The sequence below is a fragment of the Durio zibethinus genome, chromosome 17 (assembly GCF_047325235.1).
Source record: "Durio zibethinus cultivar Kanyao isolate XHJ-2024 chromosome 17, ASM4732523v1, whole genome shotgun sequence".
NCBI classification, from domain to species: Eukaryota; Viridiplantae; Streptophyta; class Magnoliopsida; order Malvales; family Malvaceae; genus Durio; species Durio zibethinus.
In genome coordinates, this window is record NC_143178.1 from 20,692,404 (window position 1) to 20,836,582 (window position 144,179).

A 144,179-nucleotide genomic window follows, 5' to 3' on the forward strand; every position below is an offset into this window, starting at 1 on the left:
CTAAGAAATTAAAAAAATTTCATACGAAAAAGGGCACAATTTACAGTTTTTGCAAAGTTGGTGACTTGAATACAACCTTGAGATTGATAAATCTAGTCCCAAGTTCACGCATTAGGCTTTAATGCAGAAATGTTGTTCCAAAATTGACAACAATTATTCAGATAAAGGAGACTCATTAGTTCAATTACTTCCACCAGTAAACAGGTTCAAGTAGTGAAGTGAGGCCCCATTTAATCACTCTTTTTCACAGTTGGTAAAACTACTTAGATGTAAAAGCAAACAACAGCATTTTTCAACAATTGGCCTTCCATGAAAAAAAAAATTCCCAATTTTACTTTTATGTGCAACCATTATGATTGAATCCGAATTACTGTTAAATTGTTTCATCATTCTAATCTAGTATAATTTTACTTATTGCTATTGGTTTTGATTCTATAGCAAAATTCCAAAAACAAAAAAAAAAAAACCAAAACAAAAATTTTCTATACAGTAAAAACATACTAGTAGAGTCTAAAAAAGGGTTGAATTAGCAATTTTTTATGTCAAGAAATTCGCGCGCACACCATAGCTAGATAACAATTAATAAAGGTAAATTTTTGAGAAAGCAAAAGCAAATAGTAATAACTAAGAAATAAAAAGGAAGACTGAAATTGTAATTACCTTAGCAGCAATGGCACGCAAATACTTAGCACGGACAGCACCCGAAGCTAAGGCCCAATCTTTACCTTTATTCCGAGCAAGTGCTCTCCGAGCAGCCTCCACCGCAACCTCCACATCTTCAGCAGTCGCCGCAGGAATATCACCTGAAAAGAAGAAGAAAGAAAAAAAAAGTATTATGAACAAAACCACATTTTTCTAAAGCTTAAAAGGAAAAATAAAGGAAAGTAACAGAGATAGTGAAGAAAAAAAAAAGAAACCGATGATTTCTTCGGTAGTAGGGTTGACGATAGGGATGCGTTTCTTAAGTATAGGCTCTTTCCAGTTGCCGTCGATGAAAAGTTGTCGACTTGGAATCGGAATCGCCATTTTTTTGCTGATCTTGTTCGTTCCGCAGAGCGGACTTAGATAATTTGATAGCTAAATGTTTGCCATAAATAATCATTGATCATTTGATTATGAATTTGAAAATGACTTTTATTATATGGATTTTTTCCCTTTTTTTTTTTTTTTTGTCCTTTTCTATCAAATTTTGATAATGTAAGGATGATATTAGCTGGCAAAGAACGTAAGGATGATATTAGCCGGTAAAAATACAACAGAAAATCTCTTTTTTTTTCAAAAAAATGAAAAAAATTTTAAAAAAATTTTTTTTTTTTTTGAAAGCTGATTTCAAACAAAACGATACTAAATTAATCCGATCATGTATATTCTTACAACACAAAATGATAAAATTTGTATTTTTCAGCCAAATTTCTAAGAGTGTAAAAAGATACCTGTAAGTGTTTGTATGAGTAAAATCGCAATATATCGATTTTATTTTAAAATTATGAGATATCAAAATATTTAATAATATATCATGATAAATTATAAGAATAATATAATTTTAAAAAAAAGTTAGTAGGAAATATTAAAAAATATATACATAATTTTATTTAATTTATTAATCTAATAAATAAAAAATAATATATTTTTTAATTTTATAGTATTAATTTATTTTATGAAATCAATTTAATTAATTATCTTTAATAATATATTTTTATTTTTTTATAATTATATTTAGAATTATTAAAAAAAATTTTAAAGGTAAAACATTTCAAACTCATTTTACATCTAATGATATGAATTTTATAATTATTTTCATCCTTTTACATTAATAATTTTTTTATTTAGAATCTTTTAATTTTAAAAATATCAATTCTTTTATATTGTTAAGTTAATTATTTACTTTAATTTTTTGTTACGTTTGTTTTACTTTTCATTTCATTTAAAATTATTATAACTCTTTTTTAAATTATTATGACATCAAATTATATCAATTTTATAATTATTTTCAATTTTTTTACTTTTTTACGTTAACACTTATATTTTTGTTTGAAATTACTTTTTATTTATAATAAATTTTTACGTTACCAATTTAATTATTTACATTATAATAATTTATTTTTACACTTGTTCTTATCTTTTATTACATTTATAATTATAACAACTTTTTTCTTAAGATATTACAATACTTCTAATACACTTTTATGTCAAATGATACAAATTTTACAATTATTCTCACATTTTTACGTAAACACTTATTTTTTATTTGAATTATTTTTTTATTTACAATAATAATTTTTTTTATGTTATCAACTTAACTATTTACGTTAAAATAATATTTGTTACACTTATTCTTATATTTCATTATATTTAGAATTATCACAACTCTTCTTTTATTCATAGTTTTAACCTATTTTACATAAATGATATTAATTTTAAGATTATTCTCATCTTTTAATATTACGATACTTTTAACATATTGTATATTAAATTATATTAATTTTACAATTATTTTCATATTTTTACATTAACACTTATTTTTAGGTTTAGAATTATTTTTTATTTATAATAATAATTTTTTACATTATCAATTTAATTATTTACATTACAATAAAATCTGTTATACTTATTTTTATATTTTATTATATTTAGAATTATCACAATATTTTTTTAAGTATTACGACATTTCAAACATATTTTATGTCAAATTATACTAATTTTACTATTATATTCATTTTTTTACTTTAACGCTTATTTTTTTATTTAGAATTATTTTTATTTATGATACTAATTTTTTTACGTTACAAATTTATTACGTTTCAATAACATCATTTACATTTATTATTACTTTTCATTCCGTTTAAAATTATTACAATTTTTTTGTTAAGGTGAAATGATACTTTGAATCATCTTATGTAAAATAATATCAATTTTACAATTATTCTCACTATTTTATGTTAACTCCTATTTTTTGTTTAAAATTATTTTTTATTTGTAATAATAATTTTTTTATATTACCAACTTAATTATTTATGTTATAATGATATTTTCTTACACTTGTTATTGCTTTTTATTCTATTTAAGATTATCATAATTATTTCTTAAAAGTGTTATAATACTTCTAACTATTTTACGCCTAATGATATCAATTATATAATAACTCTCATCTTTAAATTTATTTTTTGGTTTAGAGTTATTATTTATTTATAATAATAATTCTTTTATGTTGCAAAAAATATCATTTATGTTATAATAATATTTTTTATACTTGTTTCTATTTTTTATTACATTTAGAATTATTATAACTTTTTTTAAGCTGTTACGACACTTCTAATTTAATTTACATCAACTGACACCAATTTTACAATTGTTTTTATCCTTTTATATTACGATATTATAACATATTTTACACTAAATGATTCTAATTTTTTAATTATTCTCACATTTTTTTGTTTAGAATTATTTTTTATTTATAATAATAATTTTTATATTGTCAACTTATATTCATGTTACAATAAAATTTTTTACGCTTATTCATACCTTCTATTTTATTTAGAATTATCATAAAATTTTCTTAAGATATTATGATATTTTTAATATATTTTACATAAAATGATATCAATTTTATAATTATTCTCACATTTTTATGTTAACACTTATTTTTTGATTGAATTAATTTTTTATTTATAATACTAATTTTTTTACGTTACTAATTTATTATGTTTCATTAATATCTTTTTACGTGTATATTATTTTTCATTATGTTTATAATTGTTATAATTTTTTTCCTTAAGGTGTAATAAACTATTTTACATTAAATAATATTAATTTTACGATTATTCTTACAATTTTATATTAACTCTTAATTTTTTATTTAAAATTATTTTTTATTTGTAATAATAGTTCTTTTATATTACCAACTTAATTATTTATATTCTAATAATATATATATATATATTTATGTTTGTTGTTATCTTTCAGTATTACAACTTTTTTCTTAAAAATGTTATAACACATTTAACTATTTTACGTCAAATAATATCAAGTTTACGACTACTTTCACCTTTTTTTAGACTAACACTTATTTTTGAGTTTAAAATTATTAATTATTTGTAATAATAATTCTTTTATGTTACCAAAAATATTATTGTAAAATATTATTTATGTTACAATAATATTTTTGTTACACTGATTCTTACTTTTTATTATATTTAAATTTATAACAATTCTTTATTAGGGTGTTACGATAATTTTAATCCACTTTATGTCAAGTGATACCAATTTTATAATTATTCTTACCTTTTTACATTACAACACTTCTTACACACATTATACCAAATGATTTCAATTTTACAGTTACTCTCACGTTTTTATGTTAACATTTTTTTTTGTTTATAATTATTTTTTATTTATAATAATAATTTTTTTATGTTGTCAACTTAATTATTTATGTTATAATAATATCTTTTTACGTTTGTTGTTACTTTTATTACGTTTAGAATTATCATAACTTTTTTCTTAAAGATGTTACGATACTTCTAATCATTTTACGTCAAAAAATACAAATTTTACGATTATTTTTATTTTTTTACATTAACATTTTTTTTTAAGTGTAAGAATTTTTTTTATTTATATAATACTAATTTTTTTACATTATCAATTTAATTATTTATATTTTAATAATTTTTTTTACACTTATTGTTACTTTTCATTATATTTAGAATTATCACAATGTTTTATTAAGGTATAATGATATTTATAATCATTTTACATCAAATAATATTATTTTTACGATTATTCTCATTTATTTACATTAACTTTTTTTTGTTTAAATTTTTTTATTTGTAATAATATTTCTTTTACATTACCAATTTAATTATTTTTGTTACAATAATATCTTTTTATACCTATTTTACTTTTTATTAAGTTTATAATCATCAAAACTCTTTATTAAGGTGTTATAATACTTCTAACTCATTTTATATTAAACAATATTAATTTTACGATTATTCTCATGTTTTTACATTAACATTTATTTATTGGTTTAAAATTATTGTTTGAGTTTAATGTAATAATTTTTTTATGTTATCAACTTAATTAATTAAGTTACAATAATATCTCTTTATACTTATTCTTACTTTTATTATGTTTAGAATTATCACAACTTTCTCTTAAGATGTTATGACACTTTTAATACATCTTATGTTAAATGATACCAATTTTACGATAATTCTAATATTTTTATGTTAACTTATTTTCAATTAAATTTTTTTAAATGTTATATTATCTTGTTCTTTTTTTTAGAAAATTTAAATAGATTGTATTTACTTGTTAAAAGTTTCTTTTATTTTATTTAATAAATAATATTTAATGTTAATTAATTAAATTTTGATTAACAGGTTAACAAATAATTAATTATTTTTACAATTAAAAAAATTAATGATTTATATTAATTCTTTATGTCTAATGGTTATTATTCAATGACTTTATAATAAGGTCAAAAAAGTTAAATTTATTGCAAAAGTTCCCGTACGACTGAAGGAATTTAAGACAGGAGAAATTGTTTCAATAAAATTGAAATCAGTTGGAAAGGTTAAATTAATAATTGTATCAGTAAAATTATATATTATAAAATTAAAAAGTAGTAGAGTAACAATGAAGGGAAATTAGATATTATAAAATTAAAAATAATGATAGAAGTAAAATTAATGATAGTAATAATTAAATTAAATTTTGTAACAATAAAATTAAATGTAGTGGAGATGAGTTGATTAATTTTTTAATCAGTTTGATACATTATTAGATTAGAAGCTTAAAATTTACAAATTTAAAAAAATTGTTGCTAATAATATTCTTTTTAATTAAGTAATAAGGTAAAAAGATTTAAGAATAAATTAAAATAAAAAAAAAAGTGATAAAGATATGTGTTTTAAGGTGAAAGGATAAGAATAATAATGAGATTAGACATAACAATCAAAAGCAATCTGACTGTTACAATTGAAAAAATTTTCTTTTCAATTTTCCACTTAAACAATGATAGTGAATTACTCGATTCTTCCCTCTCCAATTGTAATGAATCTGATAGTTGCGGAAAATAAAAAGGCAGAATGGAAAGGTGAAATGTCAAGTAAGACAGAGAAAGGTGACTAGTATGCAAAGGAATTGAGATATGCATTTTTAATGTCAAGTAGGAAAAGAAATGGAGAACAACATGAGGATGAGCTGGGAGAGGTAGCTTCTGAAAGGATGAATATGAATAGCACGGGTGGCAATACTGTTATGAGTAAACAACTGGAAGAATCTAATTAGTTAGTAACTTTCAGTGGGCCACTTACTTTCGGGAGAGCCTTGTCATAAGCAGATAAATGCAAAATGATGTAACGAGAGCCAACAAAAGGCCAATCATGTAACGAATGATGATATGAATGAAAATATCAAAGCTTTTTGCTTTTTTGCTACTTTCTTTTCTGGTCTTGTTCCACCTTCTTTCACTTTCTGGTCTCTTTCTTAATTCTCTTTTATCAAGTTCATCTAGTCACAATTATTCCGTGACACCAATCTCTCAAATAAAAGTGTTCATGGATTAAGTCACATCAAACTCATATTTAATATCAATAATTTATATATTTATTTAGACTCAATTTAACTGAAATTTTAAATTTTAAAAATTTTTTTAATTTGATCTAAATTAAAAAAAAAAAAACCAAGTTCACCTATAAAATTTAATTTATATAATAAAAAATTTAAAACATATGATTAAATTAAATTTAATAAAATTATACTTAATTTATATATACATTAAAAATTAAAATTATATATATTAAAAATAAAAATTAAATTTAATAAAAAATATATAATTTTTTTATACACATAAATTATTTTTTATATAACACATATATAAACAACAATAATTATATATATATATAAATTCTAATAGAATCGAATAAATTCAAATTTTAAATTTTTTATTCAAAATCCGATTTAATTCAAACGAATTTAAAAATTATATTCAAATTTATTAAATATACTTTAATTTTTTGTCCCCTACCTCTCAAAACTTGAACGGATAGTCCGATTCTTAAACATTTCTACTCCCAAATTGAAAATCACAATGCAAATTGAAAGCACTCGACTAAACCATTACGCAATTGGTGGAAAAAGACTTGGATCGTACAGTGAGAGCAATGAAATCAAAATACAACCTTAGTAACATTTTTTGAAGAAAAGCAGTAACCTATTACTGTTTAATATCTTTTTCTAAGATGAAATCACCACATAAATAGTAATAAGAAAATCTTGACAATGAGCAGTCCATGGAGTGTAAGCGGCAAAGATTTGGGATCAGACCACGATCCCACCTTATCCTAGTTAGGTGAGTGCGGTCAAAATTTCATTATTTCAATACTTCACTCTTGTTTTATTTCTTCTTTTTCCGCTCTTTCGGTACATCTGCAATGGTTTATTTTATTTCTCTGTATCAAGGAGAATTCTCACAGCTTTGACGGAGTGCAATACCATCCCCATGGTTCATTGGAGACATACTGTGTGACCTGCTTCACGCTCAGGTAATTGTCGAGACCCCTGTGGAGGAAAGCCAGCAAAAACCGACCAGCAGTTAGAATAGGTTCCAGCAATTGTCCATAACCACATTTCTTTAGAAGAGGAAGAAGAAAAAACGGCATTTTCTTGATGCAAGAAACAATAAGACGCTGTTATACTGTAATTTGGATAATCAGGGTAATACCATTCCCCTAGTTCACGCCCAAAACCACTGCGTTTGTTGCCTCCCCATGGAGCTTGACAGAAGCATGGCTGTGAACAATTGATCCACACAATGCCCGCTTGAAGAGCCTGCAAAACAGGTGAAAAGATATAACTAATTCACTAACTATTTACGACAGCTGAAAGCTTCAACCACAAACTAGAAGCAACTCTCACCTTGCTTACTCGATCACATCTTTCCAGGTCATTTGATATCACAGCACCACCCAACCCATATCTGGAAATTAGAAAAAAAAATCATTCTCTATACAAAACAATAAAGAGAAGGGAAAGAAATCATGAAGCAACCAAAACAAATTAGAGATATTTCATTGTATCATATCCTGACAAACTATCAAGTTACTGGACTTCAACAACAAGAAAATTGGGGGACATACTGGGTGTCATTTGCCAATTCAAGGGCTTCCTCTTCCGTACTAAATATTTTAACACAAAGAACGGGTCCAAAAACTTCTTCTCTCCAGATTTGCATGGAAGTTGTCACATCAGTTATTATAGTTGGTTCAACAAAAAAACCCTTCTTTAAATGCTGCCAAAAATTCGTCAATTATATAAGAGAAGGTGACAGGTTTAGAAAGAGAAACATGGCAAATAATGAGAGGCAGTGGATACCTTAGGACGAACTCCACCACACAAAATAGTAGCACCCTCATTCTCAGCAGTTGAGATGAATTTCAATACTTTCTCATACTGCAGCCAATGGAATTAAATTTTAGTAAGTACAAGATCTTGAAATCTTGAATATCTAGGTACTAGCATGTCTAACAATCCACTCTTAAGTAACATTCGCTGCCAAATCAACCTAGTTTACAAATTCAATAGCTATACCTCTCACCCCCAACTGCTAGGAAGAGAACTGTAGAGACAATGGAAATATAACCTACTATGGTGGATTTAACAAAAAGCATTAATGGGAGAAAGAACAAGTATGGAGAACCAGGCTATTGCTGCAGAGTTTAGAATTTTTTACTGGCCCTGCTCCCCCATTCCAATAGAAAGAAAAAGAAAGGAGAGAAAATGATTCATAGTACTCAAACAGCAATCTTACCTGCCCTCCGCTAACAACGGGGCCAAGCCTGCAACCTTCTTCCAAGGGATCTGAAATCTTAATGGTTTTAGTCCATTTTACAAGCCTGTGCAGAAATTCTTTTGCAATGCTTTCCTGAGACATTTAAATGAAAATTTTCATAATCAGAAGAAATATGCAAACAAGAAGAATAGGAAAAAGGGACAAGGATAGATTTCAGCTGACCGCATTATAAATAAGCCCACGTTATCTAGTGTAAAATACAAGTGATATTTACAGCTCTTGTTCACTATATCAGGAACAAGAAATTCTATCTTCCAAAAAGAAATACTGTGAGACAGGAAAAAATTGCAGCATCCTATTGCCATTGAATATGATGTTTAAGTCCATAGACCAAAATTTAAAGCAGAATAGGTGGGCTCTAACAAGGTATGTTCACATCGAACACTGTTTGCTTTGGCAAATAAACAGTGAATCATGTAGGGATGAAAGGTGCATAAAGTTGTGATTACTGCTCTTATTAATCTTTCTGATTTAATAGCTAATTAATTGAACAGCAGAATTATGATAGTTCTGGACCATTGACATTTGCTTTCTATTTGTCAATTGTGTTCCTCAAATAGTCTGTTCAGTCCAATGGCTGACATCAGCTCATATTAAGTTCTTTGACCTTTTAGATTTGGGTCTGTGGGAGGTTAATTGACTGAGTTATCTTATTTCCACAACACCATGCCCTAAGGAACCCTTCTAGGTTGTGTGCTTACTCTAGGAAGTGGTTAGTTACACAAATTTGTATGTGAACTGGGTTTGTTCATATCATGCAAGAAGCTGAACCAAATTGCATGGCTGCATGGTGTACCATAACCTTATTCCAGGTTACTACAAATATCCCCCTCTATACTTTGAACCAAAAAAAGATATGGAATGATGAACGATCAAAAACTGTATATAAAAAAAAAAAGCAAACAATGAGGTCAAGCAACTTACATGTACAATAAGACGGGATGTTGCACTGCAGATCTGTCCGTTTGTCCAGAAGCAACCAAATGCAGTCCATTCGGCAGCTATTAAAATCACCGAGAATTTCAATAAACAACTTTAAAAGACACAGAGTCAGTTAAAAAGAAAAGAAAAAAAAACTTGACCACCATGGGGCATTCTTTTTCTAACATGATAGGTTTCAGAAACCTGTTATTTATGAACAATTTGTTTCTGAAAAAGAGTCCAATAATACAAGGAACATGGGAAAGACAACAATTAAATTGTAATTCAGATGGCACTAACCCTTGTCAAGGTCAACATCCTCAAACACAATGATTGGGCTTTTCCCTCCAAGCTCTAAAGAAACAGGCTGCCAGAGAAAGCGCATAAAAGATTTTATGCACAGATCAAAAGTGACTAACAACAAAATGACAGAAAAAGAAAAAAACATTTTAGCTTTGTTTCTATAACTGTAATATACCTTGACAATTTGAGCTGCTGCTGACATTATCCTGCTCCCTGTTGCAGTGCTTCCGGTAAAGGCAATCTGTTTAAAACTAACTATTAGAACTTATTCCATTGTTGGTATTTATCTTATAATGGTCAATGACCAAAATCAGCAACCATTCCTAATTCAAGTTCAAAGAAAAGCTTCAATGAAATAAAGACAATCAGAACCTTGTCAACATTCGGATGAGATGCCAAAGGAGCACCAGCTTCAGGGCCAAGTCCAGTCAGAATGTTCAGGACACCAGGAGGAAGACTGACCTCCCTACACACTTCAGCCAGCTCCAAACAGGTGCTGGGAAAAAAAATAGACGAATACATCATGAGCTGCATTGTTGGTCCCAAATACAAAATATAAACCAAGGTTCTCAAAATTTCATACAAAGTGACAAATTAACAAACTACTGCAACTAAGTTGACAACATACATAGATGCTAACTCGGAAGGCTTCAGTATTGCAGCACAACCTGCAGCCAAGGCAGGAGCAACTTTCCATGCAGCCATCAATAGCGGGTAATTCCTTCAAAACAGAAGAAAAACAACAATCCAGAGAAGTCATTGTCAAGAGTCTGCAAGTCATCCACAAATGTGTAAGTCCAATTAATTGATATGAAGCACATAACAGAATATCAAATGGGACAATCAAGCCTGCAAATGTAACTAATATCAATTTGCAACTATGACAACTATTTTGCAATTACCACAACAGGAAAAATAATACACAGACCTAGTTTCATGTAACCAAGCTACCATTATATACAATGCACCCAAAACAAAAAACTCACACAATGTGCACAATTAGCTTTGATAAATTGTACAAGAAAACCTAAGAATAGGACAAGGAGAAGGAGATCTTTACTCATAATTGTAGAACTAAGCGCATAGAAGTGCCAGTGAATGATGATATTTAGAAATAGTTACACTCCATTTACACAAAAACTACAAAATAAGAAGCAAATAATACCACGGTGTAATCAATCCAACAACCCCAATTGGTTCCTTAAGCACAAAACTCCTAAATGTCTCCATTGGAAGCGAGACAGGAGCCTTTTGCTTTGCATCTAAACCTTCAGCAAGGTCTGCATAGTACTCAAAACATCCAGCAACATCATCCTGAATAAAATGAATAAACAGGTAAGAAAATATTCGAAATACTGAGTCATGGAACCTTCATCGGTGTTATAAGCATACAATGTCCCAAGCTGCTTCATCAAGTGGTTTCCCACAATCAATTGCTTCAAGCTTTGCTAATTCAGATTTTTTCTCCGTTATCTGGACATTCAAACAAACTCAACACATCAGAATTGAGCCAATACAGCCAATTCAAAGCTGAGAACAATAAAAAAAAAAAAAAAATCAGAAACTGTAAGAAATGCTAGGATACTCTGTTACAAGCAATATCTGTAATAGGACTGTGATAAAGAAAATAATTTTACATCCTCATCCACAAAAGTCATCATCATCACTTCAGTTCAAATTTAAATGAATCATTTAGTTATCACCAATGTTATTTCTATCTGACTTACTCCCCACTACTTAGCTAACAAGTCCAGTGACAGAAAAGAAAAACTTGACTGCATTTGCGTATTGGGTGATTCTAAATAAACCCCCAATTTTCTCTCTATACCCACTTCTTTTTTTCAAAATTTCTCTAGGTGAAATTACTTATTTATCCTTCTCATCTTAATTTTAAAGCTTCCGGATATGCATTTTACTTATAAACTTACTGAAAATGCATATGCCTTATATAACTTACCGGATTTTCATATCTGGTAAATTAAAAAAAAAGTTACATTTAGGTTTGAGAAAAAAATAGTTGAGAGAAAAAATCTTTTGGAATTTTTAAATTCCAGTTATGTAAATCCGAAAACTTTTAAAAGCTTCCGGATATGCAATTCCAAAGGCTTTTAAGAGCTTTCGAATAAAAATAGAAGAGTGTTAAGAGAAAAGAGAATAGATAATTAAGTAATTTCATTTAAAATGATTTTGAAAAAAAAAAAAGGTGTAGAAAGAAAAAATGGGAGTGTATTTAGAATTTCCCTTTTGTATTTCATTGCAATGACATTGCTAACCCAATAATATTAACATACCACAAAATTTCTCTAGAGCATCTATTTTATACAAGCACATTGGTCCCCAAGTTAGCATTTATACAAAATAGGTATAAATCTGCAGTGAAAATTCAAAGAAGAAATACCAAAATTACTGCTACTGCCTGGACCATTTGATCCAACCAAAACTAATAGAATCTTAAGGACATGCACGCAGAAGTCATAATTTTCAGCATAGCAATTCGGGAACAGCACACAGTAAATCACCTATGTGCTTGTGCTGAGTGATCTACTACGACAACAATAACAAGTTTACTACAACCAAAGCCTTTTCTCTCTACAACGGGTCGCGGTATGGATAAAATTGTGATCCTGCGCCCTACTCAAGGACCATATCCTCAGTAACTCCAAATCTCATTAACATGATTACGACTTTCAAAATGAAGTAAATTATTCAAAATTATCTTTATAACTAGATAAGTGTACCGTATTTATACCTTAGCAGCGATGGCACGTAAATACTTAGCACGAACAGCGCCAGAAGCTGAAGCCCAGTCCTTCCCTTTGTTTCTAGATAGAGCTCTCCGAGCAGCAGCCACCGCAAGCTCCACATCTTCAGCCGTAGCTGCTGGAATATCACCTGAAAAGAAACACATGAAACCTCAAAATTTTCAACATTTCAAAGCCTTATCCGATAAACACCAAGTAATATTCCCTGATTAAACCACTAATCAACAAAACTAAAAGCTCGATCCACAATGCAAGAAAGAAAAAAAAATAACCGATGATCTGTTCAGTGGCAGGGTTGATAATTGGGATTCGCTTCTTGAGAACGGGCTCTCTCCACTCCCCGTCGATGAGTAACTGCCGACTCGGAATTTGGACCGCCATATTAACTCAATTTTTTTTTTTTCTTGGTTTCACTCTCAAACTCGAAGAAGTGTTAAAGTTGATTACCGGCTGGGTAAGATGGTGGGGGCCGGTTATTTTATAGAGATGGTTGACCCCTTTAAATGGGGCCATGCCGCTACTGGTCTAGGCACCGAAGTAGGTGGTTATTGTCTTTTTATTATTATTATTTTTAAGTCCTCGATCTACCGTCTGTCTATGTTTATTATAATGATCAAAATTATTATAGCATTATTAGACATTTAATTTTATTTAAAATATTTTATTTTTTTAATATTAAATTTATTTATATAATTAGATTTTGATCATTAATTTTTTTGAATCCATTAACATATCATTTTTAAATACTTAAAAATGGGACTCAATATAAATCTTATAGTGAAAACCTAGAGCATAGACCCAAAGGAGGGTCCAAGATGACCTATTATTGGTCATTAAATCGAAAAAAATAATAATAAGAATAAAAAATATATAAATATATAATATATAAAATAATAAAAAATAAAAAATATATATATAAAAAAAAGTTTGGCCAAAATATTTATATATACAAAATATATAAAAAAATTAAAAAAAAAGTGCTTAAAAAGCCCAAACAAAACACTAGTTTCTTGTTGAAGGCCTATTTGATGGCCCATAAAAGAGGCCCATTTAGCCTGAAAATTTGGCATGAAATTAAGTTTAGTGGCAGGGAAATAAGGCAAACAAAAAAACTGCTCGGAAGGAAAAAAGAAGAGAAAGCTGGCATGCTGGGACGTGGGATGCATGAGGAACAGTTGCATGAACGTGGAGGGGACGCAGTGAAAAGCAGCAGCCAAAAAGGGATGAAAAACCAACAAAAAAAAAAAAAACAAGGAAAAAAGGGGCGGCAGTTTAAAAAAGAGGGAGAGGAAAACTAACTAGAGAGGCAGAACTGCCAAGTAGAAAAAAGGGATGAAGCGGCAGCAAAACGAGGAAGGCAGAAAAGGAACCACAAAAAAAAAGAAGAGAGACCAAAAAAGGGTGGCAGTAAGCAGAAAAATAGGCAGCAAGAAAACAAGCAGGAACAGCCAGAAGAAAAGGAGGAGAAAAGCTGGGCATGGGGTGGTTTTTGTTTAACAGTGAAGAAGAAAAAAAAAAGGAGGAAGGTGACGTGCTGAAGGAAACTGGGTAATGCGGCTTGTAAGGGAAAAAGAGAAGCAAACCAGCAGCAAATAAAAAAGGATGGTGTGAAGAAAAGCTAAAGCTGGAAAAAGCAAAAAGGAGGAAGGGAGCATGGAAGCGGGGAAAGGAAAAAAGGGCAGAAAAAATATAAAGAGAAGAATACCAAAAAAAAACTGAAAACAGAAAAATGAAGGAGGTGGCTGACTAAAGAAGAAGACGAACGGAGAGGAGAAAAGGAAAATGCATGGCAGTGGTAGCAACGAAAACAACCTGGAGAATTAGCGGACAAAAAAAAAACGTGAACAAGAACTGAAGCAGTAAAAACAAACAAAAAAAGGCAGAAGAGAAGAACAAGAAAAACATAGCAGAACGGGTCGCAAGTAGAGCAGAAAATAGCCCAAAAAAAAAATTGGAAACGAGAAGAGAAAGGCAAAAACAATATAAAAGAAAATAATAAAAGGAAGAACGAACGTAGGTAAGCTCTCCCTCTTTCCTTTCCTTTTAAATATATGTAATATATATGTTTATTAGTTGTATGCAGCAGGTTCATTTTGGGGGTTTTATTTATTTATTTGTTTTTTAAACTAAAATTCTTATGTAAAAAGGTCCATACGTTTCCTTGCTGCATGACAGGCTTAAAGCATGTTTTTTTTTTTTTTCTTCTTTGTTTCCTGTTCACTGTCCTTGCATATTGGTTCTTGTAGGAGTCTAAATTGTGCATGTTGTTCTTTTTCCTGTCCCGCGTGTCGATTGTTGGTGGGAACTTACTGCATCCTTGGCTCATATATGTTGATCTTTGTTGCATGAGTTGAAAGTTCTTTTCTTAACTTAATGAATTAAAGGTTGGGATTAAGACAAAGTCAGTATGATTGCAGGAAAGTTGGTGGGGATGAGTTTTAGCTTTCTACCTATTGCCCATATTGTTTTTTATTTTTTTTATCCATGAAACTAGTAAGCTAAGCTAATGGATTTGATTTTTCTTACCAAGCCTATGCATATTTCTCTTGGAATTAAGTTTAGCTCAAATTTTTTACATTATATTTTCTTTGGTGCTCATTTTAATTTCATTTTTTTATGCTTTAATTTTCAAGGTGATTTATTCCTCATGCATTTAAAAAAAATTTTTTTTTAAATAATAACAAACTAATAGTAATAAATTAAAAATATAAATTATAATAAATATAAAAAAATAATTTTTAAAATTTCTGTCTAAATGTTGGAGGGAATTAAAAAATTATTTTAAAAATATTTTTGCCTAGATGTAGGGTAATTATTAATTATTAAATAATAAAATAACAAAAGATTAATAAATTATAATGATAGTAAAATTTTTAATGAAAAGAAATATATAAGGGTATAAAAATTCATTTTTAAAAAAATTATAAAAAGTAAGTTTGTTCCAAAACTCTATTTAGATGTTAAAAATTTTTAGAAAGACTCTGTAAATTTCTAAACCAAAACCCTAAATTAAAACCTTAAATTGAAACCCTAAACCTTAAATGAAATCATAAGATTAAAATCTTAGGTAAAAATCGAAAATCTTAGGTAAAACCCTAAACCATAAAACCCAGAACTCTAGGGAAAATCCTAAACACCAGGTGAAACCCTAAGTCTACCTAAAACTTAAAAACCATCCTAAATTTTTAAGTATTTATATGATAGCTTTTTATGAAATAATATGTTCTTGAATATCGCCTAAATGATGGAATATTTAGAAAATTTTATTTCATTAAGAAATTTTATATAATTTTATATTTTAAAATAATAAAATTAAATAGAGAATAAAAATAAAAAATAAAATTTTTTTAAAATATAAAAAATCACACCCAAACTCTGTCTAAAAATTATAAAAATTCACGTTATCTTTTTATATTTAAAAATCTAATTTTAAATTTAAATCATCTCGTTATTTAAGATACATCTACATATTGCAAACACCTTAATTAGTCAGTTTAAGTCTATTAGATCTGATCCAACAAAGTTCGAGCCTAATCCAAACTAATTGCGCCTCGCTCAATAGGGCCCAGGATATTAGGCCAATTAGCCTTTTTTTTTTTCTTTCTTTACTTTCATTTTCATTTTCATTTTCATTCATTTTATTATTTTCTGGTTTCTTATTTATCTCAATTTTTTTTTTGTTGATTTACCTGCTTATTTATTGAATTTATCAGTAATTTTTTTAGGAGATAATAAATTTGACTGTGGTTGGAGTGGCAGAATGGTGGAAGGGCTCGATCTCTACAAGATAAAGGTTGAAGGGGAAGTCATGGATAAGTGAAAATTCTTCTGGATTTTCATTATAAATATGGGATCACAACCCCACAGACGGAGAGGGCAAGTGATCAAAGAAAAAACACAAAAAGGAAAACAGAAACACACAAAAATTCAAGCTGAAAAATACAAAAATCACCGACCCACTATTTTTCTACCATCACAAACCCATATACAGACACCATCAACAACTACAGTCACACAATAAACACAGAGGCAGAATCTAGAGACAAAATACTAACATCCAACTAAGTAGCAAAAATCACAATTCAACATCAATACAGAGGACCAACACAGAATCAAAAAGATCAAAAAGAAGGTTCGACGTAGGGCTTTGGAATTTTCGGAGGTTCCAAATTTTAGGATTTTCGAGCTTAGCTTTGGAAGGAGATCGAAGAAGCTAACGGCTGGAACATCAACGGAGTATTGCAATGGCCGATGGTGGTGGCACCAAAGGTGACTTACAGTAGCTGTGACCGCTGTTGGTTGGGGGGCTTTCGGGGCTCTTTGAGTTGCGAAAAGAAATGAGGCCAACAAAGGAGTGAAAACTGTTGATGGAAATTTTGCAAACCCTGAGGCGACAATCTCTGACCGCTGGTGGGCTTTGCTTTATACCCGCTAGCTTCCTGAGATGGGATTGAACCATCTAACACTCCAACCAGCCATGATCTTTTTGATTGACGTCTATCGAGCCTTACATACGAGATTTTTCAATCCAATTCCTGAAGCCAAAAAAAAAAAAAGCCACCGGCATAAACCAGAGCAGCAGGTGGGTTGGATCGAACGTTTTTTTTTCTCTTATAAATGAATCGTCCCAGTAAAGCAGACCTCAAAAAAGATCAACAACAGTACAGATGACATGACATTATTTATAAGATTTATTGACGAGATCCCACCTACAGAAAAAAGTGAATCGAATGCCTTATGTTATGAGCCGTTCACTTCTAACATTAAATAGAATCGACGAATATATGCGTAGTAGAGTTGATGCGAAAGTGGCTTGAAGGTTTACCTCATAGGATTCCAACATAAATCACAAAACAAGGGCTCTCTTCCCCAAAAAAAGAAAGGCGCTATTAACAGGTGGCGGTGAACGGCGGCAGCACTGATTGAAACCAGTGAGAAGTCAAAAATCTTAGTCCAGAAAGGATTCTGGAAAAGAGAAAGAAGGCTTGGCAGAGAAAGCAAATAAAGGAAAAAAATAAGGAAGGGTCAACTCGTTCTAAGACTGGACCCGTTTGACTGACCCCGCTCATTAAGTTTTGACCCGTTTCAGCCAACCCGATTTACAAGTTGCTCCAGACTTGGCCTAGATACCGAAGAGCCCAATTCTTTGATTGGAACCATGCCATCAAGCCGCACTTTCGAGCCGCTTTTATTTATGAAGCCAAGCCATTTTGCAACTCTGCAATCGAGCTGTCTCAATTTTTCTTTGGTATTTTTTTTAGATTTTTTTATTTTTTCATTATTTATGTGTTTTTTTTGTATTTTTTTGCTTTTTTTTTTAGATTATTTTGCATGAATAAATTTAAAAAAGGAATAAAAATATATAAAATAAAAATTTCCAAAAAAAAAAAAATTTAAGAAAAAGTGAAAGTATTAATTTTTTTTAAAAATAAAATTTTCAAAAAAATATTTTTTAAGAAAAAGTTGAAAGTATCAATTTTCCTTAAAATAAAATTATCAAAAAAAATATTTTTAAGGAAAAATTGAAAGTATCAATTTTTCTTAAAAATAAAATTTCTAAAATAAAAATTTTTAAAAACGTTTTGAAGAAAAGTTAAAAGTATCAATTTTCTTTGAAATTAAAATATTTCTTTAAAAAAATATTTTTGAGGAAAAGTTGAAAGTATCAATTTTTCTTAAAAATAAAAATTATCAAGAAAAACATTTTAAAGAAAAAGTTGAAAGTATCAATTTTTCTTATATAAAAACATGAATTTTTTTTTTAAAAAATCTATATTAATCATTATGCTTTACTTTTTTTTTTTTGAAATCTGGTTAAATAATTCGACGATGAAGTCTTTGCAAATGAAATAAGAGTTTTCTTGTATACTCTTGAGGTGATGAGATTTTTTTTTTTTTTTGCTAAAAATATTGGAGTCAATTAAGAATAATTTTTAATAATTAATTACTTGATAAAATTTTTAAGGCTTATCGAATAACATGAAATTAACTTAGTACCATCTTTCGAAGGGTGTTGTGAGAGTGCTATAATCTTTTTCGCTCATAATCGAACTTTTGAACTCTGTTTTGGTTAATAGACTTAAACCTATTCTTTTAGGGACTCTTAGTCAAGTTTAGGTATTCCTTGAAATGATAGATTTTTTAAGTGGCTAATCGCACCTAAATAAAAAAAAGATTGGTGCTGATTTCTCAAGTTAATATCAAGCAATAGATCCCCATATCTAGACGTTATGACAGTTTGACGACTCCGTCAGGAACAGTCGAGAGTCAGGCCAGCAAATAAATTTATGTTTTCCAAAAGCCTAATAAAATTGAACTTTTTGTATAGATTTTTTTTATTCATTCATTCTATTTATTTACTTCGTTAACTTTATCATTCATATACATGTGCATAACATAAGCTCTATATCCGAACTCCGTCTCTCTAAGAGGAAGTAAAGTACATATGATTTCATAAGGTTTTAATGCCTCCGTAATTGCTAGCGAAATACTCTCACTCAAATTGAATCTTTTTACTTGTAGCCTGTAATAGGTGAAGATTGAGGTGTCTTACTAGTCTGTGACGGACAATGATGTAAGAAACAATTTAAGAACCTTTAGTGGTCAAAATCGTCTAACCCTGCATATAGTTCACCTCTAAGAGGCCAACGTTAGGATAAAGCCCTTTCTATCCATCAATAGATATAACTCGAAGTTAGGACACAAGAAGAAATAATTTGTGACTTACTAACCATTTTGATTGTCTGATTTTATGCATCATTTTTATATGTAACATTGTGCATCTGCATCACTTTCATGTTATCCATGAAGTGAACTATTTTGTTTGTTCAACTCTATGTATTTGCATTGTCATATCATGCAACATCGTGCATATGCATCATTTTCATATTAGATTTCATCCATGAAAATTCGCATTCCATTCATGCATAAATATACTAAACATAAAGCATAGCATTTCATCTCTGATCATAATTGTGGTACTAAAAGTTTAAGGATAGCTCTATCAAGCAACCTCATTCATCATTACAACACAAAAGCTCAAGCTAGACAAATGGAATAAAAAAATTTTAATCATCTCGAGAAAGCTCAAGAAAAGCTAGAATGAAAGTTGAATAAGATTTTGAAGGCTTTGAACAAGTTGAACAGGGGAAAGGGTATAAAAAAAGTACTAACCAATAAGATCATCCATCGCAAGAGGTGGATAACTCACTGTACCCTTCTGGTTTTGGGCCATATAAAGCCTAACCCACACAAGGTCCATCACCACAGCAATTCACCTATCCTGTAGATACAGATACCCCAAAATACCATTAGCTTCAAATTCAAGATAGTACCAAAGTTATGTAAATTCTGCCTTTACTAAAAAAGTAATAGAACCAATACCAATCCCTAATTTGGATGATTAAGAGGAAAAAAAAAGTTGAGGCCCAAGGAGAAGAAAACTTTAGAAACCTTGAAAGCTGAACAGAAGATAAACTTATTAGAGGAAAAGCTACAAGCAGTGAAAGGAGTTAGTTTTTATAGCTCAGTTGATGCTGCTGGGCTCTATTTGGTCCCAAATATGGTTATTCTTCCAAAATTCAAGGTGTCAAAGTTTGAGAAGTATGATGATACAAAATGTTTAAAGACTCATATTACCATGTATTATCAAAAAATGGTTGCCCATGCTAATAATGAGAAGCTATTAATGCATGTGTTCTAAGACAACCTCACGGGTTCTGCTGCTAGGTGGTATGTCTAGTTGGACAGGACTCACATTCATTCTTGGAACGATATAGCTCATGCCTTCATTAGTTAATACCAACATATTATAAACTTGGCTCCTAATCGTCTTTCTTTACAGAATATGAAAAAAAAGGTAACTGAATCATTCAATAAATATATCCAGTGATAGAGGGATATTACTTCTCAAGTGCAATCTTATCTTACTGAAAAAGAAAGCATGGTATTGTTTGTCAACACTTTAAAATCTCCCTATTATGAAAATATGATAAAAAATACAACAAAAAATTTTGTTGACATAGTGATCTCGGGGGAAATCATTGAGAATGTCATAAAAAATGATAAGTTAAAAGGAAGAAAAACTAAAAAACTACCAAAGAAGAAAGAGACTGAAGCTCAAGCTACGACCTTAATAGACAGTTCAGGGGATATCAACCTTATCTATCATAAGATTACTATTCGTACTATCTTACTGTGAATAATATCTCACATTACCCTTACTAACCACATTCGTAACCAGTTTATCCACAGTCAGCCTTTCAAATACCTGCATATGATTCTAGTCTTATAACTGTATCAATTTCAAAGCCTAACAACCAAGCAAGTAATTTAAGAAAATCTTAGGATAACCAAGAAAGAGCACAAATTGACCTTATCCCTATGACCTATACTGAGTTATTCCCAAAACTCATCAAGAACAACTTGGTTTCTCCAGTTATTCTAGAACCATTAAAGTCACCTTATCCAAAGTGGTATGATGCTAGTGCAACGTGCGATTATCACAATGAGAATGTAGGTCATTCTATTGAAACATGCCCTACTTTCAAACACAAAGTGTAAAATTTGATCCAAAAAGGCTTAGTAAGCTTCGACAAATCAGGGGGCAAGATGTCAGTAAGAATTTTTTATCTGATTACACAGAGGCATGATTTTAAAAAAAGATGTTAAGGCTAGTTGAATGCTACTTGTCATTCTAGGATTTCTTTTAAAGTAATATTAGGATTTTTTTTTTGCAATATGATTTTACTTATTATCATTTCAATAAAAGGCAAGTTAATGCATTTCATTATATTTTCTCTTTCATTTAATCATTGTTCCATGCTATATTACCTTTCATAACTTTTCATTTCGGATAATGAATATTTAGACAATGATAATAATAATTCTGTAATTTAATTTTGAGAACTCATTCGCATTAATTTAAAGAGATTATTTGAGCAAAAGAAGCCAGCTACTAACAGATGTGGAATGGATAAATCTTAAAAATAAACAAAAATTCACAAGCTTATTTTTGTTCAATAAATGATGTTCAAGGAAAGCATTTACATTTGAGATAAAAAAATGGTCATATTTTTTTTACCATTCAAAAAATCATTCATTGCTATCCCTTTGAGCCTATTATGATTCTTGTTAGAGAACCCCAACCAAAGATCACCCTTCACACTGAACGATTTTTAAAAAAAAAAAAAGAAAAAAAAGTAAAAGATTGTAAAAGATCTCAAAGATAGAAAAAAAAATAAAGAAAGAAGTAAAATAAAGAAAAAAAAAGAGAAAAAAAAATGAATGCTACACTTAATTTGGGGCAAAGTAAGAAAAATCCTTTTAGGAGGAATGAGATCAATGAAAAAGAAAAAAGTAGTGAAATAATGTGGAATAGGGCAAAATGCCAAGTTGCATCAAATAATAAATGATCATTTGGTTCTGAACCTTTTAAACACATGTTTTGAGCTTATTTTATCCATTTTTTTCATAACCTTTCATCATGGCCTACATTACAACCTTAAAAAGTTTATTTGGATCAAGTGTGAATACTCAAATTGAATGATCATGTGTTGGGCAAAGGTATACTCATTATGGAATAATGGAATCAGACTATATTGCTCTAGAGTTTAATATGTGAGAGATATTAATAATGGGTCAAAGATAAAAAAAAATGAAAAAATGAAAAAGGAAAAGAAAAAAAGAGAAAAAATGGATGGAAAAAAAAGTAAAAAATAAAAAAAATGAAAAAAGATGAAAGAAAAAAGAAGACTCAAATTGGAAACCCGAAAGGACGATTTGGGTAGATAAATCTTTGAGTTGAAAGTTGGATGAACAGTTCAAATATATAGAAGATCAAGGCACCTAAAGATCTTTCAAAGCTGGAGCATAGTTTGATGAGCTCAAAATGATTTTGACAGTCAATGAAATGAGTTTTAAAAAAAATAATAATCTTGAATTAATGTTTAAAATTGTCTAAATATTCATTTGTCCTAATGACATACATCCAACTTGTTTCTTTTCCCCATTTTGATTTTGTACCAAAACTCACCCTTTATTGATTACTTTTCTCTCAATGCATCTTATGCTTTTTTATTCTCACATCCCTAGAATGAATTGGAGAAATGTATGATTGCGTTGTATTTGTCAAAAATTAAAATGATAATGAATGAATGAATATGTGCTTAAAAGATTCTTGCATTCCTTTGAAAAGAAATCCAGAATGATCGGAGGTAAAAATGATGAAAAGATGGCAGAAACTTGAAAAATGACACATGGGATAGCCAAATGTTGAACATGGTGATGGATTGCTCAATAAGATCTAAAAAGATGATGTGATCAAGAGATGAATATGGTAATAGATTGGTCGACATAACCTGTGTATTAATGATGAGAATCAATGGATAAAATTCATTCTAAAATTGTTAGTGCTGAGAAACCTGTGAATGGTGATCAAGCGATGAAAATAGTATGGGTTAATAGACAAAATTTATTTTGAAATAGTTATTATTGAGAAGCCTATGAATGGTGGTTAAGTGATGAAAATAATAGAGATCAGTTGATGAAACTCATGAAATGTGAGATAGTGGGGTTTTGAGAACCATATTACCATAATATCATGACATTTATCTGCATTACATGCATTATGTTTACTTCGTCATTTGAACAGTATATGTACATGATTCGATGAATATTTAAAGTTTTGTTTAGACACGCATCAGCCAGCAAACATTGAAATTATGATTTGAGATATCGCATCTACATTATTGTGTGAATCCAGATAGTTGCACTTACATCTTTAATCATGATATATAAAATTTTGAGTCACCTGAAAAAGAAAATTATGAATCTTTTGATAAGAATCCCGATTTCTTAAATGAAAATCTTTAAGAAATCTCCAAATGAAAATCTTTGAGTGTTGAGTGTGAATCTTCGAACTCAAATGAGAATCTTTAAATTCTCAAACGAGAGAATCTTTGACTATTAAATGAGAATCTTTGAAGTGTGAAACCCAAAATTTATCGAATGTGAATTTTCGAATTCAAATGAGAATCTTTGAATTCAAATGAAAATCTTTGAATTTCAAATGAGAATCTTTAAAGTATGAAACTCAAAATTTATCGAATGTGAATCTTTGAATTCAAATGAGAATCTTTGATTTTCAAATGAAAATCTTTGATATGTGAAACCCTAAAGTTTGTTAGGTGTAAATCTTTGAACTAATGAAAAGTTTTAAACTTTTGGATGTGAATCTCCAAAATTCAAATGGAAAGCTTTGAACTCAACTTTTGGATGTGAATCTCTAAATTTTTGAGTGAGAACCTTTGAACTTAGATGTGAAACTCTAAGATTTCTTAGATATGAATCTTTAAAATTCAAACGAAAAGCTTTGAACTCAACTTATGGATGAGAATCTCTAAATTTTTTAGTGAGAACCTTTGAACATAGATGTAAAACTCCAAGATTTCTTAGATGTGAATCTCTAAAATTCAAACAAAAAGCTTTGAACTCAATTTTTGGATGCAAATCTCTAAATTTTTGAGTGAGAATCTTTGAACTTAGATGTGAAACTCTAAGATTTTTTTAATGTAAACCTTTGAACTCGAACAAGAAGCTTTAAACTTCTAGATGAGAATCTCCAAGATTTGAATGGGAACCTTTAAATATCGGATGCGAATCTTGCAATTTGTAAATACAAATCTTGAGATCTGGCAAAACTGAAATTTGGATAATCAAATTTCAGTGAATTCTGACGAAGTTGAAAGGTTTTTACAAATCTGAACCTTTGAATTTTAAACTCAAATTGTGAATCTTTGAGTTTTCATTAGACATAATCTATGACTCCTCTGGACATGATTGTCAAGGAACAATTTACTTTCCCAAAGTCGTTGAGCCTCTAATTAGAGGAATTTTGTTTATTTTTTCAAAGTTATTGACCCTCTGATTAGAGGAGCTTTGTTTATTTTTCAAAAAGTCATTAAACCTCTGATTATAGGAGCTGTGTTTATTTTTTAAAAAGTCATTGAACCTCTATTTAGAAGAATTTTGTTTATTTTTTGAAAGTTGTGAACCTTTGCTTAGGGGTGTTTCAAGTGTCCTTTTTATAAATATATATAAACGTGTTGAGATGATTATATATGGGATGTCTATATCTTTACATAATTTTTGTTGCACAGAAAATACACAAATAAGAACAGTTGTAGACACCTTAATTAGTTCGAGCTTAAACCCATTGGATCTGATCCAACAAGATCTGAGCCTAAGTCTAAACTAATTAGGCCTAGCTCAATAAGGCCCAGGGTATTAGGCCCAATTAACCATTTTTTTTCTTTCTTTTGTTTCATTTTCATTTTTATTATATTTTATTATTTTATGGTTTCTTATTTATCTCTATTTTTTTGTTGTTTTATCTACTTATTTATTGAATTTATCAGTAGTTTTTTTTAAGAGATAATAAATTTGACTATGGTTGGAGTGGCAGAAAGGTGGAAGGACTCGATCTCTACAAGATAAAGACTGAAGGGGAAGTCACGCATAAGTGAAAATTCTTTTGGATTTTCATTATAAATATGAGATCACAATAACACAGACCGAGGGGGGCAAGTGATCAAAGAAGAATCACAGAAAGGTAAACAAAAACACAAAAGAATTCAAGTTAAAAAATACAAAAACCACTGACCTATTGTTCTTCTACCATCACAAACCCATACACAGACACCATCAATAACTACAGTCACACAATAAACACAGATGCAGAATCTGGAGACAAAATACCAACATCCAACTAAGTAGCAAAAATCACAATTCAGCATCAATACAGAGGACTAACACAAATCAAAAAGATCAAAAAGAAGGTTCAACAGTAAGGCTTTGAGATTTTCAGAGGTTTCAAATTTCAAGGTTTTCGAGCTTAGCTTTGGAAGAAGATCGAAAAAGGCTAACGGTTGAAACATCATCGGAGTATTACGATGATCGATGGTGGTGGCACCAAAGGTGACATATGGTAGCTGTGACCCATGTTGGTTGGGGGGCTTTCAGAGTTCTTTGAGTCACGAGAAAGAAGGAGGGCAACAAAGGAGTGAAGATAACTGATGGAAATTTTACAAACCTTGGGGCAACAATCTCTAACCACTAGTGGGCTTTGCTTTATACCCGCTAGCTTCTTGAGATGGGATTGAACCATCTAACAAGCCAACCAGCCAGGATTTTTTTATTGATGTCTATCGAGCCTTACAAACGAGATTTCTCAATCCAATTCCTGAAGCCAAAAAAAAAAAAGAAGCCACTGGCACAAACCAGAACAGCAGGTGGACAAGATTGAACGTTTTTTTTTCTCTTTTAAATGAATCGTCCCATCAAAGCAGACCTTGAAAGAGATCGACAACAGTACAAATGACATGACATTATTTACAAGATTTATTGAAGAGATCCCACCTACAGAAAGAAGTGAACCAAATGCCTTATGTTATGAGTCACTCACTTCTAATATTGAATAGAATCGATGAATATATGCGTAGTAGAGTTGATGCAAAGGTGGCCTGAAGGTTTTCCTCATAGGATTCCAACATAAATCACAAAACAAAGGCTCTCTTCCCCAGGAAAAGGGAGGCGCTATTAATAGGTGGCGGTGGACGGCAGCAGCATTGATTGAAACCAGTGAGAGGTCGAAAATCTTAGTCCAAAAAAGATTTTGGAAGAGACAAAGAAGGCTTGGCAGAGAAAGCAAATAAAGGAAAAGAATAAGGAAGGGTTAACTTGTTCTAAGACTGGACCCGTTTGATTGACCTGGCTCACTAAGTTTTGACCCGTTTCACCAACCCGATTTACAAGTTGCTCCAAACTTGGCCCAAAAACTGAAGAGCCTAATTTTTTGATTGGAACCAAGCCGTCAAGCCGCACTTCCAAGCTACCTTTATTTCTGAAACCAAGTCATTCTGCAACTTTCCAATCGAGCCATTTTGACTTTTTTTGGGTATTTTTTTTTATTTTTTTTGTTTTTTATTATTTATGTGTTTGTTTTTTTTTGTTTTTTTTTTAGAGTTTTTTTTTTTTTTTTTAAAATAAATTTAAAAAATAAATTAAAAAATATAAAAAAAATTTCAAAAAAAAATATTTTTAAAGAAAAGTTGAAAGTATCAATTTTTCTTGAAAATAAAATTCTCAAAAAGAATATTTTTAAGGAAAAGTTAAAAATATCAAATTTTCTTAAAATAAAATTTCTAAAATAAAAAATTTTCAAAAGTATTTTAAGGAAAAGTTGAAAGTATCAATTTTCTTTGAAATTAAAATTTCAGAAAAAAATATTTTTAAAGAAAAATTGAAAGTATCAATTTTTCTTAAAAATAAAAATTATCAAGAAAAACATTTTTAAGGAAATGTTGAAGGTATCAATTTTCTTTAAAACAAAAAAACCTACAAATGCTTTAAGAAAAAATTGAAAGTATAAATTTTTCTTGTATAAAAGCATAAATTTTTTTAAAATATATATATTAATCATTATGCTTTACTTTTTTTTTTTGAAATCTGGTTAAATAATCTAACGATTGAGTCTTTACAAGTGAAACAGTAATTTTTTTGTATACTCTTGAGGTGAGGGGATTTTTCTTAATTTTCTGCCAAAAATATTATAGTCAATTAAGAATAATTTTCAATAATTAATTACTTTGTAAAATTTTTAAGACTTATCGGATAACATGAAATTAAGTTGGTACCATCTTTCGATAGGCATTGTGAGGGTGCTATAACCTTCCTCACTCGTAACCGAACTCTCAAACCTTATTCTAGTTAATAACTTGAACCTATTCTTTTAGGAATCCTTAGTTAAGTTTAGGTGTTCTTTGAAATGATAGATTCTTTAGGTAGTCAATCGCACCTAAATAAAAAAAAGATTTGTGATGACTTCTCAAGTCAATATCAAGCGATAAATCTTCAGATCTAGACGTTATAACACATATATTTGTTTTCTCACACTCATTATGCATATACATTTGTTTCATTTATTGTTTTTTATGGTTTACTATAGTCTTTTCTATTTTTATTACATAAAAAGCTTCCTTCAAAAAAATTTATTTCAAAAAATAATAATAAATAAAATGAATTTGAAATAATATTCTAGAATATATAATTTTCGTTACTCTACTTAGATGTTGGAGAGTCACTAATGACTATTATTTTTAAAAAATATTATTTTTACATTGTTTAAGTAAATGTTTTGATAAATTTTAAATTGAAAAAATAATTTTCAATTATGCTTTTATGTCGAAAAATTTTTAAGGTATTTCTTTAATTTATAGATTTTCACAGCGTTTCTAAATCAAAATTTTTAATTGATTTTATTTCTTAGAAATGAAGGAAATTATAATTAAATTTCATATAAAAATCATTTTTGTCCAAAATTATAAATAACTTATAATTAATTGATACCAATTCTATGGGCGATGTAAAAGTGCTAATCCTTCTCCATTTGTAACTGACTCCCGAACCCAATTCTGTTTTTTTAAACTAAAATTTTTTTTTAATAAATTTATTATTTTATTAACAAGATAAATATTTTTGTGGCTAATCACGCCTTAAAAAAGATTAGTAATGACTCTTTGTATTTTCACAATTTTTAGATTTTACATCCAGTGATCTAGTTTTCATATTAGTACATTATGACATCTATAATTACAAAAATGCCTTTGTGATTTCTTCATAAAAGGTTAATATGTAACATTTTTTTTTAATTACCATAATACCTCAATTAAGTTATTATATTTTAGCATAATATAAAATTAACTAAATATTAAATTACTAAAATAGCATTACCATTACTTTATAAAAATTTGACATGTTATTGTTTTCTACAAAAAAGAGTTAAATATAAAAATAGCCCCTATACTATATATTTTCTATTAGTTTGGTACTTAAAAAAATAAAATTATCAATTTAATACTCTAACTTTTATTTCATCATCTACTTTGGTACTTTAGACTAATACATTTAGTCTACTTGTTGATGCTTTATAAACATCTTATAAGATGTTAAAATGTGTCAAAAATCCAATCAATGACACAACATCAATTGCCACATTTGCTTTAAAAGAAAATTTTTAAAAAATTTTAAAATATTAAAAAATTGTAAAAATTTTTAAATAAAATCTAAAATATTTTTAAAAATTAAAAAAAGTTAAAGCAATATGAAATATGTTTAAAAATTTTAAAAATTCAAAAAAATGAAAATCTATTAAAATTAAAAAAATTCACGAAAACTTAAAAAATTGAAAATAAAAAATCTAAAAATTTTTTGTAAAATTTTAATAGTTATAATAAATCTGAAATTTTTTAAAAGTATGAAAATTAAAAAAAATTAAAAATTTTAAAAATTTTGAAAAAATAACAAACTTAAATTTTAATAAAAAAACAAAAAAATCTTAAGAAATTCATAAAATATATTAAAACATAAAATTTTAAATTCAAAAAAATGAAAAATTTTTAAATTTTTTTTTTAATTTTCTGCATTTTTAAAAAAAATGTTATATTTTTTAAAAATATTTTATTTTTTAATTTTTTTAATTTTTTAATTTTAAGAAAATTTTATTTTATTAAAATTTTAGATTTTTTAATTTTTTAAGTTTTCATAATTTTTATTTTTCAAAAATATTTCAGTTTTTTATAATTGTTAAATTATTTCATATTTTTAAAAATTTTAAATAAATTTTTTGAATTTTTTTAAATTTTTTTAAAAAATTTTCTTTTAATGGTAATTGATTTTATGGCATTGATTGGCTTTTTGACACATATCAATATTTTATTGTACCACGTCATTAAGTTAATTAACGGAGTTAATCTGAAGTACCAAAGTATATAACGGAATAAAAACTAGAATATCAAACTAAAAATTGTATTTTTTACATACCAAACTGAGAGAAAATATATAGTACATGAGTCATTTTTATATTTAGTCTTATTTAAAAATTACTATAATACTATTATTAAATTACAAATTAAATGTTAATATAATATAAAATTAATTACATATTAAACTATTAAAATACTCTTGTCATTGCTTCATAAAAATTTAACATGTGGCATTTTGTTTAAAATTTATTATAATACCCCTATTAAATTACATATTAAATGTTAATATAATGTAAAATTAACTAAATATTAAATTATTAAAATATTCTTTGCATTGTTTCGTAGAAATTTGACATGTGTTATTTTATTTCAAATTTACTATAATACCTATTAAATTATATATTAAATTAACTACATAAAACTTAACTATATATTAAATTATTACAATAAAACAAAAATTAAAAATATATTGTGATAAATATAAATGTAAAAAGACATTACAAAACAATTAAATTATTTTTAATTTTGTTTTAAACATTTTTACAAAAAAAGTTTATAAACTAAAATAAATTAAAAACCATACATTTGATCAAATGATTAGTAAAAACACGACGATCAAAATATAGTATAAAAAATTAACAAAAATCTATAATCATAATATATGAAATAATATATATTAATTTTAATACTTTTATTTATTTTATTATTTATTATTTTTATATTAAAATAATTATAAATATATTCAAATCAATAAAAATTTGTTAAATAATAATAATAATAATAACAATTTTTTTACAGAAATATAATTCACCCTAGCCTCAAGGAGTAATTATTTTTAGTTTTTAAAATAAGATACTTTTAAACTTATTTTAGAATAAAGTATTTTAGGTCCGGATGTCATGTCATTTTTTTTTAAAAAAGAAAATAATTCCATCAGATTTTTTTAAGCCAACTCAATCAAAATTTTAAAAATATAAAAATTCTTAATTTTTTTGTTTTTGAAACAAAATTTTGATACTAAACCACCTTGACCCTTTTTCAACCCTAAATCTAAACGAAAACCCAAGTAAGAAATGCAAGAAACTTGGTAAAATTCGTCCAGCAACAAGTTGCGGAACAAATTTGAATAACACTTTTTTTTCTTTGCCTTGATAACTTCGCATGTAGTCACTCGTATATGGTCAAAATTTCTTATCAGTTCTTTCACTTGCAGCAGTGTGATGAACAGACAAAAATTATTACATGACAAAATAATAATAATTTTTAAGTTTATAATATAATAATAAATTTTATTTATTTAATAATTTATTATATAATAATATTTATTATATTAAGTTTTAAAAAATATTTCATAATTTTTTAAATAAAAAGAAACAACGAGAGATAATTGTGTTGACTGCCCTAGGGATAAAATTGAAAATAGCACTCCAATGACCAATTTAGAGCATAGATCGTTAGATGCTTTCACTGCGCCACATCGAAGGGACTCAAACGAGTAGCCGACGCGATTGAAACCAGCAAGTAATCCAATCGTGCCGCACCATCAGATTCCAAATGGAGCAATTACTTGATTTGGATTCAAACGTACACCCTAAGGTAATGGTAATAATGATTTCAATTGGGTTTAATTTTTTTGAATAATGTATAATATCATTAATATTTAAAATTTAATCAAAATTTAAATTGATTTTTTTTTAAATCGATTTAATTTGACCTAAATTTTATTAATTTGTTTTGTTTATTGGTTTTTTTCAATTTAATTTAATTTTTTATATATTAATTTTTTATATAATTTTTAATATGATTTAAATAGATTTGGTTATAAAATAATTATTTTATTTTATAAAAATTTAAAATATATGTGAAAGCTAATAAAAATATATAATTGGTTCGGTTTTTTATTTTCTCTCCAAAATCTAATTTAAATCTAAAATATACATTTAATATTTGAATTTAATCTAATCAAAAAAGAAAAAAGTTGATCCGAACAAAACATTACAATTTGGGAAAATTATTTACACCTATAATATTTCTCTTTATACTCCATTATTAAATACACTCCATTTTCAAAATAAAAATCTCTATTTCTTCTAAATACACCCCATCTAACAAAAATTATATTTCTTTTCATACCTTTTAACTTTATTATTCATTCTAAATCTTAAAATCTTAAACCTTAAATTAACCCTAAAATCATCAAACTAATCCCTAAATCACAAAGTTTTTGAATATTCCACTCATTACAGGTAAGATTTTGATATTTTTATTCATTAATTTAATTAAAATCATGTGAAAGTTAGGGTTTTTATGAAAGTTTTTTCATCAATATTGTACTTTTTAAAAATGGATTTTTCAAGGGCTTTTAAAAGGTTCTTTGAAATCCATTTTCAAGAGCTTTAAAGGCTTTTCAAGAATGGATTTCCAAAAGCTTGAAATCCATTTTCGAGAACCTTAAACATTGAAAGGGCATTTGTTTGAAGGAATTTGAGATTTTTCCCGAAATCTTGCTTATAGAAATGTAATTCCTATGTTTAATTCACGAGTATCTAATTCCTATGGGTAATCTGAGATTTAGAAATGTAGTCTTTAAAACAAAATTGACATTTTTTTTTATATCAAAAAGTAGTTTTTAAAGAAAACAATCACCATGTTTTAAAATAAGAAAAGTAGTCTTTGTTAAAAAACAAAGTATTTTTTAAAATAATAAAGACCACGTTTCTTATTTCATAAACATAATCTTTAAGAATACCAAGACCACGTTTAATAAGAAATGTAATCTTTGATAAATAACAAAAAACATTTTTTTAGGGTTTTAGGATTTAAAGTTTATCATTTACTTCATTTAAAATCAATTTTAGGTTTTTGAATGGTTTTGTAAAATTTATAAACAAAGAACAAAGACTGCATTTCTAAGATTATAAACGTAGTCTTTGAAAAAAAAAATTTCCATTTCAAAGACAATGTTGTTCAAGGAAAAAAATATCATTTTTATATCAAAGATTACGGTTGTATATTTCTAAACATAGTCTTTGATTAAACATTACGTTTGTGTATTTTCAAAGACCATATTTCCAGGACTATAAATGTAGTCTTAGTGAAAATTTTTTTTATTTCAAAGACAACGTTTTTCAAAAGAAAAATATCATTTTTATAATTAAAGATTACGTTTGTAAATTTATAAACGTCATTTTTTATTAAACATTGCATTTGTATATTTTCAAGTCAAAAACTACATTTCCAAGATTATAAATGTAGTCTTTGTGAATTTTTTTTTCAATTCAAAGATGATGTTTTGTAAGGAGAAAACATTGTCTTTATATTAAAGATTAGGTTTGTAAATTTATAAATGTAATATTTGATTAAACATTACGTTTATATATTTTCAAGTTAAAGATTACATTTCTCACATACCAAATGTGGTTTAGTTAAATGAAATTATTTCATTCACATGTATCAAATATTACATTTAAAGTCATATAAATATTATGTTTTAATATAAACACTACCTTTAATATATTTTGTCGAAATTATGTTTCTTAAGAATGGATTTTTGAGAGTTTCAAAAGGTTTTAAGAAATTTGTTTCTGAGAGCTTTAAAGGTTTCTCAAAAATGAATTTTCAAAAGTCTAAAACTTGAGGTACAAAAAAGGTAAAATTGTAATTTATTAAAGGATAAATTTTGTATTTTATATATAATTTTTTTTTAAAATGTTGAGGTGTAAAGAGAAGAATTAACGGTGTATTTAGAACTCATCTTACAATTTTAAATCAATTTTTTCTCACCCTTGGGGTTCCATGAAAAGTTGTGCAAAACACATTGAAAATCGTTTGGATGTTTAATATGAAGTGCAAAAATCAACTCTTTTTCACCAGATGTTATTGGATCAAGCGATCCAATGCCCATTTGATTTTTTCCTTTTTACTTTTTCGCAATTTCATTTATATTGAAGGAGTAAAAATGTGCAAAAATCAACTTTTTTTCACTTGATGTTTTGGATCAAGTGATCCAATGCCCAGTTGATTTTTTTTTTTTTTACTTTTTTACAATTTTAATTATATTGAAAGGGCTAAAATATCTTTATAATTTAATTTAATTTTTTCATTTTAATTTTTTATTTAAAAATTATAAAATAATTTTGTTAATTTAATATAGCAAAATATTAGTTGATATATTATTATTTTTCTTATTTTTTAATTATTTTATTAACAAAATTATTATTTGTCAAAAAATAATTTAATAATTTTTAATAATTTATTAATTTTATAAATGTTAAATAATTTAAATTTGATTAAATGTTCAAAAATACCCTTTAATTTTAATTGAATATCATATAAGACCTTAACGTTTAATTACAATTAATTAAGCCCTTAATCTTCTATTTCATCTCAATTAAATCCTTAAATGGATGAAATTTAGTCACGTAAGAAAATTTAATTAACCAATCATCAAACTATAGTCAATTGAATCTTTAAATGGATCTTAGAGAAGAAAAAAAGTTTATTGTATTTAATTTATATATATTAATTACATTACATGATAAACTTTTATTTATTTTATTGATGTCACATTAAATTTTGTCTTAATTAGTAAAAAATTAATAATGTTAAATTTTTTCATTCAAATAAGAATTTAATTAAATGTAAATAAATATTAGAAGAATTAATTAATTGCAATAAAAAAATAAAGACTTTGATTTTTTTATTATAGTTCAAAATTTTTTATTTTCTTTATTTTTAAAATTTTTATTACATATACATGTTAATTTAATATTTTTAATAATTTTTTTCGTTTCACTATAAGTTACCTCACCATCACCCATGTATTTATATTCAAACATATTTCCCATTAATATTAATCTTATTATTATAATAAATAATTTTATTTATGTTATTGATTATAATCTTATAGATCAAATCTCCCAACGTTCATGGAGACACTATGTCAACGGAGAAGAAGCTATTTAAAGTAGAATTATGAGGTGTGCATTTTTCCTTCAAACAACTCTTCCTTGTACTGTTTCTTTCTCGGTTTTATATTATAATATAATAATAAAAGAAAAAGAAGCCTTTTTTGGACTTTATCATTGGGCCATTTCCAAGCCCAACTGGTCGGGGATCGACCAATCAAATCAAATCTGTAGCCCGCCATTTGACATAAAGCTACGGATTTTGTTTCTTTTTTTTTTTTTTTTTTTTTTGAGTGAGGGATGTTCAAAGACCGGCAACAGCTTCATTATTGTTAGCACTTCAAATCTTCAATTCAATCCCTAAAACTAATTTCAAAAATGAGTTCCAAAGAACGTTGCAGAAACGAGCTCCGCACTGCCATTCACCAACTCAGCGATCGTTGCCTTTACTCTGCTTCCAAATGGTAACCCCTCATAAACCCTAAACCTTATTCTCTCTTTGATATTTCCAATTTCCTCAATAGAAAGATCGAATTTTGACTCTCTCATCAAAAACCCATTTCTCTGAATGCCTTTTTAACTCTTTCCTTGGTGTTATCAGATCTCCAAAACATGTCAAGTTGGTGTTTTACTAGGCTTCTTGAAGTAGAAATTGAACTTTTTTTTAGTAATGCAAATATGCTATGCCTTAATTTGGGCTGCAAAGTTTGTCTTTGCTTTGCTTTCAATATGCCTTTTTGATGATGAAGTTATGTTCTTTATGCTCCATTTTCTCATTGAGATGCAATCCGTCATTGGAATTTTCATGAAGTTTCATTACTTATATACAGGATCTCTACTTGCTGTCTTTAAGCGATGAATCTTTGGTTTGTTTTAATTTACAGGGCAGCAGAACTGCCTGTCGGAATCGAGCAAGACCCAGCGAAGTTCATACCTTCAAACACAAGATTCCAGCGTGGAAGCTCAAATATTCACAGAAGGTACCGGACCAATGAGATCACTTCGACACCTCCCGATGGTATGGCCTATGTGTCCACTCCAGTTATGGAGGAAGATGAAACGATACATGGTGACTTCTACCTTCTGGCAAAGTCATATTTTGATTGCCATTATAGGAGAGCTGCTCACGTGCTTCGGGATCAAACTGGGAAGAAATCTGTGTTCTTGCGATACTCTTTATCTGGTTTGCTCATTTCTCTTTTCATTATCTTGTAGTAATTTAATTCTCTTGCTGTTTTCATGTTCCCTGGTTATGGTTGTGTGAAATTGAGTGATTATGTGACAGCTATTTCATGTGTGACTTTTTTATGTTTCATAAGCTTTAGTTAACCATCTGTCTCTTCAATGAACATTTGAAAAACATGGTATTTAATGAAAGAGGGCTTCATTTGTACCTCTAGCATGTATTATAACAGCATCTTACTTTATATGGAGGCTTATGGAGGAGAATATTCTGAGTTGGTTAATTATTCATCATCAATGAGATTGACCTTGCTTCAAAGTACAAAAATTGAGGTGATGCAAGTAGTTGATTTGGACATTTATGTTACTTTTTTTCCCTCTTTTCTTGGGCTTAATGGAGAAATTTTGTGACTTGGTTGAGGGAGGAGGGAAAGAGCATTGATGTTGCATAAGTAAATGTTCTCCTGCCCAAGTAGATTAAACTTAAACAATAATACCCTTTCCTAAATTTTTTTTTATGTTTGTTTACAACTTCTATCCTTATTTTCTTTATGATTTGTTTCCATTGCTTGATTAAAACTTTAAAATACATGCATGGATGAGCACCTTAGGTGTTTCCTATCTTATTTGATTAGCATATAAAAAATACAGTTTTGATCCATCACAAGCAGTCTATATGAAAATATTGCTCAAAGAACTTTCAAGAATACAAAGCAACTATGTGCTGTAGTTTTGGAATGATTGTTAGAATCCATATCAAACTTAGTAAATCCTAATCCTGGAATCCATCAAACTTCAAACTTCAAATATCAATGTACTAGTCATATTGTATATTACATTTTTGAAGTTGATCTAAGTTGGCCTAGAGTTTATTGTTGCAAGGAGGAGGAAACTTGAAAGGGACCATAAGAAAGATTTTGGAAGACAGTATTTAGGTTTGTTATTTTAATCCATGAAGGAAACTTCATCAAGGAAAAAAAAAAAAAGAAAAAGTGCAAAGCCAGTATGGAATGCAAAGTCTAAGACTGTGTGTGCCTTTGTACTTGAGGTGATACTAAATGGAATGGGGATTTTATTTATCTCCTTGATTTCCCTATTTTTATCTTTTATTTTGGTGTTTAAGTTTGTCAGCCATATTTCCTCTAGTTCACCTGGCATTCAAAATTAGTCCACAGGGAGGGAGCTCTTATCATTGATGCATGATGTAACTAACTGAAAAACTTATGTCATTTATATTAGCATTGAATATGGTATACCTTGTTTATAGGTCATTTATTCTGATTCCAATGGTTCTCCAAGCAATCTTATGTTTCTTTACTTTCCTCTATGTATCATGAAGGCTGGAGAAAAGCGGAAAGAAGAAGAAATGATAGAACTGTAAGGGTCCTTAGGTAAGAGCAATGCTGCAAACCGTGAATTGGTTTCTTTAGAGAGGGAACTATCAACTCTTTGCAAAAATAGCATGATAGCTCCTTTTGGATTGTACTTATATGGTCTTGTACTTAAAGAGAAAGGCAATGAAAATCATGCCCGCAAATTTCTTGTGGAGTCTGTGGATAGTTACCCTTGGAATTGGAGTGCCTGGACAGAGTTGCAATCCTTATGCACTACAGTTGACATCTTGAGCAGCCTCAATCTCAGTAATCACTGGATGAAGGAGTTCTTTCTTGCCAGTGCTTACCAAGAGCTCAGGATGCATAATGAATCATTATCAAAATATGAAAATCTACAGGGTACTTTTACATTTAGTAATTACATACAGGCTCAAATTGCAAAAGCCCGGTATAGTCTGAGGGAATTTGAACAAGTTGAAGTGATATTTGAAGATCTTTTAAGGAATGACCCATATCGAGTAGAGGACAATGTGCTCTACATGAAGGAATGTTTCTCTGCCTTGAGTTTCCTTGTTCACAGGGTAATAATGACTGATAAATACAGGCCTGAATCTTGCTGCATTATTGGAAATTATTACAGTTTAAAAGGGCAGCATGAAAAGTCAGTCATGTATTTTAGGAGGGCACTCAAATTGAACAAAAATTATTTGTCTGCCTGGACTCTAATGGGCCATGAATATGTCGAGATGAAAAACACTCCAGCTGCAGTTGATGCCTATAGACGGGCTGTAGACATAAATCCTCGGGATTATCGTGCCTGGTATGGGTTGGGACAAGCCTATGAGATGATGGGCACGCCCCACTATGCTTTTCATTATTTTCAGAAATCTGTTTTCTTTCAGCCAATTGATTCTCGGTTATCGATCGCTATGGCTCAATGCTATGAATCTGAACAGGTGCACATGCTTGAGGAGGCCATCAAATGTTACAAAAGGGCTGCAAATTGTAATGACACAGAAGCAATTGCCATGCATCGTCTGGCAAAGTTACATAGAGAACTGGGTCACCCTGAGGAGGCAGCATTCTACTATAAGAAGGATTTAGAAAGAATGGAAGCTGAAGAGAGAGAAGGACCAAATATAGTTGAAGCTCTGATGTTCCTTGCTACACACTACAAAGCAAAGAAGAGATTTGAAAAAGCAGAAGTGTATTGTACTCGTCTTCTGGATTATACTGGTCCAGTGAGTTTCATTGTTATTCTGTCTGCATATTATTCAAAATTTTACCCATTTTATGCAAAATTTTTAAACATCTAGATGTTTCAAATGAGTTTAACTTATTTTATTCTTCTCTATTGTTGATTACAGGAGAGAGAAACTGCAAAGAGTTTACTTCGAGGAATGAGAATAGCAAAATCCTGTTTCCTTCCATGGATGTTGAGCATTTTCATCCCTGATTTTCTCATTCATACATGGTTGAAAATATTTTGAAACAGGTATACCTTTCCCTTTGGATTTGGGAAACCAAAGACCAATAAAACCTTTAGGATATGCCAATTCTAATTGGCTAATTCTTGGTCAGTAGTGCCACAGATGGTATGTTCGCATGTTTGTAATTTTGAAAAAAAAATCCTCTTAATTCTTTTTATTGTTGTGTTGTAACATAACAACTTGAAATATGCAGTTAGAAGCCCGCATAAACCTTCGAAAGCTCAAGTAGATGGTTTTTTACAAATGTATTGAGGCCTGATAGATCTGATCTCATTACGAACTAGTGAAGTCAGTTTCATAGAAAGGCAACGAGGGACCATGATGCTTCTAATTTGCATTCGGTTTGATCTTGGCTTTACCTGTCATTTTGAGAACAGGATGGTTAGGTTTTTCCAGGAAAGCATTTGTTGCCAAAGATGTGTTACATTTGTTTGGCAAGTGGTCATCCTGCACTCAATTATTGTTAGTCTGCATCTGTTTGTTGGAGAGGAATGTTAGATTATTAGTTTTCTTTCCTTTTTTTTTTTTTTTCATTTTTTAGCCCATTTTCCCACTTTTTTCAAACTCTCGGACCGTGGCAAGGAATGCTTTAATGGAAATAGATGAAGTGGCTTAAAACTTTTATGTGATGTAGGAAAGTCTAGAAGCAAGGTCAATTTTTAAAGAGCTCATCTGTAGCAAATGAGGCAACTCCCTTATATCTAAACTTGATAGTTTAGAACAAATTCGATATGAAAATAATATAAAAAAATACAAACAAAAATAATAAAAAATTAACCTGGATTAGAATGTAAATAAAATCCTATTAGTTTAATAAAAACTAAAAAAAAAAAATTATATCCATACAATTTTCATGAAAAACATAATATAAATACAAATCAACACACGACATCAATACTCAAATTACCACATCATCACAAATATTAAATCAAGTTCTTAGAACAAGAAATCGAAGCCTAAAAGCAGAATAGTTCCAATCCAAAAATCATATTGCAAATAAATAGTCAATTCATATTAGCTGAAACTCTCTTACAAATTTGAGAGAGTATTCCCTTCAAAAGCACATCAACTAAGCAAAATCAACACAAACTTGCATTATAATCAGCAGATGAAAGGACATCAGATGGTATTGAACCAAGACGTAGGTTTTTTTTTTTTTTTTTCTCCTTTTGTCAGCATAAAGCAAAGTGAAGCCTCATTTTGAGTCAGTGAAGAAGCTGTTGATACTGGGCATGATTTCAGGTGCCCTGTTGCGGGCATATTTTCTTAGAAAATGTTCAGCATATTTTTCTCCCTCAGCAAAGTTCTCCAAAACCCCAGCAGCCCTGTTCTCCTTGCTTATCCTGATTCAACTCAAAACATTTCCCAAAAATCAATCTTCCAATTAATTTTGTAAATAAAAGTACAGTGAATGTAGCCGTTAATTATATAAAACAAAATTAGGATGAAATTGAACTAAAGATTAATTGTAGCAGATTGAAACTAAAAGTCGCTTAAGCATTCTATGCAATCCTTTGGAATTCCTAAAAACAAAAAATTCCCCTGCAATATGATGTCAACAACTTCAACTTGCATCAAAATTTCACATAGCTTGTCATAAATAAATATATTAAAAAATCATTTTTTTTAAACAATCACAAATAAATATATTAAATATGCAAAAAAAAAAGAGTTACAAGCTTGAGAGAGAGAGAGAGAGAGAGAGACCTGACTTCAGGGTTGATGCAGATATTGCGCACCAACTGGAAACCACAGATCCCCACAGCAACACCAACAGCCGCGAACAGCGGATACACCTATACAGTTCACCCCCTTTGTATTTAGTATTTTTTTTCTTTTTTATATCTGAAGTATTTCTTGTTATGAATTATCAGATCTACCATTTTACTATGATCTAAAGAGAAAAGGAAAAAAAAAGTGAAAGAATTCGAAGCCGTGGATATGAGCTTTTACCTCAAGTCTCAACCATCGGTTTGCCATTGAGCGTACTGCAAGCACACAATCAAAGTGATGGACAAGTCAAAGAGAAAAGAAAGAGCGCTTTGAAATGAAAGAGAAAGCGAAAGGAATATGACAAGAAGAAAACGAAGACTGCTTGGGGCATTTCTATTTTTACTTATACATGGTTGAACCTGACTGGTTAGCAGAGAGGGAACATGTGGGACTTGCCCAATATCTTGATTCCACGTGGACACTTCGTCCTTCTTGAGATTCCCTGACGATTGAATTATTGCTTGTTAACTTATTTGCTCGCAAAAGAAAAAAAAATTGCATCCAATAATTTTAAGACTGATACGAAGAGATGACATAAAAATAATAAATATATATAAGTGATTTGGCTTAAAATTGATAAAAATATAGGCCTGAATATGAGATTTAATGATTTCGGATTTTTTTATAATTTGATTTAATATAAAATTAAACATTTTAAAATACTTCAAACAAAAATTTTATAACGAAATTGTAAATCACACGCCGTTAATTCTAACACCTACTAAAAAACGGTTAAAACTGGTGAAAAAACAAAAAAAAAAATTTTTTTTCTCTCGTTTTCTTGTCTTATCTTTCTTTAGCTGTTCTCTCGTTTACACCACTATGCGCATTCCTTTCCCTTCAAGTGTGACCTCTTGCTGCTTTCACTTCCATTTTACTACCAAAATCACTTCCAGGAAACTTCAAAGCCTTTACTCTATTTCGGCTTCCACTTTTCAATCTCTTTTCTTTTTCTTTAAAGCTCCCAAGCCCATCGCATCCCTTTTTGAGGTGATGTGGATGTAATCAAAGAAAATAAAAAAGTTACAGTCCTCATTTCAGTGAGAAACCCAGAACAAAAATCTGAACATGAACAATAGAAAAAAAAAGGGTATGTTTCGGTTAGGTTTTAGGGATTCTAGGTATGTGCTCATTTCACTGAAGGAAATAAGGGGACAGAAGAGGGAGATCGGGAAGCTGACGACTGATAACGATGGGAAGAAGTAGTGCCGACAACTGGCGGCTGAGCGAAGGGCCCCCAATTTGGCTAAGAAGAAGGAGAAGAAAGAGAAGAGAAAAGATGAGAGAAGAAAGAAGTAGTAGAAAAAAAAACAAGTAGGAAATTCCCTATATTTTGTGATAAAAAATATAGTTTTATCCTTATTTTTCTGTAACATAACTTTATTTTAACGCGTGTACACCACACTTCAGAGTTTTGTTTTGAATTAATTTGAAAATATTTAATTTTACATTAAATTAAATTAAAAATGATATTTTTAATTAAAAAATTTAAATATTACATTTTAAATTGAATGTTTAGTGAAAAATATATATAAATTTGATAAAAATTAAAAATAAATTTTATATTTAATATATCAGTATAAATTATATTATGATAATTTTTTTATTTTATAAGTATTTAATATGAAATAAATATAATTCAAATATATAAAATTTTAACTTTTATTTTTAAGTTTTTAAAATTAAATTTAAAATCTAAATGGTAATTAGTAGATTAGCTATCTTTCTTTTTAATTTTTTTATTATTTTTAAATAAATTCAATTTTGACCATTATTTTGACAAAATCATAACATTATAAAAATTTTAAAACAAAATTTACAAATTGTAAATTTCAAAATTTTCTTTTATCCTTTTGAAAAGGCACAATTAAAAATGAGTTGATTTCACTCTTGTTTTACTAAGTGCAATCCAGAAACATATGTAGCCGAGAAAAAAACAGCTTCATTAATATTAGATCGATTTATATATTTGCTTTATATAAGAATAATCAATGACAAAATAGCAGGTTTCATGTAATTTAATAAAATATTTCTAACAAGTTATTTGATATTATTTATTATTTAATAAATATATTATTTGATATATAAATATTTTTAATAATTTATTATTTTTATAAATATTAAATAAATTATTTTTATGTTAAATAAATAAATATTTAAATGTAATTGTATATCTAACATCAATTATTAATATAATTAAATGTAATAAAATAAATTATTAAATTTTTTTTTAAACAAATACTGTTAAAATATATTAAAATATATTATTAGATACCTTATACTTTCATAATCAAATACAGATGAAACCAACATACGAATGTATTTAACTTTATTAAATAATATAATTTATGGGAGAATCACTTTGATGATAGATTTTGCAGACGGAACGTCTCTGAAAGTATTTTTTAAACACACAACTGGTTCATAATGGGAATTGAAAAATTAAAAATTAGCCGAGAATCAATAGACGAATCAAACTAGTACTTCTCAAATCACAAAAGGTAAGATATGTATGGCATAAGCATAGGAAGGAGCTGTCAATTCAAGATTCAATCCCAGACATGAAAGGACAAAGCGAATCCCCATCTCTTCCCTTGGATTCTCAAATCCACACTGCAATCTCAAATAAAAAAGAAAGAGATCGATAAAGCGTAAACTACGAAGCAAATGCAAATCAAAGAGATCGTACCTGATAGCTTTTAATTATTATTACAGCATTAGTTAAATTATTATATTATTATTATTTGTAGGATTCAAAAAGGACGAGAGTTAAAGATCTGACCGTTCATGAAAACGGAGGCAAAAAGAAAGATTGTGAAAAGATCTTTTTTTCTTTTTGCTTCGAGAAATGGAGCCACGCCATCCGTTAGTCACCGCATCAGGTAATAATTTTTTTAAAATATCATGTTGTCCCTACAAAACGGTGCGTATTAATCCGCCCGTACGTCGCTCACCGTATCTTGCAAGTAGGTGAACGGCGGAGCCAGGTCCAGGCGGCTTTCTCTCTTTCTTTCTTTCTTTCTCTTTTTGACGCCGCCGTTTTCGATTTCAGGTCTTCAAACTTCAAAAGGACTAATAGTTGTATTTTTCTTTAAATAGATAAATAAATAAATAAATTTAGTGAGATTGGCTGAGAGTCACGATCTTGACCGTTGATCTTTCTTTTCTTTTTTTTGAAGTCAAAGAAAAAATATGATCCAGTGCATCGTTAGGAGAAAAAAATCTTAAAAATGAAAATTACAAAATCGCTTTTAATCAATTTCATGAAAAATTGATTAAAGTATTGCTTGAATTTTTAACCAGTAACCCTGGTCTCTCCATTCATGGACTTTGAATAATTTTACAATAAATCGTCAAGTTATTATTAAGGTTTTGTCTCATTAAAACTTTTATTATTTGGTTTTTAATATATAAATTAAATAACATATAAATGATTAATGTCATGATTTATGAAAGATTATTAAATTATAATAAAATATTTAATATGATATTTAAATTTTAAAAATATTTAATATGATATGTAAAATATTATTTATTTATAATATATTTTCATTTAAAAATAATTACGTTGAGTATCATTTTAATTAATAAATTTATAATTAACATATTATATTAAAAAATTTTAAATTTTAAGTACTATGTTAAATATTTTATTGTAATTTATAAAATTATTCATAACATTAATCCAAAAATAAATTATGAAATATAAACTAACAAAATTTAAATATATAATAATGTAAATGATTTTGTTTTTACAATTGATAATATAATGTGTTTCTAAACTAGAATCTGATATGCTTAAGAGAAACAATAAATGAAAATAGAGATGAATTTTAGTCGAGTAAAGTTTCAAGGATATGTACAAGTAAATATGTACTTGACAATTTTTATATACAAGTAAATATAAATGTTGAGATGCTTAAAGAGAAAAAAAAAAAATTAAGGTTTCATTTGATTTGAGAAAATATTTTTTATTTTTATTTTATTTTTTAAAAAATGTATTTGATAAAAAAATAAAAATTATTTTTTAAAATACAAAAATAAGGAAATAAATAAAATACTTAATAATATTACTATTAATGTCGTTTAATTATAAATATAATATATATTTATTAATTAATGACATTAAAAAATGTTTAAATATGGTAACTTATAAAACGTATAGAAAAAAGTATTATACATATCTTATTTTCACAATTGAAAACATCTTATTTTTGTTTTCATATTTTAACCTATTTTTATATTTTATTTTTTAAAAATTTATTTACATTTTCAATTACTAAACATATTTTCACTTATACTTTTTATTTTCTTGAAAAATGAAAACAAAAAATGAATATGTTTTTTTGAAACTAAACACTACCTAAAATTCTTGACAATTTTTGTTTGATTAAATTGTTGGCTATATTTATATAATGATGTGATGAGTGAATGACTAAATTTAAAGAGAAATAAAGAAAATATAAGGGTAGTTTATATTTGTTTTGGTTTTCTATTTTTTATTTTTGTTTTTAGTTTTTTAAATTAAAAATATATATATTTGGTAGGTTATTTTTATTTTCTATTTTTTAAAACTGAAAACAAAATTTTTAAAAGTTTTAAAAATTATTAAAAACAGAAAAATGGTATTTTCAATTTTTTGGAAACAATTTGGTACTGTTATCACATGAGTAGTATTCACATAAATTACAATTAAACAGCTACAGTGGCATTAATCATTATATTAAAAAATAATATTTGTATTATATTAATAAATATAATTATATTTATTACATAAAATAATATCAATAAATAATATAATATATTAATAATATATTATATTATTTATTATTATAATATTATTTATTTATTAATATATTATTTTTAATATATTAATTATATTAATACTATTATATTATTAATAACAAATGAAGTCTAAAAACTTTAATCACTTTCTTTTACATTTTTTTTCACATTTTTAAAACAAAACCATTTTATCCAAACACGTTTTCAAATTTAATAAATTGAAAATAAAATAAAATAAAATAATATAATATTTTCAAAAACATAAAATATAAAATATACAACAATACCAAACGACCGTTAAATATGTGAAATTAAAAAAAAAAGGTGTTTGAATAGGTTATTTTAGAAATTTAGTTTGTAAAATTAGCATTATTTGTTTGAGGTATGGTTGTTAATTTTGAACATGATCTGATATTAGAAAAGACAAAATGTATCTAATGGGTTACATATTTTCTTTTGGAATATTTATTTTAGAAACTTTTAAGATGATAAAAATTTCTAAATTATACTGAAAGTATTAAAAAAGATTTGAAAATATTTTATATATAAATAACCAAATAATAATGAATAAAGAATAATAGACCATTCAATTAAGGTAATGAAAGATAACATAATTATATTACTTGGTATGATCCTTTTGATGAATTGCGAAATACTAATATCTTTTTTTTTATGTAATTGTACTTTTAAATTTAATTTTTTAATATAAATTAAAATATATTTTTAAAAAAGTTTTTTTTTACATAAAAAATTATAATCTGAAAATTAAAAAAAATCTATAAATATTAAAATTTAAATTTTAAACATATTAGATGTCACTTATATAAATCTATTGAGCTAAACTACTAGTTCATATCTTTTTAAGGAGTTTGGGTCAAATTTTCAAATTTCTTTATATTTGATAATTTTAATTAGATAACAAATTGTACTTAAAAAAATTTATGATAATTCTTTTTATATTGAGCGATCTAAGTTTGCGCGTCATGACAATGAGATAAGGTTCAAGTTGAGAAAAAGTCACTTTCCCTCGACCCATAACCTTCTATGTGCTCGTTTGGATTTTATCGAATTCCTAGTGGGGTTGCTGTTGTTATGGAAAATAGTGCTAAACGCATTGAAGAAATCCAAATGGAGCAGCATGATATTACAGTTGGCCACAGCCAGTCACCGGCCAAATTTACTCCGGTTGCTTCAACACAGTAGGATTTTTTAACTTTCATTTTTTTCCCTTTTTTATTTTTAAAGTTTAGTTATAAAGAGAAAAATATCTTTACAAGTTTTCTTTTTTCATTTTTTCTTATTTATTTTTTACTTAATAATTATAAAATAAATAAATAAATAAAATTTATTAGTATATAATAAATAAATAAATTTTAATTACTTATTATCAAAACTATTATTTGATCATTTTAAAATTATTTATTAATTTTATAAAATTTAAATAATTTAAAATATTTTATTATATATATTTTTATTTAATGTTCTTAATAGCTAGTTCTCTTACTACAATTCATTTCACTATCACCATTATATTTGCATCTAAATACATATTTTTATAATTAATTTTAATCTTACAATTATAATAATTAATCTTATATATATCGTTATTTTTAATATCATCAGAATTAACGTCACTATTTATTCAAATAAACCATATATTTGATACATAGTTAAGCCCGTTTGAATTTAATGTAACTATATTCATGTCAATTTATTTATGATAAAATAAATTGATATGTCTAATATGTCAACACGTATAATACAAATATAACTTGCATAACTCATTTAAATAATTATCTTAATCATATTAATAGTAAAAAATGGCTTAAATATAAAAAGATTTTTAAATTAAAATGAATTAATTATTAATATTACAATTAATAAAAAATTTAAAATATAAACAATTATTTAATTAAACACTTAAATATTTGTTTGCCTAATTAAAACCTCAAACATAAATGTAAAATATCATATCCATTTTCATTAAAATTTAAAAGTTGGATTCCAAATGATTATAGAGAAAAATTAATAAATAGCATATATGATATTTTAATTTTAAATTAAATTTTATTTTAGTTTTTGAACAACAAAAAATTTTAATCAAGTATTTAATTGTCCAAATATGAATCAATGTAATATTTTTGGTAGTGAAACTAGGGATAGTAGCTAACTCATCTTTAACAGATTTTGATCCAATCTGATCTCTTAAAATCAATTTTTTTTTAAATCAAATTTCAAATTGGATAATAGTAAAAAAAAATCGATATTAGATTGAAATCAAGTATTAGATTGAAATCAAGTTTTAGGTAAACTCACCCTACTCCGACATGATATATATATAAATTTATTTTTATTATTTATTTAATTATATATATTTATTTTTATATTTATATTAAAAATTAATATTTTATTAATTTCGAATCAAATCGAATTGTTACGATTTTATATAATATTTGATTGAATCAAATTCAAATATAAAAAATTAAAAAAATTAAATCAAATCGAATTCAAATATTATAAATATAAAATTAAATCGAGTTTGAAGTGATCAAAAATCAACCCTTATTCGGCCCGTTGTCATGCCTAAGTGAAACCGACTAATTTAACAAAAAATGTTAGGTGGCATAATACGTGTTAAAAAAAATTAAAAAAAAAAAAGAAAACAACAACTATTACCACTACCACAAGAACTCGAACCATGCCATACTCAGCATCTCCATCATCTCAACTTAGCCAACCACCAAACCAAACATATTGAAAACACATACACAACAAGAAAGAAACTAATGAAACCATCAATAGACCCAGAGCTGTATTAGCCCTAACAAAACTAACACACCAACAACCTTACCTTTACTTTCACGACTATCCATCACGGTAGCCTTCACCTCTCTAAGTCACCTCTTATCATCACCACTTGTTACTTCCACTACATCTCACTTGAAATATAAATACCACTAAAACCCCCACCAAACAAGCTCTTCACCTACAAGGTTGATACTTACCCTACTTAAGGAAAAAAAAAAAAAACACAATTGGCAACATTAGAAAATTTTAGCTATAATTTTCTAAGTAACAACACAATCACTAAAAGCACAAAAAACCATAACAAAAATAGTTTCAGGAGATTTTGGGTTTTCATAGTTCGAAAGATTTTTAACTTGAAAGTTAAAATAAAGAAAGAGCAAAAAGAGAGGAATAATATACTAAAATTTCTGGCCATATAAAGCAGTGGAAAGTTGTATCTTTTGGGATAAACCTGTTGTTTTTGCTTGTAAATCTACCATTTGGATAAATAGAAAGAGGAGGAAAAAATGAATCTTTGGGTGAATTTTGAAAGTAAATCGATGTTGAAAGATGCAATCGATGACGGAGAATAGTAGCCAATTATCAATTTTTGGAGTTTTGAGTGGCTGTCAGCATTTGTTTCAGAGAATAAAAGATTTTGCTCTTTAGTGGGAGAGAACAAGAAAAAGTTAAATAAAAATACGTTTATATTAAAGAAAAAAATGATTAAATACAACAATCATCTCTATATTATATAGTATTTATTAGTTTGGTATTTAAAAAAATAAAAATTTCACTTTAATACCAAAATTTTCATTCCGTCGAAATAGTTTTGTACTCTAATTTAATATTATTAATTAATTTATTTATGTGATATTAATATTCAATAAAATCATAATACATGACATAAACGTCAAATTATCATTTCATCGTCCATTTTTCACGTCAACATTTTAAAACAAAAATTAAAATAATTTTTTAATTCAAAATTAAAAAAATGAAAGAAAAAGAAAAATGAAAAGTATAAAAAAAAATTATTTTACTGACGTGTCAATGACTAAAAATTTATAATAAATATCATAATTTTATTGAATATTTATATTATATCAATCATTTAATTAACAGTAATAATATAAAATATTAAAATATTTGATAAAATAAAAATTAAAATATCAAAATAAAAATTTTATTTTTTAAAATATCAAATTGATAAAAAATATATAATATAAAAATATTTTATGTAATAACCCAAAAAAAATGAGATTTTTTAATTTCACATATTTATTATTCAACATATGTCATATGAAATTTTTTGTCAAATTAAACAATTTCGTTCACAGAGGAAATTATTAATTCACATGGGCAATTAAAAACGCAGATTAAAATTTTTAAAATTTTAAAATCCAAAATAAGAGTTAACCTAAAATTTAAAGAACCTATTTACGATATAAAAAATTGACATTCATATCTCACATAAACATTACTCCATGTTTAACTTCGCTACAGTTAAGGAAAGTGTCAAGTCATTTTTTAAGACAAAAAGCATTTCCTATACTAAAGGTCAGAGCAATGAGGCATAGGCATGACGAATTTTACTTCTTTTTTTTTTTTTTCAATAGTCCTTGTTTGGAAAATTATATCAGTATAAATAAAATCATAATTACTCTTTTATTACTAAAAATTTTCTTTTTGTTGATAAAATTAAAAATAATAATGATAATAAAATTAAAATTAATATTTATTTGATAATAATAAATAATAACTAAAAAATTAATTATGAGAATCTAAAACTCTAATACCTTAAAGCAGGAAAAAATTAAAAAAGTAATCGATTACCTCATTTTATATTGAGGCAAGCTAATGTCCGAAACAATAATTTTGTTTTGATTTTACATTGAAACAGTCAGAATATCTTGATAAAAAGGTTGACGATCTAAATTCATTGAACCATGAACTCTTCCTAGCGTGGTCACCAACTAGATAAAGAAATTAATCTAACTGCACCGCACGACGTAGTTGGGAACAGATAGTAACTTGGATTTGAGCATGATAGACCCTAAATAGCTACTGTTGTTAGCAAGCGAAACGTCACTTATGCGACTTGTCTTCTGCCTCAGTGCTGACCACACCCTCCATTATAGTAATTTACGTACAATACCATTCAGGGATCCGTTGCCCTTTCCCTTTTCGTTTTTTTTTATTACATTTAAAATGGAAATTAAAGCAGTAGCAGTCGTTGAAATTTGACGGGACAAGAAACAAAAACAAGTGGGGGATAATGCTCTTCAAAGATTTGCAAAGATCTTACGAAATTGGATCCTCAGAATCTTCACCTTTCTGTCTCTATCTCTCTCTCTCTCTCTCTCTCTCAGTGACTCTTTCCTGTCTCCTTCCTCTCCTGCCCCTTCTTTACTTTAAAGCCGAAGCACCCCACATTTTTCTCTTTGTACAACACTCTATTTTCTTTTCTTTGCCTCGCATATAAACACCTTAAGTCTCCATACATTCAGAAAAAGAAAGCAAAAGACCACGCAAGATAGAGCTTCTTCCATTCTCCTACTGGGTTATGGCGGTTGTCGGTGAGGTTTTACCATCTGGGTCACAGGAGTTGCATGTTCTTGCCGTGGATGATAGCCACGTGGATCGTAAGGTCATTGAAAAATTGCTTAAGATATCTTCTTGTAAAGGTATTGCTTACTTCAATCCTTTTTCTTTTTTTTTTTACTGGTTTTTGGATCAAAATTTGTCGTTTTTAGCTTATTTTGAAGATTGGGTTTGGGTCTTCATTTTGTGCAGTTACGGCTGTGGAGAGTGGGACAAGAGCTTTACAATTTCTTGGTTTGGATGGGGAAAAAGGGTCTCTGGGATTCAATGTGAGTAGTTTTTATCGTTTGGTTGCTGAGAAAGTAGGAAAAAAAAAGAACTTCTGAATTGGATGTTCTGTTTTCAATGAAGTTTTGTTCTTTTGAGTTTTCTTCTCTATCATACTTGCATTCCTCAGTAATGAGAAGAAAGGGAGGATTGATTGTTTTTATTTTATTTTGTTTGTTTGGCTTTATTCTGTTCTCTCTTTTGGATGGTGTTTTTATGGTTGATTAGGTCATTACGGCTGTGATCACAGGGTTTGAAGGTGAATCTTATAATGACAGACTATTCCATGCCCGGGATGACCGGATATGAGCTCCTCAAGAAGATCAAGGTTTGTAGCCTTGTTGCTATTTATTTGACCAGCTAAATCCTAAAACTGATTTCAAGATTGAGATGAAATTTTTGCATTTGTATGGTTGATTATGTGTAATTTGATTTGTATTTTATAACAGCAATCATCGGCTTTTAGAGAAATTCCTGTGGTGATCATGTCCTCTGAGAACATCCTCACCCGTATTGATAGGTGTGCTCGTCATTTTTTTTTTTCTATTTTTTTGTTTGCATCAGAATTTGGAATTGACTTGTATTCATATTTTGGATTTTAAGTGTAAATATTAGTGAAAAAAATCTATAATGATTGATCCATGCTGATTGTTCTATCTGCTGGTGATTTTATGGAACCCAAATCTGTTGGGTGGATCTGGAGATATATTCTAATTCATTTCTCTATTTTTGATTACATTATTTTAGATCAAATCTGGGAAATTTTACATGAAAGCACCTTTTAGCCTTATCCCGTGGCTTGAAACCGTTGGACTAAAATTGCAGTGAAGGAATCTCATGGATTGTATGGATTTTAGAGCCACTAGTGATAGAGATGTGTCAAAAAAATATTTAATCTTTTTATAGGAGAGAGATTTTTTAAGCATATCAGTAACTATAGGATTAGCCGAAGAATTTTGTAATCGGACAAAATTGTAAAGATTGTATACTTGTATGGATTTGTATGGGAAACATATCAACCAAAATCTTGATTACAAGATAAGATGACCTGTTTAGTTGTTATGCCTTCTGAAGATCTCTTGGGTATAATTCCTTTTATTTTATAATTGCTGTAGGATTGAAAATTATTGAAGGAAATAGGTTTTAGTCTTTTTGATTTTCCGCATAAAATATTTGAACTTGTCAATCAAAGAACAGAATATCTGGTAACGAAAGAGGAAGAATATTGTGAGTAGTAGCTGTGATTAGAAGTTATTTACAGCTTAGGTGTGATGTAGATACTAAAACTGAAATGGATTCCTTCATGGAATGATACTGGGCCTGGGATCGATGACTGGTACTGATGCAACAGTGATCATGGCAAGGCCTTCCCTCTTATTTGATGAAACTTCTTGCGATTAGTTGTGAGTGCAACTTGAAGATCATTCCCATGAAGATGTAAATTATGTGGTTTAACCTGGTTCTTTTCAATTGCTTTCGATGTGAATGTGTTGCCGTTCGTTTTTCTCACAAGTACTTATGCATCGTCTTTCATTAACTTATGTTGTTTAAATGCTATCACGAACAATGGCTAAAAACATTCTTTTCATTGACAGGTGTTTGGAGGAAGGGGCAGAGGAGTTCCTAGTTAAGCCTGTAAAACTGTCGGACGTAAAACGGTTGAAAGATTTCATAATGAGAGGAGAAACAGAGGAAAACGGAGGGAGAAGAGTCCACAAAAGAAAGTTTGAAGATGATAGCCATCAGTCATCATGGTTATCGTCATCAACACCATCATCACCTTCATCGCCGCTATCACCCTCACCTTTTACTGCAGCTCCTTTAGCCTGTGATCTAGCAACCTCAGAACTACCAGCATCACCTCTGCATTCATCAAAGAGGGCTAAATTGTGCAACAGTGACTAATACCCCTCATCCTTTTTTTCTTTCTTCTTTCAGTGGTAAATTTTTTGAATATATCCTCGTATTTTCCCGGATGCGGGTCGCTAGGTGAAAGATTAACTTCGGTGTATATTGCATTTAACCCTGGCCTATTTACGATCAGAAACAGAGATACGGATAGAGGAAGAAATTACAAATGATATTCCTTTTTTCCATGTAGGTAAAGAAACGTCACCATAATCAATGAAGAGTACGGTCGATTTATCTGGAATTTCAGATTTTAGCTTGCATTGTAGGTGGACTGTACGTTAAACTAATGCAGTGAACAGTTATGATTATGAAAAAGTATAGAAATAATGAGTTCCCGTCTGCAATATGAATTAGGATATAGTATTATCAAAAATGCAGATGACAATCAGCCCCTTGATAGCATTTCTCAGGATGATACTCTTACATCCAATGCAAAGTTGATCATTGAGTGTGATAGTTTTCTAATCTTTGGAGTAGTTGAATGATTGGTTAAAATGACATCAGCTACATAAATAGCAAATGGATAATTGCTCCCCAATTGCGTTTCACAATATATATGTGAAGCTACGGTATCGTTACTTCACCATATTAAGATTATAGTCCATAAAAAGCTTCTACTTCTCCAATGAAAACCCTAGATGGGAGATTTTCCACTTATTTTACACTGATCTAGATGTGTTGTGAATTTAAACTACTATGACCATCATCAGGAACCATGGCCTTGGAAGATGAAAACAGTCGGAAACAAATAGCGATCTAAATTCAGTTTAACACGATGCCAGAAGAGAGAAATTTCCGAATTTTCCAATGCAGAAGACAGCAGCTACCATTGAATAGGAGAGATTCATCAATATCTGCTCCAACCCGACAAGCCGTGTTGCAGAAATTTAAGGAACATTCTGTGGTAACAGTGAGAAAACTGGTTTTTTAATGGAAATGAAAGGGTTCTTAGCGGAGTGTGATGACGAACTGAAGGTAGTAAGAGATGAACAAGTAATGTTTATGGAACTCGTGAGAGGACAGCAGAATATTACCAGGCAGGAGCATCCAAAGAGGGGAGCAAATCCACTTTTAACTCTTTGTTATTGTTTAAAGATTTTCTTGACATAGTTGGAGTACATTACAATAACGCTGCAGCGTACGAAGAGGATACACTGTAGGATCATCACCACCACCATCACCATCTAAGAGGAATCCGTTCACAATTCATGTCATCAGACATGTTTAGGAAAACTTCTTTCAGCGAATCATATGATGATTTCTAACAAGAGTTTGCTACAACTTTCCTAATTTTTTGCTTCAACACGTTTTAACAAATTGAACTATTATATTGATGATTTAATCAATGAACCGCAGGCACCATTTTGCATCCTTGTTTTAATCATCAGACATGACAAAAACACGTCCATGGCATTGGCAAAAAGTACCTGCAATGTGCTCATTAGGGTCTCGACAAGCAACTGAGGTTAATTCATGGTAGCCAAATCCATGATTGCTTTGTGATTTCTATGAAGTGTTGTTTTCATTCAATTGCTTTGTCTCAGTGCCAGAGCTAAATCATTCCATGTCAAAATCTACATGTCTTTTTAAATTTTTATTTTTATTTTTTTATTTTCAGGTATTGCCATCCCTAGCTGCAGGGGACTAGAATGATCTTGAGATTGCTAGAATGAGCAGACGTGGCTAGATTCCAATCAAGAAGGTTCTGGTCTGGGCCTTTTTTTTGTTTCGGGTCTATTTTGGGCCTAAGCCCTTTACAACAACCCAATAATGTAAACATTAACTATTAAGTTGAAATGTTGACCAAAGTTACCACTAGAGTTGAAAGTGAGTCGGCTCTGAATGACTTTGGTTCTCTTCAGCATCATTCGTTTTTTTTTTGTGTTGCTCGTGATCTGTTTAATTTGATTAAAAATTGTGTTCAAACTCCTATTCATATATATTTTAATTAAATAATAAATATATTTATAAATATATAATCCAATATATTCATGTACAAGTAAAAATCTGGTCGTAAGCAATAAACACGGAACATCCAAAATTCTGAGCAAATAAATAAATTATAATAAATATATACTAATAAATAACAATTAAAAAAATACACAATCATATAAGTCAAAAGAAAAAAAAAATCAACTTATCATTTCAATAAAGAAATACAATAACAATAAAAGATATTAATATTATTTTATTCATTTTAAACAATAAATGAATTATAAACAATTTTTTAATTAATTCGAATTTATTTGTAAATATAGAGGAAATTAGCATATTTTGTGCAAAATCAACTTGTTTCTTTGGTCAGAAATCAACTTGTTTATTAAATGAGTTCTAAAATTATATTTAATTTACTAAACGAATAAAAATAGAATTCATTCACGAGTTATTTACGAATTGTTGTGTTCATTTGGAGTCCTACTTACCACTCTATCTAAAAGGTGTATCAATTTTTTTAGCAATTTTCAAAGAATATAACTTGATTATTTGTATTTTCATAATTTGATTCAATAGTAATTAAAATTTCCATAAAAATATTTTGTGGATTTTGAAAATTTTCTTACAAAATATTCATTTTAATTGTTAATTTTTCTGTTATTTTTAACTGAACTAAAAGTATAATATTAGAGCTATATATTCTCGTACAAAGATAAAGGTAAATTCTTATGAGAAGTATTTTGAAAAATAAAAATTTAAATTAATCAAATTAATATAAAATAATACATTTTAAAGATTATTTTAATAAAAAAATTAATCTCAAACATTAAATTAAACTATTATCCAAATTAACTCGCTAGTTCAACTTAAAATACGGGTGACCCCTGCAATGGGCTGTTGAAAATATCAAAAACTACTATATTATTTTAGTTGATATTTTCAAGATGGAATTTATACCTACGCCCTATCGTCCTTTCTCTCCATTTCCATGATAAATTTTATTCTATTTGACAAGAGATGCTGCCTGTCAGCCTCAAGTTTTAACAAGATGGTTTCCCAATCGATACGCACCATCCAAAAGTCACAAATCAAACGCACGGGATAAAGAAATATTTCTAAATAATGTAATTGGCTTGACCTCAGTGACTCAGACAGTCAGAGTCGCTTCTGCAATTTCACACTTCTGCTACAACGAGTACGAGCGCGAGTCAAACGAATATCAGTTTTGCTTGTCAGAAAATGTTAGTCAATGGTATTTCAATGACCAAAAACTTCATCATCCCAGATGCCATTCACATATTAGCCCCCAACAGTACGTAATTGGAAGGGTCCTTTTTTTTTTAATTCCTTTTGTGGGATTAAAAAGGCTATTGCCATGAACTTTTTCAGTATTCATCTCCTTTCAGCTTAACCTTAAAACACAAGAAAAAGAAAGCAAAACTTCTAACTAAAACTTCCAAGATTTGCAAGTTCTACAAGAAAATGGATAGCCATACGCTTGGAGAAATTACAGGCTTCCGAGAAGAACTCATAAAGAAAGCATGTTCAATTGCCATGGCAGCACACAAGTCACAGACAAAGCCATACATTGCAGAAAAGTCTCGAACCTCATCGGATGTTTTATTCAGTTTCCCTGGATCCTGGTCTGTGGGTCATTGGTTTACTCGACAACCTTTTGGGGAAATCAAGGTTGATCAATCAGAGTTGCTGTCTCCCATGGGCAACGATAAAGTTGCCACATCTCTTAGAAGTATTGGTTGTGATGAACTTGCAACTGTTAATGAAGGGTTTTTGAGAAGATTAGAGATGATTTTATCAAATTCTTCCCTTCAAAAAGAGGTACCAATTACCATTGACTTGATATTTCTGTTTACTTTTTCACTTTGAATTCCGCCAATATATATATATTTACTACAAATAATATTCCTTGTTTCTCTTTGGCTTCACTTTTCTGCTTCAAAGCAGAACTCGTATGGGCAAGAAGTTGATTATTACTTTTTATATACTAAAAGAAGTTGATTAGTTTGATTTTAATTTGGTATTAATTTTGCTGAGATTGTGGGATAGACTCAATTTACTAACATGTTCTAGTTTATCTTACATGGGATAAAAAAAATAAAAGAATCCGAGTTTTGTTCAATTATTTCATGCATATATTAATATATTTAAAGTGTCAGATCTAAGACTCAAATTTTTAAAACTTAAAATTTCTTACCAACCCCAAACTAGGGACTCGTTTGTAAAAAAAAAAAAAGGAACGGATGGTGCATTAAAAGTAAATTATTGGCCAAAGTAATCAAAGTAAATACCCATAGCTTGAACTTGATAGCTATAGATTTTGATATTTGTCAGGTTGAAAAAGCTAATACAGAGCAGAAGCAGATAGTTTTCACTGGGCATTCTTCTGGTGGTGCTATTGCTATCCTAGCAACAGTTTGGTTCTTGGAGCAGTACTTTAAACCTAAGAAAACTGGGATGTCACCTCTTTGTGTGACTTTTGGATCCCCTTTTGTTGCTGATTTCATTTTTAACCATGCTCTTAGACGAGAGAACTGGTCGAACTACTTCCTACATTTTGTGATGAGATATGATATTGTCCCTCGGGTTTTGTTTGCCCCTTTGTCTTCCATGCAACGAGAACTAGAGCAGATTCTTTATCTGTTAAACCAGAAGGCAAGGAATTCAATTCAGGGATCTATCGCAGAAGCATCAAAGTTTTACCAAACTGTGATGAGAAATGCATCAGCTCTTGCCAGCCATGCCGCCTGTCAGCTAATGGGAAACGCAAACCCCATATTGGAAACAGTAGCAAGCTTCATTAACCTAAGCCCTTATAGACCCTCTGGAACTTTTGTCTTCTGCACTGGAAATGGGAAGCTGGTTGTGGTGAGAAACGCGGATGCTATTCTGCAACTACTGTTCTACTCTTCTCAGTTGTGCTCCGAGAATGAACTTGAAGCCATTGCTGAGAGAAGCCTTAACAACCACTTTGGTTATCGAAGTGAGCTTCAAGAAAGCTTAAGTAAGCAAAATGTTGTTAACTTAGATCATTTGGAAGGGCTTCCACTCTCCTCAAATGGCGCAGCAGCTGAGAATATAGCAATAAATATGGCCTTAACTGACCTTGGCCTGGTGAGTTCCTTCTTCACTTTGTCAATAAACATAGCAACAAACAAGCCCTTCACTTGATCACCATAGACTTTGAAAGTTTTGTTATTTCCAATATGATCTAATATCTGGTGTCTTGGAATTCCAGAGCACTAGAGCCCGGCTGTGTCTTCGCGCTGCAGGAGAGCAGGAGAAGCAAAAACTAAGTAACCAGCAAATAATGGATAAGAAGAAGAAAGACATTGATAAAGGACTAGCAGTGCTAGAAGAGTACAAGAACAAATCTGCAGTTTGCCAGGTAGGCTATTACGATGCCTTCAAGATTTCAAAAGACGTGGATGATTTCCAAGCAAATGTAAAGAGGCTGGAGCTAACAGGAATATGGGATGAGATAATTGAAATGCTTAACAGGCATGAACTCCCTGATGGATTTGAGAGCGAAAAAGATTGGGTAGAGCTTGCGACCAAGTATCGTCGCATTGTTGAGCCATTGGATATTGCCAACTACTATCGACATGCAAAGAATGAAGACACAGGACCCTATATGCACAAAGGCAGGCCAAGACGATACAGGTACACCCAAAGATGGCTTGAACATGCCTTAAGAATGCCTGTTGGATCAAGTGAAGAATCCTGTTTCTGGGCTGAAGTAGAGGAGTTGCTGCTGCTCTATCAGGGAAAGGATTTTAAACCTGGAGCATTTGAAGACATCAGGGAAAGGATTTTGAACCTGGAAAGAAAGTTGGAGGAATGGATTCATGGCAACCAAATAAGCAATGATGTGTTCTTGGAAGGTTCTACTTTTACGAAATGGTGGGTATCACTTCCTCACCAACATAAATACGTCTCTCGAATCCGGGGTTTAATGAATAGATGAGCCGTTTACCATGGCTAGAAGAAACTGATAGACGAGCATTGGGGACTGACTGATCTGGCAGCTCATTAGGTGCAGCTGTCTCACTTGTTACTGTGGGTTTCTGTGTAAGCAATATCTGGTAGTAATTGGATTGCAGAACATGTCCAAACAAGAAAAGCTTTGTAAGGGACAGAGAAAGATGGCATTTATTTAGCTTGGATTTTTGTTATGTATTCAGTTTGATTTCGTTTGAAGAATACTAGCAACAACTTGGTTTGAATTTGATACTTACTATGAAAAACCCAAATCAAGCAATGGCTAATCTTAAATATTCATTTTATACCATGCATTCACTCGAATTAATTAATTTTTTGTTTTACTCATAGCCTAGAGATAAGAAACAAAATTGTAGATCCAACAATGTTAATTTCAAATATGTCAGGATGCTATCTTTTTAAGATTATATGAATCAATTGAGTTAAATCTCGTAATACAATAATTGACAGGACAACCTTTTCTTTCCAAAAGTAGTGTAAATAACTAAATATATATATCCTATAGCAATTGACAAGGTTCAAAAACTTCCCGTCAAATAAAGCAATAAAAATTCATATTTATCCACAATTTTTTGAATTTATTGTTGAAGCATAAACCAGACAGAAAGGCCTGCAATGAACAATCCAAGACAGAAACACAATAAGATGTAATTGTGTAGTTGCAGTATTCGCCATCGACTCGACTACTTTTACAGCACAACCTAATTCTCCTAAAGCATTACTCAAAATCTTGAAAAGGAAAAAAACCGAAACTTTTCCAACACAGTTGTGATTGATATCCTACCAAAGTCAAACAGAGTATACTTTTCACAAGCTTGATAGTGTGCATTTTCCCAATTATAGTTACAATCAAGCATAAATAAATACTCACATGTCCAACATAAAGCCTCAGGGCCCCAACCATGATAGACAACAAGCATAAATTAAAATACTCACTCTCTAACATAAAATCTCGTGCATGCAAAAATAGCTATGCACCAATTGCTCCATGCATATTGAGCATCAATGAATTAAGTACATGTCACAAACATCCTGTTCCTTTGAAATGGAATTGAAGCCATGATTATCATAGCTGCTCATCATTTTTTCAAATATGACACCATAACCTTCATCTCAAACATATATTCTCCTATAGAATGTCATCAATTGACTGCATAAATACATCAGCTTACCCATACCATGATATTACTGTTTATTCCTCTCTGCATTTTATTATTTTTTTCACATCAATCAGAGGTTGCTCCATAATAACTTAATGAAAGTAAAAAAGCCTCCTTCACAACATCTCCCTTTCGGATCAAGGGTACAAACTAGTAATTATACAAATTCACGCATACTCATCCAAAAATGCCTCAGCCATTATTATCCTAAAAGAACTTTACTAAAGCACTGAGACACAACCAGTCAAGTAAACATTTGTCCTTATTAAATTATGAAGTCCTAGAGGATCTCATCCAGTGGACCATTATTATTTGTCAGTTAACTTATACATGGTAAATGAGCAAAATTATGGATGAATAAGCACCTTTGAAAGAAGCAAGCAAGAGTTTTCCTGCTTACTGCTGCTCCTGGTAATATCTGAAAAGATAATTGACACTGATAAACTAAAGATCAACTTCAAACATCATAAAAAAAAAAAAAAAACAAGTTCAAGAACAACTTCAAACATCATAAAACAAAAGAACAAGTGCAAGCTCCAACCTATATGTGCAGGCAAATAGGAATTATATTAACAGAAAGAGCACAGCAAAGCATGAGGAACACCGATAAACTAAAAACCTACCAGGAAATATAACTTTCAACCATCACCTGCTTTCTCTTTTCTCATCTCTCTCCCACGTTTATGCTCTTTTCATTGCCTTTTTTGAGCAAACCCCAAAACTTGGGTACTATTCAGTGGTCACATAAAGGGTTGAAAATTAGAAATTTCAGGATTTTCCTTTATTTTTAGTGTTTATTTACAAGCAAAAGTGACAACTCAACAATTTTCAGCAAAAACTATTTAATATTGCACATAACATATTCCAGCTTAATATCAATCAATTTCCTTTCTGGCATGTTTTATCATTAACTAAGATACGACTTTTTTTTCCGAGTGTAATAAAAAAAAGGTTAAAGTAGAATGCCATCACCACTTGTCTAAGCTCAGTTTCTAAAGAATTACACCAGCATTAAAAGGAAATAGATTCAGAAGCCAGAGTCTTACATAAATGGGCAATTTTTACCTGGAAGTTGTCTTTGCAACACAAGAAGCTGTTGACAGTACCTTTCCGAAAGGTGCAAATTTAACTTTGGAAAGTGCAATATTTCCATAGAGACAATCCTTAACTTTTACCTAACAATACCTTGTTGTTTTAATACAAGCAATAATATAAAAGGAAAAGAGCAATGCAATGTACAAACAGCAGTACTCACTTTCAGGAGTCAACTTCCTTTTCATGAGCCAAGGACTTTACAAAATCAAACACACTATAAATCATCAATAAATCAATTTCGAGAGATCAATACCATGGTAAAAGAATGACACTCAAGCCCTAATTATACAATAAAACACCCAGAAATGGAGGAATCGTCAGTGTATGTAGTGCCTTGTAAGCCAAGGATCCCACCCACTAGCACGTGCAAAGAGTAGAGCCAATGATACAGAAAAGGTGAGAACTTGATGTAAAAAGCAAAGGGAATTATTAGTTATTACACAGATAACATTAGAAAACATTTTTCTCCATGCACAAGTGTAAGCAAACATGGAAACACAGACGTCTGAAAATTCCTGTTTGAGAAAGAAGAATATAAAGTGGATCAGAGTTAACTTTAAGAAGGGATGGGAGTATCCCAACACGGACAAAAGAACCATCAGAAGGAGATTGTTGCAGTGATAGGTTAAAATTAGCATTTCATTTACTTAGTGATACCATATTTGAAATTGGAAAATCTTGTCTTTGCCCTCTATACAGGTGTTACAGACTAAAAAAGCACAATCTCCAAAAGATTTCATAGGAAGTCACCAGCAGTTACTGTTCAACCATCATTTTCATACTCACTTTGACCTTTGATTATCATCAAATGCGTGTTAAATATTTAGCATTTAACACGGACAAAAGAACCATCAGAAGGAGATTGTAGCAGAGATAGGTTAAAATTAGCATTTCATTTACTTAGTGATACCATATTTGAAATTGGAAAATCTTGTCTTTGTCCTCTATACAGGTGTTACAGACTAAAAAAGCACAATCTCCAAAAGATTTCATAGGAAGTCACCAGCAGTTACTGTTCAACCATCATTTTCATACTCATTTTGACCTTCGATTATCATCAAATACGTGTTACATATGCTCTAAAGTGTCAGACTAAATATGAAATCCTTCCACAAGCCTCAGTAAAATACTCAAGAAATGAGCCTTAAACCTTTCATAAATGGTGATTGGTTAGATAAGTTTTAGGATCAGTTTGAGAACATTTACAACTTCAGAAATTTCAAGAAGAAAAGCTAAAACCTAACAAAATCATTCAGGTTTGGCATACATCTGTTCCTATTAACATCTACAATTTGCATATACCAACAAATCAATGAAATTATAAGATGCCTAAGCATATAAAGTACCATTATGATACTAAAAGTAACTTATTTTGATCCTCTTTCAAGTGTTGAATTTCTAAGCCATCTTATCCCATACTAAAGATTGTCATATTAATGCCAGTAAAACCCTAAGGAATTTGTTAAAGAAAAAAAAAACAAATTACAGAATATTAAGAGTAATGCAACTAACAAGAAAACCGGATGCTCATAATTATTTGATATTAAAAGCATAATTAAATAAAATTTGTAATTCTAATATAGAAAGAAATATCATGGAAGTAGGAAACACTGGGAGGCAGGAAACTTATTATAGTATTCTTTATGTATTGAATTTCTATACCACTTATCTATTCACATGCCAAGATGAGTCCTCTACATCAACTCATCCACCATACAGATAAGAACCAAACTCATAAAACATATCTGAATTCCCGGATGCCAAAAGAGATAATAATATACTCACATCTAAATCTACAAAAACCAGAGTCTATCACTAACAAAACACGCAATGAAGGCGGAAAAAAAAAAGGAGTAACCCAACATACGTAATTCATCACAACAAAGACTGCTCCTAAGACCTTGCAATCATGCTACAAGAACGAGCCAACCTAAATGTCAGACTGCCTCCTTGAACAGTAGCTTCAGTCTCCAAGGGATCATGCTCATATGGCTTCCTGCAACCAGGACAACGTCCATCCTCCTCAAGAATCCTTTTGTGGCAGAAAAGACAGAGCCGGAAACCACACAAACAGGGCAAAAAACTTGAGTCCGTGAAATCCAAATCCTCATAGCATATGGGACATGATGATGGCACCGGAAATGCACTGCTACGTGCCCATGACACCCCTCCTTGACCAAAATGCCGGTCAGTAGCTGGAAAACTTCGCTGCTTTGACAAATTAGGAAGAGTCTGTGGACGAAAAGCATCATCAGCCTTCCATGCCCTGCTATTCCCTGTTGCCCTCTGCACCATTCTTGGACACTCAGGCTTTGCATTCCTCAAATCTGATCCCGCCCCATTGGAACCTAACTGGGGACTTGGCTCATGCCCAGGGGTAGATCCTACACAAGGATTTTCCCTGTTATTCTCGTTCCGCTCCGTTTCTTGCTTGTCATCATCAGCAGCCAATGCATCAGCAACCGCCTCCCAATCATCCAAGCATCCATTATCTCCTTCTTCTTCCGTGATGCTACCGGAACAGCACCCGCCACTGCTCGTGCTACTGCTGCTACAGCTACTGCTGCTGCTATTGGTGAAGCTTATCCCGGAACCCGTTCCTCCCAACAGGCCGATGCTTGTGGGACTATTTGAAGGCGAAGACTCAGAATCGCTCTCGTGTTGGACCGATCCATTTTCTCCTCCTCCGTTAGCCTCATCAATTCTCCTCATCTCTAAATTCTCCAAGGAACGGTCCCTTTCACCTGGCCGCGTTTGCTTCGAGTCGCCACCATTGGTTCCCTCCTTGCAACAACCCTTGTTCTTTACCGCACCTAATCAAAATCAAAATTGAAAATAATAATAATAATAACGACCTACAAAAAAAAAACCCTAATTCAAAAAGAAAGAAAGAAGAGAAACCATTCATCAACATACTTTGAGAAAGCCATTGCTCGCGGCGGGCATCCAATTTGCACTGCTTCAATTTTGCAGACCTCTGAATATCCCATGAAAAATCAATAAAAATAAAAGAAAAATATATGAAATAAAAATTTAAATATCATTAAAAGAAAACAAAAATAGTATAATAGTCCATACTCTCTTCTTTCTTGATAAATCCTTGCAGTTAGAGGCTGAAGAAGAAATGTTGTTGATCGAATCAGAATCCATAGCTTCCAACGAAAAAAAGAGAGATTTTTTAAAACAATTTGGAGATTAAAAAACCCCTAATCTGGTTTTTTTTAGTAGCGTTTTTGATTGAGTTCTGTTCGTTTTGGCTTCGAGAGAGAGAGAAGGAAATACAAAGAATGGATAACGGAAACTTCGCTGCTCCGCTCAACCTTTCGATGCCATTGATTCTTCTAAACAGGGCCCAAACCTCTTACTTATATACCGTTCATGTGACGAAAATACCCCTAACTTTTAACTTTAACTACGCATAACCCATCGGTTAACCCCAATTTGTAACTTTCACCGTGGGAGGCCCAACAAAATGAATCCTAAGAAACTGTTTGGTACGAACTCATCATCTACAAAATCATAATAATTATATATGATAATTATATTATCGTGTGAAATAATTATTTAGTTATTTTAAATGAGGGTGATTTTGATACATCAAGATTATTGTCTCAGAAAATAATTTAATTTTAATTAAAAAATTTTAAAAATTTTATTATCAAGTTAAAATGATATATAAAATTAATAATAATTAATATTATATTGTGTATAAAAAACTTGTTTTTTTTAGAATTAATTGTAATTATTTTATATATTGTAAATTTTATATTTTTAAATTAATATTAATTGTAACAAGTTTAAAAATAATTTGTGTGAGTTTTTAGAAAAAATTTACTTAAATTTATATATAATAAATTTATTTATTTTAATAAATTATTTTTATTTTTTAATTTAAATATTTTATTACATAATTTATACTATAAAAATTAGTTTACCTATCAATAAATATATTTTTTAATTTAATAATTTTATTATATTTTAATATGAATTTAGTAAAATATTATTAATATTTTACAAATTATTATCTTTAAATAACATTGAAATCATTAACATTTGTAGTTATTATAATTTGTATGGTTATTTTAGTATTTTCAAATAAAATAATATTTAATTTTTAGTAATACTAGATGTAGTGATTTTTAATTAGTAAAAATTAATAATTTTAAACCAAACAAAGTGATTTGTGTGGCAAAATTATTTTAGTAATAAGATTATCTCAACAATTAAATTATCATGATAATTTTGAAAATAATACCAAATGGTACCTAAAAAAAATTAAGAATTTATGAGGAAGTTACCAATTTGATTTGGCATGAAAGTGAACCATAAGACGTCAGATGCATAAAAATTTATATTAGAGTTTTTTTTTTTTTTTTTTTTTATTTCTTAATCTACTTTGAATTCTCTATCTTTATACTTATTGAATTAAGAGAATATTACACACTTAAGCTTCTTTGAATGCGTAAAATTAATATCATGTCAACTGATTTAAAAATCAGTAATCAATATTAATTAAAAGTTAATTAAACATCATAGCATTTTAATGATTAATAGCATTTTAAAAGATTTATGAAGATTTATACTAGGGTGGCAAGGTTAGTCGTAATTACATTTGAAATTATGTTAATTTTTTTAATCTCAATATATTTTTTAATATTTTTTTATAATTTTTTCTTTTATTTCAAATTACCTTTTTTTTTTTTTTTTTTAAATTGAACTATCTTTTTATAAAAAATTACAATTATCTTTAATCCTTTCTTGGCTTTATTATGGCCTTCATGGATTATGGTGGATGGCGAAAAGGTATATCTTTTTCTTGACTTTTATTATAGATTAGGGTAGATAATGAATAAGTATTTAACAGATTTTTTCTGCCATGTCATCAATTTAAACCCAATTGATATTGCAATTAAATGCCATTTGTATATTAATTCCATGCCATCTATTTATTTTCAAAGGCATGTGTCGACTTGGTTGTTTGTCTGTTAGTTAAAAAACTGGCTTTGGTTTGAACGAAGTTTTAAGCGTTTAAAAATGATTTTGGTTTGGAAGAATATGCAGGTTATTATTATTATTTTTTCAAATGCTACCATTCATCACTGTTAGAGTATTCTTTTCTCTTCGACGGAATCTATCTGCCTTTTGGTTTTAAAGATGTGACCAACTTCTGTTTTTTTTTTTTTTATTTAAATTTTTGTTTGCATTATATATATTTTTTATTTCTATGAGTGTATGGTGTCTTTCTTTGACAGTGTTATTGGTCTATGTTGTTTGTGTTAAAATTTTTTGTAAATGGATTATTATTAATTAATAATTTTAATAATTTAATAAAATTAGCTAATGAGTTTAGTTTTATTTCGAGACAAATATAATAGTTCAAATAATTTAATATGATCATTTAAGTGTAAGTTTTGCACATTTAATGTGGTTTTACGGTTGTACAAACCTTTAATTCAGTAAATCTTTAATGAGGAGATTTTTAGGGTTTTAATAATATTTGGCTAAGTTCTCTTCTTCACTTTTAATTAATGATATTTAGAGTCTTCAGTAAGAGAAGAGCAAAGAAAAAGACTTAGCCTCTTCAAGAATTGGTATTACTTCCGTTTATCATTTATAATTGCCCAAATAGGTAAGTAATATGATTAAATTTGATGTTCTAATATTCACGTATGATTATTTGGATATAAAGTTATGTTTACATGTGATATTAGAACATTTTTATGTGAAATTAAGACCCAAATTTATGATTTTTTAAATTTTAATTTTGCATCAAATCAATTTTTTGGGCAAAATATTGTGATTGTCACAATTCAACTTTTTGATATTGTTTTTCCAAAATTGATTTGAGGCTTTTGTTCTCTTATGTGAGAAGATTCAAATTATGTATGGAACATTTCTTGATTCATCTTATAGAGAAAGAAATTGTTAAACATTTAGGTTCAAGATTTGAACAAATTCAATATTTAATTAAAATTTTGATATTTTATGTGCTTTAATCAAAATTGGTTGTTGAATATTGTTACCCATGTGTTTTAAACTTGAAACATGTGTTTTAGTTGCATGTAATTTGAGTTTTAATTGATTGATTATGAAAAAACCATGAATGGAAAGAACATGGTATGAAACCCAAATTGTTTTTATTTGATTAAGTTTGATTCATGTTCTTTTGATACAATTTGAAGCATGGGTTTTGTAAACATATGTGTTAATTAAAGTTTGAAGCATTTAATTATATTAAAACTCAAGGAAAACATGAAAAATTGCGGAAAGAAAATCAAGTAACAAAAATGGGTCAAGAATAGCTATGAACATGAAATTTTGTTCTCAAATTCATGGTGATTTATGTGTTTTTAATGCATTATGTGGCATGGGTTTTGTAAATCCATATATTAATTGCATATTTAAAGGTTTAATTGTAAAAGAAATCATCAAAATTAACTTAAAAATTGACATAAACCTAAACTAGGTCAAATTTGACCCAGTCAAATTGGGTCAACCTTGTTGAAGCTATGAGATGAACAGTAATGAGTTAGAACATTATTGATTTAGTGAACAGTACTATTGAGTCACTAAATAGTGCCATAATTAATAAATTAACCTGTTTGGTTTCATTTTGGATTCGTTTTTGATATTGTTTGTTCTGTTAGTTTTAAAATTTTATGCTGCATTTATTTATTATTTTTATAAAACTTTTAATGGCAAAAAATATTTATTATATAATATTTATGCATGATTCAATAATTATTATATTTTATGAACATAATTTTGTTATTTTATTTTATAATAAAATATTTTGGCATGCTTGGAGTCTATTGAACGTGCGTACCTTCTTTATATGTTATTTAAGATTTACATACTCTTAGTCTAAATTTTTTGTGCATAATTAAATAATTTTAGTAAAATTTATTTTTACTAGTTTTTGGTTATCCATTTAGAATGCAACATGCACTATTTTAAAAGGTAAGTTAGGTTTAAATTCCATGAGATTTGGGTACAGCTAGTATCAAATTGGTAATTTATTTTATAATTTCATTCGATTGTATAAGGTAGTTGGAGTTTAAAATTGTTGCCTTAATTTGATTTTTTCCTATGACTATGTTGACAATATGAATCATTGTTAATTTGTGAAATTTTTATTTTTGGTACATAATACATAAGAATAAAGTATTGAATGGAAATATTAAATTGTACATAAAATTCAAAATACTTGATTTGAATGCAATAAATTACTTATTGATATAGTGAGACACATCCGGTTTAAGTATTTCACAAGAAAAGATCATACCTATAATGATTCATCGATATACATATTAATTATTAGTGTCTTATACAAAAGAGATAGATTTTAATGATGTAAAGATACATCATAGTTAAGTATCTCGCAAGAAGTGGTCAAAATGCATACACTTAGTTAAGTATGTAAACTAAAATTATGGATAATCTAAATTTCTTGGAATAAGAAATAAAATTGGTTAATATGGGTGTTTGACTACTAAAGCGGCTTACTCATTGAGACTTACAAGATTTTCTCATACATAAGAATAAGAGTATTTTCAAATTACCTTATACAATCACCTACCCAAAGGGGGTTATTATGTTTGGTAATTTGGAGTGAACATGAAGTATCATAGTTAATGGTATACTGGTCAAAAGGTTTGTCTACCTAAAAAGGATAGGCTTTTTGAAAACTAAAATATTTTCATATTAGTTTCATGTTAAAAATACCTAATAGCATGTTATATTCTTTGCCCAAATGGGAGTTTATGATGATGCACTTAGACTTTTCAGTTTAATTACAAATAACATATCATGAGCTAGTGATATTTGTAAGGATTGTTGCTCATATGTAAAAAATATTGCATTCTTTTGTCTTGAATATTACAGTTAATTTTGGTGATAAAAATTAACTAGCTTTAATTAAAAAAAAAAAGATGATTTAGAGCTTAATTAAGTCATGGGAGTTTTCTTGGACATAATTGTTAAGTTTTGAATATTTTTGTTGATTATTGTTCAATTGTTAAAATGTTACATTTTGTGATGATAACAATCTTTTACTTAAGACAAATTTTAAATCCTTTAAATATTGTCTAGTCATATGAATCCATGAAAATAATTGTCACATGTATGATCAGTAAGTTTATTATATTGCTTTGTTCCAAATATCATTGTTTGAAAAATTGACTTTATGAGTGATCATATTTATGTAAAATGTGACATGTTCAATTAAGTATGGTTATTCCGAGAGCATATGTTATGTATGATAAATATGTTTAGCATGCTTATAATATTTTAATTTTATATACCACATAATTGTGATTTAGAATTTTAGGCATTAAGTTTAAAATGCGATATATATTTTATAAATTTTTGTTCTTCATGGACATATAAAATAATAATATTGGTTATAATAATTTATGAAAGATATCTAAATTTTATGCTAGTTTACTAAAATGGTGGAAAAGTACTGCTATTAAAATTGTGCAATTATGTTATGAGAAATAACATGTGTTAAATAATTGTGAAGTGAATTTGTTTAACATAAATTGTAATACAAACTTTTAAAATTTTTTGCTTTTACAAAATACTTATTAAATCAAGTATGCTTTCATAAGATATTAATTATTTTCTAATTATGATATTTTGATAGAGTAGCAAGTAAAAATTTATTTCTTAGTAAGTATTTAGAATATTCTTTTGGTATAATAAATCTTGATAAATATTATCATAAAGATCCTAAGTAATAAAAAAAATTGAGTTGTGAATGTAAATGATATAAGTAAAAGTTTTAGTCTGCAAGAGTAAACCAAGTTAATTTTGTAAATTTTAAAGTATAAAAGGTTTTGACTAAAATTTAGTGTTGTTAAGGCTTCTTAGGTTAATTGGCCTTAATGTTTTTCTCACAACTTATGTTTGGTAATATTGAAAATATTATATTCTTCACATGAATATGATATTGGTTTATACCATAATCATCGTTTGTATATGATTGTCTAGAAAAATATGTATTGTTAACATTTATCATATATTGTTATATTGAGATTTATGGTATAAAGATTATGGACTTTATTGAATCTTATATATAAAGTATATGCATTGGTAGATTTTTTTGTGGCCAACCAATTTTTTAATTTTGAAATTTCTTGTAGTCATGCTTGAAAGATTAAAATGTCATAATAAAATATTATTAATTTTAAAAATTTTTACTTGATAGTATGGCATGCTAAGTAGTTATATTGATAGAAAGCACAATTTATGGAGTATGACTTGAAAATTTTTAAGGTGCATAAAATAATAATGTGCATTCTAAGTTTTAACTTTTATTGATCCATGAAGTACATTTAGATTAGTATCTCACTTTCAGTGATCACATGTATAAATAAACATAAGAAAATTAATAAACTATAATGATTATAAAATTTCTTGTGTTGTTATGTGATTGTGTCTGAGTTATTACATGTGATTACTCACTTAAAAGATGTGATTATATGTTTTTAATTTAGAGATAATTGTGAAACATTTTTATAAAGTGAAAATATACTTATACCTAGAGAATTTATCTACCTAAAACGGATATATTTTTGAAAGTCTTTGCATTTTTCATTATTTTAAGGTGTGATCACATAAAAGGATAATGTTTTCTTTAAAAGAATGTCCAAAATTAAACTTATGATGTGGCACCTTGATAGTTTTGATAAGACTAGTAAATATATTGAATTGATTAAAGTTTTATCTGATTGGCCTTTGTACGCAATTTAGTATGTTATGATACTTGTCATTATAGGTTAATGTCTGTCATGGGTGATAAGTTCTAGAATGTATTATACAACATAGTAAATATATAAATTTTTGTCACTTTAATTTATCACATTTGAGGATATACATTTGTTGTATAATGTCTTATGATAGCTTAGAGGGTTAGCTTTCACACAAGAAAGTTTTAGACTTGTTATGATATTTTAATTTGTCTTAAGTAAAATTGAGAATTGTTGAACTATAATTTCCTTTAATAAATATTTATTTTGGTTGTTTAACTTTTAATTAAGATATTGGTTTAATTATCTTAGTTACCTTTATCAAACCTAGCGATTATCGATTTTTAAGGGTAAATTAGTTGTCATTCATTGACAACATGTTTTAAAGAAAATTTAATATTTTTTTACGAAAATCACACGTGAGAGGGAAAATATTGTTTTATACTTATTACATGTGTGGGGGTTTTAAGGAATGAAGTTTTATGCAAATAAGTAAATTATTTGTTTTGTTTTTATTAGTTCAATTTCTTCCTTGATAATCTTTATTAAATTTTATTTATTTACTTTTGAGAGAGAACAAGAATTTTTTAATTTTTTCTCATTTCACTTCCTTGTTTGAACTATATATGAACTAATTTTTAAAGATATTTCAAAAAATAATAATATAAAGGTTTTGATTTTTATTATTATTATCATTATCATTTTATTAATACCAAAACTATTCTTTTAAAAAGTAAAACTCAGGGTGAATTGTTTTGCATATATTTTAAAATAGTAAGAACTCATAAATGCTATAAAGTTATTGTTTTGAAGATGTCATATATGTTAAGGTTAGTGAGAGTTAATAGGCTATTGGTTTAGGCATGTTTTAGATATAAAAGATTGGTAATAATTAATTCTAAGTTTATTGAAAATGATTTCATGTTAAAACTGTAAGAATTTTTTGTTGTATGAATATATGAATATAAAAATGTGTTCATAATATGTTAATAACTTGTAAGTGGTTTATTAAAGTTGTTGGCCTTGAATTGATTAAAAGTTTTAATTTGACAAAACAAAAATTTGTCTAACTTGAATCAATCTCTCATATTCTTAAATTGAACATTTTTCCACCCTTCTATCTTGCCAAAAGTCATTTAAGAACTAAAACAAGAAAAATTCTTGGAACAAAAAGGATTAATGCATGTTTTGATAGAAGGGATCGATCCCCTAAGGGAAGGGATCGATCCCCTTCTTTACCAAATCAATTCCCTAGCAAAGGGATCGATCTATTTTTTTTTTAGAAGTAAAATTTGTGAAGTTTTGGCAAGAATCAATCGATCCCTTTCCTGTAGAGATTGATTGGTTGTGATCGATCACTTTTTACACAAAATACTTTCCTAGCTCAAATTTTCAGAAAGGGATCAATCCTCCCAGATAAGGGATCGATCCCTCCGTTAAAGGGATCGATCTATTTTGAAACAGAATGCTTTTCTTATTTGAAAATGAACAAAAGGGATCGATCCCTTCACATCGGGGATCGATCACTAAGCAATGGATCGATCAGGTACATTACCTAATCGATTGGGTAAGGCATTTCAAGCACAAATTCGAGCTTTCTCCTAACCGATCCAATCGATCCCCTAAAGAAGGGGATCGATCCTCTGAGTCCCATAAAGCCCCAATGGCTATATTTTGTCTGAAATTTTTGTAAGTTTGAAGCATTAAATGTAAGGCAATGGCTCTCAACATTTTTCTACCTATAAATGAAATCTTTCATTGTAAAAAAAGTGTAAGAAGAGCTAAGAGAACTTATTGCTATTCACCTACCATCTTGTTCAAGCATTTAAAGCAGTTTAAAGAGAGAAAAGTATAAAAAATCTTACTTGTATCAATTTTTCTCTAAATTTTCTTGTCAATACTATTGTATACTTCAAATGAGCAAACACCCAACCTTAGAGAGGTTATTTAAGTTTGCAAAACATTTCAAAAATTTTGTATTGTGAGTTTGTGAGCTTAAGGGGGAGGATAACCCTTAAGAGTTTGTGGTGTTGATTGTGTAAAGCTTTGAGAAGCTAGATTGTATCTTTTAACACATAGTGGATTGAACTCCTTGGTAAGAGAGGCTAAGATAGAAGACGTAGGTGCTTAAAGAAAGAACCAAACCTCCATAAATCTTGGTGTTCAATTCTCTAACTCTATCTCTTATTTACTCTAATTCATTGTGTTTATTTGTTTAGATAAATTATTTTGCTAAATTTATGATTATTAAGTATTAATTTTGAAAATTTTATTATAATCAATTCACCCCCCTCTTGGTTTATTTCAAGTCTTTAAGCTAACAATTGATATAAGAGCTAATATTTTTTTTATAGGTCTAACAATCCAAGAGTGATCTTGAAAATGGCTCAAAAAAATATGGTGATCAATGTGGAACAAACATCTTTAAGCTACAACAAATATAGTGGCCAACAAGAGGTGTGTTTCATGGTAAATGAAACAGTTGCAATATCTCTTGGAAGTGAAGGTCATTCAATTGTAAGACCCTCTCTCTTTATTGGTGACAACTACTCATATTAAAAGACTAAGATGATGCTGTTCATTCAAGCTAATGATTATGAAGTTTGGAGGGTCATTGTAAATGGTTTTCAAATTCCAATGAAGATGATGGATAGAAGGAAGGTGATCAAGCAAAAGAGTGAATGAAATGTCAATGATATAAAGATGGCTCAACTCAATACCAAAGCAATGCATATACTTTTTTTTGTATTGGGGCCTAATGAGTATAATAGAATTTCTTTGTGTGAAAATGCAAAAAAAATTTAGGATAAATTAGCTGTCACTCATGAAGGTAAAAATCAAGTGAAGAAGATAAAAATTGGTATGCTCACTTATGATTATGACTTATTCAAGATGAAAACCAGATAAAACCATTAGTGAGATGTCAAATCACATCATCGACATCATTAATGGTTTAAAAGCTCTTGAGAAGACTTACTCAAATGTGAAGATGGTGAAAAAAATTTTTAATAGTCTATCAAAAAGCTAAGAAGCTAAAGTGACAGCCATTGAAGAGTTCAAAGATCCTTACACATTTTTTTTGGATGAATTAATAGGTTCTTTCCTTACTTATAAGATAAAGCTAAAAAAGGGACAAGAACCAATCAAAAAAGGGTCATTGCTCTCAAATCTATCTTTAAAAAGATAAAGAAAATCTTAGACAAGAAAAAGATGATGAAGAGATGGCCATGTTTGTAAAGAGATTTAAGAAATTCATGAAGATGAACAAGTTCTCAAGTAGAAGAAGACCACAAAGGAAAATGGTTAAAGAAAAATTAAGTAGAAGAGAAATGGATCAAATTATTTGCTATGAATGCAACAAATTGAGTCGTATTAAATTTGATTGTCCTTTATGAAAGAAGAAAAACATGACAAAGCTAAAGAAAAAAGTAATGGTTGTAACATGGAGTGATAGTGACTTCTTCGATGATGAATCTAATAAGGAGAAAGTAGCCAATCTATGTCTCATAGCTTTTAATGAGCCTAAGGTAACTTCTAATCCATATGATTTAAATTCATACACATTTGATGAATTACAAGATGCTTATGATGAATTAGCCATAGAATTTGAGAACATGAACATGAAATATAGGAAAATGATCTTAAGTTGAAACTAGAAAATGAATCTTTGACTAAAGCAAAGGATGACTTAAAAAAAGAAGTCAAGCTCTTAAAGTTGAATGTCAATGACTTGACTAAGAAAAATAAAAATTTGCATAACTCATTTTTTAGATTTTATATGGGACATCAAAAGCTCAATGACGTGCTTGAAACACAAAGAGCATTCTTTGACAAAGAGGGATTAGGCTATGATGGTGGCAATAAAGAGACTCATTTAAAGAACTTTCTTGTTAAGCCAAATGATTCATCTAGCATATATGCATATTGTTATGAATTAGGTCATTCTATACAATATTGTTCCTTGAAGAAAGTCATTTATAGAGGTAAGCTCATTAGAAGAGTATGGATTCCAAAAGGAGTTAGCACATCTCAAGATGAGATTACTAAAATAAAATGGATTCTGAAAGGTACAAAAATTATTAGTACTAACACTCAAGGACCCAAGAAAGTTTGGGTACCCAAAATAAAAATTTAATTGTGTTTTTGTAGTTGGATGAACATTGCTACAAAACAAATTCAAGCAAGAATAATTTATGGTACCTTGATAGTGGATGCTCAACACACATGATCGGAGATAAAACTCTTTTTAAGGACTTAAGAGCTAAGAGTGGAGGAAATGTCACATTTGGTGACAACTTTAAAGGCCAAATTAAAGGGATTGGCTTCATTAGTAACAATTCTTCTACTACTATTAAAAATGTTCTACTTGTAAAAAGACTCAAGCATAACTTACTTAATATTAGTCAATTATGTAATAAAAGACTTAGAGTTGTGTTTGAATCCATGTGCTGTCAAGTGATTGATATCAAAACTAACAAGCTTATTTTTGTTGAACATCATCAAGAAAATATTTATGTGGTGCATCTAGATGATCTTTCCTTTAAAAATGTTTATTTTATGGCTAAAAAAATGAAAGTTGGATTTGGCATAAAAGACATGGACATGAAAATATGCATATAATTTTAAAAGTTTCTCAAAATGATTTGGTTGTTGGTTTACCAAAATTAAAATATGAAAATGACAAGGTTTATGATGCATGTGCTTAAGGAAAACATAAAAGAATTTCTTTCAAACTTGAGAATTGCATTTCAACTGCTAGACTTTTTCAACTACTTCATTTTGATCTTTTTAGTCCTACTAGGATAATGAGTCTTGGTAAAAAATAATATGGGTTTGTTATTGTTGATGACTTCACCAGATTCACATGGGTTTTCTTCTTGCATTCAAAGAATGAAGCTTTGAAAAAATTCATCACTTTTGGCAAGCAAATACAAAATGAAAAAAGGTTATTTAATTTTTAGTATTAAAAGTTATCATGGAAAAGAATTTGACAATCTTGGCTTTAATGTGTTTTGTAATGAAAATGGTATTAACCATAAATTTTCTACTCCTAGAACTCCTCAACAAAATGGGGTAGTAGAAAGAAGAAATAGAACTTTAGAAGAAATGGCTAGAACCATGCTTTGTGAAAATAATTTACCTAGATATTTTTGGGTGGAAGCCATAAATACTTCTTGTTATATTATAAATAGAGCTATGATTAGGCCAATTTTAAAGAAAACTCTTTATGAGCTTTTTAAAGGAAAAAATGCCTAACATAAGTTATTTTAATCATTTTGGTTGCAAATGTTTTGTTTTGAACAATGAAAAAGATGACATTAGAAAATTTAATGCAAAAAGTGATGAAAGAATTTTTCTTAGGATATTCTTTGAATTTAAAAGCCTATAGAGTCTTTAATAAAAGAACATCAGTTGTTGAAAAGTTTATACATATTATTTTTGATGAGTCTAATTCATCTCCGATAAAGGTGCCTCTTGGTGATGATGATATGGGTATACTTCAAGAAAATATCAATAATGCATCACTTGACACTGAAGAAAACAAAAAAAAAGATGATGAGTTTCTAGAGGAGCCACAACATATAGAGAAAGAGCCAATCACCATAAAAAAAAGGAGATATGTCAAAGATAGTGAAATTATTGGTAATCCAACTCAAGGGGTAAGAACTAGATCTTTTTATAATGTGTGTAATTATGTTGCTTTCCTATCTCATATTAAACCCAAGAATATAGATAAAGCTTTAGAGGATGATTATTAGATATTGGCCATGTAAGAGGAATTGAACCAATTTGAAAGAAGTCAAGTGTGGAATCTTGTACCTAGGCCTAGTGATCATCCTACTATAGGCACCAAATGGGTGTTTAAGAATAAAATGGATGAGCATGGGAATGTTAAAAATAAAGTTAGATTGGTAGCTCAAGGGTATAATCAAGAGGAAAGAATTGATTATGATGAAACATATGCATCGTTGCAATGTTAGAAGCTATTAGAATGTTGCTTGCATTTACATGTTTTAAAAATTTAAAGCTTTTTTAAATGGATTCAATAGTGCATTTCTAAATGATTTTATAAATGAAGAAGTGTATGTAGAGCAACCTCTCAGTTTTGAAAATCTAAAATTTTCAAATCATGTTTATAAATTGACAAAAGCTTTATATGGTTTAAACCAAGTTTTTAGAGCTTGGTATGGAAGATTGTCAAATTTTTTAATTGAAAATGGTTTTAATAGAAGGAAGGTTGATACTACACTTTTTATTAAAAAAAAAAGGAAAGGACATTTTCATAGTGCAAGTTTATGTTGATGATATCATATTTGGTGCTACTAATGAAGCTTTTTGTCAAAAATTTGTTAAGATTATGGAAGGTGAATTTGAAATGAGCATGATGAAAAAACTCACATTCTTCTTGGGACTACAAGGAAAGTAAATAAAAGATGACACCTTCATCAATCAAGCCAAATACATCAAGGATTTGCTCATAAGGTTTAGATTAGAAGAATCAAAGCCTTGCTTAACACCTATGAGCACTTTAACAAAACTTGATAAAGATGAAGGATGTAAATGTGTTGACTTTAAATTATATAGGTTTATAATTGGTTCATTGCTATATCTTACTGCAAGTAGACTGGATATAGTGTTTAATGTATGTTATGTGCTAGATTTTAATCTTTACCTAGAGAATCATGTTTATCTGCTGTCAAAAGAATTTTTAGGTACCTTAAGGGTACCCTTAATTTAGGATTATGATATCTAAAAGGTTCATCTTTCACTTTATATGCCTACTCCGATGTAGATTTTGGTAGGTGTAAAATTGATAGAATGAGCACTTTCGGTACTTGTTAATTGTTTGAAAATATGCTCATATCATGGTTTTTCAAGAAACAAAATAGTGTTGCTCAATCCACAACCAAAGCCGAATATGTAGTGGCCGATAATTGTTGTACTCAAGTTTTATGGATTAAGCAACAATTGGAAGAGTTTAGAATAACCATGGACCATATTCTCATTAAATGTGATAATACTAGTGCCATCAATCTCATCAAAAATCCAATTCGACACTTCAGAATTAAACACATTGAAATTAGGCATCATTTTATTAGAGATCATTTTAAAAAAGGTGATATTGTACTTGATTATGTTGATACCTTGCATCAATTAGCTAATATCTTCATAAAATCTCTTGATAAGGATAGATTTTATGCACTTAGAGGTGAACTTGGTATGATGAATGCTCTTTAAAATGAATTTCTTGATGTTTTGATCAATGTTGCAATCTTAAGTGATCAAATGTATGTTTATATTTTTGTTAAGCTTGTGTATGATTGTATGATGCATGTTTGAATGATCATATTACATGGTTTTTAAATCTTAAAAAAAAAATACTACAGCAAAAACCAATTGATCCCCTTTGGAATGGATCGATTGGTTATTCTCCTTATAGCCAAATTAAAGAGAAAACATAGAGAAACCGATCAATCCCCTTTAGACAAGATCAATCGGGTTTGCATCCAGTAGCTAAACTTAGTTGAAACTATGAAAAATTGATAGATTTCTCATTATAACTGATTGATCGATCTAATGCAAAAGCACAACCGATTGATCCACTTCAAAATCGATCGATTGAGTCAAGCATAATGGGCATGATGCATACTATTTTGACTTGATAAAATCAGGTCTCTTCTTCTTGGACCAATCATTTCAGCCCTTTCACTTGTTCTTCTTCTTTCCCAAACTCACTCTCTTCAAACCCTAAGCATTTTCACTCAATTTTTACTCAAAATTGCTCCCTCTTAACAAAATCTTTTGTAAATTCCTTTATTTCAACTTGATTTCTTGCAAAAATCTTTCTTAAAACTCATTAAATCACTCAAAAATCTCCACTTCCTCTTTTCTTTCTAAGAAATTGATCCCTTTTTGAAACTACCACATTCACTCATCCTTCTTGCCTCTCCTACACATATTTTACTTCTTATCACCTACAATCACTAATTTTCTCATCAATCTACCTATCTCTATTATCCCATCATTTTCATGGCTCCCAAAACTAAAGTAAATGCTAGAAAAAAGAGGAATCCCCTAAGAGAGGCCTCTAGCTTATCAATGAGGCCTTCCTTCAATCAAAATTTTACCAATCCAGATGTAAAGGAAATATATGAGACATATTTTTCTTATAAAAAAGTGAAGCATGGAAGGGTAATTTCACTTGAATTCTTACAATCTATAGAATTCTTTTACTTACATGCTTTTAAGAGTTTTGGATTGATAAATTACTTATGCATAAAATGGGCTTTTATTTGAAAATTTGGTGAAGGTATTTTATAGCAATGCTAGTTGTATTCAAATTGAATGGTCACATAGATACTATCTTGATAGATTTAGAACATATGTGATGGGAAAAGAAATTATGGTTACCAAGCAATTGCTAGCTAAGGTATTCATGCTAGATGATGAGGGAGAAACCAATACTAAGTGTGACGTGGTGGAATTAGCTCAAGATATTTTTAAAAATAACAATTTGCAAGCTGCTCCTACTCAAGCTCATAGATTGTTAATGCATCATAGGTTGCTACATCTTATTGTTACTCATATGTTGGCATCTTTTGAAACACAATACTCAACTATTAGGAAGCAAGATTACTAGTGGATGTATAAGATCAAGCATAAACAAAAACCTAATTTGGTGTATTTTATTTTTAATGATATAATAAGGATAGTACAAAATAGAGACTATATCTTGGTCTATGGTTTTGTCATTAGTAATCTTTTGAGAAAATTAGATGTCAATACTAGAGGAGATAATGAAATGATGTTCAATGATCCATTTAGTGTTCTTAGTGCTCTTACTTTGCATAGTATGGGTTATGTTCAAAATACAATAGATTCATGGGTTAGAAAAACTGATATTGGGGTTGCACAAGAAAAGAGAGAAGAGCATGAAACTTTAGATATTTCTAAACCTTAAGGAGAACATTCTACTCCACTATTTGACACCCAATGAGCCTTAGAAATGCTCATGCTTTAAATGAACAACCTGCACTTGATGGTTGAGACTATGAACACTCAATTGGAAAACATGAAAAAAACTTAAAATGAGCTAGTTTCCCAAGTTTGTCAAGTGCGAGTTGACATTGAATAAATATGGGTTGCACATATGGGCTGCACAACAGCACATGGGGTAGCATTTCCCTCGTTCTTCTCATTCTTCACCTTCTCTTTAATGAGCTTTCTTAGTGCCATTCCTTATGTTTTTCCACACTTTTTTATGTTGTAAATTTGTCTTTAAAAAAATACTTTGCATTATGGTTTGTAAACTTTGGTACTTAATATTATATTAATAAAATTTATCTTTCATCCTCATATGGCTTGTGACATTGTGGCTTGTGAAATTGATATCTTATTTGATGATTGGTATATTGCTTGCAATTAAGTTAGTGTGGCCTTGAATTGATTGTTCTCTCACTTTGCTTCACTTTATCCTTTTTGCTATAACAAAAAGGGAAAGAGATAATGGCATGAAAAATTGCTTTAATGATCTTGATGGTATTGATGATCTTGATGATTTTGATGGTACAAAAAAATTTTTACTTGATGATATTGACATTGGTTTTGCTCTTAGTTGCCTTAAAATTTATGCTTAAATTTAGAGGGAGCTTGTCTTTCATAAATTCAAGAGGAGCTTGTTTTTCAAATGAAAAAATGTTTTGTAAGCAAAATTTTCACTTGGTTTTGTCATATAAAAAATGGGAGATTGTTGACCTTGAATTGATTAAAAGTTTTAATTTGACAAAATAAAAATTTGCCTAACTTGAAGCAATCTCTCATATTGTTAAATTGAACATTTTTCACCCTTCTATCATGCCAAAAGTCATTTAGGAACTAAAGTAAGATAAATTCTCGGAACAAAAGGGATTAATGCATGTTTTGATAGAAGGGATCGATCCTCTAAGGGAAGGGATCAATCCCCTAAGGGAAGGGATCAATCCCCTCCCTTACTAGATTGATCTCCTAGCAAAGAGATTGATCCATTTTTCTTCCAGAAGCAAAATTTGTGAAGTTTTGGCAAGAATCAATCGATCCCCTCTCTGTAGAGATCAATTGGTTGTGGTTTTAAGTTTTCCCAATCGATCCCTTTTTTAAAAGGATCGATCACTTTTTACACAGAATGCTTTCCTCGCTCAAATTTCCAAAAAATGGATGAATCCCCCCATATAGGGGATCGATCACCTAGGCATGAGATCGATCCCTCTATTAAAATGATTAATCTGTTTTGAAAATGAGCAAAAAAGATCGATCCCCCCACATAGGGGATCGATCACCTAAGGAATGGATCGATCAGGTGCATTACCTGATTGATCAGGTAAGGCATTTCAAGCAAAAATTTGGGCTTTCTCCTAATTGACCCAATTGATCCCTTAAAGGAGGAGATTGATCCCTGAGTCTCAAAAAGGCCCACGGCTATATTTTGTCTAAAATTTTAATAGGGTTGAAGTATTAAATACAAGGCAACGACTCTCAACTTCTTCGTACCTATAAATGAAGCCTTCCACTGCAAAACAAGAATAAGAAGAGCTAAGAGAACTTATTGCTATTCACCTACTATCTTGTTTAAGCATTCAAAGTAGTTCAAAAAGAGAAAAGTGCAAAAAATCCTACTTGTATCAATTTTTCTCTAAATTTCCTTGTCAATACTGTTGTGTACTTTAAATTAGCAAACACACAACCTTAGAGAGGTTTTTTAAGTTTGCAAAGCATTTCAAAAATTTTATATTGTGAGTTTGTGAGCTTAAGGGGGAGCATAACCCTTAAGAGTTTGTGGTATTGATTGTGTAAAGCTTTGAGAAGCTAGGTTGTATCCTTTAACACATAGTGGATTAAACTCTTTGGCAAGAGAAGTTAAAGGAGAGGACGTAGGTACCTAAGGAAATGATCAAACCTCTATAAATCTGGATGTCTAATTCTCTAACTCTATCTCTTATTTATTCTCATTCATTGTGTTTATTTGCTTAGATAAATTGTTTTGCTGAATTTGTGATTCTTAAGTGGTGATTTTAAAAATTTTATTATAACCAATTCACCCCTCTTTTAGTTTATTTTAAGTCTTTGAACAAAAGTGACATCATAGAAGTCTAAGAACAATAATGGTTGTAACATTTGGCATGAGAGCAGGCAATATATAATTTTTTTATGACTCCATTTATTGAAGTGCTCCTTATTTATTAATCAAAGTTTGATTGAGCATGTTTGTGATTCATTGGTTTAGTAGGACTCATTGTGATTTGATTACATGATGACATTTTCTTTTTGTGAGGATTATGGTATTACTAAGCTCATAATATGGATATTTACAAGTATAAAAAATAATACCTGCTAACGCATTGGGTTGATTATGGCAATGATCATTGTAAATTTGCTTTCGAAACCATTATTATTTTGGGTTTTGTTACTTTGTTAAATGCATCACATATGATTACTATAAAGTTTAAGATGAATAAGTCCATGAGATACCATCAAGTTAAGTTGACACAATTGTTTACATAGACATCATAGTTGCTATTTGTATATATGTTTATTATTGCATGTGCATATCTCATATTGACCTGTCATGTTATAAAATCTTAAGACTTGATATCTATCTTAAGTATGACTTTAATGTCATTTGGGTATGTCTCATAAATGATACCAGCAAAGTAACCCTCAAGGATAAAGATGAGACATACAAGTACATTTGGATGCCATGAAGATTTCTTAGCAAGTTTAGAGAAATTGATAAAAGGACTAACAATCGAAATAACACATTGAGATTACATTTAGGTGTTATTTTCTTGTTACAGAATCATATTGAAATCCATTATCGATAGAGTCTTTGGTACTTATAACAATGGATTGGTTTTAAATCAATAAAGGACACAAAGGTTGCTATAGTTTGATATTAGATATTTTATTGGACAAGATCATTAAGATGTTGTCTCAAGGGCTAAATTATTTTTTAAAATTGTGGCCACATCAAAGTAAAGTTAATAAGCCTAGAATCTTGTTTTTTAATTCATGACATCTTAAAATCAAACACAACTAATATTGCCCAAGTGGGAGAATGTTAGAATTTTTCGAAAATGGGCTACTATTAATTGGTAATTTTAATAATTTAATAAAATCGATTGATGAGTTTAGTCCTATTATGAGACAAGCATGAGAGTTAAAATAATTTAACGTGATCACCTAAGTGTAGGCCTTTGACTTGGTAAACCTTTGAAGGGGAGCTTTCTAGGGTTTTTATAATATTTTTTCTCTTCACTTCTAATTAACGGTAACTAACCATTGAGAACCACAAGTAAGAGAAAAGTGAAAAGGAAGATCTAGTCTCTTCAAGAATTGGTGTTACTTCCATTTATAATCTATAATTGCCCAAACAGGTATGCAATATGATTAAATTTGATGTTTTAACATTCACATATGATTATTTGGATTTAAGGTTATTGTTATAACATATCGGTCTGGGGATTTGATCACTAGATATAAAAATTAAGAATCACCACCAATATTTTTTGTTAAGGTGCGATTGGCCATTAATCCTATCTTTTGGTCTATGAAATTAAGGTTGGGTTCGAGAGTAAGGTTATATGTGAGAAATGTTATAGCATTTCCATAATATTCATTTGAAGACGGTACCAATTAATTTTATAAAATCTTAAAATGGTTTTGTTTGAATAGTCTTTCACTTATTATTTTGTCATCATTTTTTTATTTGAATTTTGAAAAATTTTAAGTCATCCTGGCACTTCGGTATAATTTAAAAAAATTTTTTACCTTAAAAGTATTTAAAAAAATCACTTATTTCCTCGAAGGTGCTTTATCGTTGAATTTATTTTAACATGTTAAAAACACAATAAATTATAATTCTCTAATCATAGTATTTCTAAAAATCATGCCAACACTTTTGGTATGTTTTAAACAAATTTCTTATATAAAATTTTGGAGAAATCACTTAAAATTCTATTATCGACGAGAATTTTAATATACTTTGAAATATTTATTAATTATTTATTATTATTATTAGGTAAGTAAAAAATTCTTTTGGTCAAATTCCCAAAATATTTTCAATACTTTTTGAAAAAACTTAGAGAAAATTTTCATTTAAAAATTTCGATAAAATCATCATTCGTAACTTTATTTTTATCCCATCATAAGAAAATTTTACTTACCTTAACAATGTATTATATATTTTAGACATTTTATTAAAAAGATTTTCAAAAATCTTACAAACATTTTTGGTGAAATTTTTGGAAAATACTTATCCCAAGAATTATTAAAATCATCATTTGTGATTTTATTTTAGTTTTTTTGTAATTAAAAATGATTTATAAAAATTTTATTAGAAAAATTCTCAAAAATATGTCCAATACTTTTAGTAAATTTTCGAGAAAATTTCTTGATTCAAAATCATCAGTAAAATCACTATTTGTGATTTATTATTATTATTATTATTATTATTATTATTATTATTATTTATTGTTGTTTTCCTTTTTTTATATATTCTTGTTCATAAAAATTTTTATTTTCATTATTTAATTTAATTTCATTTATTCATTTATTTTATTTAAAATTATTTAAGAGAAAATTATAGTTTCAATTTTTCCTAAGTTTATTTTTATTATTATTTTTTAAAAACCTATTATAAGTAAATCTTAACTAAATTTATTTTTCCTAAACGATGGCTCGTGAGATAGAACGACTCAAATAGCTTGGTTTAGCACGAAAATTGTTTTGGCTTATGGTATGGAATGGTTTGAACGGTTCAAGACTTGGTTCAGGGTGGTTTGACAATGGTTTAGTGGTTTTAGAGCGATTTAGAGCATCTGTGCGATTCAATAGTGGTTCAAACCAGTTCGTACCGGTCTGCTCAAAGAAGAGCCAAAAATGGGTCTGACATGTGGGTTTTGAGTCGAACATGCGGGTTGACACGTGGATCCTAGGCAAAAAATGATGTTGTTTATATTGTTTTGTTTGTTATAAAAGGAAACTTTTTTTTATTTCATTTCATCCTTTTTCTTCAAAAAAATTTTAGACAACCAAAAAAAAAAAAAAACCTACCTTAAGCCAAAAACCATAAAATGGTCGGCCGCCACCATCCTTGTCGTGCCATTATCGTTGCCTGTTGCCTAAGATCTGTGTGTTAACCCACATATTTGACTCAAATGGCTGAAACTGCTTTAAAAGTCCTAGATCAGCCATTTTGTCGAATTTCACATGGAATAAAATGAATCTATGTAGAAAATAATTCATGGACTTGCAAGTTATACATGTGAGGTGGAAAAACTTTTATCCTATATGATGTACTTTTTGCTTCTGATATTCAGTGAAATTTGGTTTCTATCATTATTTTTTTTAGTATAGGATTTGTTTTGAATTTTAATAGTACTGATTTGAGTTTGTATTTAGATACAAATTATTATAGGTTTGGCTAATCTGTCAAATAGTTTTATTATGTTGGATATTGTTCCATACAATAATCTAATCTTTTCCTTTATGATTGATTTTGTGAATATTTGGCATGCTAGATTTGGTCATATAAGTCAACAAAGAATGAACAGATTAGCAAAAGAGGGATTACTAGACCCTATTGAGAAAATTAATTTGTCATTATGTGAAAGTTGTCTAGCGGGAAAAAGGATAAGAAAACTATTTGGTAAAGAAACTAGAGCTAAAGTTCCATTGTAATTGATAAATTCCAACATTTGTGGCCTGATGAATGTAATGTCATGGAAAAGAGGTCAGTCTTTCATCACATTCATTGATGATTTTATAAGCTTCAAGTTCGTCTATTTGATTTGTCACAAGTTTGAAGTATTAAAGTACTTTAGAAAGTATGTAACCTTGGTAGAAAATCAAATAGACAAAAATGTTTAGGTGTTAAGAATGGACTAAAGACGAGAATATTTGTCCAATCAATTTAGACAATTATGTGATGAAAAGGGTATTGATAAGTAGTTGGTCATTCCAAGGACTCTAAATGGTATTACAGAGAGAAGAAATATAACTCTTCTAAAAATGGTGAGGCTATGGCCCAACCAAATTTGTCAATCACCTTTTGAGGTGATGCGTTATTTACTACTGCTTATATACTCAATAGAGTATTTTTCAAGTCAATTACGTTTAGCCCTTATAAATTATGGACTAAAAGAAAACTTGATCTTAGTAATTTGAAACTTTGGGGTTATGCTACTTATGTACATAAGACCGTTCATCCACATGGCAGGTTAGGTCCTCGAGGTAAAAAATATATATTTGTAAGATATTTCGAGCATTCAAAGAGATATATGTTCATAGGTGAACAGTTAAGTGATAATGTAACTGAATTTAAATATCGAGATATCACTTTTCTGAAAAATGAGTTTTAAAAAGAAGTGAGATAGATAAAAAAAAAATCTTTTTACAAGACTGAAGAAGCAAATGTTTTGTTAGTTCGAAATATATTAATGCATGTTCCTTATCAAGAACCAACAGTATCTCATCCAAGTGGAAGTATAACTAAAGATAATGAATTTGGTGAATTAGTTTCTTAAGAATCACAAGTCAAGTAAAGTAATCATGGAAATATTTCTTGACGTCATTTTGACATGGAATAGAAAACATTATGGATTACCCTACAAGATGAAAAAGAGCTAAGAAATGTTAAAAAAGCTTTTTCATCTTCTACAAAAAAAAATGGATGAAAGTAATGAAAGAAGATATGGATTCTATGAGATCAAATCATATTTGTGAATTGGTTGATCTTTCTAAAGGACATAAAGTGATTGGAAACAAATGAGTTCTCAAGATTAAGCGTAAGTCATATGGGACAATTGATTATAAAGATTAAGCTTAATTTTAGCCATAATGGCCAATTTAGATTAGGAGTTATATCAAATGAATGTAAAAACTGCCTTTCTAAATGAATGACTAGAAAAGGAAATCTATATGGAACAGCTTATGGGTTTCGATAACGAAAAGGTATATTTAACAAGAGGGAATTGATTATGAAGATTAAGCTTAATTTTAGCCAAAATCGCCAATTTAGATTATGAGTTACATCAAATGAAGGTAAAAACTGCCTTTCTAAATGAATGACTAGAAAAGGAAATCTATATGGAACATTTTATGGGTTTCGTTGACAAAGGTTAAGAGCATAAAGTGTGCACGTTGTTAAGATTAATTTACATAAATGATGAAAGACATACACTCTAAAAAAATGAGTAATATTGTAACATGTATTTCATACCATATATGCATTGTTTGACTAACAAAGGTAACAAAATAATAGATCTCTACTTTTTGTTATGTGAAACCCTTGAGATTAGAGGATCTCATTTAGTACCATCAAGGACTTTCAACTATTTTTCAAAGTTTTAGTTCAATGTTAGTAATCTTGGATTGTTACCAATGGTCATAGATGATTTGATCTAATAGGACATATCTAGATAGCAATTGAATTGAATTAAGAGAATCTAGGAAAAAAAAAGATCATTCTAATATCACATTTGGTTCACGATTAACCAATTATGTTTGAAACGTTAAACATAATTGTGAATACACAAGTATATCATGCAATATGATAAAAAAAATTGTGAAAAACTTGAAATGTGACTAAATAAGTCTAAGGTCCTACATATTTACTCTAATTGTATTTGAGAGTTACTATACATTCCTAATAGTTGTATAAGTGACTAGATGTGATTGTGAGTTGTTATATGCACCTAACAATCATATAGCAACTAAGTTTTCAAAGTATATTGGTCGTATAATTTATTTTCTTATATGAATTTGATGAAAAGAATAGAGAAAACATTCTAAAGATCATGAGAGTTTGGTACCCATTTTGTGCGAGTGAGGGATGCTGGCATAATTGCCCATAATGGGTCGGTATAATCGTATGAAATCAACTACCTTGATAGTTTATTTTTTATCATGAAACTTCCTTAGGTAGTTTACATTAAACATAAAAATGCCACCCATCTCCATGGAAAATAATTATTATGGCATTCGATAAAAAACAATAAAGAAAAGAAAAAAGTTTCGCACAAAAAGAAATTAAGAAAAAGAGAGAGGGCAATTGGGTAAGCATTATACAACTTCAAGGAGAAATTCTTACTTTGGTATACGCTATGAAAACGAACAAGTTTCGAACAGTGATCTTGTTCAATGACCAATGAATCAAGTCAAGTTTTTCACTTTTGCTTCCATTAAACAAATAAGTATATATGATTATGTTCATATATATCTTGCATGTATTTACCTTTCAAGAACTTACAATTAAAATTTATTACTTAGTTAAATTTATTTTGGGAAACGTAAATAAAAATTCCATATATTAGAAAATCTATAAAAAAATCCTCCCAATATGCTTGGTAAAATTAATTTGAAAAAATTCTTCACTTAGAAATTCTCGAGATAATCACATTTGTATTCTCCTCTTTTAATTCTATCATTTAGAGAATTTTATTTACAATTAAGGTTTATGAATTACATCTTTTAATTATACAAAGTATACTAACTTAAAAAACTTATTTTACTAAATTATATTTCTATATATTTTTTATGTTTATATTTTATAATTTATTATTAAAATATTTCCTAAATTTTCATGATATATAAAAGCATAAAAAAATAAATGAGGAAAATAGGCAAAAAAAAAAAAAAAACCAAGTAATTGGGGTTGGAAGGAAATCTAAAGAATGGGCCTGTAGAATAAAGCTAGCCCAAACAATTTGTTCGTTGTTCAAACCGGTTTTTTTCAATCCTCAAGTTAATTGGCCTAAGTCAATTAACATAAGTCACCTTTTTTTTTCCTTAAGAGTGATGTTATTTACATCCCAACTTCCTTTATTCATACCTCACTATTATTAACACCTAATTTTTTACTCAACATACCCCAAACCTCAAACATAAATTTACTATAAACCTGAACGCCCCATCTCTTCTTTCTTTCCAATCGAAAACCTAAAAGATTTTAAGCTTTAATCAAGCCAAATTCAAAGAAATTTCACCAATTTAAAGTTAAAAAAGTATAAAATCAAAGGTAAATCATTTGTTCTTTCTACTTTTTTATTTGATTTCGTGTTTAGTTTCGTAAGATTTCATGTTGAAATATTTGGATGCGATTCGAAACTTTTATAAATGGATTTTTGAAAGTTCTTAAAGGTTTCTAGAAATGAATGTCCAAAAGCTTTTTAAAAACTTCCAGAAATCTAAGGTTTTCAAAAATGGATGTCTAAAAGCCTTTAAGCACTTTCGGACATCCATTTTTGGAAACCTTTAAAAGCTTTCAAAAATTGATTTCTTGAATGGGGTGTGAAAGATAAAAAGATAATTGACTAATAGATATTTAAGTAATTTTATTAAAAGTTAAAATTTTGAGGTGTATTGAGAAAAAAGTTTGGTGTAAATAGCAGCACTCTTTTTTTAATGTTTATTTTCTTTTTCGATAAAGCAAAATTAGCAGCTTCTTCTCCCTAAAGCTAGCAATGTCACATCCTAAACTTCTAACCAACATGCCATTGTGATTGTTGATTGGAACTAATCCTTATTTAAGTTAAATTCCAAATTAAAAGAGAATTATTCTAGTCTATTCTCACCAAAATTCAACCTTAGAGTTTAAATCCAATTTTAATTTGAATCTTTTTCAAAGACAAGCCAAATACATTTTTTTATTCAACTGCTATTTCAATCCTCACCAAAAGTATAATAGACAAATTAAAACTTTTACATTCAAAAAACTTTTAGGGTCTATTTGTTAACTCAAAATGAACTTCTGAAAAGAAAATATTTTTAATGAAAATTAGTGTTTGGTTAATGAAAATATTTTTTATTTTTTATTTTTATTTCTAAAAATAATTTTCTTTTTTATTTTCCAAATTTTAGGAAATATATTCAGTACACAAAAATGAAAATTTGTTTTCAAAAATGAAAATTGTGAAAATATATTTGGTATATGTATTTTTTAAAAAAAAGTATAAAAATAATAATTAAATATTTAAAGTAAACTACTTCAAGATAACTAAAAATCGAGTGTACTGATTAAAATAAGAAAGAAAAAATTCAAAAGTTAATATGAATTATAGTCATCCTCAGTGCTAAAAATTCACTTACATAACTCTCTTTAGTCTTAAAGAAGAGGAAAATTATTGCTAGTTTGTTGTTTTTACCATTTATAAATCAAACTTACACTAATATTTGTGAAGGAAAAATTATTTAAAAACTATTATAAGAAAAAATGCTTTTATTTTGCTTAAATCCAACCCAAATTATTACTCTAGTTGAATTATACTTATTCTCTCAAAAACACAAACTTGATAAAATATAACAATTTCCCAAGCTTTATATGAGAACTTACAAATTATAACACCCATAGATGAAATGACTTATAGACTAGGAAGAAAACACCAGTTTAAATAGGTATCCTCTTGTTGAAAATTTTACAAAAAATTATCATCTTCAACCTGAATGTTAGCCTTATTTTTTTTAAAAAAGTACATAATTAACTTATGAACAGTGGTGAAAAAATTTTAAGGAAGACTACAAGTGACCATGCTTCTACTAAGACTAAATAGGAACAACCAGAGGCAGTTGTCATTGTACAAATTATGGAAATTCAAAGAATTAAATATGAAATTTACAAGTCAAATGTATGTACAAATTCCCAAATGAACACTAATGTATTAAAATTTTTTGATTGAATTATAGTGCATTGCAAAAACATTATAGTTATAGCACTGCCATTGTCTTAGTTATACAAGAAGAAGCATCTAATTCATGAGCCATGTAATTCCTAGAAATATGGCTCCAATTCATCTCTAGAGTAGACACATCACAAGCAATCATGCAAATGAAAATGGTTTTTTGAGATATTTGAAATCCATTGATGAATCCACATAATCAACTTTATTCTTGTAAACATTCAACAATTTTAACAATTAAATAACCTTGTCCTTTGTACTCTCACCACATCCAACCTATAAAATTACTAACAACTTCTGAACAGCCCTTACTTGAATAAAATCAATTATAACACTTTCTTCATTCTTCATTCTCTTATTATTACACAGTTTCTAGGAAATCGATAGTGAAAGCTTTGTTATTGAATTTGAAACCCTCAAAATCTTCATTAAAACAAGCCTAATCAAAAGAATTCTTGTAAGCCTCTTCTTTCCCCTTTTCAGTATTACAAATAGTATCCAAGACATCTAAAGCCTTCTTACAAACACTTTTTTAGCCTCAACAATGATCTTTATAATCATAGCAACCAAACCCATGTCTAAAAATCTGAAAGCAATCTTATCATTACTCATTGTTGAAGAAAACAGGTAGTAAATAACCATAAAATAAGCTTTTATAGCAGTAGGGGAGATAAGCTTCATGCTCAAATAAACTAGAATTCAATGACTTTTTTAATCTCCAGCAAGTTCTTTGTAATTACATGTGTTTCATTTGAAAAGAATTTCAATAACAAATTAAAATAGTAAGACACCATTAATATTAATAATCTTTGAAACTTACCTCATAAATCAACCCAGTCATTTTTTAGATCCTTTTTAAAGCTCTAAAGTCCTAACTCAGTTATAGGGTAAAGAGAAACCTTTGCTAGATAGACTCATCAGACACTGCTTTAAATACACAGTCACAAGCCTTTTGTCTTTTGGCTACTTGTTATTTGTTATCGAAATAAGAAAAATAAGAGAAGTTTAATTCAAGAAAACATAGTTGTTTAGGGTTTAGGGTTTAATAGGAAAAGGGAGCCAATAAACATCAATAAATAGGGAAAAAAAGAGAAGAGAGAAGAGAAGATCAGAGAGGAAAAACCAAAAACCAAAAACCAAAAAGAAAAAAGAAAAAAAAGACAAATGATGACAAAAAAAACTTTTGTATAGCAAGCAACTCGAACATGGGTCCTTTGCATCACAAAAGGGAAAACATTTTTGAAGCCCATTTTTCATATTTTCCATCTCCTTCACTAATTTCATTGAAAATAATGAAAACATCTTTTTTTGCTTTTCTAATTTTAGTCTTTTTTTATTTTCATTTTCTAAAAAATGTTTTTTTAATTTTTTCAATCAAATATATTTTTTATTTTTTGTGAAAATAATGAAAACTAACTTTCTTTTCATAAACCAAACACACCCTAATTTTCAGAAAAGAATACAATTTTAGTTGTTTGATATTAGAAGTTATTTTCTAGTGTTTGGTAGTTAGTGAAAAATATATACATTTTTGTAGCATTCACATCCAAAATTTTACAATCTAGTATCTAAAAAAATCACAATCCAAAAACCTTCATATAACCAAAACTATTGAATAAAACCTTCACCTTTCACAACTTTACAAAAAAAAAAAAATCATTCATCACTATCCTATAAAATGCCAATAAACATTGAAGAAAGTGAAACCAATCAAGTAGGGTCTGGAAACCCATTCATCTTTATTTAAAAAAATGTAAGGTTTCACAAAAAGAAATGCAACGTTGAGGTTGAACTTCTAAGACATCCATGAAAGTGGGCCACTGGAGCTTAGTGAAAAAAGGTAATAACATAGATATTAGAGAGGGATAAAAAACAAAAGAAAGGTAATAACAAAGATAGATAGAAAAATAAAGAAAAAAAATGGAGAATGAAAAAGATACCGTTATTCTTCATAATCTTTTAAAGGAAGAAAAGGAGAGTGAAAAATGAAAGCGAAAGGAAGATCGAAGGAGGCCACTACTAACAAAAGGAAAGAAAGGCGATGGTCAGTTGGCTACTTATTAGGTTGTGATCTTGTTAATTCGTGGCTGCTTCTTAAATTGGAGTGTTGATATGTTTTGCAAATTGTCTTTTGCCTAAAAAAAGGAAGACAATTTCCATAGGTAAGTATTAATTTTTTTTGTTGATCTAAAGATTTTTTTTGTTTACCACATGACATCTAAACAATAAAAAATAAGAAAATGAACTTTTGAAAATTATTTTTATGGTTACTAAATGGAGCCTTAAGAATTTCAATTTTTCTCCAAATCTAGCTCTTCCCTTTTTATAACTTTGGCTAGACTTTTTTTAGTCAATAAAAATCCATGAAAAATCAATAAAAAATAAAATAAAATAAAATAAATACTAATCTAGCTAAAACTTCAAACTAAATGGAGTGTTTACAAGTTTAAATTTATCCCAAATTCTAAAATGTTAAGAGATTTGATACAAAATGGAACAAAATACTAAATTTGATCCTCATATGTAAAATTGAGCAAAGATTTGATCTTTAATTGAGCATTTAACTTTTTTTCTCTCACCTTTCTTATTCCTTTTTTTACTATCTTGATTTTTTTTTTTAATTTGTGATATCTTTTTGATATTTTTTCTTAAGTTTTCTTCACTTACCTTATTTATTTATGTTTTCTAAACAAAAGGAATAAAAAAACTATCCAATAACATGTACTTTTCATTTATTCCGTTGTTACTATAGAATTTAAGGAGTTTTAATCCAACATGCTCACTACTCCTTCAATCTCCACTAAACCATTGAACTCTATGGTAGTCAACAATTCTACCTAAAATAGTATTGTCTTAGTGATAAATTAAAAAAAAAAAAAGGTTTCAAATGCATTCAATAGACCTTAAGATAGTCAACTATCTTATTTAAGGCAGTTGACAGTTGAATGCCCTACCAAAGATAGCCAACTGTCATACCCAATTTTATGTCACTATTGTGTTTGCATCCAAACACATATTCTCACAACCGAATATCTAAATTCACCACCACCACTGTTTTTAATATTACAAAAGCCAATCTCAGTTTTTATCCAAAAAAGCCCTAAAAAGGTAGAAGTGATTGTAAAAATATTTTGAACTTGATTTTAAATTAAAACTATTTCAATTAAATTTTAAACTACATTCTAAATTTGTTAGATACATAACTTATCACATTAACATTTGTTATTAAATTTATAAATGTAATTCATTATATCAAATAAAATTTTATTTGATGAGTTAATGAATTTCATATAAAAAAAAATCTAAAATCAACTTTACCATTATGATATATATATATATATATATACTAGAACGCATGCCCGTGCTACATTACAGGAATAAGAACCTACAAAAGTATCATTGTGGGCATATCAATGGAAACCTTTGAGCTCTCTTATCTTTTCTCATAATCTATCGAATGTAGACATCAAAATATTTGCATTACTTATTTTTTTTTAACAACATTAATATCAATAACAATAAAAATTCAAATTTTAATTTAATTTCACTTCAATTACATAAATTTCAAAACCTTTTAGCAAACTTAATTTCATTAGAAATCAAATATATTGAAAAAACATAAATTGGTGAGTTTTGTAAGGGCCATTTTTTCCAGCTAACTGAGAAAAAGCTTTTAATGCATGGTAATAAATGGTCTCAAATATATCCTTATTTAGTTGTTAAACTTGTATACAACAAAGAAAGATGTAAATCTAGCTAAATTAATTACCAAAAGCAAATCAAATAAATCAAACCAACATCTAGAGATCAAATGGCATGCCAAGCAAGATGAAGGCATTAGTTAGACCCTAAACTCCTATACCAATAGGTCTATAAAGTGCATTTGACCTCTTTGCACTTTCATTTGGGTAATAATTAACATCCATGATTCTATTAAAATTTACAGTAACAGTTGTGGTCACCTATCACAAAAATAATTTAAAAAAAAAAGACATTTAAGAAGTTTAATTCTTCTTAACATAAAGGAAGGATAAGTTATTTGGAGATAGCAAATAAAATTTTTTTCAGTCATAACAATTATAGACCAAGCCTATTCAAACAAATATGTATGAACTTGGTTCTTATTTAGTTTTTACATGTGACAACCACTTTTATACAGAGTGGAAATTGTCAAAATACCTTTGTTAATTTTTTAAAATCAAAATATCTTTTCTTCCAACTTCTTATTCTAAGAAGCATTGATGAGTTTGAATCCATAGAAACCCCCTAAAAAAAACAAAAGGATCAATCATATACTAAGAGAAATTATTTGACAATAAATATGATATAAAAGGCCTATTTTTTCCCTATTAAATCTATGCAGAGCAATAGATGCCAGATTGTATATTGCAATTTCTATTCGACTTGAAAACTCAATAATCTTCATGCATAAATTTGAGGACTTAATAGTGCTTAGATGTTGCTAGTTACATTTCCTATTACAAGAATCTTGTACATTTAAAAATAACTAAGTAGTCATCTTCCTCTTGGTCTAATGGCTAATGAGGCTTTATGAAAACATAGAGATCCTAGTTTTGAGCCAAAATCTCTTTCCCCTTTCCCCCTTATAAGGGTTATGCCTTCCCTGAACCTTAAACAAAAAAAAAGAAAAAGATAGAAATCAAATATTTGAAAACATCAAATGTAAAAGCAAAAATGCAGTCAAGAGTCTAACATATTAGGTTTCAACCCACCAATTCTTCTCAAATCTACAATGAAATGTATTCCAAAACATGTAGAAGTTATAATACCTTTTTTTACATTTTAACATCTAGAGCCACCACTTCTTACAAAAATCATGGTAACATGATCTATTAAGAGTTTTTAATAATATAAGGAAAAAAAAATTCAATATATAAAATCAACACAACAAAAACATCCATAAATCCCTGAAAATCCCAATTGATTATATATGTAGCTAAAAACCCAGTTGAAAAAAAGTATTTTATACAAACTTTACATACATGCAATAGATATGAAATTAAATATTTAAATTCATAAAACATATAATATATATATATATATATATATGAAAATAGCTTCTAACTCTCCTAAAAATAGCCAAAAATCACAGCCATTTAACTTAATGTTTGGCTGACTTCTATTGTCTACTCATTTTTTATTTTCAGCTAAAAAGAAAACATGTAAAATGCATTGTCCCATTCTTTTTTTCTTTTTGTCAAAGCTTTTTCTTGTAAACAATGTTCAAACCATAAATAACATAAGAAGAATGAAACCACAAAAATTAATGCCAAGCAAAGCAATCGTAATTTACAACCAATATGAAATGAGATTGAGATTTGAGAAAGAAAAGAGAAGTTAATTACTTGTTACAATACACATAGAGGCAGCCACAGTTGGAGAAAACAATAAAAGCCACTTCTACATCACAAAGGATTGAAAGTTCGTAAGCTTTCTTAAACAGCCCATTCCTGCACTTACAAAAGGTAACTTGATGATTGGTGGTGTTCTCAATCCTCTTGATCTTGATATTTGATATTTTCTCTTCCTAATCTTCACCTAACTAACCTTTTTTCAGTTCATAGAATTCTTCTTACACAACCTACAAGAATTCTTATTTCTTGTATTACAGCCCATTTAGTTCACTTTTGAAAATAAAAAACACCAAAAACTTTTAAAAATTAATAAATCCAAAAAGATTGCATACAAAGCAAAATAAAAAGAGTATAATAAACTGACAAAGAAAGAAAAAAAGGGGAAAGAAAAATTCTCTATTTATAAAAAATTCAATCTCAAGTAGGCCATTATAGAAAACCCATTTCAATTTTGATTTTTGTCTACTTTTTTTACCTGAAAGATAATTGATCATATGGGTTAATAACACATGCAAAGAAATTCATGCATGAAAGTAGAAACAACTTACAACACAAATTTAAACCAAATTTATATTGAAAACACATTTCTATCTACATCAAACAAAAAGATTAAAAACAATAAGACAAACATTACACTCACCATTCCCACCAGAACCAACACTATAATATTTTCCTTACCATACCCAAAACATGTCATAAGACTCATAATAAAAAAACACAAAAAAAAAAAAAACCATAGCTTTATAAATTATTGGGAAACTAAACAAAAAAAAGGTAATTTTGATCGAATGGTGAAAGGCTTAGAGTGTTTGGGTAAAGATTTGACTAGCAAAAAAGAAAAGAAAAAAAAAAAAAAGAGAAAGAAAAAGAAAAGAGATGTGGTGACTGGTGATTGGGCAAGACCCAAATTCGACTAGAAAAAAAGTACAAAAAAAATGAAAAAAGAGCAAAAAGAAATAAAAATTGGATGAGACATTGTAGAAGCTTTTAGAGAAGCTTTTTTTTTTTTTTTTTTCCATAATTACCTTTTATTTATTTATTTATTTATTTTTACATTGCTTACCTATTCTTTCAAGATTGTTAGGGGATCACTTTTATAGTAATAAGTTGTCAAAAAAGTTGGCAATTGATTTGTTATGATAAGAAATATTCTTAGTTTTTTTAAAACTTTTTTTAACTTTAAAATTTATATTTTTTGTAATTATAAAATTCTAAGGGGATGTTCGATTCATGAAATCTAGAATTTCTGCCAGGAATCCTACTTTATGTAATGTCATTAATATACATGGTTCACGAAATTTATGAATCCCCCATTGTGTCCGATATCTAACATTTTTAATAATGTCAAAATGAGAAAATGACCTGGAATCAAAACCTTTCTTTTCCTGAATTTTTTTAAGTTCATGGTGAAATGCAAAATTTGTTTCACTTTTACTTTTAATAATTCGTATTTAGGATCCATTATACCCTTCAATATCATAAAAATTGTATCATAAACCAAGGCCTCATCTAACATTTACAAAGGCATTTGAAGCCCTAATGTTTGACAGCTAGCATTGTGTATGGGAAATATCATTTTAAACAAAAAAAATTAAATTAGTTATTTTAGTTTATTTTTTAATTGAGTTTTTTAAAATTAATTTGATTTTATTTAATAAAGTAATGAAGAACTTTGAAGAAAGAGGCTTTGACAAAAAAAAGAGTGAAGCTTGCTAATTTAAGAACAATAATATCAAAATTTTAAATATTTATCTCAAAAAATTAAGGAATGAAAAAATATTTATATCCAATATTGCAAACAAATAGAGCAGTGTAGCCACCTTAAAATTATCATCGAGTAACAAAAATGGTTTACTACAAATTAAAAAAGAATCAATAAATAAAACCCTCCACTATATATATATATATATATATATATATATATATATTGATTGCTTACCACTATAGGCTTGAAAAATCATTTTTCTTGCAAGCAAATTCTAATAAATCGAAACTGGAAACACATATTAATGCTTGTCAGAAAATATTCTTCAATTTGAGGCTTAGTCTTCCACCTTGCTCCAAAAAATAATAGTTGACTATCCATGATGTAGCTATTACATGTTAAATAATAGATAACGTTTGAGAAAGTAAATGTAGTCTATTATCATAATAGATGACGTTTGAAATAGTAAACATCATATATTATCATAATAGATGACATTTGAAAAATTAAATGTCATATATTATCATAATAGAAAATATAGAATTTACATGTTAAAGTTATATATATATATATATATAATCGATGACATTTGAGAAAATAAATGTTGTCTATTATAATAATAGATGACGTCTAAAAAATAAACGTCTCCTATTATCATAACAGAAATTATAAAATTTACATGTTAAATTTATATATAATATAGATGGCATTTGAGAAAGTAAACTTCGTCTATTACCATAATAGATGACATTTGAAAAAATAAATGTTATTTATTATCATAATAGAAAGTATAAAATTTACATATTAATTTATATAAAAATAATTTACAAGTGAATAAAGTAAGTTACATGTTATATAAATATATTATTTAATTTAATTAAACCCCTTAAAATTTAAATAAATATATTATAAAAATATCGAATAAATCAATTATTTAAATGATTTTATGAATGTCACTTGTTATTCATATGTTATCAAATGTAATATAATAAAAGAATTTATTAGGTAATCTTAGATTTTGTGAATCAAATTAAAAATCTTACATTCCCATATGCTAAATCAAATGTCAAAAATTTTCATTACCCTAAATATGTCAAGTAAAGTGATTTGGGAAATTACTTTCCCACAGAAATCTTAAATGTCGTAAAGCAAACACACCCTAATAATATTCTTTTAATGATAACCTTAAATAATTTATATTAAAGAAAGTAAAAACTCAATAATAAAATGTCCAAAATTGTGTTTAAAATAAATAAATCTCATTAAATTTGGTAAATAAATTAAATAATAATAAAATTAATTTCCATGATGATTTGACTAAAATACTAAAAGAGTTTTTGAATTTTATTATTTTAGTTAAATAAATCTTTATACTTTTATTATACCCAAATAAACTTTTATTCTTTGATTTTTATCCCAGTAAGCCCTTATTTTAAATAAAAATTTAATTTATGTTAAGAGTATATTTAGGGAAAAATTAAAAATTAAGAGTTTATTCGGATACAAATTAAAGTTTAAGAGTTATTTGAGTGTAAAGTAAAGGTTAAAAACTTATTTGAATACAATAAAAATATAAAATTTTATTTAAATAAAATGATAAAATTTATGAATTTGTTATTATTTTAACCACATGACTACCTATATTTGAAATCCTCGAAAAGAAACATAAAATGAATATATTGATTTCAGCTATTTCTTTTTGGGTAAACTAATGAATATGCCCTATGGTTTGAGGTAGAATAAATTTACCCCATGATATTTAAAAAGTGACACTTAATCACTTTGTAATTTTCTCCATTAGTATCCAATTTAATACCGTTAACTCTATTTTCTCTTTGTTTCCCATGTGGTTTATTTTTTTTATTTTTATATTTTTTTTGTTTTCTTGTTTCCAAAAAACATTTTTTGCCTATTCTTTCTTCATCTCCATCACAACGTATGCTCTTTGTCTCTTTATCTCCATTTAAACCTCTACTCTTTCCCTCTCTATCTTCATATAAAATCTCTGCAATTTTTTCAACTATTTTGAAGATCTCCCAAGTATGGTGAATTGGTAAAAGTTATACTCCATTCTCATTTTTTGTTTAATCTCCATTTGCACACTTTTTTTTTTATTTTCTCCCTTTGTAATTTTTGATTTGGTTTTTCCATCATGATTTTTTATTTGGTTTCACTATCACACACATCATGAATATTGGTTTGCCTATCAATATTCACTATTTGGTGTTTAATTTTGGGATTTGCTAAAGAAAACATGGGTTTGAATTTGATCAAGAGTGACTTTTGATTTTTTTGAGATGTTTAAAAGTTTTCAATTAATGGAATTCATGTGTTTTAGTGTGTGTTTCAAGCTTTAGATTTTGGGTTAGTATGTGTAATATTTTGTTAGAAATCTAAGAAAAAATTGGGTTCAAAATTAAGAATTTGGTTTCAAGTCAAATAAAAAATTTTTATTTCTCTAAACTTTTCAATACATAAAAAATGGAAAAATAACAAAAGAAAAAGAAAAAAAATCAAGAGAGAAAATTGAGGTAGTTGTAATTGCCATTGCATTTAGCATCAAAGCTTTCTTTTAAGTGATAGATAATTAACTTTATGGCTATGTTTGTTTTACGAAAAATGACTTCCGAAAAATGATTTATGAAAAATGTTTACATTTTCTTAATTGAAAGAGATTTTTTATTATTTAGATAAGTTAATGAAAAGTGTTTTGTTTGGTTGTATTTTAAAAAATTTTTTTTTCAAATAATATTAAATAAATATTAAAATGTAAAAAATATTTATTATTAAAGTATATTGAAATTATTTATTATTAAAATTATTAATATTAAAAAAATTATATTTTAATAATAATATTTAATATTAAAATATTATGTTAATATAAAAATATTTAAAATAAAACTATTTATTACTCTTTATATTATTTATTAATATATTATATTAATAGCATAGTATTTATTAATAATTTATTTTTTATTAATATATTATTTATTAATGTAATATTATTTATAAGTAAAATTATGCTAAAAAACATTAATAAATAGTTTTACTTATAGATAGCTCTTTTCTAGAAAATATCTTGCCCTTTTCACATTAGTAAAATAATTTTTAAAAAAATGACATTATTTTTTGTTGACCAATAAGTTATTTTTTATTGATTAACCAGTTTTCTACCAAACAAATACCTAAAAATGCAAAAATTATTTTTCAAAATTTATTTTCCACAAAAAAAAAAAAAAACAGAGCCTACATTCATACCCATTTTTAAAATAATAAAAACTATTAAAAACTTGTATTTGGAATATGCTGAATTTAAAAAAAAAAATAAAAAGCTTTAGCTTTGGAAAGATTTTTACATAAGTTCTTAAAGATTAAAGATGAATAGAGTTTCTTGATTTCAGAGATAAAAAAGAAACCAAAGCTTATTTAAAATGGTGATTAAATTTTGGAAAGTAATAATAAAAGTTATGATCTTGTAAAAAACAAGAAAAACAAATCTTAAATTAGTTAAATGTCAAGAAGTCAAAGCTTATTTGAAAATGGTGATTAAATTTTGGAAAGTAGCGATAAAAGTTACAATTGATAAAAGTTACAATCTTGAAAAAAAAAAATAGAATAAATCTCAAACTAGTTTAAGAAGTCAAAGTTTATTTGGAAACGATGATTAAATTTTAGAAAGTAACGATAAAAATTACGATCTTGAAAAAAAAATCTCAAACTAGTTAATTGTCATTTTTAAAACATTAGGGTGCAAATTTATTTCGGTCCAAACCACATAGTATATTTATGTAGTAAAAGTTACGATCTTGAAAAAATATAAGATAAATTTCAAACTAATTAAATGTCAATAAGCCAAAGCTTATTTGGAAATGGTTATTAAATTTTGGAAAATAATGATAAAAATTACGATCTTGAAAAAAAAATTAAAACATATCTCAAACTAATTAAGTGTTAAGAAGCCAAAGCTTATTTGGAAATGGTGATTAAATTTTAGAAAATTACAATAAAAGTTACGATCTTGAAAAAAAAAAACAAATCTCAAACTAGTTAAGTGTCATTTTTAAAACATCAAGGCACAAATTTATCTTGGCTTAAACCACATAATATATTTATGTAATAAAAGTTATGATATTGAATAAAAATAAAACAAATCTCAAACTAATTAAATGTCAAGAAGCCAAAGCTATTTGGAAATGTTGATTAAACTTTGGAAAGTAACGATAAAAGTCACGATCTTGAAAAAAATTAAAACAAATCTCAAACTAACTAAGTGTCAAGAAACAAAAACTTATGAAGGATAATATAATAATATGAAAAAGATCGTATATAAAAAATGATAGGGAAAACTTATTTGAATTGCGAAAACATAGCGAAAACATTTTTACAAAAGAGTTATGGAAGCGATGCCAACTTGATTCACTAATCAAAGATAAAATCACGCATTTGAAAATTATCTATTATTTACAACATAAATCCTTAAATACTGAAACATGAGATTCTTCGAAAAGTTTTTTTTCTATGTCGATCTTTCTATTTTCCTCTCTTTTTCTCTATGTGACTTATCATATAGTCCCACATGAATGTGACTTGTCTCATTCTTGATTTGATTCATCATATTCATCCTTTTTGTTTCTTATCATGGTTGAACACCATGTTTCATTGAGAGAAGAAAAGACCACAACATATTCATGTCTTAAGAACAAATTTTCCATGTTTTTCTCATATGACTGGTTACCATTTTCATGAGGAAAATAGAAGGGCTTGAGGTTTTTGTCCATTTTAATTCAAAGACAGCAACCACTCAAGGTAATTGTCTTGTTTAAAATAAAAAAAACCCTTCATAACTACCCATTGGTAGTTATTTATCGTATAGGATTTGACTCACCTATTATTGGCAGCAATTTTTTGCAACTTATTTGGAAATGATGATTAAATTTTGTAAAGTACCAATACAAGTTACGATCTCGAAAGAAGACTCAAACTAATTAAGTTTCATTTTTAAAACATCAAGATACAAATTTATTTCGGTTTCAAACCGCATGATATATTTATAAAATAAAAGTTACGATCTGAAAAAAAAAAAATTCTTAAACTAATTAAATGTCAAGAAGGCAAAGTTTATTTGGAAATGGTGATTAAATTTTGGAAAGTAACAATAACTTTTATTCGTTACTTTCCAAAATTTAATCACCATTTCCAAATAAGATTCATTTTAAAATTCATTTTAATTATCATTGCCAAATAAGATCCATTTTGAAAACTAATTAAATGTCAAGAAGTCAAAACTTAATTGAAAATGATGATTAAATTTTAGAAAATAATGATAAAAGTTACGATCTTAAAAAAAAATTCTCAAACTAGTTAATTTTCATTTTAAAACATTAAAGCGTAAATTTAACTCGGTTCAAATCATATAATATATTTATGTAATAAAAATTATAATTTTGAAAAAAAAAATAAATCTCAAATTAACTAAATGTCAAGAAGTCAAAGCTTATTTGAAAATGATAATTAAATTTTGAAAAGCAACAGTAAAAATTATGGTCTATAAAAGTTAGATCTTAAAAAATAAAATGAATCTCAAACTAATTAAGTATAAAAAAATTAAAGCTTATTTAAAAATGATAATTAAATTTTAAAAAATAACGATAAAAGTTATGATCTTAAAAAAATAATAATAATAAATCAATTAAATGTCATTTTTAAAAGATATGTTTATGGAATTACTTTTTTTTTTAAATAAAAGAAACCATATAATTTTACTACTAAGCAAAGAATCCTCTCTTACCAAAAGCTTACTAACGTGTACTGGGAAGAAATCCATACTCAAATTCAAAGGCTCAAAATCCCGAAGGCCGAAGCCAAAGCTGAAAGCAGAAAAATGCAGAGGCTTCTTTCACTGAAACAAACCTCATCGACCTTAACCAAAGCACTGACGAAGACTTCTTCTTCGTCTTCCGGCTTCAACCCTCCCCCTTACAATACCTTCTCTCCCATCGCCAATCCAATTCCAACCCCCCAAAACCATTTTCTTAGCTCCCCATTTTCACACCCATTTCACCACCTTTCTTTTCCATGGCGATCAAAGCCCAGTCTTAAAGTGAAAACTCAGGGCTTTCTCTCATACCCAGTTGTTGCAAAGCGGTTTTCGTTGAATTCCTCAAATACCCATCTCAAAGTTTCAGGCAAAAGCCTTTTGGATTCCAAAGCTTGGTTTCTAAGACCTTGGATTCCCAAAGGAAGATTTGACGTTGGTCCCAGTTTTGGTCTTTCGAGGAGTCGCTGGTAATTTTCTTTTCCTTTTGCAATTTATTGTATCATTTCTTTATTCTATTTTCAAATTCTACCCCATTTAATTATATCGAGATAGACACTTACTTAGTATCATTGAATTCATAAGCAACAAAGGGTTCTCGTAGTGATGATGTCTTATATCCGAAGCATAGCTATGTTGAACCCAACTGCTTGTTATGGCTTGACTGTGTTTATATGTTTTTATTTGTCAATAGTTTTTCTTATCTTTGTTTTGCAGGAGATCATGGTTCCAACAGTTTACAGAAAGTCAAATGGTTTTGTGCTTGATTTTAACTAATGTTGCTGTTTTTCTCTTATGGCGGATTGCGGATCAAGAATTTATGATGAATAACTTTATGGTGAGTCCTTAGCTTTTGACCTGCTTGTTAAAATAAAATGTCCATGGTAGATTTTGCTCTCCAGCTTCTTGTTTCTTGGTACATGTACTCCCAAGTTGAAAATCGATGTTCTAGGGACAAAAATTGAGGAGACCTTAATAGTAGTTTTATTGCTATATGGTGCTTCGTGCTTGTAATATTCTAGTCATATTTTAAAACGAGTACTTCCATGTGGAATGTATCCTTTTTATGAATATAGTATTTAAGCACATTCAGTGGTAGATAGTCCTAGGAATGTATGGAGAACTAATACATGCTGATAGCAGGGTTTCAAATAGCGCTGGCATTGCGGCTGCTATTTAGCAGTAGGGGCACCCTTCGCTACTGCTATTCACCCTGTGAATGGCAATCACATTCACAACGGAGCTTTACGGCCGCAAATAGCCGCATAACGGCCAATAGCGGTTGTAACGGAGCATTAAAACTGCTATTTATATTTTCCAAATCAAATCACACAATAAACAAAATCAAACTAGAAAACCCACCCGAACTTCAAACAATTAAGTCAAAATCCAACAAATTTAAATCTCAATCAAACTAAAAAATGAAATTAATTCATGGTAAAAAAAAAATATTTGAGTTGCAGATGGGTTGAAGGAAGAGCTCTCATATAGCCTCCATTCTATTGACTTCTCAAATTTTTACTCTTGAGAAGGATACATAAATGAGAATGCTCTACTATTGTGAGAAGAGAAGAAAATGGGTTTGGAATTTATTGAGAATTTGGTTTATAAAAGTGAAGGCTGATACTAATGTCACGTTGTTTTAAAGATTAAAACTGATTTTTTTTTGGGTTTAGGTGAAATAATAGGAGGGAAAAGTAAATACGGATAGGAAATGGATATTTGGGAAATTTTTAATGATTTAAATGAAATTTTAAGAGGGATGTTAATTATTAATTAGTTAATTTAATTTTTTATAATTTAATACGTGCATAATCATTTAATTTAAAAGAATTAATTTTATTATATAATTTTGATATTATTAACAGTATTGTTAATTGAACTTTTTTTTTTTAAGTTTGATTAAGGTTTTGTTGCTAACTATTACATTATTTTTGTTAATTAATTATTTAAAATGTTGCACTTGTGTATTTGATTTAATGGTAAATACAAGTACCTATGTTCAAGGAATTATATTTTAATCCCTCACCCCAATAATCATATCGTATAAAAGAAAATTTTAATGTTCATCATCATTCTTCCTAATAAGATTAAATATGTATTTATAATATTCATGTCCATAAAACTCATGAATATATTAACGAACATGTTAGATATACATATTAATTTATGAGTTGTAACTAAAAATTTTATTTTAACATATAAATGAAAGAATTAAAATATCATAAATTACTTTAAATATCATAAATAAATGTTATTATGATAACAGTAATTATTATTTAGTTCATTTTATGATAAGTTGTGTAAAATAGAAAAAAATTAATAACTGCGATGAGTGTAATTACTGCTATTTTATCCGTTACATTCGTAACCGTAATAAATTCGATGCAATAAAAACCATGACCACGACTACAATTTAAATCCCTTGCTAATAGGACCTCTCATATGTATCAGGATTATGGATTTTCAGATGTTTATCTTTCACTTGCTTTTTTTTTTTTTCAATTTTCTCCTCCTAACTTATTTGATGTTCTGTGAGCAGGTTTCATTGGACAATTTTAAAAGTGGACGCTTACATACACTGATCACTTCAGCTTTCAGTCATATTGATATCAAGCACATTGTCACTAACATGATTGGACTTTATTTCTTTGGACATAGTGTATGATTATTGAAATCCTTTATTTGGTTACAACTTCTTTTCTTACCAGTATTTGGGTCTTTCAATGTGCAAACTGCTTCTGTTGGACTGTTTGTTTATGATCTGTATTTTGTGTAGCTAGTTATGTCTTAAGAGAGCTTGAATTTGAATCTATGTGTGACAAACAACTACCATTTGGTTTTTTGACTTCTTGTATGCGGATAATGGAGAGTGAGCTTATTCATTCTAGAAATTAAAAGTTGACTGGAGATTTATATCATTTAATAAACATGTTCTGTGGTTGCTCAACACTCTTTATTTTGCTCTACACTTGATCACATTAGATTGTCTCTCACTTCTTTTACATCTAGTGTTGACTAATGAACTGTATTACTCCTTTCTTTTGTGTCGAGGTTGTGTCTGAAATTCCTTCTGCTTTTAAATAGTAACAGAATCCTTATGTTAAAGAGAATACTATTTCAGAGTACCTAATAAGGATCAGCTACCTAACCTAATATCCTATCATTCTTGGATTTAGATTGAGATGCCCAAAATGGAAAGTAAGATAGTAAAATCATGGTTTTATGGTCAACTTTGCATTTTGACATCTTTAACTAGTTTTTTCCCTGATTTTCAAATGCTAATGTAGTGTAATATTTCAATATATTTCCTACCTTCAACTTTGTGAGACAAGCATAATGGTATTCCGATGTTACCCCGGCCACTTGCAGGATTTAACTGTTACAACCAATGCTTACTACATTTCTTTTTAGGCTTGTATGCTTTATCTCCATTGTTTCTCTTCCTTGCCCTTTTCTTCTTTCTTTTTCCTTGTTACTCACCAGGAGCATTTAATGTTTAAATTTTTTTTTCCTTTTTTACTTTGCTTTGCGCAGATTGAAAGTATCTTTGGACCTCAATATTTGCTGAAGTTGTATCTATCTGGGGCAACTGTCGGTTCTCTGTTTTACTTGGTTCACCATGCATATTTGGCATTGTCATACAAGGTACCATGATGCTGCAAGAAATATCAGAACGGCTATCATTACACTGTTAGTTAGTTATAGGCCTGGATTGTTGTCTAATGGCAACAATAAACCCCAAACCAAACTGATTTGGGATACATCACATAACACTCTCCCTCATGTTTAGGCTCAATAAGAACAACTTGTGCAAACAAGTTACTATATGGACAACAAACAATGAATAAGAAATAACAAATGGGAAAGCAAAAACTGTAAGTTCTCAGCTTTGATATCATGTTAAGCATCCCGCTTAAAATCAATTAGCTATAGGTGGACAGATTGGCTTTTGAATAGGACCATTAGAAACCCAAACTTAAGCCCTTTGAAGAACACCACTTAATAGATTCTAATGTTATTGTTGTATAGGTCTGACATGGGAAGTCCATTCTACATGTTAAAAAATAGAGTCTTCTAATTTATTTATTGGTGTACTCTTATGTTGATATTTACGTAAAGATTCACCGTATGATGATGGTGGAAAATTCCTTGATTTTCTTATGAACCATATATCGTTCAGTTTTTTCTCACTCTTGGCCCTCCACCTCAGGAACAAGCAATGTGGATGGACCCAAATACTCCAGGATTGGTATGCTCCCTAGCCTTCAGTGCATGAAGCTCCTGTGATAACCTTTTTTTTTTTTTGTCCTTTCTAGTGATGACTGTGACCAAATAGTAACAGTGTCATTATTTATTTTCTCTATCCAATGAACTACATGATATTAAGGAATTTTTTCTCTGATATTGTCTATTGTTAAGCTGTTTAAAATGGCATTCAAATTGGGGTTTGATAGTTTAAGGTCTCATTCCCTTCTCCTTTGTTTTTCTGACTAGTTAGTCTTTTGTTTTCTGAGATACGACTGAAGGTTTTATTCTTTCTATGCAAACCCCCACCCCTCCTATTATTTTCAATCACAAGATTTTATTTTTCTTCCCTTAATACAAGTTTACCCTTTATGTGTTACATGTTTTCCTATAATTATATCCATTGTTTGCATGGATGCCTAGGATGATGTCTTAAAGAAATCCTACGTGTTTGTTCCAAATGGAGAGGGCAAGCAATGAGAAACTTATTTTAGTTCATCAATTCCCTAATTATTGCTGTGGTTTTCATCTATTAGGCAGCCAATGCATGAATTTATACTTAAAATCTGTTTAACTTGTGGTCTTCTGTGTCATTTAGGGGGCAAGTGGGGCTGTTAATGCTATCCTTCTGCTTGACATATTTCTGAATCCAAAATCTACTCTTTATCTCGATTTCATCATACCAGTTCCTGCCATGTTACTGGTAAGCTAGCTTCTAGTTTATGCTAACAATGAAATGACTTTTTTAGGTTTACAAATCCTTGCTGAATTGTCTATAAATAATTTTCTTTACAGGGCATCTTTCTAATTGGGATAGACATATGGAGGACAATAGAGGTATATTGCTCATTTTCCAGCAGCTGTTTTCATTTTCATTTGCATTCCATTCAAACATAATCTTAAATTGATCAATTCTGGGGCATGTGGTTCTGGTGGAAAAATTGTACATATGTGCAAGTTCTTTGGCATCAATAAAAGATCAGTTTACTACGCACAGAATACATTTTGAAGGGGAAAGAGGGAAGGCAATATGGAAGAAAGAGAAAGGATTAGATCTCAATAAAGATCACTTTGCTACACGAAGAAGACATTCCAAAGGGGAAATATGGAAGGTGATAAGGAAGAAAGAGAAAGGATTAGATCTGAATAAAGATCACTTTACTACACAGAAGACATTCTGAAGGGGAAAGAGGGAAGGTTATAAGGAAGAAAGTGAAAGGATTAGATCATCTGCCGCACTTATTTAGATGATATCCATGGTCACTGAACATAACTTTACTAATTTTTGAACAGTTTATGATATATAATGAGCTATTTGATAAATTTGAGGGGGTACCAGGTTTTGTGTTTGTTAAGCCTATCAGTAGCTTCAGCAGGATTGCTCTTGCAAGATGTTCCACCTTCATCTTGTGGCAGATTATTTTGTGGACACAATAGCACCAGTTTCCCTAACTTGCAACTAGGCTAACAGGTTTTTAGTATTTCTCAAGATGCTGTTCAAGAACTGCTGCTTAATACGCCTGGAACCATTAGAGTTGAGTTTTTTTTTCGGTTGGTGTTGACCCTCTCTATGACTTCATTTGGGTACTAAGTGTGAATTTTAGAACCTTTGTAAATTTAGTTTTTTGTCATAGAGCAGTTCTCCTTTATCTTGAGCTACCTCACCGTCATCTTGGACATGATATGTGATAGAGTGTGACCACAACTGGTGCCATTAACTATGAATTTTATAGCTCCCAATCTCTCTAAATTAAGGTTTCATATCATCTAACCAACAAATATTTGATTTTTGCATTGTAGGGGAATGGTCATGTTTCAGGATCAGCTCACTTGGGTGGTGCTGCAGTAGCAGCTATAGCATGGGCTCGACATAGAAGGGGACGCTTCTGAAATGAATGGTGCACATGCTACTAACAGTTGCTGGTCATGGTAACTAATTGTGATTAGCGTTTCAGTATGATTGTCTCAATTTTTTTTTTACTTGCTCAAGCATGTGTTGTTGACCACATGTTTCATTCTAGTTGCTACACTTTCTGTGTTATAAAGGCATACTGGCTGTTTCTTTCAAACCCAGGTGCACAAGGTTCCCCGCATTGCGAGGGTTGGGGGAGGGTCCATAGTATGCAGCCTTCCCTCTACATTTTTTTTTGCAGAGAGGCTGTTTCTTTTAATGCATAATAATTCTATTGAATTTACTTTGCCCTCTTTCTCCATCTATTTTCTGGCATAGCTATGGTAAAGTTAAAGATAGATTTTTACTTGCAGCGAGAAGACGTTGCTGGGTCCATAAAGTTATCATGTGAAATGATATTTATTGTGTTTATTTTTTCTTTTTATTCTATTGAACTCTATGATTTTGCCTAGTATATGATCAGGTACCTACTGCCCCTTTACTTGAAAACTTGTCTGCTCAATCTAGCGGTAAATGTTAATCATGAAATCGCCCATTTTCATAGCTTTCGGGGGAATGCTGGGGGTAGTCGTATCCACAATTGCTCTTAAACACTCCCTTGTTTAGGTAACCACACCATGCCTTTTTTCAACCTTAAAACCGGCAACCGGCCGCCTTTACAAATGTAATTGCCCATCATTCCTAGTGTTCTGGCAAAAAAAAAGTCTAAAACGTTTTCCCTATCTTGTTCCTCATGGTGCTCTGCCTTCCATTTCTCCATTATTATGTTGTACATTAATCATCTCCATTTTCTATCTTTCAATGGTGAAACTAATCAGACCAAAGAGACCCACCATCACTGAAGCTGGTTTGGTTCTAGCTTAATAACATCTAAACAGAATCACTTAGTTCTCATTTGTTAAAGTTCCTTTCTTGTCTTTACTGCTGAGCCTTGCCACCCTCAACTTGTTTACATATCTTTGCTTTGTGCGAATCTCTTCAAAACTATCAACCTGAAGACAGTCGTGCCATGCCAGTAATAATCCCTTCTATTATATAATTTAGGATATGTAATGATTGTAATTGATTTTGGTTTTGGGTTACCCTTATACTGATATGCTTTGAGGGACTGGAAGGACAATTTACCATCTTTTCATCGTCATCGTCGTAAGCTCTACAACAAAACAAGAATACATACTTTTTTTTTTTTTTTTTAATTTTGCTATAACTTTGGTGGCTTGGTGTTAGGTTTAGGCGTTCAAGAGATGGGGTTTGTCTCTTTATCTTTTATCAATCTCATTTTTTTATTAATGTTAATAGTTTTAACAAATTCATCGGGATTTAGAATTGATTTTTTTTTATCTTAAAATTTAAACTTTATAATCACAAGGATTTTTTTTTTTTGGAAGGGTCCCTTATGGACTTAAAACTATATATATATATATATATATACATACACAACTATAAAAATTTTATAAGTCTATGCTATAAAAATTTTTGACTAAAAAAAAATCAAATACAAAATTATTATAAAAATTTAAAAATAACTATATACTTTTATTTTTACTTAAAATATAAACCTTCATTTTTGTTATTATTGCTCTACTATACAAATTGGAGTCAATAATTTTGAAAGGGTTCACATTTCATTCCGGGAAAGAATAAGCAAATATCATAACCAAGTTATGATATGGCACTTCGACTTCAACTGCGTGGGGTGGTTGATGATCAATGATCAACGGCTAGATGTAGTTTACCTTCATTACGGATGGAGACCAGCGTTTCATCATTGGATCTTGTGTTTTTTGTCTTTCCTGATTCTTTTGCATCTCATTGGCATACTGCACGCTTAGTTAACCTGATGGGAATTGGGCAAACATCATGCTCCAGGACCAAGAAGCATCTTGTTGGGCATTTAACCTCATGATCTAAATGAATTGAATATAAACATTTTTTTAATATATTCATTTAATTAATTAATCTTAAAACATTATACATAATCATTTGTTAAATTTAAACAATCGAACAAAATTCAACTATATTCACAAATTATTTATAAAATATTCTCTTTGTTTATATTTTAACATTATAAATGACCCAAATATGAACAAATTTTGTTATATTTATAATTTATTTATTTAATTATTAAATATCAATATATTATTCAAAATCGTTGTTAATTTTAATAAATAAAAGCAAACCTGTTCAAAAACTATTTGTGAAGTTCATTTGCACCCTATACCTTTGCTTTGCACCAAAAAACAGACAAATTATGCCTAATAACACACCCAGGGGAACCTAGGAGGGTAGTGAGCAAAATTTGCAATTATGATAATTTTACTAAAGCCAAATCAAAACAGTTATATCTGATGTATTCTAAACACATATAATAATAATAATTATTATTATAATAATTATAATAATAATAATGAGACCAAAACAGAACTAAAGACATACAACAATGTTGAAAACTTGATGGATATAACGACCATATTAATCAATCTGAGACCTATAGCTCTTCCTTGTTTAACCATCAATCTTCTTATAAAAAAAAACCGGCTCAACGTAGATACCCTCAGAGGGACTGGACCAATTTGCTGCTTCAGTTCAGCATATCCATGTATTAATGCAAGAAACAGCCGCAGCTACTACCGCCACTTCTTTTCCGATAATGATATGAGCTGCAAAAGAGAAAACGACAGGCAAATTGGTATTATGATAAAAACAACAGATTGTAGCTACCATGAATAGATATCAAACAATTAAACACTGGTAGAATGAAGCTTGAGAAGAACTATGGAGATATTTTTGGCAACTCCAAAGAAAGTTGAAATAAAAACTGAGACTAATCTAGGAGAAGAATGAAGAACTTAAAATCTCATGTTTGGCCTAATCTACAATATTGACTAGTAAGACTTCCAGATAATAAGAGATCAACTTCTATGACCAAGGCATGTTTACTAAATACAAGATTGTCTAAATGCAAACAGGTCTTCAATGTTAAGGAAGATGCAGGAAGACTGAATCTTTGTTTGCATCGACATAGGGAAATATCCAAAGATGCTCAAAGGAAAGCCCCAAATTGAACTACCTGTTATGTCAATCTCTAAACAATAACCAATTACTGATACTGTTAAATGTAAGCAATCAAGTACACGAAAAAGAAAAAAAACAATAACAAACTCTTTGTTTTGCTCACCTGGGTTTAATAAATCTCGTTCAAAGAGTCCAGTTTTAAATCAAAGTGGAAACCACCAGCATAACAAGATTACATGTTAATGCTTTTATTGTTACAACTGATTGCATGTTAATATTTATAAGGACTTAAATCCTACCAGCTTAATACTAAACTGAACCATTGGCCAAAAAAAAAAAAAAAATACTAAACTGAATCTGAAATTTTCATTCAATCCATGAAAGGGCTGTCCACTGTTGTTACTTGAAAGTGGCTTCATTTGAGAGAGAAAAGAGATGGTCGTTAATTTTCTCTTGCCCCTTAGGTTTATGAGGATGAGGTATAAGACAAAATTATAACAGAATGGAAGTGATCAGGCAAAACCTATTTGGTTCCCAATGGATTTTGAAGGGAAGTAGAAAAGTGCCAATATAGATGGGCAAGTGGTAGTCTCCTCTGACATGAGAAAGTTAAGTAGGAAACCAAATACAAGGATTCAATGAATATGAAAGAACAGGATGCATTTAGTGATAGATAAATGAAAATTGAGATAACCTCTAATTTCATAAGAAAAACTAAGAGGATGTCAGAGCAAATCAAAACCAAAAGCCAGTTTATAAGCTTTATCAGGAATCGAAGACTCCTCTATCAGTATGACAAGGATGCACTAGCTATTGCAGAAAACATGGATGTATTATGCCACCTACAGCTCATTGGATATAAGCTGACAAATCAGGGCTTGCAGGCCACTCTTGATGGTGCCCTTACTGAATCCCTTGACCTGCACAAGCGTTTCCATGTAAATCCAAAAGGGGATATGGGGAAAAGATATGCTGAACAGATTAAAAATTTGAGACATCCCAATGATTCAACTCATCACTATGAATTCAGTGCAAAAATTAAGGGTTCTGGATATTCCAATTATGCTCTTTCTTCTGACTTCATTTATGATGGTTATAGTGGTTTTGGTTCCAATTATGATGTTTGTCCTATATAGCCAGTAATTAAGGGTTCTGGATTCAAGAAACTTGTCCTGAAACTCAGACAAACAAAATTCACCTAGAAATAGATACCTATACAAGGATGAATAAGCATAAGAAATTAGCTCCAACAAAATAGCTTGTCACCAAAAGACTGCTATAGTAGAGCGCTCTGCTTCAACCACACTTTGTAATTTCAACAGAAGAGTTGAGTTTCAGAAAATATCATGGCTTAGCTTCAATCCTGCCCAAAAAAAAAAAAAAAACCCTTCCTTCTAGACCATCCAAAACTCCTTCAAATTTTTCTCAAGATCCTTCATTTCATCAGTCATTACTGGCTATGTATGACAAAAATGATAATTGGAATAATAACCACCATAACCATCATAACAGAAGTCAGAAGAAACAGCATAATTAGAATATCCAGAACAATTAATTGACGAACTAAATTCTTAGTCATGAGTTGTATCATTCGGGTGTCTCAAATTTTTAATCTGTTCAGCATATCCTTTCCCCATATCCCCTTCTAGATTTACATGGAAACACTTGCGCAGGTCAAGGGATTCAAGGTAAGGGCACTCATCAAGAATGGCCTGCAAGACTTGATTTGTCAGCTTATTTCCAACAAGCTGCCGGTGGTGTAATCCATGCATGTTTTTTGCAATAGCTAGTGCGTCCTCATCATGCTGAGAGAGGAGTCTCAGAGGATCTCAATGAAAGGAACAAGCTGCAACTCTCTTCAAAAAACACAAACACTAAATCTATGCTGTCAAACTTTTGCCTACAGAAAGCCAAACAACAATTAAATTGAGGTTATGGAGTTGAGAAGAATGAAATCAACAATATATCTATAGGACAAAACATTGGATGCGTATGCTGCAGTAGAATGATTTACATAGCCATCAACTTTATGAGATTAAGATGGACTTCAAGATCAACAAGAAAATTATCCAAGGCAACAAAGTTAAGTATATTCAATGAAAATGAGGATAACAATCACAGTTAAGATATTAAGAGCAAGGAATTGTTGGCAGGGTATTTCTTGCATAGTATATCTAAGATTTCAGATAACATGTGTTAGTAAACATGTCATTTTTGTGAAGTTAAAAATGGCAAGAATAAAAGTTTGACAATTCCCAATAAGTTACCTGAAAACATACAATCACTTGAGATAAAATTTATGCCCCAAATTTGCTGATGATTCCCCTATCAAGTCAGGTAATCAAAATCTATGTTTCTCAAGACCTAATCATTGTCTGATATGACATCTCAATTTAGAGATATACACAAGCACACAGACACATGCCCTAGCCGATGCCTACACCAAACCATGCACAAATATAATGCATGTAAAGAAGCACTTCTGAAAATTGATAACCAACCTGACGAGCCACCTGTGCTAGTCGTCGAGTGTCTCGAGATGATTCAGTTGTCAATGTGGACTTTTCCGAGTCTAGAGAACCATTTTGTTTTACCTCTGCCTTCATCTTAGAAGCGTCTTCATCAAGTGAGCAATCTCTGTCAGGGCTGCTCAAAGAATCCTTCTTCCGCTTTCTTTTGAATGTGTACATGAGAAACTTATTATTTACTGGTTGAGTAGAAGACCCTTCAGTTATTTCGGACACTTTAACATCCGAGTTTGCTGCAGACACATCAACCATCTCAATATCCATTTTGAAAGATGCAGCCCCTAAATTCTCAGTGGATCCACTTTCCTGGCTTGTCAACCCTTTTTTGTCTGTCAGCGATTTATCATCATTTTTGTCATTCTGGAGATCGAAAGCTTTCCTAAACTCAACATCATCCTTGTCAACTTCAGATCTTGATTCAGCAACAACTTTAGCTGCATCTGAAGATGAACTAAGGATAGAAGGAGAATAAGGACCCATCTGATCATCATGATTGATTATCCTAGAATCTTTCCCAAATTGAGCATTCTCATTAGCAGCATGTGAGAAACTTTCGGGGCACAGTAGACCGGATTCTTGACACGTTGCTACAACCTGATCAGGTATATCCATAGATGAGGGAGCTTTATTTTTCTTATATCTAGCAGCTCTTTTTCTTTTCTTGCGAAAAGAGCAAACAGGAAGAACTTGGATAATGCTGTGAACATCACTTTGCATCACTTTGAACTCATCTGTTTTTTCCTCAGGTCCGCACATGTCAGCTCTTGAAGAAAGTTTTGTGTGCATATCCTTCCCCTCTTCACCTTCTCTAGTATTTTCATTCTTTGCATCATCTTGCCCAGAAAGAGATAAATTTCCATTCAACAGACACCTTTCAACTGCACGAATCCTCTGAGTGCACCCATTTCGATACAGGTCAGGCTCTTTTCGTCTCATCACTATGGAGGCAAAATCAGGGTTACAAACGTAGCAATTATCCTTACAAGAACACTTATTACCCACATTTGTTCCGCTCAGAAATGAACTCTTGACGTCAGAAACTGTCAAAAAAGCAGTTTGTGCATCAAGTAGAGAAGATCTGACAGACCCAAAATTGTTGATTGTATTTTGCTGTGATATCTCCAAAGCAGCAGCAACATCATGTTTTGATTTTTGTCCTCCCATACACTGCATTGGATCTTTTATCAGCTTCTCCAACTCATCTTGCACTTCTCTCAGCTCTGCTCTAAGATCTCTAACTATATCCTCAGCTTCCCCCAATTGTGCTTCAAGCTCTTCAATTCTTTTCTGTTGATTCAAGGACATCATCTCTGCTTCATTAACCTACATTCATAGCACAGACAGCAAATACTGTACTTGTTCAGCATTGAATTGATTGCACTGAGTACTCATTTTTCCAGACATAACTGTGTTACATATTAGAAACAACAAATATTGAGAGAAAACCCACATTACGAAACATAAGACAGTAAACAAAACCAAATTATAACATCTGCGCTGAAACATTATCAGAAACAACAAGTAACAAAAATAACAGAAACAAAGGCAATCCTAAAAGCCAACAGTTACCTTAGCATCCAACATCTGTTTCAACTTAAGCAACATACGCAACGCCTCATCTTTGGCCGCGAACAGCTCCTGCTGATACCGGAGAGCCTTCCTTTCCGACGCCATTACCCTCGCCGCCGCCTCTTTAGCCGTGTTCAGAATTATTTCGGCATAAGCCTTCTTCAAAGCCGTCAATTTCTGTTTAAAAAAAAAAAACAAAATCCAGAAAACATTAAAGAAAACCCATATTAAAAATAATCATGTTGAACTAATAAAAGGATCAAAATCAACTCTTTTTAGCAAAAACCCATAAACTAAAAAAGAAAAATATTCAAAATTCACACACAAAAAAATAAAGAAAAGAAGAAAAACTAGATTATGGAGAAGGGTAGTAGAGAAATTTTACATCGGAATCGGCCATTGTAGCCACTAATGCATCAAACTGTTGCTGTTTCTTCCAGACCAAGTGGTGAACAAGAAAAACAACAGAATAAAAAAGGAAGGTTGTTTTGTTCTTTTGTTTCCCTTCCCCTTGCTGCAGCTGTCTGTTAGGAACTGAAAGTCTTTGCTGTTATTACCAAACTACCCTCTTCTGCCCTTTTATTTACCAACACGCCACTTCAGCTGACAAAACCGTTAGACGGTGCGGTTTAGTCTAATTGTTTTTCTTTTCTTCTTCATTTGTTTCTCATGGTAATGGGCAATGGGCGCGCGACAACGAGGAAGGGCCCACAAGTTGAAATTTTTATATGACATGGAGGAATGAAGGAGGAACAGGTGGCTCCATGCATGCAGTTGTTTTGTGTTGGGGGAAGTTGACAGTTTTGGGGGTGGGTGATCACGGGTCTATCGTGAGGTGGCGTGTAGATAAGTGAGGCTCCCGCGGCGTGTGGTGTGCGAAAGTGAAAGCAGTTGGCGACTTTCGAGTTGCTTTTAACGTCAAGGTTGTCAATGTCCGTACCGTTTCTGGCGTCAAAGTTCTAATTGGAACGGAAGGGAGATTATCGGAAGTTTGTTCTATTTTTTGTTGTTGGATCATTCAATCCTGCCAACTTCCAGTCTTATAGAAGTCTATATTTCAAATTTTAGATTCCTCCTCTAAATTTTAGTGTTTACAATGACAGATTTAGAAATTTTTTTTTAGATATGTTTATTTTTAATATATATAAAAATTAACTAATCAATAAAAATATGTCCGTGAAAAATTTTTAAGGCATTCATTAAATTTTTTTTCTAATTTGTTTATATTTTAAATTTTAACGAATATCTTTGGACGCCCTAGAGGAAAAAGTGGATTTGCCCTTGAGTAAGTACTGAAGTAGGTTGTTATGATTAGTCACTCATAATAAAAAAATTATATAAAGATTCATCATTTAAAAGTATAAGATTTTAAATAATTTTTTTTTATAAATTTCACTCAATACTAAATTATAATTAATTAATTACATTATAATAATGATAAATGATATGCTCTTGCTTGTTACTAACTTGTTTCAATTCTGCTTATAATAACAAAACCTTTTATCAACAAATATAAAATTAAATAAATTGCTTCTTGTGTTGAATTTAGTTCATGTGTTTTGCTCACCAAAATTACAAAAAACTAGAAAAATACTTATACACATATCATGTATTATGTATTTGGATATTGAATCCCATGGTATAAATAATATATATGTCTATGTTAAAAATTTTAATTCAAAATTTTTTTAAAAAATTAATATGCATATAATGAGTATATAAGATCATATAATCAAGATAAGAAGTATAAAAGTTGAACGTGTATTTTTAATTTTGTTTTTTTAATACTTGATAGTTTAAGATAGATGATTATAAATTATATATTTAAAATTATTTTAATAAATAATCATCGATAAAATTTAAATTTAAAATTTTTACATAAAAAAAAATTTTAATTAATTAAATTAACCACACAATGATGTGTATTTTATTATTTGTTTATTATTAATGCAAGGATCGTTGGACTGTGTCCATTACGAAATATTCTCCATTTTAAAATTTGGAGGTCTGCCCTTTTTATCTTTTGAGAAATGACACATTAATAAAAGAAGGATGGTCTTTAATTATAAAATCACAGTCTAATCTTTGATTATTAGATGTGAGATTGTTCCCCCTCAACGCTAGATACTTCCCGTGTCAAGGAGTCTTTTTGTAAAGGACAAAATTGTAAAGGCAAGACTTCGATCTCCAAAGCAGACAAAGCTCAGAGCGAGCGCAATCCAACAATCCTTTGGATTAACAGTGTTGACCCTTTGCGTCAATAATGAAACTTGTTGGAGAATTGTTGATCCTTGGAACACTGTATCATCCCTCAGCAAACACACAGTCCACACATTTGACTATGGAAGTTAGCGTTGAAGGGAAAATTGTTGTATGCGAGGGTAGCAAATTATGCAACTTGTTGGAGAAAAAGAATAAAAGGAAAAGAAAGAAAAATTTTGGGTACGGCACTTCCAAGAAGTTTTGTCAAGGATAAAATTTTCCTACTATAGTGCAAATGGTCTCTAAGAAATGTTGTCACCAAAATACCCAAACAAAGAAGAAAATAATTGCACTTAAATTCTTCTTTAAACACATTTGAACCGAAATCAAAATCCAAACCAAAATCAAAACGAGAGCGAAAGAGAATAAATTTGATATTTACTTTCAAATAATGTAAAGTTATGTGAAAAATAAGTATTTAAGAAGTATTTATAAGCCCAAGGTGGCTTAAACACCTTTTCACGAATAATCATCATTTGAGTGAAAAACACATCATTTGGAATGAAAAACATGTCTAACAGATTAATTTTTGACTTTCCAGAAAGGAAATTCGAATTCTCTGACAACGACGTTCAAATGAATTAGCTATTTTTTTTCAAACAAAATGTAAGCATTCAAATGCCGATTCTTTAAACAATTCAATAAGGTAATTGCAAGGGCATTCAATTGCCTATTTAACTACTCGTAGCATACTTCATTCCAAGTTTATTTTTATGCTTCCAAATTTCATTTTTCAACACAAATGTATATTACATAATTTTAAACAATGTTTACATATTAATATATTTTAAAAAATTATTTTTTGATAATATATATACAACAAAAATGATTTTACATCTAATAATTAAGAATTAGATTATAACTTTATAAGTAAGGGTCACCCTATCGAGGTATCTTTTTTTAAAAAATAAAATTATGAAAGTAAATTTTTAAGCTTTTAAAACGAATAATATCTCATAACAATATACAATTTTATTTTATTTGTATCAACAATGTTAATCCGTTCCACCATTTATTTATAATTTTTTCTTTACATAAGCAAAATAAAATGGACAACTAATTTATGGACTGTGTCAATGTGCATCAACAATGTAGTTTAAAATATTTGTATCAACAATACAGTTTAAAATATTAAAGTTAACTCTTGAAAAATTAAAAAAAAAAAATTCTATAACAATAGATTAAAGTTACTTCTTGAAAAATTAAAATTTAATTTATGGACAACTAATATTTGTTTTAAAATATGATGTGAAGGTTAAATTAGATATAAAAATATAATATTAAATATGTGCATGGATTTTTGGCAGATGTGCATGACAAATGGCAACATCATTTTGGTTTTTTTTTTTTTTTTCTTCTAGGTGTTGTAGGCAATTATCTAGATTTTTTTAAATAAAGATTATCTAGATATAATTGAGTCTATTACTAATATTAGTAGTCTTTAAGTGTCAAGCAATTAATCCTCTTATAAGACTACTATTCTATATTTTATAAAAAAAAATTTATTTAAAAAATGTTATGAAAAATTTACAATTTTTTGATAAAATATTTCTCAATAAATGCTTTAATGAAAAAATGATAAAATATTATAAAATATTAATAGTCAATTAAACATATATATATATATACACACACACACACATATATATATATATGCATACATACATTTATTATATTCTATAATTAAAAGTAGTCTCCTAATTTAATTAGCCCCCTTAGACTTCTATTCTATTTTTTTATAAAAAAATTTTATTAAAAAAGAATAAATTAATAAAAAAACAAAAAATTAATAAAAATATTTCACAATAAATATTTTTATGAAAATTACAAAAAATTATAAAATATTAATAATCAATTAAACATATAAATATATATACATACATACATATAAGTATACACATCTATTACTATATACTATAATTAAAAGTAGTATTGTAATTTTTACTATACATTGGCCTTAATTGAGCCCTCATTGCTTGATTTTTGTAAAGCAATTAGGCCTTCATAATTTTTTAATTTAGTTAAAGAGCAAAACAATATCGATTTGTAGATACGAAAGAGAGATTATCAAATATATTGATAGTAAAATTTGTAAACTCTACAAGTAAAAATTAATAAAATGATACATACATTTTAGGGTATTCTAAAAAAATAAAAAAAAATTAATTAAACAAAAATGAGATATGTGTTAGTTTTTTAAATTTGTACTTGAAATTAAAAAACTTTACTATCAATATATCAAATAATTTCTCACATAAAAATAGTCTTTCAGACTCTCACATTTTTTATTTTTCATTTAAAAAAAAACCTAAAAAATTAAAAATCCAAATCTCTTAAAAAAAAAAGGGAAATATGGGGATTTTAAAAAACCTCTTAAAACAAATCAATTTGACTATTGTTTATTATTATTATTATTATTATTTTAAAAGAAGGTAGATTTCATTAAACTGAAAAATTAGAATCTGTCGTAATGAAATTACGTAAAAATAAAGGAAAATTCTCTATCCAAAATTTATCACTTTTGAATTTCAATTTGATTATTGTTTACTAAATTAAATTGAATAATAAAATATATTTAATTTAAAAAAAATCTTAAAAAAAAATTTTGAAAATATTGTAATTGATAATTTTTTATATTTTTAAATAAATAAATACAATTAAAGCCAAATAATTTTATATTAATTTAAAATAAAAAGCGAGCCCCAATGTTGCCAGACAAATTTTCTAGTGGTGAATAATAATCAAACCTATAATTGTTAAATTTTTTTAGATTGGATAAGATTCAGATTTTCCTTTTTTTATTTTTTTTTGTAAAATTACATGTAATTAAATTAAAATCAAATTAATTAATTGAATTGAAGGACACATATTCAATTAAAATAAAATTAATTGATAAAAAAAATTATTTAATTATTCAATATGATAAAAAAATTTTCGATTAGTTATATAAATATATTTTTCCTTATAAAGTAATACTACTATATTTTTTTCATAAGAAAAAAGACTTTTATTTAAATTTAGTCCACTGTTAAAAAATAGATCCGTTTGCCGCCAAATATTCCCGAAACATCGGGTCAACCCTTGTTTCAAAAATCTACAAACTAACAGGCAAAGACCAAAGAACAAGTCGAGCTATTAACCGCTCCGACAACCCGCCCGAACTAATCTCTTTCCCTGTCTTCCCCTGTAATCCAAAAAAACTCCACGTGTCCTTTTTCAAAGATACTTTCCATTCCCAACTTCTTCGTCTGTACTTTGCCGTCAAAATTTACAAAAGTAATCTTCCGAATAACATCCGATATTTTCCTCAAATTTTCTCGAGAAACGCTGATTCACTTTTTCAGGCTCTTCAAATGACAATTTCAATATCTAATCACTTCCTAGCTCTCACGCAACCTTCCAGTTTTTCACTCAACCGGCGGCAGCTCTCTTCTAGTCGAATATTTACCTGCCGCAACCGTAGCTTCCTCTTCGGAGGAGCTGGAATAACCGGAATATACAGAGCGAAGCCTCGAGAGCTGGTCCTCGGCAACCCGGCAGTGACGGTAGAAAAAGGAAAGTACAGCTACGACTTTGAACACTAATCAACAAGCTAAGCAGCCTCCCTCCACGTGGAAGCATCGCGAGATGCCTCGATGTCTTCCGCTCACCGTGGCGATTGGCAACGATCACTCCAACTCTTCAAATACATGCAACGCCAGATATGGTGTAAGCCAAAGGAACACATTGGCACCATCATGATCGTCTCTTTGGCCGCGAAGGCTTGCTCGAGAATGCCACGAAGTGTTCGACGAAATGCCTAGCCAAGGTGTGACTCGCAGTGTCTTTCCTAGACGATATTGATTAACGCCTATGGACGGAACGGTGCGTATGATGTTTCGCTTGAGTTACTTGACAAAATGAAGAAAGATAAAGTTTCGCCTAGTGTTTTAACTTATAATACCGTGATTAATGCGTGCCCGAGGGGTGTGTTTGATTGGAAGGGCTTGTTAAGGTTGTTTGCGGAAATGAGGGAATGCAAGCTGATATTGTTACTTATAATACTCGGCTTAGTGCTTGTGCTAATAGGGACTAGGCAATGAGGCGGAAGTGGTTTTAAGACTATGAATGAAGGAGGGATATTGCCGGATTTAACTACTTATAGTTATCTTGTTGAGACGTTTGGGAAGTTAGGCAAGATGGCGAAGGTTTTGGAGTTACTTAAGGAAATGGAGTCTGGAGGGAATTTGCCGGATATTATGTCATATAATTTGTTTTTAGAGGCTTATTTTAAGTTGGGTCAATTAAGGAAGCAATGGGTGTGTTTAGGCAGATGCAGGTCGTGGGTTGTGTGCTGAATGCAGATGGATATAGTATTTTGTTAAATTTGTATGGGAGGAATGGGCGGTATGATGATGTGCGTTGCTTTTTCTTGAGATGAAAGCAAGCAATACGGAGCCGGATGCCGCTACCTATAATATTTTGATATGGGTTTTTGGAGAGGGTGGATGTTTTAAGGAGGTGGTGACTTTGTTTCATGATATGGTGGAGGAGAATGTTGAGCCTTATATGAAGACTCATGATAGTTTGATATTTGCTTGTGGGAAGGGGGGGCTTCAATAGGATGCCAAGAAAATTCTACTTCACATGAATGAAAAAGGGATAGTGCCTAGTTCTAGGGCTTATGCTGGTGTCATTGAAGCTTATGGACAGGCAGAATTATATGAGGAACTCTAGTTGCCTTTAACACAATGAATGAAGTAGAGAGCAAACAAACTATTGAAACTTACAATTCACTGCTTCAGACTTTTGCAAGAGGTGGGTTGTACAAGGAAGCTGAAGCAATTTTGTCCAGAATGAATGAGACTGGTGTTGCAAAGAACAGGGATTCCTTCAATGCTTTGATCGAAGTGATTAGGCAAGGAGGCCAGTTTGAGGATGCTATCAGGGCTTATGTAGATACGGAGAAGGCAAGATGTGATACTGATGAACAGACACTTGAACCAGTTTTAAGGGTGTATTGCTTTGCAGGTCTCATTGATAAGAGCGATGAGGAATTCCATGAAATCAAGGCTTTAGGGGTGTTGCCCAGTGTGAAATGCTATTGAATGATGCTGGCTGTTTATTCAAAGTGTGACAGGTCAGTTTCACTCAGTTATGTTGATATCATTTTTACCTATTTTTAATTTTTAAGATTGATGTACTGATTCTGTTAAGTAGTTGCCTCATATTTTTCTCGTCATCTCTCTCTATTCTCAATAAGCCTTTCATCTTTTGTTATGACTTGTGTTAGAGGACATATCTTTGGCATTTGGATGGAATTTCTTAGTAAAACTGATTGTTTGTATGGTTTCCTCGCATCAATTTATGAACATGACAGTAATATTTTTCAGTAATTTTCTCTAAAAGTGTTTTGTTTAGAATTTAACAACTTCCCTGTAGATGAAAAAGTGAGTTGGTAAATAGTACTTTATTGTGGTGCTTGATACCTTGGTGTGAAAGTTGATCTGCTTTATCTTTTTCCCCCCCTAAGCTCAAAAATTGACAGATGCCCATAAATGATTTGTTGATATGAAGGTTGTTTCCTTAGGACACTTCCCAATATAATATTGTTTCCAAGGATTCTATCCTGGATAAGGTGACCAAGTCCTGGAGCTATGAGACTAGTGACACACGCACATCCATTAGTAATTTATGAGGTTCTTGATATGAATAAAAAGTGAAATCTAGTGATATGAGAGGAAGTTAAGTGTAAGAAATACCGTTTATTCTCTATATTTTCCACATATGTGTAAGTTAAACTACACAGAGTCATCATATATATATTTGAAAGAGGCCTGATGGTTTCAAACTAGAAACAGGAATCCTAAGTTATTGATGTCTTAGAGTTAAATTTTATCAGACTTTGTTCAGTCTTGAATTACAATTAGTTTGTTGAGTTTACAGGTTGCTTTGGATTGTTGATGTCCTGGAGTTAAATTTTATCAGACTTTGTTCAGTCTTGAATTACAATTAGTTTGTGGAGCTTGTAAGGCACTTTAGATTATTGATGTCTTAGAGTTAAATTTGATCAGACTTTGTTCAGTCTTCAGTTACAATTAGTTTGTGGAGTTCACGAGGCAATTTCGAAGCAGAACTATTATCCCCTTATTTGATAATTTACTTACATCCAAAGTTCAACTTGTTCAGGTGGGATGATGCCTATAAGTTTCTCAATGAGATGCTTGCAAATAAAGTGTCAAATGTCCATCAAGTAATTGGACAGATGATAAGAGGAGATTTTGATGATGAGGCCGACCGGCAGATGGTATTGTATGTCTTTCACAATCTTAACTCTGAAGGATATAGCTTGGGAATAAGGTTCTAAAATGCACTTTTAGAAGCACTTTGGTGGCTAGATTAGAAAGAACGGGCTGCAAGGGTGCTCAATGAAGCAACAAAGCGAGGGCTAGTCCCTCAACTTTTCCGTAAAAACAAACTTGTATGGTCTTTGGATGTGCACTTATCGTGGGACTTAAATTCAAAGTTGTTTCATTCCAAGTTCATGTTAATTTTATTTGAATAATTATGTTGATCATTTCACAGGATGTGGGAAGATGTAACTTGCACTGCAATGTCCATTTAGGTCAACAATATGCAGAAGATGTTATTGAGTGGTGATGATCTTCCTCAACTTGGTGATGTAGTCAATTGTACATCAAAATAGCACTCCACGAACAGGGCTGTATCTTTCACATGTCCATTTAACCTAATATGTTAATTCCATAATTAAATGTTACTTCCCTTATTTATGGTTAAATGGATGCAGAGTCCATTTATACACATTGGTGGTGTGCTTTGCCTTAAAATCCTTATTTTATTTTTTCTGCAACTTTTGTCCCAAAGTATCTTTTGTATCACATGCTATCATGATTCTCTGACTGCCTCATTGGATGTTGTTGGTGTCACTCTTGCCCTTATACCACCCTTCATAATTATTCCTTCCTTCTGTTTCACTCTCGATTAAACCACTCTGAAGAACTTTCCGTCATCGCCATAAGCTGTCAAGATCCAGCCCTTCTGTATACCATAGGTATGAGTGGAATTATAGGCATAGTATAAATGGAGCATATTGGCCAAGTATTTCATGCCAAATTTCACCTTTACATGGATTATAAAGATTGTATGTACTATGTACTGCAACATATTGGAAACTTATAGCAGTTAAGTACTGCCATGGCAATTGAAGGTTTTCTGCTACATTGTTTGGCTTATGCCTTTTTTGCTCTAATTATACAATCGTATCAGTTGCATTGGTTCTTGTGATTCGGTTTTTCCTTGTAATAACAATAGCACTTTGTCTTGATCAGATGGAGGCAGGTGGAGAAAAGCTCAATTGCCCGTGATATTCCAGCTGCTAAGGCTGCCGATGGATTCCTGCAGGATACTGTGTCATCATCAGTTTCTTTCCCTGGGTGGAATAAAGGTCGCATTGTCTGTCAGCGGTCTCAGCTTAAGCGACTTCTGTCAGCCACAGACTCATCTTCAGATGGGTCCAAAGAGGATAATATACTTGCTTTAAGTAACTCACCCATTCCATCTATGAGAGTGAAATCATCAGCTAGTGATGCAGACTATGGCCAACATGATAATGTGATTTCTGAAACAAAATGAGAACAATAACAGTGCTTATGGCCAGCGCAGTTTAAATAGAAACACAAAATGTCTTCATCAGTTTCCAGGGCTGGGAAAATCTCTCCTAATTTCTATTCAATTTATGGAGATCGGAGGGTTGATTTGACACTAATCTTCCCTTGTTTGCAATGGAAAATGAAGGTATGGTCTTCGCCAAGACATCAGCTCACAAAATTGCTGCAAAGAATTTGTCCTTGGGAAAGGGTGGACCTCAATGAAGCACGGACGCATATGAACCTGTTTGTACCCGTGTCTAGTACTTTGACACTTCCGACAGATCAAAATACGTATTAAATTTAATCTAATATGACAAAAAAAAAGATAATTTTTGTGGGATAATAACATTTTATATTTTTTTATTATTTTATTTATCGTAAATTTTTAATTGTCTTTTAAAAATCAATTTAATATTTATTATATATTTTGAAATGATGATTATAATATATACAAAAACTTTATTATCACGTTTTGAGGTGTCAGTGTTCTTATTTTTTAAATATTATTATGTAATTGTGTTCATGTCGTGTGATGCTTGTATTGCGTATTTGTGTGCGTGCTTCATGCGACCTCAGTTGCTAGTGATGCAAACAGCTTTTCCATGAAGCGACATATCTCAAATGGATTACCAAATTAAGCCGTTGACTGATGACAGCTTCTGCGTTTTCACCTACGGGCTTAACATTGGTCCATTGGATATGGAATCTTACGATTCACCATAGGCTGGATTGAAGAGAATGAAGGGAGCAAGGACAGTAAAAATTGTACAAAATTTTCTAACCTTCTAATCAATTGCAAAAATAGTTTCCAAATTAGGAGATGATGAAATCCAATTGACCTCGTATATTTTAGACCAATTTTAGGCATTGTAAAATTACAAAGGCCATAAAGTTTCTCATTGGTTAATCTTGTGGGTTTGTCACACATTTGATACATATGAAAAAAAAAATCGCAATTAATTGCAAGTTTTTAAAATTTAAGATACCAAATTAATAGTTTCACCATAATTCGAGTAACAAATTTATATTTAACCTATTAATTTTTACGCTTTTGGTGTCACAATTTTGCTTTTTTTTTTTTTTTTTTATCATTTAGTTCTCTTAAAATTCACTAGAAAAATGTCAGTGCATTATTGTTGGTAAAATTTTCTTATTTTATCATATTTATTCATTGCATTTTTTTATAAAATTTATCTAATTAAAAAAACAAAACATTAAAAACCAAATGGAAATGACATGCAAATATCTTATTTGGTCCCTTTTTTTCATTAAATTTATCTAATAAAAAATGTAAAAAACCTAAAAAAAGTGAAAATAGGGAAAATAAAAAAACAAAATAAGAAAAAAAAAATCACAGAAGGATCTACATTAACATCTTCATATTGAGTTTAAAATATTAATGTCTTATATTAAAATAAAAATAACTTTATTAATACAACACATATATGTATAAAATTAAATAAATAATAAAAAATATTTTTATATATATCTCGAAATGTGTAAAAGCAAATCACTTTAAATAGACTTTTAACTTGAGTCGATTTATTTAAAAAACTCAATCCATTTTAAGTCAACAATATAGATTTAAAAAATCATCCTTTATTAAATTGAGATGGATTGAAACCTGTTTGATACTAATTGTTTTAATATCTCTATCAATTGAAATATTTTTATTGTAAAATTTATGTAATTAAAATATATAAAAAATACAAAAGGAAAAAATTAAATGGGATACAATGTTTGACACCTCTATTGTGTTCTTTTTTTACAAAATTACTTTAATAAAAAATTAAAAAATGAAAAAATGTAAAAAAGAAAAATAAAAAAGACAAGAAAACTTATTAGGGTATTATGTGTAAATTCCAATTGAGTGAGAATGTATCGGAGACGAAATGTTTTTCCATTCCTATTTATTGTCTCTTTTTGTTTAAAAATTTATTTAATTAAAAAACAAGAAAAAGCAAATTGGGGAGCACTTGGATGGCTACAAAATTTTCACAAAATTTTTCTAAATTAAAAATAAAAAAGCTAAAAAAGAACAAAAAAGGAAGAAGAAAAACATGCTATCTTCCAGACCTTAGGGTTACGCAAAAGTCAATGAGTAAAATTTATGTAACGGATAAATTATATTTTAATTATGTATACAGATAATATTTTTATTAAATTAAAATATTAAATAATATTGTTATTAATATAAACCATATATATAAATAAAATTAAATAAATAATTAAACATATAATAAAATATATATAGTTAAGGCAAGACGAAATATCATAAATCTGTCTCTAACTTGATTTTGGTTTTTGAAAGAATCTCGATTCGATCTCAAATAAAAGTCATCCATTAGATCTAGACGAACAAAAACCTAATGAAAATAAATTGTTTTGATATCTATATCTCAATTAATATGTATATTAAAAAATTTATTTATTAATTTATTTTATTGTAAATTATTTGATTAAAAAAATAAAAAAAAATTTTGAAGAAAAAATGAAATAGAGTGTCATCACTTGTACACATCTAATGACTTTTTTTGAATAAAATAATCTAATAAAAAATAAAGGAAGAAAATAATTAAAAAAAGAAAAAAAAAAGCAAGAAAGTCAAGCAATGATGAGCTTTTCCTAATATCATTTTTCTTTAAAAAATTATCAAATAGAAGAAAAAACCCAAAAAAGAAAAAAATAATTTTTTCAGTTAGTAATATTCAAAATAATTAAAAAAAGTGAGACTTCCTCTTAAAAAAGGTTTTTAATCTAAAAAAGAAAGAAAAAGTGGGTCACACAAAAAAGAATTTGAAATCTAAAAAAATTTATTAAATATATAAAAAAGAAAATAATAGAAAAAAGAAAAAAAATGTAAATATGTTGCATACTTTTGGTGTCAAATGATCTAACATAAAAAATTAAAATCTAAAATAAATCAATTAAAAAAATGTAAATCTAAAAAAGCAAATTAAAATTGGTGTATAGTGGGTCCCACCTGAAAAACTTTAAATCTTAAAAAACATTTATTAAATATTAAAAAAATTGAAAAAATGTAAAAAAGTTTAAAAAGCAAAAATAAAAAATAAAAAACTAAAAAAGCAAAAAAAGGGAATTAAGCAAGTACCACATAAGAACTTAGAGGGATTATACATAAAAATAAAAAAATAAAAAAATTTTAAAAAATTTTAAAAAGATAAAAAAATTTGAGGAGCACCATGTAGCACATGAATTAAGCTCTATATAGGAACAAATTTTATCTAATGAATAGATTTAAAAAAAAAATTGTAAGAAGAAAAAGGAAAAAGGGAAAAAAATTGGTAAAGTGAATCCCACCTAAAAAAATGAAAATTTTAAAATATATTTATAAAATTTTTATAAAAAATTGGAAAAAATAAAAGAATTAAAAAAAATCTTAAAAGTATAAAACAAAAAAACAAAAATAAAAAAAATAAAAAAAGAAGGAAGTGGTTTCCCGTGGCACTATAAGGAAGTGGGCGAGGTAACTGTATATTAGTAAAATCAAAAGTATAAATTTAATGGATACATTGTTTTCTTTTTTTTAATTTATTTTGTTACTTTTTTAATAGAATGTGAAAAAAGAAAAACCTAAAAACATGAAACAAATGACAAAAAAAAAAAAAAAAGTCAAATACCAACCAAATGTAACCTTATTAATTTTCATTATTATTTAAGCTTGCACTTCAAAGAAGTTTTTCGATCCTCTTTAGTTAGGACTTGGAGCATGTGTACCTTAGACATTACAACCACATAAAACAAATGGATATTGTTTTTTTGTTTTATGTATATATAAATCAAGCAAGGATACAAAATTGAATATATGGTGAATCAAAAGTGGGCAAGGCTTATATATTATATGAAATCAGAGTGAGCTATGAAGAGTAGAGTAATAAATCCATGGAAAAGGATAAGGAAACTTCATAAAAAATAGAAAGATTCTTTGAATTAAAAAAATGAATCAACTATGGATGTTCTTCAACTACTTTACAGCTTTAGATGTTTCATTTAACAAACATAAGATATGGGAAATGAACCAAACAATTAATCATGCTATCAAAATTTAAATGCAATAAATTATCTTTTCCTTCCTCTCTATACATCATGTTTTTACAGTAAAAAATGTAGTCATTTGGTGAGAAAGAAATTAAAGTAAATCATATTCAACCTTGTAATAAAAGTGAGGATGCTTGAGGGGTAAAAAACACTTGAACTAGAAACTTAAAGAAGTATATAGCATATCAAAAGGAAATATAATAAATTGAAAAAATACCTTAAGATTAATAATTGAGAAAGGAGATTGATATTTTTAGAGGGGTTCAAAGTTTGGTTTTAATTGAAATAATTGACTGAATTGTCGATCGGTTATTTAATTAATTTTGATAGGTTATCGAAAATGATTTTGGAAAAATTTTGATTTTTAATTAATTCAATTTGAAAATCAAATTAACTAAAATTTTAATTGAAATATAAAATTTAAAATATATGAAATAAATCATTTTAATTCATAAACTATTAGAGTTTTTAACTTAATATTTTGATAGTTGAATATCTCATTGGATAATTTTATTTAATGTATTTCAAATATAAGAAATTAAGAGTTTAAAATATCATTTAATTTAAATATATTTATTGTTAAATTAACAAAAAATTAATTAAATCGTTGGAATTTAATTCGATCGGTTAATTTTTTAAACTAACATATTCGATTCGATTAACAAAAATAAAATAATATAATTAGTTAATTTGATTTTAAATAATTCAATTTGAAATTAATTGAATCGATTGAATAACACTCTGAAAAAAGTTTGGATTGTTTTCCAACTACTATTTTACTTATAGTCCATAGAATGGTTTTTTATGTAGCAACTATTTTATATCTTTTTCCTTTTCCCTCGTCATTAGTCAGGCAATTCATTCCATCCTTATATTTAATTTAATTTGAATTGGATTTTAAATAAAGATTTTTGAGTTCGAGTTTGATTCAACTTAAAATGTTAAATTCTTAATAAAAAATATTTTTAAATTTAATTTTAATTCAAAAATTATATTTAAGCAATTTGAAATATTGATATTTTAACAATTTTTAATATTTAATTTTTTTTTAAATTTCAAATTTTTTGAGATCGAAAAATTGACTTGGATCAAACCTTGAATAAAGTTTTTAAAAAGTTGATTGAGAAACACCCTGCTTGAACCACCTTGCTTGAACCATGGAATTTATTACTCATCATATCTTATTTTTCAAATGAATTATTGCCCTTAAAATCCATGTCAAAAGATATTAAAGAAGATTTATAAGGAATTGAAAGCATAATCAACCTCAAATTTCAACGTTTTAAACAAGGTAAGGTATTCTTCAAAAAAAAAAAAAGAACAAGGTAAAGTGTTCTTTCAAAGACTACTCTCTCTCTCTCTCGCCATGTCTTTTTGAATGCTGTCTAATATATTTATCCTTTCCTTTTTGAGGACAGGAGATAAATAGGCTCATTTTCCTTTGACACTAAGAAAACACTTTTGAGTATGGTTGTAAATGAACTGAATATGAAAGAACGAACGTATGTTTGTATTTATTTGTTTATTTTTAAAAGTGTTCGTGTTTGATTTGTGTTTGTTAAAAAAATTACTCTGTTTGTTTATATTCATTCATTTAAATAATAGGTTTATGTTTGATTTGTGTTCATTCAATTAAGTTAAACGAGCTCGTTCATGAACATTAAACAAATATGTTCACGAACATATTCATGAATATATTCATGAACATATAAAAATGAACACATTCATGAATAATAAATAGATCATAACCAAATAAATTTAAACAAACAAACCCTAAACAAACATAAATGAACCTTAAAATAAGATTAGGGTAAATGATAAAAATGTAATTTTATTAGTATTATTATAAACAAATAGCAAACGAACAATAAATAAATGAGTTTTAAATGAACTATAAACGAGCTTGTTCATGAACATAAATAAATGAATTGACAAATGTTCATGTTCGGTTCATTTAATAAACGAATGTACAAATGGTGTTCAAGATCATTTGTGAAGCTTAGTAAACAAATATAAATGAATAGAAAATGAACATGTTAACGAATGGTTCGTTGAAAGCTTTGTTCACTTACACCTCGATCTTTGAGCCGAAAACATGTATAGTAGTTTTCATTTAATTTTCATTAATTGTATTATGTATATTAGTTACAATTTTGTATAATAGTCATGTATATTATACAAGATTCATTAAAAATTTGTATAAAACTTACATTTATAAGTGATGTATTTTTAAACAATTTTTTTTTGTGATTGAATAATTATAAAATTATAATAAAAAATTATAAATAAAATATATCCTAATTGTATAGATCTAGTTGTACATTTCTCCATAAATCTCTTTTTTGTTTTTAATAAGAGGAATTACTACGATTCGAATGTAAAATTTTTATTATCTAAATTCTATCCACCTTTACAATTTTAAACTAAGCTTAAGTGGCATTCAACCACCAATTTGGTTGTGTTGGGATAAAAGCCATAATCCAATTAAACATCAGCATAAGCAAAATTAAACAATCAATCAATCATACAAGAGATAAAAATTTAACATGGTTTGACCCAATCAACCTACGTCCATGGATGAAAAATAATATCTATTAATTGTAGAAAATTACTAACATACAATCCATATTAAGCACTCACAATTAATATCTATAGACCCTCTCAATCTCTTATAGTCCTATTGAATATTTTTAATCTAAACAAACACATACTTATGTGCACCCATGCATTATACTTATATGAACCCTCTCAGTCTTTTATAGTCCACTCATAAACATTCAAACATACACACCTATAAAATGTAATTCTCTAGTAGTCTTATGGGTTGTCTATTCCATAAAACTCTATAACTTTTTTACATCTTTTTCTTATACCTAACTCTATATAAACTCTATCTATTTATAAGCATACAAACTTGCCTATCAAGAATCTTTTTTCCTTTAGAATTCTGCTTCTACAAGTCTTTTTATCCATCAAATAATATCTAGCTAATTCTAAACAAATATACTATGAGATTTGAGTCACTATTCCCAGTAATTTCTACCTTGACTCAAATTCTATTAAATCATTTATCTTTATGCTAGACATATTTAGCTCAACCTACAGTAAAAATCTTACAATCATCTTGTCTTATGTATTTTCAAGTTTCACACAAATTTATCTATCAAAATATGAACTTGAACTCTTCATTTGAATTGAGCTATTTTAGATTTACCTCTTCTCATGGCTCGAACCATACTCTGATATCACTTGTTAGGGATCACCACAGCTTTGATACCACTTGTTGGGCTAAAATGTCTCAAATCAATCAAACAAGTGGAAGCAAAATTGAATAATCAATCAATCACACAAGAGACAATAATTTAATGTGGTTTGGCCCAACCGACTTACATCCACGGATAAGAAATAAGATCCATTGGTTGTAGACAATTACAAGTATACAATCCATATCTAGCACTTACAATTAATACCTGTAGACTCTCTTAATCTTCTTTAGTCTTATAGAGTATTTTCAACCTAAACAAACACATACTCATTTACACTTATAAACCACACCTATGTGAACCTTTTCAATTTCTTCTAGTTCACTCATAAACATTTAAACATACACACCCATAAGATGTAAATCTCTAGTAGTCTTATGGGCTGTCTATCCTATAAAATCCTATGACTCTCTTACATCTTTTTTTCATACCTAACTCTATAAAGACTCCATTTATTTATAAGCATACAAACTTGCCTATCAAGAATCCTTTTTCTCTTAAAATTCTTCTTCTACAAGTCTTCTTGTCCATCAAGTAATATTTAACCAATTCCAAATAAATCTGTTATGAGATTTGAGTCACTATTCTCATCAGGTTGCATGCTTAGAAGAATATATGAAGAAAGCCCACACGACAAGCTTAGCTTTACAACAATTAAATACTAGAATTTGTCTTCATAGTTAGATTTAGGGATTCATGTATTTATATCATGTAAAATATTAAAATTTATGCATTTAAATCATATTGTACATGAAAATTATATGTTACAATTCATATTGTATGAAAACATGAAATATAATTTTTTTATTAAACCTATATATAGTTTTATTAAAATTTTAAATCATGTCACTTTCGTGTCTTTTTTCGTATCGTATTCATATCATATCACTGTATTATATTTTAGATTATTAGATTTACCTGTAGTGCTCGATCAATTGTTTTTGATTAATTTCTTTTTCATGAGTACTTTTCAATATATGTATATAAGTTGGTTTACCTTTTAGAAAAGAGAAAAATACATCCAGGTCCTTAAGTTTTAAAGGTAATTTAACTTAGGTCCATTAGTTTTAAAATGGACATCCTGTCCTAAAATTTTTCAATTAATAGAACACTAAGATCCTTTTATCAGTTAACTCTGTTAAAAAGCTCATTAAAAAATTATTTTACTCTTAAAAAATCAATATTATTAAATACTTACATAAAATAATTATTTATAATAATAATAATTTTTTTCTTAAAATATATAAAATATATTAATAATATATAAAAAAGATTTTTAGGTACAATATATAAAAACTAAATTCACAATTATAATAAGAAAAAAATGTTATAACCAAAACGTTTAACATATAATAAACTAATACTCACATAAAATAATTATTTATAATGATAAAATTTTTCTTAAAATATATAAATATATTAATAATATAAAAAATATTTTTAGGTGCAATATATAAAATTAAAATTCAAAATTATAATAAGAAGAAAATATTGTAACAAGAACATGTAACATAGAATAAGAAAAAAAATATTTGGTTGAAAAAAATGTTATTTATAATTGTGAATTATAATAATAAAGAGTTATAATAAGAACATGTAACATATAATTAGCAAATACTCATATAAAATAATTATTTACAAGAATAAAATTTTTTCTTAAAACATATAAAATATATTAATAATTTACAAAAAAAATAGTTTTAGGTGTAATATATAAATTCAAAATTCAAAATTTTAATAAGAAAGAATGTTACAATAAGAACATGTAATGTATAATAAAAAAATATTTGGTTGAAAAAGATGTTATTTATAATTGTGAATTATAATAAGAAAAAATATTATAATAAAAATATGTAACATATAATAAGCAAATAATCACATAAAATAATTATTTATAATAACAAATTTTTTCTTAAAATATATAAAATATATTAATAATATATAAAAAAAGATTTTTAGGTACAATATATAAAAATAAAATTCAAAATTATAATAAGAGAAAATGTTATAATAAGAACATGTAACATACAATAAAAAAAATATTTGGTTGAAAAAATGTTATTTATAATTGTGAATTTTGTTTTTATGTATTGTACCTATAAGAACATGTAAATATAATAAACAAATACTCACATAAAATAATTATTTATAATAATAATTTTTTAAAAATATAAAAAATATGTTAATAATATATATAAAAATTTTAGATGCAATATATAAAAATAAAATTCAAAATTATAATAAGAAAAAATGTTATAATAAGAACATATAACATATAATAAGAAAAAAATATTTGAATGAAAAAAATGTTATTTATGATTGTGAATTTTGCTTTTATATGTTATAACTAAAATTATTTTTTTTATATATTATTAATATATTTTAAGAAAAAAATTATTATTATAAATAATTATTTTATATGAGTATTTGAAGATATTGATTTCTAAAGAGTAAAATGGTTTTTTAATAAGTTTTTTAATGGAGTTAATGTTATAACGTATATATCCGTGGGCCTACCACTAGATATAGATTAGAAAGAGTCGTCATAAATCTTTTTTGATTAGATATAATTGGTCACCTAGGATATATTCTGATTTATGAAAATAGATGTTGGGTTCGGGAGTCGGTTATACATGAAAAATATTGTAGCACCCTTATAATGCCTATCCAAATGATGGTACCAGTTTGATTTCAAATTATCCAAGCCTTGATCATTTTTATAATTTATCAAATAATTTAATATTGAAAATTAACCAAAAAATTATCTCAATAGTTTGGTAGTAATTTAGAATAATTCTCTCACTTTAGGAGTATTTATGGAGACTAGTGTCTTACTTTAAAGAGGCTTCGTCATCGAATTTATTAATTTTTATTAAAAAAAAAGTAAAGCCTCCCAATAGTTTGGTAGAGCTTACTTCAAAGCAATCCTCCAATAGTTTAGAGAATAAAAATATTTTTTTTAATTTGAAAAGTCTCTTTTTTTTAAAAAAGATTTTTTAATTATTTTTTATTATTTTGAAAACTTTATTTACAAAGATTTTTTTAGTTTTTTATTCTTTTAAACTTATTTGAAAAAGGTTTTTTATTTATTTCATAAATAAGTACAAAAAAAATCATAATAATAAGTAATGTATTTTTTTTTTCAATTTAAATTAAGAAATAATAAAAGTATATAAAATAAACAAAATAAGAAAAATAGAATCAAAACAGAAAATGAAGTCGAAAAGGAAAGAAAATACCTGTGATCAAATAGGGTTATGCATGGTAAAACACACAGATCTTGATGTCTCACATTTCAGGCTTTTATTCAGAAATGTTTCAGTATGCCTCTCTTTCTAAAATGTTTTATTCTTCTGTCTTCTTTTTAACTGATTTTTAGAAATTGATGAATAAATTCCAAAAGCTGATAGGGAATTTTAAGGAACCCAACAAATTGTTTAAAGGGCTAAACTCAGAAATCCTTGGAATGCAAAACCCTACAGAAATTCAAACTCAAAAACACTAAATCCCAATCTTAGAAAATCTAAACAAATCAAACCCAGGACCTAAAACCTTTTGGTTGCTAAACAAACTTTTCCTTTCTCTTTAGAGTTTCTGCATAATCTCTTTTTTTTTTTCTTTAAATGCTCATTTGCTTTGATCACAGGTTTATATAGGAATTCATGCTCAATCAATTCCCCTTAAATCTATGATTTTATTTGATTTCCATTTTAATGAGAATTGACTCTGAAATCAAATCCCAAAATTTTTCCCTATTAATTTAATGTGAATTGATTATGGAATAAAATCCCGACAATCTCTCAACATCATTTTTAACGTCAATTGATTCTGGAATTAAATCTCAAAATCTCTCAATTACTGTTGAAGTTTAATTTAGAAAAAATATTTTTGGACAAAATGAGGTGTTTACAGTTAACTGATAGAAAGACCTTAATGTCCTATTAATTGAAAAGTTTTGAGAAGAGATGTCTATTTTTTAAACTAATGAACCTTAGTTGAATTATGCTTAAAACTCAAAAACTTAGATGTATTTTAACCCTTAGAAAAATTTTACGGTAATTCCTTTACAATAAAATGGTTTTTACTTTTAATATCTCCAAAAGAAATAAAGATAATTTTCTAAGTTAAATTACACTTAAAGTTGAAAAAATAAAATAATTGCATCGATAACAAAGATAAAAGCATTGACAGATAAATGATAAAACGCAAAAAATTAAGATAATTGAAATTATATTGTGTTTGTGGTTTATGAAATTCATTTTACAGCTTGATAAAGTTTTTTTTTTTTTTTGGAATAAAGGAATTGTAATATTTATCAATTTGGAGGAACAGATCTGACAAGGCTTAAGATGTTTGCAGGACATTCCAAGTCATCAGAGCCACCATCCTTAACAATTTCATAAAGCCACCCGTGTTCTGCAGCTCGGTTAGCCTCGTTCCAAATTGCTGGGAGGTTAGCCAAGGTCCATACTGCTTTGATCTTTTCACAATCCCAAACAACATGAACAATCGTCTCTCCTTGGTGTTTGCATCTTGGGCATGTAACCTAACTTAGACATCGATGCCTTTCCTTCGCAACGGGCTAAAGTTTGGTACGAATAAGACTTTAGTTTCCGATTGTTTCACTGAAATTTACTTTTAAAAAATATTTATATTTTATGAAAAAACAGAAGATATAAATATTTTTTGTTATTTGAATGAGTTAATGAAAAATATTTTTTATTATTTGATTGTTTTTTGTAAAATTTATTTTTTAAAAATAATATTAATATAACTATTAAAATATTAAAAAATATTTATTATTTAAGTATATTATAATTATTTATTATCAAAATTATTAATATTCAAGAATAATTATATTTTAATAATAATATAAAAAAACTTAAAATAAAACTATATAATTTCTTTATATTAATATTTTAAAATATTTAAAATAGTATTACTATTCTTAAAATGTTATTTTTATTAAAATTAAAATAGTAATATTTATTATTAAAATATTTATACTATTAAAATTATAGACACCAAATTTGTTTGAGTTCCCTAAATTGGGTCTCGATTTTAAATTTATCAAATTTTATCGAGTTTTGGGGCTAAGACTCGATTTTAGTTTCTTTGGCCTAGGGCTTAAGACAAAGCCCATGTGAGGGCCCTTTTTTTTGTTTAGCCTATTTTAGTTTTATTTGTTTAATAATAATAATAATAATAATAATAATAAAAGAAAGAGTAATGCACGATGCCATGCAGAGACACCAAACTTGCCACTACTTACCTTTGAAACACTTACCCTGCCATAAACTCACCATACCCTGCCAACCATGATTGAGACATGAGATTAGGACTTTTAGGGGTGTTCAAATTTTGGTTTTAATTGAAATAATTAACTGAATTGATTTAATTCGACAAATTAATCGATTATTTAATTAATTTTGGTCGATTATTGAAAATGATTTTAAAAAAATTGCAAAATTCAAATAATTCAATTTGAAAATTGAAATAATTAAAATTTTAATTGAAATATAATAAAACTGAAATATAAAATTAAAAATATATGAAATAAATCATTTTAATTCATAAATTATTAGAGTTTTTAACTTAATATTTTGATATTTGAATATTTCATTGGATAATTTTATTTAATGTGTTTCAAATATAAGAAATTAAATGTTTAAAATATAATTTAACTTAAATATATTTATTATTCGATTAACAAAAAAAATTAATCGAATTGTCTGAATTTAATTCGGTAGGTTAATTTTTGAAACAAACATATTCGATTCGATTAACGAAAATAAAATAATAAAATTTGATTAATTCGATTTCAAGTAATTTAATTCAAAATTAACCGAATCGATTGAATAACACTCCCAAAAATTTTCATATTGTTTTTCGTCTACTATTTTACTTATAGTCCACATAATGGTTTTTACGTAGCAACTATTTTATATCATTTTCCTTTTCCCTTGTTACTAATTGGACGATTCATTCCATCTTGAATTTAGTTTGATTTGAATTGGGTTTTAAATAAAGATTTTTAAGTTTAAGTTTGATTCGACCTAAAATATTAAATTATTAATAAAAAATATTTTTAAATTTAATTTTAATGCAAAAATTATATTTAAACAATTTAAAATATTGATATTTTAAAAATTTTTAATATATATTTTTTAAATTACATATTTTTTGAGATCGAAGAATTGAATTGGATCAAACCTTGAATAAAATTTTTAAAAAATTGGTGGAGACTTTAGACACATCATGCTTGAACCATGAAATTTATTACTCATCACATATTATTTTTCAAATGAATTAATGCCCTTAAAATCCATGCCAAAAGATATTAAAGAAGACTTATAGGGAAACGAAAGCATAATCAACCTCAAATTTCAACGTTTTAATCAAGGTAAGCTATTCTTAAAAAAAGATTAATTATGACAGCTTAGCGATTCCAATGGGGATGTCATTTTTTTTAGAGTCAGGTCAAAAATTAATTACATGTTATCCTCAATTTTGATGTAAACAGTCTTAATCGACATTTAACTTTAATTTCTTAGATTTTGACTTTATTTTTTTGTCATAACGTATAGGTCCATGAACCTACCGCTAGACATAGATTTTAAAGAGTCGTCACCTACTTTTTTTTATTAAGTGCAATTAGCCATATGATAGAATTTATCCCATTTAAAGAGAAGTCTTAAGATTGACTTAGGTATCTTTAGATAGTAGATTTTAGTTCACGAAACTAGATTTTAGGTTTGGTAGTGTGGTTACGCATGAGAAAGGTTATAACACCCCACAGCACCCATTCAAAAAATGGTACTAGTTTGATTTCAAATTCTCCAAGCCTTAAAATATTCTTATAATTTTACCAAATTATTAATTATTGAAAATTAATCCTAAATTTGCTCTAATAGTTTGGTAGCAATTTAAGATGATTTTCTCATCTTAAGAGTATTCATGGAGATTAGTGTCACACTCTGAAGAGACTTTGTTGTCGAGTTCATTAATATATTTCATTTAAGAAAGCAATCAGTAAAATCTTTCAATAGTTTGGTAAGATTTACTTTTGATGCAGATCTTCCAATAATTTAGTAAGATTTTTTCATAAGTTTATTTTTAGAAAACTCATTAAATCTTTCAATAGTTTGGTAAGATTTAATTTAAAATGCAAATCCTTTAATAATTTGGTAGGATCAAAACAAGATATTTTTCTAATGATTTTTTATAAAAAAATTGATTTATGAAATTCTCTAATAGTTTGGTAGAAATCATAAAAATTTAAGTTCACAAAAAATTTTTCAACAGTTTGATAGGATTCACGAATTTTTCTTTAGAAACATTTTTTTAGTTATTATTTTAATAATAAATAAATAAAATGAAATTCATAAAGGCATTTTAAAAAAATAAATAATAAGATTTCAAATTTAAAGTAATGAGTAAAATAATAATTAAGGATGAAAATAATAATAATAAGTAAAAAAAATATAAAAATAAAATGAAAATAAAATAAAATAAAATAAAAATGAAAAATAGGATGAAAAAAGGAAAGCAAATACCTGTGATCAAGTCAGGTACCGTCCATGGATGACATACAAGTTATATGCGGGTTCACGCAGGTCAGGGTTCCAAAATGGTGTTGTTTTGGTGTAGGTATAAAAGGTCAAAAGTTTGGTTTTTTCTTTAGAATGTACTACTCCCCTCTCTTTCTCTAAATTTTTTCTCCTTTATCTCTCTAGAATACCCAATTGGAAACTTTAACCTTTTAAAACAAGCCAAATTCTAAGATGTCGGTGCTGGAAAATTCAAATGGCATCGACAAATTCCAGGTAACCCAAAAACAACCATGGACTTTAGAACCCAACCACCATGGAAACCCTTCGGCCACTGTTAGCTTCACCAAAAACTTTAAAAATTCAATAGAATATTCAATGAAAACCCAAATAATCCAAGTTAAAACCTAGATTTTGAATTTGAACCTAGATAATAAAAAATAATCCCTAGTACTCCCCATAATCCAAAAATCCCAGAAAAAAATTGACTTTCCAACCCATAATTAAAACCCTAAAATCAAAACTAACCTAGAATTAAACTAAATACCCAGAAGTTTCCCATGCCTAAAAATTTGAACTTCTAGAAATTTAAATGAATTCCACCAATCTCTAAAAAAAAAAAAAAACTAAACTATTTTCCAAATAACCTCTATCAACCCAAAAAATTCAAATTTTCAAATTCTAAAATTCTAAGAAAAAAATCAAAACCCTTTTCGCAAGAACCCAGAATCTGAAATAAAAATTTCCAAAACTCAACACTAACCCTAGAAAACAAACTACATTTGCCAGATTGTGTTATGCCTCTTGTCCCTATATGATTTTTTCCCCTATATGATTTTTTTTGCCCTTTTTGTGGTTGATTGTTGTTGGTTTTATAGAAAGTAAACTAGTTAATCTAGGTTTTTCTTGTGATTTGTTCTTGTGAATTCATTTGGTTTTGCTAAATTAAGCCTAAAAGGATTAAATCAAGATTTTCAAACTTTGTTTTTTTCATTTTCTAACTTTTTTTTTTCCTTTTTAATACTCTGACCTTTTTTTTAATTTTTAAATTAATAAAAAAACAAATCAAATTAAAATTAAAATTAAAATTAAAATTAAAAGTAAAATATTTTTATTAAGCCCAAAGCTTCCCAATTGGGCCCAATTTATAGTTGAAACTAATTATCGATCCTGAAAAAATCTCAGACAAAATGTGGTATTTACAGTTGCCTATATTTGCACAGTTTCTGTGAAATAGGAATTGTGTAAAGACAAAAGACATCCATTTTGTTCAGGTTCAGACAAAATGAAATTTGACATCCAAATATTCACAATTTGAAAATTCATGGGTTCACAAAATTTTCAAAGATTTGCAAAGATCCATAACAAGAATTGAAAGATTCTAAGACTCCAAGATTTGTAAAAGTTTTGTAATGATTTCAAAATTTGCAAAGATTCAAGATTCACAAAGGTTTCAAGATTCGTAAAGATTTCAAAATTCGTAAATGACTCCAGATTCTTAGAAGTTTTATATTCACAAAGATTGAAGATTCGTAGTATTCAAAATTTTACAGAGGTTCTAGATTCATAAGGTTTCAAATTTCGCAAAGATTCTAGATTTGCAAGGGTTTCAAATTCACAAGAATGGCAAATTTGACAAAATTCAGATTCACAAGATTTTAAAAATTTGCAAAACTTTTAGATTTGCAAAAACTTTAGATTAGTAAGAATTCAGAATCTTAAGGACTTTAGATTCTCAAAAAGTTCAGGTTTGCTAGAGTTTAAGGTTTGCAAGAAATCAAAGATTTGCAAATGTTTAGATTCACAAGAATGCAAGTTCACAAGAACTTCAAATTCGTAAGAATTTCATATTTGCAAGAATTTCATCATTGTAAAGATTCATGAACCATAATTCACATACAGGATTCAAAGATTCGCATTGAAAAGATTTAAAGTTTAAAAAAAAATTCATGGATCAAAGATTTCAAGACTTACCTGCTAAAATTCAAAGATTTTCATTTGAAAATTTTAGAAATTCACCCAAAAGTTAAAGATTTCGATTTGAAAATTTTAGAGATTCACACAAAAAATTTCAAAAATTTTAATATTTCACAACCAAAATTTCAACAATTCTCATCCTAAAAATTTTAGGGTTTCACATAAAAAATTTCAAAGATCCATATGTGAAAAATTTTAGAGGTTCACATCCAAAATTTCAAAGATTCTCATTCCAAAAATTTTAGGATTCACATCCAAAGTTTCAAATATTTTAGAACCAAAATGTCAAAAATTTTCATCCGAAAAATTTTTGGTTTTCACATCCAAATTTTCAAATATTCATATTCGAGAAATTTTAGATATTTCATAACTAAAATTCCAAAGATTCTTATCCAAAAAATTTTTGGGTTTCACATCCAAAATTTTAAAGATTCACATTTGAAAAATTTTGCTGATTCACATCTAAAATTTTAAAGATTCTCATTCGAAAAGCTTTTTTAAACAATGGCTTAGTAACTTTAAAAGTTTGAAAGTTTTTCTTGTAAAAAAAATCTTTTCATGAAAGATCTTCCTCATTTGAGGAATCCAAAGTCAATCATTTTCTCCCATTAAAATCAAAATTTGTATGCAAATGTCTGTTATATGTTGCAAATGTTACAATCCAGATTCTCACTAAATGATACAAATGCATCTTAATAAAGCAAATGTCATACTATGATTCAAATGTTCTCTACATGATACAAATGCATGCCTCAACCATGATGCAAATGCAATTATCAAAGATTTAAAAAAATAATGTAAACACATTGTATGTAATGCAGATGTCACTAAATCTATGCCATGAAATTTCAATTATGGTAAGAAGGTTCTCAAGACTCCAC

General features: G+C 28.6%; 8 protein-coding genes, 1 long non-coding RNA gene and 2 pseudogenes across 16 annotated transcripts in view; 5 read left to right on the forward strand and 6 right to left on the reverse strand.

Annotated features, from left to right (window-relative positions):
* LOC111283149 (aminoaldehyde dehydrogenase 2, peroxisomal-like) overlaps nucleotides 1-1,107 on the reverse strand; it is a 6,226-nt gene extending 5,119 nt beyond the window's left edge. Inside the window, exons 1-2 of the mRNA XM_022871581.2 lie at nucleotides 918-1,107; nucleotides 661-803 (exon numbers count right to left, since the gene is read on the reverse strand). Of these exons, the coding sequence (XP_022727316.2) occupies nucleotides 661-803; nucleotides 918-1,026 (252 nt within the window). The 5' untranslated portion in view covers nucleotides 1,027-1,107. The remainder of the gene's footprint in view (nucleotides 1-660; nucleotides 804-917) is intronic.
* A 6,060-nt stretch (nucleotides 1,108-7,167) lies between these two features.
* LOC111283158 (aminoaldehyde dehydrogenase 2, peroxisomal-like) lies at nucleotides 7,168-13,292 on the reverse strand. The gene is made up of 15 exons (XM_022871591.2): nucleotides 13,113-13,292; nucleotides 12,828-12,970; nucleotides 11,471-11,551; nucleotides 11,244-11,392; nucleotides 10,707-10,799; nucleotides 10,451-10,574; nucleotides 10,254-10,319; nucleotides 10,076-10,142; nucleotides 9,779-9,855; nucleotides 8,813-8,926; nucleotides 8,377-8,454; nucleotides 8,142-8,293; nucleotides 7,921-7,981; nucleotides 7,727-7,833; nucleotides 7,168-7,563 (listed from the first exon to the last, which is right to left on the reverse strand). The coding sequence occupies exons 1-15, from the start codon at nucleotides 13,219-13,221 to the stop codon at nucleotides 7,473-7,475; spliced, it is 1,512 nt and encodes a 503-aa protein (XP_022727326.2). The 5' UTR covers nucleotides 13,222-13,292; the 3' UTR covers nucleotides 7,168-7,472.
* A 21,583-nt stretch (nucleotides 13,293-34,875) lies between these two features.
* LOC111283166 (anaphase-promoting complex subunit 8-like) lies at nucleotides 34,876-39,191 on the forward strand (annotated as a pseudogene). The gene is made up of 5 exons (XR_016329293.1): nucleotides 34,876-35,031; nucleotides 35,452-35,741; nucleotides 36,995-37,008; nucleotides 37,089-38,324; nucleotides 38,451-39,191. The product of XR_016329293.1 is annotated as an anaphase-promoting complex subunit 8-like (transcript).
* A 339-nt stretch (nucleotides 39,192-39,530) lies between these two features.
* On the reverse strand, nucleotides 39,531-41,669 carry LOC111289205 (uncharacterized). Of its 3 annotated transcripts, none has more exons than XM_022880048.2 (4): nucleotides 40,706-41,669; nucleotides 40,527-40,561; nucleotides 40,281-40,369; nucleotides 39,531-39,916 (listed from the first exon to the last, which is right to left on the reverse strand). In XM_022880048.2, exons 1-4 carry the CDS (start codon nucleotides 40,845-40,847, stop codon nucleotides 39,769-39,771), a joined length of 414 nt encoding a protein of 137 aa, XP_022735783.2. In that variant the 5' UTR covers nucleotides 40,848-41,669; the 3' UTR covers nucleotides 39,531-39,768. The 3 variants fall into 3 exon arrangements, with proteins under 3 accessions (XP_022735783.2, XP_022735799.2, XP_022735790.2); XM_022880064.2 differs by having other exon boundaries at nucleotides 40,696-40,848; XM_022880055.2 differs by having other exon boundaries at nucleotides 40,690-40,848.
* Nucleotides 41,670-50,324: 8,655 nt separating this feature from the next.
* Nucleotides 50,325-54,531, forward strand: LOC111283196 (two-component response regulator ARR5-like). 3 transcript variants are annotated; one of them, XR_016329294.1, is made up of 6 exons: nucleotides 50,325-50,605; nucleotides 50,715-50,791; nucleotides 51,040-51,117; nucleotides 51,239-51,309; nucleotides 52,385-54,176; nucleotides 54,319-54,531. XR_016329294.1 is itself a non-coding variant. In XM_022871650.2 (5 exons), exons 1-5 carry the CDS (start codon nucleotides 50,485-50,487, stop codon nucleotides 52,692-52,694), a joined length of 657 nt encoding a protein of 218 aa, XP_022727385.1. In that variant the 5' UTR covers nucleotides 50,325-50,484; the 3' UTR covers nucleotides 52,695-54,531. The 3 variants fall into 3 exon arrangements, 1 of the variants encoding a protein (XP_022727385.1); XR_016329295.1 differs by having other exon boundaries at nucleotides 52,385-54,165; XM_022871650.2 differs by having other exon boundaries at nucleotides 52,385-54,531.
* A 1,133-nt stretch (nucleotides 54,532-55,664) lies between these two features.
* Nucleotides 55,665-58,939, forward strand: LOC111283174 (protein EDS1). Its single transcript, XM_022871612.2, has 3 exons — nucleotides 55,665-56,474; nucleotides 56,988-57,767; nucleotides 57,892-58,939. Exons 1-3 carry the CDS (start codon nucleotides 56,118-56,120, stop codon nucleotides 58,618-58,620), a joined length of 1,866 nt encoding a protein of 621 aa, XP_022727347.1. The 5' UTR covers nucleotides 55,665-56,117; the 3' UTR covers nucleotides 58,621-58,939.
* On the reverse strand, nucleotides 56,932-62,491 carry LOC149514099 (uncharacterized). The gene is made up of 5 exons (XR_016329296.1): nucleotides 60,881-62,491; nucleotides 60,181-60,233; nucleotides 58,630-58,735; nucleotides 58,018-58,435; nucleotides 56,932-57,919 (listed from the first exon to the last, which is right to left on the reverse strand). It is a non-coding gene; the product is annotated as an uncharacterized LOC149514099 (long non-coding RNA).
* Nucleotides 62,492-62,642: 151 nt separating this feature from the next.
* LOC111283183 (uncharacterized) lies at nucleotides 62,643-64,255 on the reverse strand. Its single transcript, XM_022871624.2, has 3 exons — nucleotides 63,989-64,255; nucleotides 63,827-63,887; nucleotides 62,643-63,723 (listed from the first exon to the last, which is right to left on the reverse strand). The coding sequence occupies exons 1-3, from the start codon at nucleotides 64,058-64,060 to the stop codon at nucleotides 62,804-62,806; spliced, it is 1,053 nt and encodes a 350-aa protein (XP_022727359.1). The 5' UTR covers nucleotides 64,061-64,255; the 3' UTR covers nucleotides 62,643-62,803.
* A 38,971-nt stretch (nucleotides 64,256-103,226) lies between these two features.
* On the forward strand, nucleotides 103,227-109,837 carry LOC111283218 (RHOMBOID-like protein 12, mitochondrial). 2 transcript variants are annotated; one of them, XM_089746600.1, is made up of 9 exons: nucleotides 103,227-103,736; nucleotides 103,984-104,104; nucleotides 105,809-105,928; nucleotides 106,804-106,914; nucleotides 107,480-107,518; nucleotides 108,113-108,217; nucleotides 108,310-108,351; nucleotides 109,315-109,443; nucleotides 109,589-109,715. In XM_089746600.1, the coding sequence occupies exons 1-8, from the start codon at nucleotides 103,333-103,335 to the stop codon at nucleotides 109,402-109,404; spliced, it is 1,032 nt and encodes a 343-aa protein (XP_089602726.1). In that variant the 5' UTR covers nucleotides 103,227-103,332; the 3' UTR covers nucleotides 109,405-109,443; nucleotides 109,589-109,715. The 2 variants fall into 2 exon arrangements, with proteins under 2 accessions (XP_089602726.1, XP_022727411.2); XM_022871676.2 differs by having other exon boundaries at nucleotides 103,228-103,736; nucleotides 109,315-109,837.
* Nucleotides 109,838-111,609: 1,772 nt separating this feature from the next.
* On the reverse strand, nucleotides 111,610-117,175 carry LOC111289220 (uncharacterized). Its single transcript, XM_022880086.2, has 4 exons — nucleotides 116,924-117,175; nucleotides 116,539-116,715; nucleotides 114,943-116,292; nucleotides 111,610-112,086 (listed from the first exon to the last, which is right to left on the reverse strand). Exons 1-4 carry the CDS (start codon nucleotides 116,936-116,938, stop codon nucleotides 112,054-112,056), a joined length of 1,575 nt encoding a protein of 524 aa, XP_022735821.2. The 5' UTR covers nucleotides 116,939-117,175; the 3' UTR covers nucleotides 111,610-112,053.
* A 4,736-nt stretch (nucleotides 117,176-121,911) lies between these two features.
* On the forward strand, nucleotides 121,912-126,917 carry LOC111283230 (pentatricopeptide repeat-containing protein At1g74850, chloroplastic-like; annotated as a pseudogene). Its single transcript, XR_016328933.1, has 4 exons — nucleotides 121,912-123,919; nucleotides 124,969-125,286; nucleotides 125,365-125,461; nucleotides 126,112-126,917. The product of XR_016328933.1 is annotated as a pentatricopeptide repeat-containing protein At1g74850, chloroplastic-like (transcript).
* Nucleotides 126,918-144,179: the final 17,262 nt, after the last annotated feature.

What these genes read in the sequence shown, in the direction of transcription:
- LOC111283183 (XM_022871624.2), bottom strand. Translation starts at nt 64,060, where the DNA reads ATGGATTCTGATTCGATCAACAACATTTCTTCTTCAGCCTCTAACTGC. An exon ending in ATTTATCAAGAAAGAAGAGA is followed by an intron (nt 63,888 to 63,988) that starts GTATGGACTATT and finishes TGGGATATTCAG; the next exon opens with AGGTCTGCAAAATTGAAGCA. An exon ending in CGAGCAATGGCTTTCTCAAA is followed by an intron (nt 63,724 to 63,826) that starts GTATGTTGATGA and finishes GATTTTGATTAG; the next exon opens with GTGCGGTAAAGAACAAGGGT.
- LOC111289220 (XM_022880086.2), bottom strand. An exon ending in AACAGATGTTGGATGCTAAG is followed by an intron (nt 116,293 to 116,538) that starts GTAACTGTTGGC and finishes CTATGAATGTAG; the next exon opens with GTTAATGAAGCAGAGATGAT. An exon ending in TAGCACAGGTGGCTCGTCAG is followed by an intron (nt 112,087 to 114,942) that starts GTTGGTTATCAA and finishes TCTCTTTTGCAG; the next exon opens with CTCATATCATTATCGGAAAA.
- LOC111283218 (XM_089746600.1), top strand. Translation starts at nt 103,333, where the DNA reads ATGCAGAGGCTTCTTTCACTGAAACAAACCTCATCGACCTTAACCAAA. An exon ending in TTATGATGAATAACTTTATG is followed by an intron (nt 104,105 to 105,808) that starts GTGAGTCCTTAG and finishes TTCTGTGAGCAG; the next exon opens with GTTTCATTGGACAATTTTAA. An exon ending in CAGTTCCTGCCATGTTACTG is followed by an intron (nt 108,218 to 108,309) that starts GTAAGCTAGCTT and finishes TTTTCTTTACAG; the next exon opens with GGCATCTTTCTAATTGGGAT.
- LOC111283158 (XM_022871591.2), bottom strand. Translation starts at nt 13,221, where the DNA reads ATGGCGGTCCAAATTCCGAGTCGGCAGTTACTCATCGACGGGGAGTGG. An exon ending in GTTGGATTGATTACACCGTG is followed by an intron (nt 10,800 to 11,243) that starts GTATTATTTGCT and finishes TCTGTTTTGAAG; the next exon opens with GAATTACCCGCTATTGATGG. An exon ending in GAATTGGCAAATGACACCCA is followed by an intron (nt 7,982 to 8,141) that starts GTATGTCCCCCA and finishes TCTAATTTCCAG; the next exon opens with ATATGGGTTGGGTGGTGCTG.
- LOC111283196 (XM_022871650.2), top strand. Translation starts at nt 50,485, where the DNA reads ATGGCGGTTGTCGGTGAGGTTTTACCATCTGGGTCACAGGAGTTGCAT. An exon ending in AAGGGTCTCTGGGATTCAAT is followed by an intron (nt 50,792 to 51,039) that starts GTGAGTAGTTTT and finishes CTGTGATCACAG; the next exon opens with GGTTTGAAGGTGAATCTTAT. An exon ending in ATCCTCACCCGTATTGATAG is followed by an intron (nt 51,310 to 52,384) that starts GTGTGCTCGTCA and finishes TTTCATTGACAG; the next exon opens with GTGTTTGGAGGAAGGGGCAG.
- LOC111283174 (XM_022871612.2), top strand. Translation starts at nt 56,118, where the DNA reads ATGGATAGCCATACGCTTGGAGAAATTACAGGCTTCCGAGAAGAACTC. An exon ending in ATTCTTCCCTTCAAAAAGAG is followed by an intron (nt 56,475 to 56,987) that starts GTACCAATTACC and finishes GATATTTGTCAG; the next exon opens with GTTGAAAAAGCTAATACAGA. An exon ending in CCTTAACTGACCTTGGCCTG is followed by an intron (nt 57,768 to 57,891) that starts GTGAGTTCCTTC and finishes TTGGAATTCCAG; the next exon opens with AGCACTAGAGCCCGGCTGTG.
- LOC111289205 (XM_022880048.2), bottom strand. Translation starts at nt 40,847, where the DNA reads ATGCAATTTTTTTTTCTTTTGCGAGCAAATAAGTTAACAAGCAATAAT. An exon ending in CCTCTCTGCTAACCAGTCAG is followed by an intron (nt 40,562 to 40,705) that starts GTTCAACCATGT and finishes GTGTGCTTGCAG; the next exon opens with TACGCTCAATGGCAAACCGA. An exon ending in TGCATCAACCCTGAAGTCAG is followed by an intron (nt 39,917 to 40,280) that starts GTCTCTCTCTCT and finishes GAGTTGAATCAG; the next exon opens with GATAAGCAAGGAGAACAGGG.